At 39.6% G+C, this 115,308-nt stretch overlaps 1 protein-coding gene across 3 annotated transcripts; it reads right to left on the reverse strand.

Annotated features, from left to right (window-relative positions):
- Positions 1 to 64,613: 64,613 nt before the first annotated feature.
- Positions 64,614 to 107,147, reverse strand: IBTK (inhibitor of Bruton agammaglobulinemia tyrosine kinase). 3 transcript variants are annotated; one of them, XM_010191727.1, is made up of 28 exons: positions 106,824 to 107,147; positions 103,600 to 103,696; positions 103,080 to 103,204; positions 101,973 to 102,083; positions 100,571 to 100,741; positions 99,847 to 99,964; positions 97,964 to 98,144; positions 96,063 to 96,186; positions 93,900 to 94,077; positions 92,244 to 92,418; positions 90,810 to 91,403; positions 89,755 to 89,841; positions 88,723 to 88,805; positions 88,589 to 88,626; positions 86,910 to 87,006; positions 86,417 to 86,518; positions 85,825 to 85,942; positions 84,644 to 84,704; positions 83,797 to 83,924; positions 82,738 to 82,850; positions 81,968 to 82,116; positions 81,058 to 81,221; positions 79,167 to 79,259; positions 77,849 to 78,004; positions 73,089 to 73,241; positions 66,242 to 66,310; positions 65,995 to 66,127; positions 64,614 to 64,909 (listed from the first exon to the last, which is right to left on the reverse strand). In XM_010191727.1, exons 1-28 carry the CDS (start codon positions 107,145 to 107,147, stop codon positions 64,784 to 64,786), a joined length of 4,068 nt encoding a protein of 1,355 aa, XP_010190029.1. In that variant the 3' UTR covers positions 64,614 to 64,783. The 3 variants fall into 3 exon arrangements, with proteins under 3 accessions (XP_010190029.1, XP_010190028.1, XP_010190030.1); XM_010191726.1 differs by having other exon boundaries at positions 77,849 to 78,007; XM_010191728.1 differs by lacking the exon at positions 77,849 to 78,004.
- Positions 107,148 to 115,308: the final 8,161 nt, after the last annotated feature.

Here is a 115,308-nt window from a genome sequence, read left to right on the forward strand (position 1 = left end):
AAAAATATTCTCACATTTATCCTAGATTAAATGATAAGAAACTGGAATAAAAGTTTCTATAAATATAATTTGTTTTTTAGATCCCAGCAGCCATGGAGATACCACAACACAAGATGCTTACAAAACCTCATCTCTTCCAATTCACTTTTCTTTTTTTTTCCCCTTTTTAATTTGTGCTAGGAAACTGTATGGTATAGTGCTTCTATAATAGCCACAAAGGCATTTTCTAAAGTAATTTGCAGCACAGTTGGCTTTAACTTCGTTTATCAGCATACACAGGTGCACACCCACAGGATAATGGCATCTTACATGACAATAGTGCATAGAAACTCAAGAGTGAAGTGATCTCCTGGACCACTGGCTTCAGCTGTCTGCAACTGCCACCCATGCCATGTGGTTCCAGCCCTTTATCGAGCTCCATCTCCTTAACTCAGTTATTTACCTCCAAGGCAGAGATGTTGCTGAATTTTCGCTTTCTGACAGTCAGAAAACTTCTTCTTTTTGGGACTGAAGTTATACACAGCCAATGCACACCATTGCTTCTCATGCCATCGTTGTCATTGCTAAAATCTCTGCTCCCTCCTTTGCTACTTACACAGACAAAGCCTATCCTACTCTCAGCCTTGGGGCAAATCAAATTGCTTTACAGTATGTTGATGTTGTTAGTGATAAAGATCTTTGCACCATCAATGGTGAATCTTCAATAACTAACAAGTATCTTTTGACATAAAGTTATCTCATCAAGATATCAGATTAGCTTGACATAGTCTTCATTCCGTAAATAGGTTTCATTTTTTGTTTGTTTGTTTGTTTGTTTTCACTGTGATAGCTTTCATTGTTTATTCTAATACTCTGCAAACCACCAAAGTCAGACTAACAGATGCGAAGTTGCTTTTTCCCCTTTCCATAGATACAGGTTAATATAAAGATAATCTCAGTGTTAAAGAAAACCATAAAAGTTCCTTATCTTTTGTATGTTCTTATTTCGTATATCAGGTTTATTTGTGGAGGGGTTTTATTTGTTTTGTTTGGTTGTTCGGGTTTGTTTTTTTTTAATTAAAATATGTATAATGAAAAAGTCAGCAAAGAAGCTAGTCTAATACTGAAGAAAAACATTGAAAAATTAGGTTTTTAGCCTTCAGCATTGCACTAAGTTAAATTATAGAATAAAGAGCTTTATAGAATAAGAACAATTTGTGTCATTTTCCTTTAAAGAAATATATATAAAATCCAGATTTTTTTGCTTGAGAATCTTGTTAACACAGGTGAATTTCATGGACAAATATACCCATACTGGACCATGCTATGACCCTGTCTTTACATGCAACTTTGCAGCAGCAAATAGCACTGAATGAAAATCCTCAGGAGGCTCAATGTACTACTGCAGTACAGGTATTAGTCAACAGCTTTAATAAGTTGACTTTCTAAGACTGAATTCACTTGCAATTCTCAGTGGGTACATGTTCTTCTGCCTCTGAAGCTAAAGTAGTCTTAGCAGATCGTAAAAGAAAAGGCTTTTTTTTTTTCCATAATTGCAAACTCCTTAAGTAGACTCATGGATTTAATTTAAAGGATCTGGCAAAATGAACACTCGATGGAGAAAGCTTCAGCTGAAAACAATCTATTTGTGAACACTATAAGCTAAAAACCCAAAAAGTTGGACTGGAAGTTAGGCTCTAACCATAACTTTAGCAGCCATGCATCTACCCAGATTTGCTAAGAAATTTGCCAAGTAGCACAAGTCCCCTTGATGTGCATACGCCTACTACTACATCACGTATCACGTGTGTACGTATCGCGTGAGGCGTATCATGGGGCAGTCATCTGAGCTTCTGACTGTGCTGCCGCTTTCTAGTAAAACCGCAGACAGAAACACTGCTACTCTTATGCCAGCGTTTAACCTCATTTCTCTTCTTTTATATTTATGTTTTGCTGTCTTTCCAGAGCTGTGCATCTATTACGACAGCTTCTGTATTTGGGCTAAGTTTCAGCATTGCATAAATCACAAGCTGTGGCTGTCTAGTCACCAAATTAACATTTCACCATAAACAGCCTTCCATCAAACACAGGCCCTTTCTTACTTCTGCCACCTATATATCTACAAATTATTTCTTCTCTCAATTCGCAGATTCTTCTGATTTTTCCTAAATTTTCCTTAATATACATCTATCTGCCTTTTAGCTTCCTGCCAGCATCTACTTTTTTTGAGTCCTCACATTTTCCTTTCTTCTGGTGTCCCTTCTTAAAATCATAGTCTTATAATATTTGTAAAAATAGACAAACACAAACACCAAGCTGCACATACACAAGTATTTGCATTGATTTCCAATGTAACAACATTATCTATCTTTACCATTTTCTTCACGTTTTCCTGCTCATGGTTAGTTCCATTTGGTTTTCTGTCCCCTACCATTTAATTGGGTGCTCAGACTCAAGCAGAAATTTATTCAACAGTCTTGTGAAACTTAAAAGGTAAACTCTTCAGGGTATGAACTATTTGCTTCTCTCACATTTGTCTTTATTTGTTTTTGTAGAGTGCTGGGCATGCCTAAGTTTGAAATACTAAGTATAAGGGCCAGTTTGATTTTCCGGTTGCATATTCTGCATCAGGTATGTTTCCCACGGTCCAGGGAGCAGGTTGGGTCCAGAGATTGGATTCATGCCTCTCTCTTCATTTAAAAATAGTATCAACTATCTGGAGGAATATGGCATATTGTAGGCATAAATTGTTACCTTAAGCTACTTGAGAGTTGCCAAACAAGAGTGAGGTTTTGAACTTTTGTCGTCTTCATTGCTGTGGAGATGTGGAGTCCAGACTCACATTCCCCACATATCCAAAACTCCCACTGGCTCCTGGTGCTGCCACACAGACTTGATAAGTGTCTGCAGAGAAAAATACTGCACTTGGAAAACTATCTTGGGAGTTGATTTTGTCATCAGCAGGATCACACAGGTTCTGCTGAATTTTGCTGTAATGCCCTTCAGTGAACATTCAGCAGTTCACCACACAGAAACACTTTGTTACTGATATCTTATTACCTCCTGGTAATCTAAAAATCAAAATATGACACAACAGCAGAATATCTACAGTAACATATATTATACATATTATTAATCCATGATTGTGTGATTAAACTACTGTCCAGTATCTTAAACATCCATTTCTTTTAGTAAATCAAACTTTACTTCTAATTCCCTTTCCCAGAGCAGCTCTCCTTTCCCAAGAAAAAGAGGACTAAGCATTACTGCAATGAAAAATAAAGATTAATCAACTGAATAGACAGAGACCAGAGATTACTCATGAGCTGTGCACAAGGGAGATTCTTCTTCCCATTTTGGAGGTGTGTTCTGTAGCAACGTTGAGTCCTCATCTTGAAGCACTCACTTTTGTTCCAACCTTCCTGCCCCCACAGCACTTTATGTCCCTGCAGCTTGGAAGCTGCAGCCCTCACCCTGAAAGCTAATGTGAGACTCGGTAGACATTTAGAAACAGCTCTCAGAAGGAGCTGTTGAAGTCTCTGGCACGCCAGGAGCTCCCCACCAAACCCAGCTCTGTGGAAGCGCTAGTGTCACTCAATCCCACCAGATACAGACTGAGACACCCTTCTCTGTGTCACATCCCTCAACTTTCCAACAGTTTTCTTCTGTTCTGACCTCCGCTGCCCAAATGTTCCTTCACTCATCACTGACAAAACTACAAAACACATTTTCCTTGCTTTTCTTGCTACTCTCTCCTCAGTCCCTTCCCCACTTGCACATCATCCCTTTCTCTTTTTTATTGTTATGCTTTTTCACTTATAAATAGATGTCTTTTTGCGCCTGACCTTTGCTTTGCAAGGCCTTCTCCGCCCTATGGCTCAGGAGAAGTCATTTCGGTCTTTCTGGTTTTGCAGTTCTCCCAAGAATGTAATTTCCTTGGGAAGAGGAAAAAGAAAAAGGAAAATAAAAGAAAGAAAATCTTCCCCTTCGTATAAAAATCCATTCATCCACTTCTAATTTTAGTTGCCCTTAGTGAAAGCTATCCTGTAATTAAAACCCTGGGAGATGAGAATATTACAGAGCTTTCCAGTTCAAGTGAACATTATTGTTAAACGTGATAATCTTGTGTCTGACAGTCTAGGACACTGACTGACTGAAAACATACAGGACCATCCAGATTAAGGTTCCCAGGGACCACTTTACACTGCATCGTTCAGACAGACTCTGTTTCCACAGGTAGTATTTGCAACAGGACCACAATGAACGAGCAGCTGATAGAGGCCAGCATAGCAGGACCAATGCTGACATCTACCAGCAGGTGATTTAACTTCCTTCTCACAGGGATGCCGCACACTTTCTTGGAAACCCTTCATCCGCAAATGTGCTGAATGTCAAGTAACAGGACCACTGCAGAACCAAACCACCAGAATTTTTTCCTTCCCATGAGCTAAATATCCTTCTTCCACAGTCCTCTCAGTTTTCCTAACCTGGATTCAAATTAATATGTGCCATGCTCAACAAGACAAATGCCAGTGTCCACAGGCATAATCATGTATGTATTTTTGGTAGTAGCTCCACTTGCACGAGACCTCCTTTGACAACCATTCCTACTCTCACCCACCTTCTGTATCCCTAGCATCACGAAGCCCATTTCTATCCCAACCTTAAATACAGCTGCACCAGCAAAACTGAGGCAGCTGGAAGCAGCATTATAGAGGCAGGAACAAATGCCTGGGGAAGGGCAGCACCTCTTAGACAGACTTTATGCCAGACCAGACAGTTTCAAAAAGGAACAATCCCATGACATAGAAACAATCTGAACTTTTTACAGTTGAGATACATCTGTGACAGAACTAAAAAAGGATTTTGCCTTTTTTACATTAGCAGAATGCAAGGGTGCAGGTTCTAGCTGGTTTTCTACTCACCTGTTTTAGAGATTTTAGCCTGACAACTGCAATCGTACAGCAGACACTTCTGGCAAGTAGAATGAAGTGGGCAAGCTCAGGGATACTGAAACTTCAAAGAGTAGAGCCCAAGAGGGTATTAAAAGTCTTATCAGTCCCTAGAAAATCAGTAGGGGTGTGTCAAGGAACACCCACAGCATGACCCGTGCTGGCTACTTCTTCCTCTCATCGACTTACAATGCAGAATTTTGTCTAGGTTTAGCTGTGTGCATCATCTTCAATCTTTAAGCTTTCTCTCATAATCAATACGAGTCAGAATCTCTTATAAGGCACATCAGGCCTTGGGGAAAGTGGAGGGAGAAATCATTCATGTGTCTTCATGCAGTGCTGCATGGAGGTAGGAATGTAGGGCTGTGCTTTCCTCTAAAAGAAGGAAGGAAATTGTAAGACGCTGGGTGACTTTTGTTCAGATTTGCAAAGATGAGTGATTCTGTGCCTTGCTTCACATGCAGGGGAAAGATATATTTTAGATAAAGAAATAAAACTGTTTTATTTAAATAGAAAACAGGGTTGTGTTTTTAAATTTTTTTGCAAACCAGATGTCCTGCATTTCAAAACCCTTTAGCTCCCCAGTCCTAGACCTCTAGCTTGCATTAAAATGTTACTCATGCAACACACTAGATTAAAATACTAACAGAATTATTTAAGCTGTGCCCTTTTGGTTTTAATCTGATTTCTCTGTTCCCACATTAATAGCTTTTCCTTTGGGGATTCTGTTGTCACCAAGTTTCTGTAGGAGTTTGCTGGTAAATTAGCTGTCCAAAGGAGATGGTGTGTTAGTTGACAATGGACGTACCTTTCAACATTCAAATATAGTGTCTTCACTTTAAAGGCTGCAGGACCAGCCTGCTTAAAGTTTCCTGAGTAGTTAAAATAGGAGCGTTTTGCCTATGGGAAGTGAATTAGGGCTATGACTGAGAGATGTGCAATATTTCGTGTCTCTGTAGTGATTCACAGAGCAGAACTTCGGTGGAAGCAGCCAGAAGGAAAGCAGGCTTTTTGCCCTGCTCTCATTCACAACCATTACAGCATCCCTGCAGGAGGCTTGCTCTCCTGCTCATTCCTCTTCCCTGCCCTGGCAGCCTTCAGTGCCTTTTACAAACTCATTTCACATGCCTGGGAATACAGGATTAGTCTCCCAAATTCCATCAGTAATAATCCATTGGCCAGGTTCTGAAATCCAGCAACTCTTTTGCATGTTCTCTCCTCCTGAGAACAAGTTCACTATCTTAGTCCCAAGAGATTTGAATGCACAAATTGCAAGTTAGAGGAGAGCATTACACACCCAGTCAATGTGCACAGAAAGCAGGGTGAATCCACTAACTGATATGTTGCTACTTGACATGAACTTGCTGCTCCTCGCCAGTACAGGAATATTTCCAGTGCAGGTATTCAAGGCCATCTTGCACAAAAAAAAGACATATCACACATGACTGTTCCTTAAACTACAATTAATGCTACAAAAAGCTGAGTTGATATTGACCAAACTAAAATAAAATATTCCAGAGACTAAAATCACTGTGCAGAAGATCTACAGAAGCTCTCCAAGTGGTCATTTAACCATTGTGTGAACAGCTGTGGATAAAACATTAGTGGTGGAAAACAGCTTAGGCATCCACCTAGAGATATGCATTTAATTATTCTCCGTTATTTCAGAAGCGGGCATTTATAGCACCAGCCTGCTGCACATGGGTCTCCTCTTTTGCCCTGAAGGATCTTCCCCAGCTAATCTAGATGGTCCTTGCCTTATTTAGGTTAAATGTAAATTAAGTCCAGATGTGGATGTGGATGTTCTTGTCAGTCATACCGCTATAATTGGTTATAGAGCAATAAAAGTGAGGTTGCATGAATAGAAGCGTACAAGCCATATTAAACTGAATGGAAGCTTCTGTTCAGGGTTGTTATAAACACAGTAGTTACACGGCAATAAGGCATAGTAAAATAGGTAGGACAAATTACAAGTAAAGCTGTTTCCAAGTTATGTACATGAGTTCATATCTTCTTGTCTAGGATTACCATCATTACAGTTCACAATCCTTTCCTCAAGAGCTGAATTTCCAGCCATTAATGCCATTCAGATGTCCTGAGTTGCTGCTAGATGAAGGCATTAACTTTACCTCCTGGAGCATAAATGTTTTCAGACAGTGACAGCTCTTCATGTAAAATGTCATTCATGTTTGACAACTAAGTCGAAGACAGCGATCCCTGTGCAGCAGTATCCATCCCATCATCTTGTCTTGTATCCCATAAATTTTGTGGGCAGAAAACTAATTTGCTAAATTAGTAACATGTGAAACCTCTTCAGTACTTGCAATATTCTATTTTTTTTAATATATTGTTCTTATTGTTCTTACTCTCTACAGCAGTGTTTGGTCAACCTTTTTCAATTTTCAGATCTGCTCAAAGCTATCCAATGGAACTACAGATACCTATGTAGTAAATTTGGACTTGTATTTTTGTTAGTTACATTTTAGAAATTACTTAGAAGCAGCCAACCGACCATGGCTTGAAAAGCATTTATCACTCTTAGCCTGTTTTCAGATGCCTTTTTCCTTTTTCCCTATCTACAACATGGCTTTAAAGGCAGCCTACTAATGGGCCCACATGCAGCATAAAGTAACATCCTAACCATCCTTAACCTAAAATAAATCCCACACTTCAGCTCTCGAATGAAAAGACTGGTAACTGCAGTGGTCACTAAAAGGGTCAGTCCATGAACAGAAGTCAATTCCACCTAATGGGCGCTCACTGCTTTTGCTCAGCTTTTTCACCACACAAAGTTCTTCCTTTCTCCTTTTCCCTTTCATACAGGATGCCAGTCCTTCCTACCCATCTCCCAGATAACCTCATGCATAAGGTTTTATAAGATGAATACAACACACTTCTCTGACTGAGCATGGATTAAATAACAAAAAAAGCATGATCACTGTCTTCCCTGTAAATATTTGAAGGGTGTAAACATGAAAAAAGGGTATGAACTTTAATCATTTACTTTCCTGCATAAGAAATAATATCTTTGTTCATCAGTGATTACAGCCAGTGAAGGACTCTTATTTCTGGCCCAACAAAACTGTGAAGACTGGAGAGGTACCAATCACTTTTCTGGGTATGTGCATGAAATTTCAGGTGGAGCCAACCAGGATAAGAAACACTGTCAAGGGAGGCAGAGCAGTCAGGCTGTATTGTTCTGGGTGCATTCAGTGACTCAAAACATGCATTGAAATGCAGTTTATCTCCAAGCAACCCAACTTTCCAAAAGGAAGTAAGCTCCTTTGACTTTATTATTAATATAAGTTATAATCTATTTCACCACAGTGGCATCTCAGCACAGGAAGGTATCCAGTGAACACAGGGTTATTTGCCTGCAGTCTGTCTTCCCCACATTTCCTCCACACTGCTCTTCTGACATTGACTCCACTCTCTCCACATAAACAAGTACTATACAACTATATTACTCACTAAATAACATGACAGATAGTTTTCCTTATGCGTGATGTGAGTGGTGAGTCTTCAGTGGGGCAATATACAAGATGAGGACACTGAGTGAGTCAGGAAATTGATTGGACGCATGGTAGGGCAGCATGAGAGAGAACAGAGATTTTGTGGAGCGCCTTGGTCTAGCATCCACTAATTACCTCAGATAGAGGGGTTTGCTCGATTCCTCCCACACACATCTGAAGTGCAGAAAGCAGATGAGAAAGGCTGTTGGGAAGAGATCAATGTATGGTGGGATGGTGCTCAAAGACAAAAGGTGAACTACTGAGCAAAACTCTGTGTAGACCCTTGAACTATGCAAAATTAAGATTACACTCTAAACAGGATTGAAATCGCTGCAAATTGTTTATGTCAAGATGCAAAGCATTTCAGGTGTTTCAGCTCACTTTGTGATGGTAAATTTTTAGTCTTCTTAAAGCTAGAACCGTTTCCTGGAGAAAACAACAGAAGCGCCACTGCCCAAAGCAATTCAGACAAGACTACATTTGCTGTCAAAGACAGAAGAGCCTTGGCAGTGGGGAGCAGACATAAGAGATCTTTCTGTAACTAATTTCTGTGCTTTATCAGAAAGAGATTTCCTTTGGCTTTGCTACATTCTTTTTAAGTTCATGCTCTTTTGTTCCTGTGCCTGATGCAGATTCAGAGATCATTACATGTCTCTTCACACACAATTCTGTGCTTTATAGTCCCTTTTCACAATACAAGTATTTAAAGCCTTTTGAAGCGTTACAGACTCAACTGAATCCACCAGATGACATCTCGAAGGCACAGTCAGTGGAAAAAGGAAAAAGGAAGAGCAGAATCTCCTGTCTGAAGTGCAATTCCACTCCATGCAAACAGCATCTCAATTTCAGCAACATTCAGTTTTATTAAAAGAATCTCATTTTAACACACAACTTATTCTCCTTGAAACAACAAGTGCAGAAAAATGTGTTAGAATCTGTTTCACATCCCTTCCTCTCTGACAACAAACCATCAGACAGCCCACTAGACTGGAAGAATGCTTTGGCTGTGGTCAACTGAATAATTGTTTGCTATCTCTGCTGTTAGATTCCTCTCTGAAATGCTTTTTTTTTCAGTAACAGTTTGTCCATGAGTTTTGCACACCCTGTTCAGGTCCATTGTCTTTTGTTTTTTTCACTTGTCTGTGTTGTACTTCATGGCAATGATTGGAAAATGAGTGGAAAAAGAGCCCAGTCAGACCTCACCTGAAAAGTTCATTACCTAATTCTGAGCATTTCTAGGATGAGAAGTGCTGCTCATCCAGTCCTTCTGGATGAGTCTCCATCCTGGACAGTTTAGTAGTCACAATATGGATCATTAAAATGTATCAACTGTGGACCTGAAGCCTGGATCCTGTTTGCCTTTTCCTCAACGTCTCACCACCTCTCAACAGCTCTACTCCTGCACAGGAAGTCAGTTCTTGCTCTCATGGGAGGAAATGGAGTATGTCTCAATAAATGAACTGAAGAAGGACCGCAAGGCACTTGGATGTCATACCTGGATAGATGGACAGCTTAGGTTTCACTCAGCAAGTGTCCCCAGCTGCATGCTCATCTCCTTTGGGCACAATCCAATTCAAGAGAAAAATTAATTCCAAAATTATCCACAACATAGAGTTTCATTTGTCCTGAGTGAAGTTTTCACAACGTTTTTCCCATGGCAAGAGGGAGAAGAGATATTTCAACTTTCCACCACAGTTCAGGGTAGAAACAAGAACTGAAACATGTCCTCAGAAATTGAAGGTTTGGGGTTTTGGGGCTTGGGTTTGTTTGTTTGTTTGTTTTTCTCACCTTGAGTTCTCTACTTGTTGATGAGAAAGAAGGTGAGAAGAGGGCAGAAGACAGAGATGGTGATGGAACTTGGAAAAGAACTGAAAAGGGCTGTGTTAACTCTGCATCCAGTCTGAGCCGTGGCAACTGCCATGAGCTCTTACAGGCTGAGACACTGTGCATGTGCACAGTGCATTCACTTACACAAGCAGAAGAAACTTCTTGATTTTTCTTTCCTTTTTTTCTATCAGCATCAGAAATGTGAGTTTTGCCCCTTGCTAGAGGCCTGATCTCCTGTTCTGGTGAGCGGTCTGGAGTATGATTCAGAAAAAAGTTCTTTTTTTGTCACTGGCCCCATTACCTAATGTTTTGCAGACCTGCCCAATAAAGATTTATTCATCTCATATGTTCCTGTTGTGACCTTATGTTCAGCCGCAGTTGGACTGCTTTGTGCTCCAAGGCTCTCGCCGCGGCGTTCCAAACCCGGGAAGCCTGCGCCTGGGAAGACCAGCCTGCAGGGCCTTGCTGGACACTAAATCAGGCCTTGAAGGTCCAACCTTTTTAACTCAAGCACTCAGCGTCATCTGTTTTGTTATTGCACTAATACCGCCCTGAGGAAAATCGCGATTAAGAACCCAATATAGTTCAAATATGTTATTTAACTGAAGCATGTTTTGCTTAGAGTCAGTTTCAATATTGCACTGCTTAACTTTTCTTTGACTACCCATTTGCTATGTGCTATTTATGATTAATGTCTCTGAGTCAACTTTTATACTGAAAATAGGAGCCTGTCGTGAGGGGTGACTGAAGTGGGCACTGTGCTCAACTCTTCAGCCTCCTGGTCCAGATTTGTTTCACACACGTTTTCTGCAGTTAAATCTCACCCTTCCACAAGCTACATGCAGCTGTGCAGTTCAGAAATGTGACTCAGAAGTTTTCTGTCAGAGTATTACCCTTCTTCTGTCCCCATTGCTGGCCAGAAGTTCCTCATCCCTACTCCCAAAAGACACTTCTCTTAATCCCTTCAGTATTCAGTCCTTCAGCCCAGCTGAGCCCCATGCTGTTTCTCACCTGGTGTAACCCTGTGACAATTCTTCTGCTGAGAACCAACAGTTGTGCTGCTTTCTCTGCTCAGTAAAACCCCCTGAAAAACACAGGAGGGACTCCTTATGAGGAGCGGCTGAGGGAGCTGGGTCTCTTTAGCTTGGAGAAGAGGAGACTGAGGGGTGACCTCATTCATGTTTATAAATTTGTAAAGGGCGAGTGTCAGGAGGAAGGAGCCAGGCTCTTCTCTCTGATATCCAATGACAGGAAAAGGGGCAATGGGTGCAAGCTGGAACACAGGAGGTTCCATGTGAACATGAGGAACTTCTTTACTGTGAAGGTGACAGAGCACTGACCAGGCTGCCCAGAGAGGTTGTGGAGTCTCCTTCTCTGGAGACATTCAAAACCCACCTGGACGCGTTCCTGTGTGACCTGGTCTAGGTGATCCTGCTCTGGCAGGGGGGTTGGACTGGATGAGCTTTCAAGGTCCCTTCCAACTCCTAATATTCTGTGATTCTGTGATTCAGTGCATCCCATTAGGCAAGTATAAAGATTTACTGCTGGCACATTTCAGAAAATGTGATGTTTCCATGTCACAGGAACAGTTCAGAGCTATGCACCTTCCAGGAGTTATTTGACAATGATCAGAAGATCTTTGGTGTTAATTACAGCTAACTCCTCCTACTCACTGTACTGAAAGTGAAGCTCAAATGATGTCAGATTAATGACCCTTTGCTACTTACGAAGATCTTTATGGCTAATTTGTCACCATTCATCAAGCTTTGTTCATGCATTTACTCACAAAATGAACAGGGCTTTAACCAGGGAAGGTAAGATATTTAGTTAATAAGAAGTAATGAAGGATATTTCTGAGAGACCGATGAACTCAGTACTTGAACCTTTCAACTTACGTTTACCCAGGAGAGCGGTTGATGAAATCTTCCAATTTTCTTTAATAATTTCACTCAGCGTATTGTTTTTCCATATATTTCATGATCTGAAGCTGTCAGTACTATTGCAGCAGGTTTGATGGAGGAATGGGCTAAAAAAAAATGTTATTTTGTCTGTGCTGAATTCACTGTAGGCTGTAGTAGAAACTGATCCTTTGCTCTTGGCTTAAGTAGCAGAAAGTTTTGGTTGATGTTCTGCTGGTATCTGAAAAGTATTTTTCATTGATTTGAGAAGGAATGCATTTGAAACTGGAGCCATTGTGTGTTTTTTCAAGAAGCAATAGTTCACCATAATATCAAACCTTTCCTTCAGCTTTTCTCTGTGAGACAGCAATCAGCTGCATTTGACCTAAAAACCTCGGACCTAATTTTGAATTACAGAAAAACAGTTTTTAACAGGATTGCATTTTGTTGTTTCAGACAAATGTGAATTCCTTTCCCTTTACACGGATTTCTCTAAACAGGGAAATCCAATTCCCTTTGGACTCTTCCCCTCTGAGTGAGGATGAGACTGAGTCATCCTCAATTTGTTTTTCTTTGATGACGAATATTGCTCTCAACTTCCAAACAATGTCAGCAATGAAAACAGGTCATCTGGACCTCGGTTTGGTTATACTTCCAAAATACGACATAGAAAATATGCATATGCTTAATTTTAAATACCTGAATAACTCCACTGGCTTTAGCTGGGTTATTTCTAACATTAAAATTTGCTGGATTAAGACCATCGCACTTATTAAAGTTGTACCCCATTCACAACAGTAGTTTGACATTGGTACAACTGCGTATGTAAAAGCCGAATGCTGGAACTTCTATTCACCTGTCCACATTAAAGGCAAGTAATTCTGTAACAGTCTACAGACAGCTGCACAGAGAATATAGGAATTTTAACATATTGCAGTTTCATTTGTCAAAGTCTCTTCTCCTTTTGCTCTACTTAGCAATGATATAGGCATTCTGTTGAGCCAGGCTCCTCTTGCAACAGACAGGGTGAAATTGTTTCCTTGGTTAGACAGCTCACCCTTGAGGTATGCTCGAAAAATATCCTTTTTTGCACATCTGTACTGCAACTTCCAATTAGAGAGACCATAGAAGTAGCAAGAGGCAGTGGGGAAGAGAATAAGGTGTTCTTTCTCTCCAGACAGAAAATTTCATGCTGACAAAAAAGTTAGGATTCTGCAACTCAAAAAGTCTCTTTGCTTTTATGGTGCGTTCATGTGAGAGAATTCACACACATAGCCATGGCTGACTTCTTTCCTGGAGGCTCTTGGAACTGCAGCTTTCAGAACCTGAACTATTCAGAGAGCTGGAAATGTTTGTTTGATCCTCTGCAGTAACACTTTCATGGAGAAAAGCTCTTTTCTCACAAGAATATTTTCATCTGCAAATGCAACAGAGCCTCTTCTCCATTTGATAGCGGTTTTCCACTAAATTCGGTCTGGGTAAAATAACAGAGTAAATCCTGCTGTTATTTCTACTTGCTGCTGAGTGCTGATCTTTTGTAGTCATTCCTAATGCAGTATGAGATGAGAAAAAAATAATTTATTCTGTAAATAGGGAACAACACAAATACATTGCACAAGATTATTTCCAAGTTGCTGGAAACAGATTTTGAGATGGCCTGATAGTGATAAGGCATCACCAAGCAATGCACAACTTGGGTTAGATATCCAGGAAATCTCTGTCTCAGCTGGGACTGTAAAAAAACACCTTTGAGCAAATCTTTGGGAAAATCACCAGTAACACTCCTATTCCCATAGTCCGTGCCTGTTTTTTTGAGAACACAAAACTGCCTTGATTGTTTTCAGGCTTGACAATATACTAGTTTGTGTTCATGCTTGCAATAGATGGCAGTGCTTTAATAGTATGTCTGTTGTTTACTTGGAAGCAGAGAGGCTAAGCAACACCTAGCTCAATCCAGCACAAAAGCTGGAGCTGGTTTGTGTTAAGTTTGAGCTCTTCATGCCACCTTTGCACTTCCTCAGTTTTACTTTAACTTTTGGCTTTGTAGCCTTCAAGTAATTTCAGTCAAAATATCTGAGCATTGTCAGGTTTCAGGTCAAATGTATGTCAAAAGTAGAGTTTTACATTATTTCCTCCCAACAGTAAATCCCTCCCTGCATCTTATATTCAGGCTAAGCTCACTTGAGAAGTTTTAGGTTTTGTGGTGAGTGTTTCTCACAGTAGTAGGTTGAAAAAGCTGGAATATTATACTCCTCTCAGCAGGTTTCATCCAAGTCCCAGCTAATTTGATAGGCGTCTTCATAATTTTGAGGAAAAGTGGATCAAGGCAAAGATTTTGCTAGTGTGCAGTCGGATTCTCAAGCAGTATGCACAGGATGGTGTCAGACTGAACAATAAAACAGGATAGCAGTGGTCTCTTTACTTACTAGTTTCAAATAGCAAATATTGAGGGAAAAGTTCCTGGGAAACGCCTTTTGAAACACATTTCTTTTAGACTCATTACTACAATAAACATCATTTTAGAGTCACAGCAACAAACATTGTGTGCAGATTGTTTAAAATAAGCATATTTTCACCCTCGGAGACAGTCGATTCCAAACCAAGGATGACACCACCAGGCAGATGCTGCTTGCCTCTGGGTGTGTATTCTGGCAAGGTCTGGAGAGGCAGCAGCACACAGCTTGCCTCACCAGTGCATCGTTGCACTTCTCTAACACCCCAAGCCCACAAGCTATCTGTTGAGCAGTCAGCTCCAGGGGACACAGGAAAGGATATTTCTGGAGTGTCCTGCTTGAAATCACAAGGGTGTGATCCACAAAGAGCTTTTTAGACATCTAGGAGTCTCAACACTGCAGTTCAACTGCCACCTACCTTCAAGCATGCCCAAAGCCCCTTCTTTCCTCTTTTTAACCCAAGAGAGACCCAGATTTAGGTTGGATGTTGGGAAAAAGTTCTTCACCATGAGGTGGTAGATCACTGGCACAGGTTGCCCAAAGAGCTGGTGGAAGCCCCATCCCTGGAGATCTTCAAGGTCAGGCTTGATGGGGCTGTGAGTAACCTGATCTGGTAACATTGTCCCTGGTTATTGCAGGTGGATTGGACCAGATGAGCTTCAAAGGTCCCTTCCAACCCAACACATTCTATGATTCTATGATGAATTTCTGCAGGTAGGTTCCACACAGCCTCCTTCATCCCAGCTACACAGCACACCACCATAGAGAAGTTCTGCACCAGAGGGATCTGAGAGGATAGATCTGCACTGTCCTCCAGCATCAAACACACAAAGCCCAGCCAACAAAAGGAGAAGATTTTTGTCAGAGGTGTGGTACGACCATGCACAACCTATGTCTGTGCAAGGGGCCTCTCGTGGGTTCATTACATGAACACAGATGTCAAGACGGTAGCTTTGGATGGCAGGCAGGGCCAAACCTCAAGAAGGAGGTGATGTCTCATCCCACTGCTGATCTGTTATTCAGAAGACAGGTTGCCTGTGTCAGCCTCGGGCAGCCGTTTTCAGTGTTGGCATCACCCTTGGATGCTTGGAGAAGTCCCTTCCTGGACATACACTGCCTCACACATAGAAATGTGCCTCTTCAGTTTTGCCTCTCATTGTCATGATCAAGAGGTAGAAGATCTTATTTTATAACACATTTTATTAAAAGGAAATGAGTTAGTTTATTTCCTTGCCTTTTCCTTGCCTTTACTTCCTTTTCTTTTCCTCTATAACAATTATCCAAAGGTCATGAAAACCAAAGTAGCTAAATATCGTTATTTTCCCTCACTTGAAAATATTATATACTAACTCTTATCTGTAGTGAAAAAAAAGTTGCAACACTACTTTTAATTTATCATGAAAAGCAGATTTAAAAACCAGAAGGAACTACAATGAAGACATCACAAACCAGAAAAAAAATCTTTGCAATGGTCCTTGTTTAAATTATTTCAAAAGTAACACCTCATATTACAAGCTCTCTGACCTCTTACCTGCATGCATGATCACGAAAGATTCTCCTTTAAGGAAGAGGACATTCAAGGTTTCCCATCACCCCTGGCGTCCCACAGGAAGAACGATAGACCTGATGATAACCTGATAGTGATTTATGGGCAAGCACATGGTTTGTTAAGCTGCACTCAAAGTACAGTTTCCTGATGCTTATAGGCTTAACAAATACCGCAGTCTGTTACACCAGCTGAAAATGAGTCCCTGTGGGTCAGTTCTGCAAAATCACAAACACATCACCAAACAGAAAGGATTACCAACCTCTACACAAACAGGGCTCTCTTGGCAGGTTGTGTTATGCAACTTTTCCATAAGCTTGTTAGATATTGGCAGACACTGAGACATATTAACCAGGTCCTTTTGCTCTCTCTCACACTCTTCTTCTTTCCTTAATAGTCAGTCAGTTTGGTGTCCTGGAGAGAGAAAAATTGTTCCATGAAGAAATCACTTTGAAGCTTAATTTTTCACTGCCAAAATACTTGGGACACTCATTTTTTCCAGTCTTTCTCTAACTCTTGTTATCACTACTGCTGACTCATCTCCTGATGCTGAGGGAAAAACAGTTTTATGGGAACATGTAGAGGTCACAACTGAATTATTTTGGCTGTTATAAATGGCTCTAAAAACCACTCTCTGCACTGCTATGAACTAGATTTTCGTAATTTCTGAATCAAAGCTAGTGCCCCAGGGCAGAAGGAAGCCCAGAGCTCTGGAGGAGCATGTAGCCTTAACTCTGCACCTCTCATCCAGCTGCAGTGAACATCACTCTCCTGCACACTGCTGAAGCACAACTCTGCAGCAATCCCATTCAGCTTTCTCCAGTGGGAAAAAATATCTCTGACCTTCCCTGTGAGCCCTTATGAGGGGCAGTAAATGAGGACTGATACCTCCAGATGCTGCTGGAGAACAAAAAAATCTTTGCTTTATTTTTCACTACTTCCAAATCTAGTACAGGGACTTTGCTTATAGAGAAACAAAAACTTCACTGAATTATTTCTCCATTCCTTCATAAAATCCCATGTGCTTTCCACACACATATACACATAAATATATTTGAAAGCAAGTTTAGTAATCTAAATAAATCACTATTTCAGTGAATTTCACCTGCACTTGCTGTCTGCAAATCTTTCATAGAGAAGTTATGAAATAAACACTTTTAGCAGAAGTTATTTGTAAATTACTTTAACAAAAAATGCTTGGATATTATGCTCCTTGTGAATAGTTCACTGTACAGATTTATAACGACACTGTGTGTAACTGCATCTTATTAATCAATCAGATGGTTTTGTGTCTGTTCCCTTTTTAGAGGCAGAACACTGTGTGATGAGAATACAAACAGACTACGCAGCTGAATTTAGCACTGGTCTGTGGTGAATCTTTAAGCTTTTTGGCTTTTCTCGACATTTTTTAAGTTTATTAATCTAATGAGCATGTGAGTTCATGTTATAATGCCAGAGATAGGTCAGTAAGAGACATGAAACTGAAAAAATAACTCCTCACTTTCAAGAACCATTCCTGAATATTTTCTTTACCATGAGCTGCACTGTACAAGCCATGAGGCACATGTGGGCTAACAAGCTGTTTAGTGAATCCTCATCTGCTGAAACTAAAGAGCATTTTACAGCCTGCATGCTAAAATGAGCCTCAAATTACTTTTAGGCAAAGAGACACTGTCTCAGTAAGAGAGGGTAAACTTGCTCCTGTCCTGAAATAGGTCTGCCTTGCACACATCAGACAAAATATCCCACAAGCAGACTGAGCAGTGCATTCACTGAACTGCTGCATTAAAGGGGCATGGTGTCAGTGTGAGGACAAAAGCCATTGCTGCTGCATTTTGTGCAAGAGACCACCCTGGACCAGGTGTGCTATCTCCCCACCACCTACTGCATGAACACCTTCAAGCAAGGCAGACAGAAGGTGGCTGCTCATGGTTTGGCATCCTCTTTGGTTTTAGGTATGGGTTGGTTGCTAATCATTACCATTACCACGAAGAAGGTTGCTCTGGACAGAGCAGAAATCAAACTTTGGCTGCTTAGGAAGTAAAAGACAAGGGTGCCAACACATTTTAAGGATTTCAAGCATTAGGCTGCAGCTGAGAGAAGGTCTCGAGGATTGCAGTGTCAGAGGTAAGTACTTACATCTCTCCTAAGTCCTATTACAGATGCCCTCTTCCTCAAATCAAGTTCTTGGTGCACTTTGTTAGATCTCAGTCAGTTGCTTGGAATTGTCACTGATATTTGGAATATTTTTCATTAAGATCTGCTGTGGCAAGGCTGGAATAAGCATAATGAAAAAAAAGCAAGAATAAATCTTCCCAGGACATGTTCAACTGAGGGCTTGATGGCTCCGATTACTGTTGGTATCAGCTGCTTCAGAGCATTTCCAGTCCAGGCATTCATGAGAGCAGCGATAAAATATGGCTAACGTCTGTCAATCCCTATTTCAAGAGTGGCCTGCACAGTTGAATAAACATACTTCTAAGCACTGCAGTTTGATTTTCTTTTTAAGCACGTAGCTTCTTTATCCCTTCACACAGAAACGTCTTTCATAGGAAATTTAAGATAAATAGAAGAGAAAGTTCAGTATAGCCATGTGGTGTTCATCAAGGAGAACTTCCAAATCAGCAGGAGCTTTCCCTCACAGAGCTGGAAATCATCACCATACCAACATCATCTGCTCATTTGGATCCCACCAGTCACCATGGCGCAAAGCCATCAGCCCCCTTGTCTGCCAGTTTGACCAACAGCACTTTCAGGACTTGAGTCTCCAGAGGTTGATAAAACACAAAAAAAATAACCTATCATGACAGGTACTTGCCTATTTCTATTCCCAGGCATGGGTCTTGAGCCAATTACTCCTTCGGTTGCTATTAAAATGCCAGATCACCATAGCTATTACAGTAGAAAAGTTTGCTTGCTGTGACACTAAGGATTGCTCTTGGCCATGCATCATACAGAAGCACAGGTCCTTCTCCCGGGAAATGCTGAAGTTTTTCCTCAGCACAGCTGACCTCTGACCTAAAGCGGATTTAAGAAGTCCAAGAAAGTGAATTCGTAAGTAAGGCCCCATCAGCCAGGGGATTTCACTGGATACTTATAGAAGATGCTGAAAAAGTTTGCTAGACTGAGTCCTCCCCAGTTATTTTCCCAATTTCCATTTCTCTTATTCTGATGTGCTCTTTGTTCACTAGGAATTATCATTTTTATTTTATTTTAAAATTAATTTTACAGGCTAATTTGATTATGTCTGGGTGTAAGGAAAAGATTTGATTCCAAAAATCTGTAAAACTGCTGCTTTTGGCAACAATATATTCTTCTGTTGTTTTTATAGCATACAGCCAGCTATACCTGATTCTTGTGGAAACCAGGCTTGAAAGAAACTTTGTTATCAATATATTTCCATGACAAATCCTTTGAGTATTTCAAAACCCAGGGATGTTATGGTAATAACTTACAATGTGTCTTGATGAAGATTTTAATCCAGAATGTCAATACCAGAGAAGCTCTCTACGATGAATAGCAGTGCACATAATACTGAACAAAAGCCACTGTCTCTTTCAAGTTTCGATAGCTAGAAGATACAAGCAAAGTGACTGTGGCACAGCCCCAGGCATGTGGGATTCCCTCGCCTAGATAATGAACTGAATCAAAAATGGCAAAAAAAAACCAGTCTGAACTTAGCTTTTTGTTGAAGCAGCGTTCACTCCCACAGAGGCAGCAGTTATTCCCCATGTCAGTAGTCACTAGTATGATTCTTTGGAACAAAATTCAAAACCTTTGTTCAGCGTCTGAAATGAATTAATTCTGCGACTGAGCTGTGGCAGGGTGCAATGAATAATCTCTGTGCAGTTGCTCGTCTGTGCTTGCAATAATCTTCACTACTTGTGTATGCTTTTACTTGTCAGTGGGGCACTGAATTGCTGATTACAGAAGAGCAATTACCATTTATTTATAGTCCAGCAGAGCAGCAGATAGAGCTACACTGAAATAATTTCTGTTCGTACAGATCCCAGTTCATTCCCTCTTTACATTGCAAGGCAGAGGACTCAAATCTGGACATTTTTGGGATGTGAACTTGGCAACTTGGGGCCACAACTCATTTTGAATATTCAACAAGTCTGCAAACCTTTTCTATCTGTCCTCTCCGAGAGAGGGTAGTGGGGTCTCGGTGCAGTCAGCTAACCCAGGTTAGGTCTTGATTTCAGATTTTGCCACAATGTTTGTGACTTTGAGCACAACACTTAAGGTTTCAATGTTTTTGTTGTCTTGCTCAAAGCTAAGCATTCAGATTGCCCACTTCACAGAATTTTAATGAAAATTAATTATTACTTCCACCATGTTCAGCTGTGGAAGTGAAAAAGGTATCGGGGCAATTAAAAATAAAAAAGGAAATATTTGTTGTCTTTCAGCTGCAAGTAAGTTATTTAAATCAAGTCTATTTACCCCCCTTATTGAGCAAACTACAGCATCCATGCTTACAAAGGAACAGCATCTTCATCAACAAGAAGTTCTACTGACTGTGTTAGAACTTGCTTCATCATCATTCTGTTCACCTACATTAAGGATATTAATGGTCTGCTCCAGAAGGAACAACATCCTACAGTGCAGGTTTTGCACATACATACCTCTACGAAAACTCCTGATACTGATATATGCAGCACACCAAGAAAAGTACATGCCAAAAGAGCAAGTACTGGATTATTCCTCTGAGGTTATGAATAGTAATGCCACAGTTTATTGAAAAAGTCTGCATTTGGATAGTTTCTTATTTCCCTTTTCAGGGCTAAGCATGTTATAGCTCCAGTTTCTGTGAGGTTTTGTTACAATTGACAGGAGAAATGTTGTTAGATCTCTCATTCTCTCTCATTTTTACTCAATTTATTATTTCTAAAACAATGAATGACCAAAACTTGGATTTATCAAGGACAATAGTTCAGTTTCTTGCTATGTGACATCACTTAGAGGTCATTTATGGACTTTGCATTTGCTGGTGCACTTAATTTGACTGATGTAGTGCCAGTTTTTTAAGGACACACTTATAAATGTCTTTCTTGCATTTTTGCTGGACCTAATACCAGAAAAAAAATTACTGAAATAAATGACCTGCATTTGTCTTTAATGGAAAAGGTTAACTATCAAAGGAGTGGAAGGCTAGATATGTGACTAAATGATATAAGAAGTATTTAAGAGAAGTGAGATGCTGATTCTGCAAGATCCTCACAATTGAATAATCAAATTGTGAAATTAGGTGTTTCTCTACTCATTTAAACAAACCTTTGCCTATTTTCCCAAGTGGGAAATTTGATTCTGAGATTGCAGAAGTATCTGGATAGTGAAGCCTCAGATGATACCAACTTCTAAGAAGTTATAGCACACGTTGTCCTGTTGCACAAGAAAAAATAAAGGGAGAGCTCTCTTAGGTGCAGTTATAGCCATGTGAATGAAAACTTTTTCAGTTGGCATCTCTTTTCTTCTAAAAAGGTATAAAGCTGATGGGAAAAGGCCTGTAGTTTTCAAGGACAGTCATAAAAGCTGTGATTATGGTACCAAATGAAATTGGTGACCTTGTTAGACAAAGTGCATACAGCTGTGTTTTGAATGACCTTGAGAATCAAAGACATTTGGTGAGTTCATGTGACTTTGGGTAGTTATCTTTTGGTAGGGTATGTGAAAGAAGAGGAAGATCGTCATTCCAGCTACATTTACAAAAAAGTCAGGGAACATCAGAAATACCTCTTTTCCCTACTAAACCACTATCTTTAAGTATAGGATTTCTTCCCAACTGATACATGCTACATTGAAAACTCATCTGCCATCCATTACAGGGCAATGGGGAAACAAAAACTTCCCAGTATGCTTCATCCTCAGATGTCAAACTGAAGTCATTAGAAAGCAGTTTGAAGAACTTCAGAAAAAGTGTACCCACTATTAATGTGCATATATTACTCTGGATTAAATTCTGGTAGTGTATGTCCAGAGTCTCTCCAGAATCAGATTTTGTTAGCTCATTGAAGAAACAGATCCTGAAAGATTTAGAGCAGAAATGAACCAGGTCACCTGTGAAGCTCAGGTCAAAGTTCAGTTTAAACTCAAGTCCTAATATGCAAAGCACTTCAAGAGATTGTCTTAAGTTACATGATCAAGAAATTACTTGTGTCCAAAAGCAGGATCGCTATTGTCACCTTTGCTGTGATGTGACATGGCATTTTCAGCTCAGCAGAAAACAGTTGCCAGGACCAGACATGACTTCCACCTTGGACAAGAAGCCAGTCTCTTAACTGATGTTTCACATCTAAAGGCAACTTATAGTGGATTTATATTTACTGCACACTCACACTAAAATAGGATCTAAAAGAATCAAACCAAACTTATCTGGGAAAGGAACTTCCACGGCAGTAACCTAAGCACTGAAGGATGTTTTTACAAATCTTTTCATTTGACAAGTTAATTTTCTAAAGTAAGGTTTCCTATTGCATTGAGTTTATTTGAGTTTCAGGTTGTAATTGGATCCCTGAGCTGGCTTTGCGTTCTTGTTGTATTCTTAGCACCAGTTTAAGCCAGTCATTGCAATCTTGCAGAGAACTCTGCAGTTCACTTACTCTTTTCCTTTGCTTCCCACCTTCATATAAGTTCTAGTGTTGTCTTATTATCTTGTAGTTCAGTCCTAAATAAACTTTGATTTTGAATGAATGAAATGCTATTACAAGTTTTTAGATTTATTGCTGCTACAAATCGAATTTTGAAACTCCTCAGCATGAAGACATAAGAACCAAGGAGTCTTGTTTGGGACCCTTCTCTGGCTCTAACTTCTCTGCTAAAGCCTTACGGAATTGAGTGCAAATAAACCTATACTCCAGTATTTACAAATCCAGGCAGAAAATCTACACCTTCTGCTACAGAACAAGACTGCTGAAAACCAGTGGTTTTATTTAATAAGCACTGTTCCCTTTGAAGAGCATGAAAAGTGGCACACGTGAAAAGCTGCTGTAAGGATGTGGGTGTCCAATGGCCATGCTTGAAAATGTTGGGACTTAATTTTTGTTTGCAGCCATAGCCCTTTCAAATCTGTCCCTCCAGCTGCTGAAAACATAGTGTATAAACCAAACTCCGGCACTTACTAACTGTGCTGAGAGATCTGCCCTGCCTCAGCCCCAGTCTTCACTGCCTGGTGAACTGCAGATGAGTTGTATGGGGCTTAGAGAAGAGCTGGGAGCAGATGTCCCTCTACTGAGCAATGCAAAGCGAGAGCTGAACTCCAGTTCTTTTCACCCTCATTTCTTGCAATTTTTTAAGTCATTTATACTGCAGAAGTATTAAGAAACATAATAACTGCTTTTGATCTCTCAATGGGAGGGTAGTCCTAAATAGGGCCTGAAAAACAGGATATGACTTATGACTAAATTAATGTCCTCTCCTGGGGTGACAAGTTTGGTCAGTACACATTCCTGTCTAGATAAATATTTCTGTTGAAGAGACCTTGGCAGTCAGTAATCAAGATCTAAAACCCAGGAAGCTATGGAGAGTGCATTGGGTAGAAACCAGAAGGTGCTGGCAGGGGGGACTGCAGGGCGGCCTCTGTGAGGAGGGGCTGGGGCTGCCCCGAGCCAGACACAGCCGGTTCCAGCCGGCTCCAACCAACCCCAGCACAGGGCATGGCTGAGCCTTGCAGCCAAGATGGTGGCACCTTGAGGAAAGTGTGTGTAAGGAAGGGCAGTGAGTAAATGCCAAGAAAAACAAACAGAAAGGACCTCCAAAGTCTGAGCAGTAGGAGTTGCTTCATGGCGGAGCTATTGACACCATCAGAGGGACCTGATAAATAAAAAGAGTAAGCAGCAAGGAGCGGCAGAAAGAAACCACGATGTCCTGACCTCAACATCCTGCGCCACCCATCGCCTTGTCGAAAGGACTGAGCGTAACCTGCGGCAATACAAAGGGGAGTGAGCAAGTGGTCGTGTGGGTACTTGACTGTTGGCTGGGGCCCACCCACCAGGTGAGGTTATCCTAAGTCTTCTGGGTTCAAATTTGTACCCACTGTCTTCATAGTAAAAAATACTGAATTGCAAAAAGAGATCCTCAGTTCAGGTTTCAGGTAGGAGTACCTGATATGCAGCTGAAAGATCCAGTTTCGTCATCAGTCTGTAAGACTTAGATCCCCATACCTTAGTGATAATTTGAAAGACTAATTAAAAACCAAAAAGGCAAGAGAAACATTGGAACTTTTAAAGTCTTCTATTAGAAAGCTTCAAAGTGACTGAGGAAAATACATCAACCTAAAGGATTTTAATTGTCTCTTTCACTTTTAAAATGTCACCTTCAAGCAGCTGTAGCTGGTACTTCTTCATTTTATCCAGGTTTGCACAGATATTATTGCTGGAGGCAGAAGAATCCCAACTCACCACTACCGTTCAGCACTGCTTGATGCATCTGAGATTTAAGAAGTTATCAAAACAGGTGAAAGCTGTTCTCAGTAACACAGAAACAAAACCAACATACAATCCTCATCCTATTGATATGGTGTACTTCCTCTGCTGTGCACCGATTATCATTGACCGCACATGCTCAGTAACTCACAGGATAAGATCAAGCTAACAACAGAAGTAGAAACATTGATTGTGAGTCCAAATGCTGACTGTTTTTGTGCACTGTGCAGCTGTTAAATTACTTTACACACTTCAATTAACCACACCAAACAGCCTTTGCCAGATAACCATGAATACGATTTCTGTCTAATTGAGCAAGTATCACTTGCAATTCATTCTTGATTATAAATCTGAACTGAGGCTCCCAAACCTATTTTCATACAAATTCATATGAAAAACGTAGTCTCCTATGAGCATTAAATTATACAGTCCTGATTTGCACCTGTCAATTTACATTTCTTTTAATTTAGGGATAATATTGCCTAGAAGTTTGTTCCGACATCCAAAGTGGAAGAGGGAAATGCAAAAGCAATACCTCATCTTTGGTACTTGATGCAATTTTTCTAAAGCAAACACTGCTTTACTTGCTTTAGCATACGGAAAGCAAGCAAATTCTCTGAAGGAGAGGTAATGTCTTTTATGTGACTTGCTGGAGCTACTGGACAATAGGTAAGTTTTCAAGCACAAAAACACTTATCTGAATATGCCCTAAAAGTTCATCTGTTTTCCACAAATCTATCAGTAGTAATGGAAAGAGGTAAGGTGATAGCTCTCCCCAAAATATTGCCCCCACATTTACTCTGAGATTTTGTATAAAGTTCAATATCCTTGTGGATATACAGCAGCAAATCCTCAGCCACTGCATAGCAAACCACCTTTCTGTTCATGTAAGAGAATGAATCCCAATGCCTCCTACCTAAATTTTCCTTGTGTAGCAAACAGCTAATAGAGTGCAAATTTCTTTATGTCTCATGGGGTTCTCTCTTCCACTGAACAAACAGGGCAGTAAAGCCTGTGAGCATACAAATGTAAAGAACAGGCCCCAAAATCAGAGAACTGCCCCAGACTGTGGCAGGGTGCCCGGTACCCAGGGCTCAGGAGGGAGCAGGGCAAACAACAAGATGGTCAGAGCTTTTCTTCACTCAGGCCCCAAAAACAATACAATGTCCTAAGACCTCAAAGCCCACAGAGCAGCACCTCAGCCATAAATCTCAGTAGACCTCTGGAATAATAAGACCAACACACTAGAGTCGGTAGTTTTTCCAACCTGTGTTGAAAAATAAGTTTAAATACACTCCTGCCTCAGCAGTAACCAAGCTGGTTTCTGAAACAATTTGACCTGCACGTGTTGCAGTGGCTGAAAGAGACTGTAACTGGGCTGCAAGAACCCTGCTGGCAGCTTTCATCTATTCACCTAAACACTGAAAGTCAGTTAAATACATATGTAAGTATTCTTCAGGAATTTGTTATTAAAAGGAAAATAGGAAAGGTATTAATAGGATGCTTTATGGAAATAGTTATTTAGTTATTTACTATTTACATTTAGTTATAAACTACCTCATGCTGAAAAGGCATACACATAGCAGCAATTTCCATTCAGGTAAAACAGGAAAGCATTTCTACCCCAAATACAAAATATTCATTAACTGCAGTCAAACATAAACCAAAAACAAGGAATAAGTTCAACCCTGGAAAATATGCAAAGTATTTCAAAAGAACAAGAATTCAGCATCTAAAAGGAATTTACTTATTTACACCAGATGTTACAGTTGAAATGCAGCCTTGCAGGAGAAGATGGATGCTCTCCATCAATCAATGTCTCCAACATCAATGCTTTTTGAGGTAAGACCAGAGTGCAGGAATCACAAAAAACCTCCAACCATCTCATGGACTTTTAGATCTGAATTTGACAAACTTAGCGGTTTGTTTTACCTTTAGGAGCATCCTGCAAGTGAAAACTGCAAGCTGAACCCCAAAACAATCAGTTAAACCCATCTTTAACATGCTAAGAAATATTTCTATTAACATGGACAGGACATGCAATATATATGAAAACAAGACACCTCAGACCCCTGCAATTTGAGACGCCCTCTACTTATTGTAGGAGGGATTCTGCAGTTGGCTTTAGTTTGCCACAAATGCCATTAGTCCAGAGCATTTTAAAACAGGAGTTAAGCCACGGCACAGTAAAGGCTTTGCTCAACATGAGAATTTCTCATACCACTGGTGTACAGACCCTTCATCAGAAAGGGCTGTTGTCCTAAAATTAGAGCTACAAAAGATAAAGAGTAGTGGAAAAATAATTAAAAACGTCTCTTTTCCTGATCTTATTTTATCTCCTTTGGCTGCCTGGAGAGGAACTTGGTTGTCTGGAAGGGTAAAGGCCTCTCTATCTTGATCATTGCAGACAACGAACGGATCCACATACAGCCAGAGGTGCTGTGTTCTCCCTTGACAATTGAAACCAGGAACAATTTCAGCATAAACTCCATTTAGTGGGTGCTGAGAGTATGCTTTCCTCCCTCAGCTTTGTAAGCAAGTGCAAACTGTAACTTTATTGTCTGTCCTGTAAGCCATATGAGTTTTGTTAAAGATGTGGAGCCTGATCCAATTCTGGTGGGCACCATGGAAGTTTTTCACTTTGACATGAATTGAACAGTAGAAAATTCACTGAACCTCAGGCATAACCATCACTTTTTGAACTGATTAGTTAAGATTATTATACACACACAAAGAGCCCAAAAATTACACTGGGTACAAAAGAAAAAAGATCCTGAAAGGGTATTTATTGTTAAATTTAAGTTAGTTACTTGTTATGTTGGCTAAGCTGTTGCCTTGGAGAAGGCTAAACACAAAAGCCTGTAAAGAGATTTAAAGGACTTATCTGTGTGAAGAGATGGTAAAATCACACTAACGAAATCAGAAAAAGATAATGAGGTCTTTGTGAAGCCCTCTATCTTTGACTGAAGTTACAGTCTGCTGAATGCCAGAAAAAGGAAATACGGTTCTTCACTGAAAAATACCCAACACCGAACAAACCACCTGAAAAACAGAAGGTCTTTATTTACCACTAAAACAAGTACAAGATGGTGAAACTGAACTGTATCTTATATTATGACTGTAATCTGTTATACAGTCACTAGGCTAATAACTGAGCTTCAACAATCTGCTGACTGCTCATAAAAACATTCTATTTAGCAACAGTTTTGCTGATACTGTATGACAGATTTGCAGTATTTTCCCTTCCTTTCACTTTATTGCAGAGGATATTTACGCAGAAATAGAAAGCTTGCTTCTGAGGAGTTCATCTGTTCCTTCTGGCATTTCCACCCCTGTTATCACAAACAGATGATCAAGACCTGACATGGAGCATCAGCTGAGAGAGCTGACAAACCCTGCTGAAGCAAAAGGCCACGCTGATGATTCAGATCAGAATATTCTCTCAGGAGGACTCAAAATCCAAGGCTTTTGGGCACCAGCCTACATTTACCATAGATTTGTAAAGTAATCTCTCACCTCACTCTGTGTATATGTTTGTGCATATACACATATTATCAAGTCCATATGTGCCCCACACATAATTATTTCTTCTTATTATAACTAATAATAAAAACAAGGAGCATTGTCATTAAGGCTGCCACAGTGTGGGCAAAAAAGGCTACTTAGATCTAGTTCAAATTAGTTGTTGTGGATTTTCCCATGTCCATTGCATCAAGCACTCATCCCACCACTCAGCACTGGGGCACCTCTGTATTCTTTAGACTTTACTTCCTACTGCTAAACATGGGTCTGACAATAAGACAGATTCCACCTGATTACAAATACATGCCTGTAACAACCTCCATAGGATTTCTCACCATCTTCTTCCAACTGGCTGCCTGTTGTAGGGTGGGAGCTGCAGGTCTGTAAATTATTATTCCATCACCATAGATTGTCATTGTACAGAGACTTTCAACTAGTTCTAAAAGCTGCTGAAGGTACTATCAAAGTTGCTGGACACTCCTTAGACAAATTTAGATACATATTTGAAAACAAAGAAACCTATCTGACCTTGATTGTCACTGGGAAACTGAGTTAACACAATACAGTGATGATACCCTTAGCCCAGTGTAAAAACAGGCTGAGTAGAAATTCTGCTGTTACACTAATTTCTATTGCAAAATTGTCTTGTGACATAGGTCCTTGGAAGAGTTTTGCTATAAAAATCTCTGTCCAGGTTCTCAGATAGCAGGGACTGCTGCACAGAGCATCCCACAGCTGTTAGACCAAAGGGTAACAGCTGGGTCGCTGATGAAAAAAGCACCTCATTTTACAAACTTGCCAAAATCAAAAGGTCTCACTGATGTCTCATTTTCTAAAGAACTGTAGTGATTCATTATAGATATTTGACCCACAGTTTTTGCCCTTTTCAGCTCAAAAATCACTACAGTCACTGCCTTAGGAGAAGAGCCTAGTTACTTAAAGCTTGAAGGAAAGGATTAAGCCCTCCACAGACCTCCACAAAGACACTATCCCAGCAGGGGGAAAGCACTATTGAAAATCAGGAAAGCAGACTGGCAAAGGCCAAACTAAATGTTGTTGCTTTATATCTATGTTTGGCAAAGATTGGTAGCTTTACCTGTTAAAATCAGCCATATTTTACCAATCAAGGAGCTGTGAAGTTCATAAAAATATAAAACAAACACTGAAAACCCCAAAACACTAAATGCCCAAAGGGTAGGTGCCAACTTGATCAATGTTGTGAAAAGGAAATTGATTTGTTTGGGTTTTTTTTCTTGCAAAGAGAAGAAAAACCCTGTTTAGGAAGCATCCTTTCTTCGAGAGGCTCTGCAGATCCCATTTGTTATTCCATCTCATCCAGAGCAGGTGAAACCTACTGAATACCACTGCAAGTTGAGGGCCAGCCTAGTAGCAACCCCAGTTAGCTGTAATGGCAAAAAAAAGAGCCATACAAGCATCACCTCCTATTCAACTATGGTTCAGGAATTCACCCCCAACAGGGTGGCCTTAATTCCCCATTGGAGAACAGTGACTCCTTCTGTCCAGAGGGAGCTGCAGAGGCTCCAGAAAACTTCATCTCTTTGTACCTATCAAAACTCCCTGAGACACTCAACAAGCTCATTTGGGCAGGAAGACCAATGCCTGACTCCTCCAGCAAGGCCCTAAAGCCCTTAGAGGAGGTCAGCACCCTCTATTGAGGGGAAAGGGGTAGTGCACAGACTATGCAAGATTTCCAAATTGTGCTCTAGCTTTTCTACTTTTTTCTGCAGTAAAAATCTCTTCTGTTATGGTGTTTTATTTAACACAGTTCTGACAAATGAGAAAATGCTGCTCCTGAGAAGCCTAGGCTGCCTGATTTCATAGCAAAGGCTTTGGGATGACGCAAGTAATCCTTGGTAGTTGATTTTTTTTTAATTAAACTGGCTGCTAAAGCAGAGTTCTGCTGCTGACCCTGCTGCTCGGTGCCTGGGAGAGGGTTACGGCTTGTTTTTGTCTTTGCATTTTAGCAGTTTTCACCAATTTCCTCTGCCCTATCTCTCAGTAAAGCTGATGGAAGTTCACACAACTAAAACAGAAAACAACATTTCAACAACATAGTGCTTAGCATCTCGTTCCTTCGTCCTGCTATATTTGTGGGAAAATAATGGAAACCTAGCATTAAGAGCAAAAGTAACAGAAACGTGGTGCGGAGGCCTGACTTCTGGGATTCAAACAGGGCCATGACCCTGAGAGAGACCATCAGAAGCCTATTCTGAGAAGTGAGAGATATTGAGATAGAGCTCTGACACATTTGATGACAAATTTCAGAGCCACCAGAGAGTCTGACTCATTTCTCACCACAACTGTTGTGCTTGGATGGGATCCAGCAAAACAGATTAGCACTTGAAAAGCAGTTGCTAGATCTGGAGGTGGGCAACAGATTACAGTTGACACCTCAGAAAAATATTCATCTTTGGAAGAGAATTTCTGATTTTCTAGATACCCCAAAATTACATCTGCACAGTGCCCCAAGTGTAAACAGTATTGCGTACTCAATCTGCCATATCGAAAATGTGCAATGCATTGTCATGAATGCATCCTTACAGTCTAGAATTAAGCAACACCAGCAGAAAATGATGGGTATACCAAACAGCCAGTCACAGGGTTACACTGCCTTCTCCCATCATCTCAAGATGTGATCAGAAGGTCTGATAGTTCAGATCTCCAAGGAAAACATAAGAAGAGGTGTGGGTGACTTAATAAGTTTGACTTTTCCTTCTGAATAATAGTCCACTTCATTGGCTTTTTCATAAAGAAGAATCTTTCCACTGATGTCAACAGATGCTGACCATCCCACCCTAAGGCAGAGATGGCGAAACATCTTGGTCTCTGTGGCTATATTGGTTTTAAGAAACATTTAAGTTTCATTGTTGGCAACTGCAGGCCAATACACTGTTAACATTTCGTCCTGGCTGTTGGGAAGGGGACCAGCCCATACTACGCTAGCCCATAGCAGTTCCAGGAAAGAAGGTCATGGAAAGAAACTACAGCTCTGGAAAAGATCAGAAGAACACAAAGGGAAGTGGTTGCAGATAATAAAGAGTTGCATCTGTAAGCAAAGGTGCAACTAAGAGTTTGACCTGTCCTTCACTAAAACCAACATAAACCTGGTCATCAAAAGCTACAACTACACAAGCAAATAGAGCAGAACTGCATTTTCTGGCTCAGATTTTATACCATGGTTTGCATCCCTCTCCCACACCCCATCTGCCTCTCTTTTCTCCCACAGAAGGGTATCTCTGCCCAAAAAGCTTATTAGGAATAATCCTGGGCCGTGCTGTGCCTGAATCCCATCAAAGCACTACCCGGACACACGTTAGTTGCCATTCACCAAAACCATGCTTGGGAACATGCTGGCAGTAAAAGACCAAAGGACAGAGCTCTAACTGTGCCCCAGCCCTCCTCTTACCTCCTCATATAGACGTAAGCAGAAAAAATAGGACAAAAGCTTCATGAAGACCAGCTATAGTACTCCTAACTTCTCATCATTAGATGTTACATTGTACTGCTGTCTGCCCTTCAGGAGGCTCAGAGTTTCATGTCAGATTTGGCTTGAGGCTCCAGTTCATTCATTCAGAAACTGTGTTAATGTGGAATGAGATTATTGAAACAAAATGGCGTGTTCACACCTTAAAAATTTCAATAATAAGTAAAACACTACTCAGTTAGCACATACCTCATAGAGAAAAAAACATGTCAAAAAGGTGCACTTGGCCAAAAGTCCCTTTGGGGACAGAGATTAAGCTTGGGCTCCCACTTCTAAGAAACGGTGCAGTCAGGAACAGTGCAGTTACATCCACAAGTCTAAGCTTGCTGGCCAGCATCTTCAACCGGCTGTTTGAGATATTTGAGGAAAAACACAGAAAGCACACTTCTAGAAATTATGTACATTATCTTACAACAATACGTTCTGTTTTGAATTTTAAGCTTTCAGTATTTCTGTGGGAATAAAAAGGAAACACAAGCATTGTAAAGACAAAGCAGCACTGGAGTTTCCATTTCCATGGCACTTCATAAATGCTGCCATTCCATATGGCGACGTTTTGCAAACTGCTTTGAAAGGAAAGGAAAGTTTTCAAAGCAAATGTGGTGGCCATGTTCCAAGCAGAGGAAGCAAGGAGCTTTCAATGTATGCTTGAGATTTACAGCTCTACATTAAACTTTGGCACAACTCACAGCTGCTTTTTTAGTGGAACGATCAGTTTGGATGTTCTTTGCTTGGTTTGATTTTTCCCTCATGTGATTCTAGAGCTCCCTCCTGACACAGTAATTTTACCTTTCTATTCCTTTGAAAACAGCTCTGAAAAGCACACTACTGTTATAGAAAATGACAGGCCTTAAGCTTGACAATTTTGGGAAAAGAATTAAAGACTATCATCAAGATCAAGTAAATTTTTGGGACTGAAGGAGTCTGCTACTGTACATGATTTACCATGACCTGCTGGTTCCGCACTGTTTGGATGTTTGCATTTATTCAGCTGTGTTTGATCTCTTATCACAGCTGGCTATCAGCCTGTGGCAGCTGCTCCTTCTTCACCTTTCTCCTGAAAGTTATTTTCTTCCCAAAGTCTGCCTGGATGCACAGGACTGAGCTGCACTTCCTTAGTGATGACAAATTGCATTGGCAAGGCCTTCAGTACTTGCAAGGAGCCTCATTTCTTATGAGATATGTTAGGAGGAACACAGTTACATACAGCAGAGCCACAGGACTGTAGAGAAAAAGAGGCAAGTTCTACTGTTTCTGAAAGCAAACTGCTGAAACTGAGGAATTATGTTAGTATATGTTAATACCTTAAAATATATGTCCATATTAGAACTATATTTAGGGCTATACTGTGAAAGAGAAGCACAGCTGTCAGGCCATCTTGTAATAAACTTACCTGCAGTCAATGGATCTCCAGCCCTTGGATGCAATAGCAAAATAAATCTTTGGAAGAGGATCATGTGGTAACACTAGGGGTGGTTTCAGCTTGTGGCTGGGGAGACAGACAGTGTCACACACATGTGCTTGGGATGCTTCTGCAGAAAACAGAAATGCAAGCATCACAGTTTGTACTTTTCCTTGACTTCTCATTTCCAAGCACAGCCAGCTACCACAGTAGGAGAAGCACATTGCTTAACTTTATAAAAATTTTATGGGTTGCAGGGGAGTGACCGGTGTATCCAGGAAAAAATCTGCATTTCTATTGACCCACTCATCAGTATCTTGTTATTGCTGCTTAAGCTTTCCTCTAAGTATCAGGTGGCTAATGAACTTGTGCCTCTTCAGTGAACCCAAAACATCAATGACTGGGAGATTGGAAGCCACTGTGCTCAAGGTTACTCAACACATACGCTGAGAGAAGTGAGCTAAGTTTTGAGGGGAAGAAAACGTAGGGATGGCTTATGGACATTCAAGGGTTTATTTCTGAGCATTCTGATTGTAATTCAGCAACACATCTAAGTGCATTGCAATACAGTAAGATGAAGCTGCATATATGCTCAGAATTAGATGAACCCATAAAGAGCTTCCAAAGCTGGAACACATAGCACTATAACTCCACCAAACAATGAAATGCAGGAACTGAAAATGCATTTTATAGCTCAGGTTTTTTTTCCTGTCAGCATCCCAGGAGCAAAAGGAAAGAATAAAGACTGTGGGAAAGATGAAGTACTAAAAGCCTCTTTAGAAAGAGTGCTTGGTCCTTAAAGAAAAAATGTACATCTTAAAAAAAATATCTCCATCACTCCAACATTTCACAGTAGATATTTCTTGATCATTTATGTTAAATGTAATATTCTGAAAAGAACAGAGATTCCTATGGCTTGGAGACTGGGAGAGAAAGGCATTTATATGGTTATACAAAAAAAGAGGCAGTTTATTGTATATCTTGGGACCACATCCTTGGCAATATCCCATCCCAAGCTTTTTAAGTGCTCTTATGTATGTGACAGAAGATATAGTTCATCAAAATTTGTGTTTTTCTTAGCTGGACATGGGTCTTGAAGATGTAGGAGAACCATATTTCAGAGTAAAGAAAAGAGTTGGAAAATTGCTGTCCTGAAATTAGTTACTTTTTATAACATTTGTAGTTATACAGAAGCCCTACTTTAACAGAAATACTAAAAAATAACTCCTAAATATCTCCAAATCAACTATTTGAAGATACTTAACCTGCCACACAAAGTTAAATCTTCAGACTAGTAAATTACATGGAGGAGTTTTTTTAAAGAATTTCTACAGGAAATTCAAAGCGAAAGCCTTGTACCTCTAAGAACATTACAAGTTTCCTGGCACTTGCCTGCCTGGTGCCAACAGGCGAGCTTAGGAACACCACTATTTCGAGAGAATTGGATAGAGAGCAGCTAATTTTTCCAAGGCAATAAATCCTCTCGAGCATAATGGATAAGAGGCAGATCTTTTGCTTGACATGCAGACCTATATGTTCTCATCCAAGTGGTGGGCTGGAAATCCCAAGCCATCAGTTTGCTCAGGTCCAAGAGCCTATAAAGTTCCAAGAAATCTCTCTGGAGCTTGTCTCAGAAACAGAATCCCACGGCAAAATGGAGAGGAGAGTTAGGAATTTCCTTTGCCAACACACACAATATCTTTTTATTCTGTATCTAGCACAGCCTCCTTTCCTATTGGCAGCATGTACAGAGTGAGACAATATGAAGGATTACAGTTAAACTTTTTTTTTGCCTTTTGATTGAATGATGTTCAACATACATCCTTTTCTGGAGCCAAACAAGTAAGAGCTAGTGGCAATGACCATGGTGGAGCTCTGTTGAACTTTTTTTCTTTTGAAGGTGCTGAATGCAACAAGAGAATAACATCACAAAAAAGATCTCATAAGCAAGCTGGAGACAAATTCAGACTTCCCTATCATGAAGATGACCAACGTCCTGGCTCCTTTAATTTGTCAATACTTAATCATTTCCCTCTGTATTTCTTCTCCAAGTTTTCTAGTGTAATTTAGATTATATGTAGACCGTTAGCAACAACAAGCTGGTAGAGATTCTGCTCTTTCTTACTGAAAAATACCCAACAGGTTTACAAACAAAAACTTCCTTGAACTTTGGGTCTGAATCTTGAATTTTCTGTAAGCCCACCATCGTGCTCTAACAGTTCATCCATCATGGCCTTGTGCATGGACATGCAGGATTGCAAGAGCTCACAAGAGTAAGAGGTGAAAGACAAATCTGCTGACAGACAAACTGGGCAGTTTTGCCGTGGTTTAGGCCCAGTGCCTAACTGAGCACCACAATGCCCCAAAAAGGACTAGTCAAAATAAGGACTGGGAGGGCTTCTCACCACTTAAAAAGGTCACAGGCAAAAGACAGACTCATCAGAAGGAATAAAAACAAAACAATTTTAATTTGTTACCAACATCAGAGTAGAACAATGGGAGATACAAACAGATCTTAAAGTCAAAACACCTTCCCCCCACCCCTCCCTTTTTCCTGGGCTCAGCTTTTGTTCCCGGTTTCTTCACCTTCCACCTTCCCCTTTGCCCTGAGGTGCAGGGGGATGGGAGTGGGGGGTTGCAGTTGGTTTTCACATGTGCTTCTCAGGAGTAGGAAGACTCTGCCCAGTGTCTCTCTTTCTGCTTCCACATGGCCCCCTTTCCACAGGGGAGAAAAGTCCTCAAAAGTCCAATACGGGTCTGCCCACAGATGCAGTTTCCCTCACACACGAACTGCTCCAGCACACACTGCCCAGAGTCACAGCTTCTTCAGGGACAGCCACTGCTTATGTGGCCCTGCCCCACCAGTGATCTCTACGGACTGCAGGCCAATCGACCTGGCTCTCGTCATGGGTTGCAAAGGGGAACCTGGGCTCTGTGTCCTCCTCCTCCCTCTCCTTTCTTTTCTTCAACCAACCTTGTTGTTCTTCAAAAGTTATTCTCCTCGGGCCCCCCTCCTTTCTCCGCTGCAGGTCTCCTCTGATGGTTCTGGAGTTCCTGGCTCTCTCTCTTTCTTTTTGTCGGGATGGAGCTGCAGCGGGGCTTAAGCTTAAGTTGTGGTTGAGGGCGGCCAAAACCCCACCCACACCTGGGGCCGAGCTGGTCAGGGCCGGTGCCAGAGAGAGAAAAAGGCATGCCCTGCACCCCCCTTAAATACGTGAAATCTCAGGGGCGCTGACTGGCTTGGCCCTGGTCAGAGGTGAGTCTGACAAAGGCAAAGGGGAAGCTTTTCAGGTACCTTCTTAAAGGGCCATCTCCATAGCCCTTCCCCCATTACCAAAGACACAACCAAAGGCCCCTCACAGAAAACTCAATACAGAGGTGAAAGACAGAACTGCTGACAGACAAACTCTGGGCAGTTTTGCCCCTGAAAAAGATGTCTGGAAAGAAAAGCCAATGCTAAACACAGTCCTTCAGGCTCTCTCATTGGCTCGGAGCTCTTCTTGTCATGCAGTAGTTTGATTCATCTAAGCTAAATACACACATTTAATTGTCTTCAAAACTTAAATAGTGATTGATTTTGCATTACCTGGGCTGCTTGCTACTGGCAATGTATGTCTCCTGTGAGCTAGGAAGTGCTGTTATCCCAATTCTGCAAATATAGCCATAAGCACCAACAATGCTGAGGGTAAATGAAGCTCACTCCTAGTTCTAGAGTAGCCACAAGCATTGCAATCCTCAGATTGAGTAAAAATTAAATAGTCAGGTTTGAAGTATACCTCAAATTCCTATAGGAAATCTAAGAGTAGAGCAAGAAATGAAATTCAGTGCCATCAGGTCTCAGGGAAGTTCCCCAACCATCAGGCCAGTCTGTCTTTTTTCCTTGAGTTTATAAACGGCTTTGACTATAGTACAAAATCTGTCACGAAAGCTCTTCATTTTATTTGCAGTATCCACAAAGAGGACGGAATACATTTGACTAAACAAATTTTCTGAGCCAATTTAAACTAGAGCAATTCTTTCATGAAGATAATATTGTCTTCGGAGTCCTTTCCAATAAACCCAGCCCCGAAAAACAACGGACTGGGGGATCATCCATACTATTGGCAGTAATAGCTCATTTTGGCTCCAGATGAAGTTATTGCATCTGAACAGTCATTTGAATATTTGCACTGAAATTCAGGACCCTGCAAACAAGAAGACTTTACGAAGTTTGGTAGGAAACAGTGCTGCAGAGCACACACCTCAGGTTACACACATGGAGAGAGCTGTTCCCATTCGTGGGAGCGCTTGAGTGTTTATCGGTTTCACTGCCAAGTGGGTGTGGGCCAGAGCAAGGACAAAGAGTGAAACCTCGATGTGTTGCAATCACCAAAGGTCCCACTGAAACCCATGCTGTAAGTATGCCACCTGTGTTAACAAGAGTTGTACCTGCAGACTTGGGATGCTGTCCTCTGCACTGCTGTCTCAGTTTGTGCCTGTAATATGGAGTACACGCTCTTGTTTCATTACTTACCTTACTTCCCACCCCCTCGTAAAATTATGCAGCTGAGACACACTATTTAGGTTACTGCATGCCCAGGGATTTTCTGTAGTCCTGCAGAAATCTGTGGAAGTTATATTTAAGAACTCTTCCATTAGATATACTATATTATCTTATGTTTGCCATGGGCTAATAATACATACACAAATAGCTACAGCAACTCTGATGCTGTTAACTTGTTATGCCAGTGCTCTGGCAGAGGGTAGATGTCCCAGAATGTATCTGATGGTACCATCATTCTCCCTTACCATCACTTACCTGCTGATACTGACAAATACCTTGAGTGCTACATCCATTTTAACAAGTATGGAGTGGAAGACTTTTCTAAGAAGTGTCACACAGCATGACAGAAATATCCAGGGAGCAAACACATCTTCAGAGCTGTAATTTTAAAACACACATACTTGCATACAAAACTCCGCAGATAGTTCCAACCATATTGCTTGACCAGTTCATCTCTGGTCAAGCAAAGACAGACAAGATCCCTACTGAGCAGAAGGCATGGACTTAAGATTCACATCAAATTTGTCCACTGGAGCAACCATCATCGTCTACCTTCAGCAATAAATCCACTCCAAACAACAAAGCCAAAAGCTGAAAAAGGCCGAAACTTTCCAAACAGGACAACACTGTAAATAATGATCTCCTCAACCTACATGTTTTCCAATAAGGAAGTAACTATTCTTCCATTGTCAGACTTGCTCATTGACTTTAAAAGAATATAGCTGGCATGGAAATGGTCATTAATTAATGCTTCGCAGTAGCTAATCTGCCTAAAATCTAACCCCATGGTTTTGGGTGCTTGTAACTTTCTGCCAGTTCCTGCTTTTGAATTAAAAAAATATTTTCCACAGTGCACAGGATGTGTACAGTGTCAACCCCTAGACACATACACTTATTCCTGCCATGTGGCTTTGTTAAATATTTCAACAATCATTTAATCTCTAATTGGTTTCCTCTGCAGAGGAATGGGGGCCCTCAGAGCAGCACAAGCAGCCTTATGCTCACATAGCACTACGAGATGTATGCAATGGTAAACACAAGATAAGCTGGTACCATCAGAGAGACCAGTGCTTGACACATTAAAGCAACACAGATACAACCGATGTGAAAATATTATCCCATTATAGGCTGAGTTGTCTTCTCTGCTTCCATTTCTTCCCAGTGGGAGCTGGGGATCTCAGGAGCACACAACACGGCCTCTCAAAGAATCAAGCAAAGGCTGCATTGCTTGACACGTTTCTCCTCTCTAGATTTACTCCTCTTTAATCTGCTGGTTCCTATTTTGACACAGAGTAGTAGTTCACTTCAAACCACATCTCAGTGTTTCAGTCACACAAGCGCGGTGGTTTATCAAGATAAATTAACAGAGATAAGCTGATAGTTGTTAAGAGCTACAGCTGACATCCGTACACACAATAATTCAACAATCCACAACAGCTACATTTCCTAGTTTTGTGTTTTCGTAGGTTAATGAAGAAAGATAGGTTTCCCCTGAGAGATGCTGAAGCTCCACAAAGCATTGTTTACCTTTCTTTCAAAAGCATAATTCTCGCCAACAGAAATTACTCAGAATGCAATAAAACATGTTTTTCTAACAAAACGAAGTCCAAATCCCACTTCCTGAACCAACATGAACTTTCCAATGGAGGACAATAAAGCTACCTCTTGGACCAGGGAAAACATTGTTTTGGCCAATCTTTGAACCATGTAACAGTGGTAAATAGATATAAAGACGCGCACATTTCACCTCATTATGATTTGCTTTAAGGGTAACACAAATATTTCTTAATGATCTCAGTTTGATCCTGCCTGGTACATGCTGAAAAGCTTCCTGTGGTCCACTAAACCCAATCGAGTAATGGCTGTCGCAGATACCTTTCAGCAAAAACACTCAATCTTTGCTAGTGCTTTCAAAGAACTAGTTATAGATAGAACTACTTCAGATATAGCTTAAAAAATAAAATTAAGAAGCCTTTCTTCTTGCCTATATCCTTGTAAAGCTGTATAAAGAGAGGGTTTTTTGTGGCTCATACAGGGAAAATAGTCTTTTTATTACTACTATATCTGCCTCTGTACCGTGGAGCTGTTTTCCCTTAACTGTATTATCCCAGCTCCGCACTAGAAACTTTTACCAGTTTTGTACTGCAGGGTGTGGGTGGGATGATCTATTTCTTTTTTAAGTGACAGAACCATAATGGCTTTTCAGTTACAGCATGTGGGGGAAAGCACTTCAGTGATGCATTGCTTAGTATATACTTGCAATACTATGAAGTTCTGCCAGCAAAATTGTTCTTTTGTCATCATAAACTGTATTTATGCTAGATGAGTTCAGCATTCTGGTGAGAGACAAAGCTTTCCTAATGAGACTGTGATGCCATTAAAACTTTTCTTATGAATGAATGGCTGCAGTGTTTTTAAACAGAAATGTATATCTGTTCAAATGAGCTCCTCATAGAGCATTTGCCCACATTATAATCTCAGCTATTTGATGCCAACTAGCAATAAAATACTAAGTAAATTTAGTTCTTCTCATGTATCTTCACAAAGACACACAAAGTTTTGTGTTACTCATTTTTTAAAGTTCAAAGTTGTTTACCTCTAGTAACTCTGTGACTTTAAGCTGAATTGTTAACTTGGATCCTACCCTTTGGGGCTTATTCAGTTCAGGTAAGTAAGATTGGGATGCTTTGGCATTGCCCAGTGAACTGTCCTGCCCCATACGAATACATTACTTATCCCTATTCCTTCAGGATCAGAAGAGCCCTGAAGCATAGGTATGTAACACCAGGAAGAAGAGTTACTAATCCATGCAAACAAAGCTGCTCAAAGAGCCTGCTTGCTGTGGGTTACATAGCCCTTCTGTATTCTTTCAGCAGTTACCCACATGGGTCCCACTTAACAGCTATTGTAATACATAACTCTAAGTGCATGAAATGAAGGGTTCCTTAAACATGGTCTTCTGAAATGGGCAGCCAACCTAGAAGACCAGGCCACATGAGGGAAGTTCAGAATATGGACCAAGACCCACACAGGTGCTTTGGAAACTTCACAAATGTGGCTGTTTTTCAGAACAGGGAACTGATGCTCTACAAAGGATATGGCCATTTTTTAGTATGTTTGTTCTGCTTGACAAGCTTGACTTCCCAAGATGTCCTGAAGACCAAGAAAACACCAGTACCAGAGCCATCCAGCCTCCAAAATGGAGCTTCTCCTCATCTTTGATGCAATGTTTTCCTAAATGGAATATCTTCAGTTAAACAGGGATGTTCAAGTATTAGGCAGACAGGTTTTAGGTCTTGGATGTTGACATAAAGACCAGGTAAGTGGCTGAAGAAATTCTATCTACTTATTTGAAAACCATTTTAAAGAATTCTCCATTTATTACAGAGATTTTTTTACATAGAGATAAACCTATGTAAAAGTTTTAAAATATATGATATGTAGAACACCAAAATCATCTTGAAAACATTATTATCAAAATAAAATTCACGTAAGTGATAAGGAATGTACTAATTAGCTAACACAACTGAGCTGTAGACACTGAGATCCTGCATACCACAGTTGCACTGAATAGCAGCATGATCTAATTTAAGAATAAAAACAGGGTCAGTCTTCCAGGTTTGGGGTCTCAGGCAAGAGTCTGAGTATCTTCTATGACAAATAGCTTGCAACATCTCCAGTAATTGTGTTTAAATAATTTTCTAATAAGATAGGGGGTTTTTAAAATGTTCTTTATTTTGCTGCAAAGACTTGCTGAACATGTTAGAAGAATACAGAGGTATTCAGATCAAAATCAGAACAAATTTAAGATAATAAGAGTGAATAAATAAGATTTACTTATTTAAAAAATATAAAAAATAAAATCCATATTGCAGAAAGAGTCTAATAAATCAAACAATTTACTCCTTGAAAGAGAATTTTACTGTCTCATTGCTGCTAATTCTTTCAATGCCCAGTGATTCATTACTTCACCAAATCTACAAGTAGAAGAATTACTGCTGTGCTCAGGCTGTCTTCAGATCTCCCAGTACTTTTTCATTAATGTTAATAAGCCATCAGAACACTCTACACTCGAGTTAGTGACTCACGATATTAGCTATAACACTAAAGCAATCAAAAGAGCCACAAATATCTCACAGTACACTTTAGCAGCAATGCCCTGTAAAATGACCTTTGCATCGGAAATTCATCACTTCCTAAGCAACCTCATGAAAATAACGTTCGAGACGCCTGCAGCCATGCAGCCTGCACACAGCCCCCTCTTCCAAAATTCACCTCCCAGCACTGCTATTAGCATTCAGGAGTGGTAGAGCTGGCTGGTAGGGAGCAGAGCATCGGCTGTCGTCTCGTCACGTTGAATCAGTCCCTGCTGATATGAGCTGGTGAATAATGTAACGTAAAGCGAGCACTTCTGCTGATAACGACGAGACATCAGAATGACAGTAAGGTCATTACCGAGTGTACAGCATGATACTCATTTCACAGTGTGTTTTACCTAATAATACTGACAGTGAATAGGCCTTTTAAACGCAATAAAAATAACTGTTATTTGGTGGCATCTGAATATGAGGCGTTAGAGACATCCATCCTTATGAAAAAGGAATCAAACAGCCAAGTTCAAGACATCTTCAGTGAGGGAAGAAGAATGTAAAGATATCTCTACTTTCAAGTGACACTACTAAGTGTTGAACACTACAATTGACCCGAAAAGGAGATTAGCAGATATTACCTATACATCTCTGCCAATTGCACACCTTTCCACAGGCTCTACTATTTTTTATGTATATGGAAAGATCATTTTTCCTTCAGTACTCTTTCCACTAGCATTATCAACATTAGTGTTGATCTGTAATTTATCATTGCATGCTTTCTCCCAACTGCAGTACCAAATCTGACACAGAAATAAAAGAGATTCTTCAGTTGCATGGCAGAGACTGAGGAAGAAAGTTCAAAGTAATCTAGGAGCTCTGTGTTGAGCAGCAAAAGAGGAAAAACAGATTAATATCTCTAATTACAAATGGGGATTATCTTTAAATGTTTCCATTTGGATGGGTAATTAACTGAGATAATGGTTGCAAATACATGGCCTGAAGTGTTCTTACCTCTCAAGTAAGGCTAATATCCATAAGGAAGAAATGTTCTCAAAGCAAACTTACCACATTAATCAAGTCTTTCCATGTGGGAGGACATAAATTGTGAAGCTCTTCTTCTGGCTTTTCTCTTTAAGCAGCAGAAATCCTACAGTGATTTCATGTAGAGAGCTTGATGCAAGCTTTAGCAAGATCAATCTGACTCCAAAGCAGGCAATGGTGTTTCAGTACTCATTTGCATGGAGTATTGTAGTGAGGAAACAAAGTTATGCTGCATATCTTGCTTGAACATTAGTCTTCCATCAGTCAATAGATAAGGCACTGAAAATAAACCTTGGTTAAGAAATTAAAAATATGCAGTTCATGAACAAGACCACCATAGGTAGGCATGACTCAGTATTTTTACTTTTTCAGAAATGCACATTTTAATGAAAGCCCACGCAAGTGACTGACAGGATAGGACCTTGTTGATGTAAGTAGGATAGCTGGGCTGGAAACCAGCTAACAGATAAGTGTTAGAGGCAACAGAAAAACTCAGAGCTGCTCATGTCCTCTTAGCAGTCCAGGAGAATCAACCAGACCTTCAGATCTGGCCCTTATCTGTGGGATATTTACTTATTCTGTACTTTTCAGAATCACAGTTTGGTTTGGTTTAAGTCAGCAGAGGACATGCAACATCCCAGAAATTTGACTTTATCTTCAGACCCAAACTCGGCTACTGCTGCCCAGAGCTAGTGATGATGGTGCTGGGTACATCACGCCAGGGAAGCACCAAAAACAAGACCATCCTTTCCTGAGATCTTCCCTGCCCACCCCATGCTTCTGAGAAACACAGTCAGCAGCAGATGCAGAGGCTGCTGCTCACCGGGAGCTCACAGCTGGGGATGAACTGACACAAATATAATCAGAACATGTTCTCACTCCACTTGGCAATAAAAGCTAAGAAGGAACATTCCCCTCCCAGACATCCAAGCTGCTCTGCATGCTCTTCATGGCAAGCTGGGTGGCTGCAAACCCCCACCTATACATCAGAAGAGCTGAGCAGTGAAAGAGTCATAACGTGCTACGGCTTCCAGCTGCTACCCTACGCCCTGACATTTCTGGAGTAGGTGTACGCTCTGTAAAATAATACCCTTAGGCACTCTGCAGAGAATAGGGTGGTTTTCCAGAGCAAATACCATCAGTCTCTGTACACACTGCAAAATTACTATAATCCTCCTTGTTCTAAATGACTACCTCAGACTATAAAACCACTTTGGTTATATCAAATAAACATGAAGATCTTAAACATACCTGCTGAGAGGCTGGAGATGTGAGATAGGAGATACGGCAAGCAGAAAAGCAGCAAGGAGGAAACAAGGAGGGACCTTCAAAAATTACATGATATTTTGTCTCTAAAACATATTTCTGAAAGTGAAACAAGGAAGCAGCAGCTCATGCAATGACAAGATAACAAGAAATTGTAAAAGAAGAGGTATCACAGGAAGGAGACAGGAAAAAATATAGCAGGAAGAAAAAGGAGAGAATACAGTGACAACTCAGATTGCAAGCAACCATGAGATGTTTAAATTCCAGAGGTAAATTCCTGTTCATAGTCGGGCTAAAACAGAAATAGATGCAAAATATATTGAGACCCTATTCATACACAACAATCAAACTATGCTAGCTCCTTTCCAGCAGTTTCTAATATCAGTGCAGAGTCTTACCTATCCACAGGTCCTGTACAGCTACTGATGCTGTAACCACGAGACTCTCTGGGATCTTTCCTCCACTGGCTTAGAGGGTACAGCTATGAGTGAAGCTTGCACCTTTTTCCAGTGGTCAGGCATTAACTACAGTGGTGATTTCTGAGGTGCGTGCATGTGTGCTTGTGTTTTTGGGTGGGAGGACTGATGGAAAGCACAGCAAAAAGCTCTTGTTCTGGGCTGGCTTGTCTGAGCCAGTTTCTATTCAAGTTTCCAGACCAAAAGCACATTGTTTGCTCGTGGTCTGTGGATACATAACTAATTAAAGGCTTTTCAGCTCTCCTCCTCATTTCTATTTGCTAAATTGCCACAAAAACCAGTTATGTTATGGCAGGAATTGTCAACTTTGGCATTTTGGAAATGTCTAGCCTTGTTTTCCACATTACTTCCTTGTGTCAGCAAGTGGTGTAACTTCAAGAAACAAGCTGTTTGGTCATGATTAGCAGAGGGAAAGTCCTATGGCACAGTGAACTGGGACATTAAGGAGCAAGTGTAATCCACATGCTGGTTTGAAAAAGTTCATGCTTGATCTTTATGCTTTTGAGGCAACCTTGCTTAAGAAAAAGGGGCCTCTTAAAAGAAAATTCTCATTTCTTAGTCTTAGTGGTGTGTGTCAGTGATGCTGGCACAGAGGGACTTCAGACCCTTCACAGGATCCCTGCTCCAGCCCCAGGTTCTTCTTTACCTCCAAATTGACAGGTAAGACTCATTGGTAGAGACTCCTGATTCAGATGTTCCCTAAATCCCCTTACAAGAACACGAGGCACAAAAGATATGGTGGGGCACCATGGGTAACCACATCTTGTTACTGCTCTTCACAAATATCTTTATCAGATAAGTCAGGACATGAAGAACTAGTTTCAGAGTTGGCAATGGGTGTAACTCTCACCCAAAAGCTTTTGTTTTTTATTCAAAACTGTTTTGTTTTGTGCATCTTGTTTAGCTACTCCTGTTATTCAAATTTGCCGTGTCCATAGACCAACACAATGCCCCATTGTACTGTAAGAGGTCTAAACTTTCTCTCTTTACTGCAACATATCTCCCTATCCACTTTGATATTAAGCACAAGTTGGTTGCTAATCAACTAATCCTGGGCTAATACTAATTGCATATATTGTGAAAGCTGAGCCTATAGCACTAAATTGCGGTGCTGCTTACTGTCTCTCTCTTGCAAATATGTTCAGCAACCTCAAATCGAAACAATGCATTTCTTCAATGCCTGCCCAGCTTTGCTTTTGTTTTCCTCAAGAAATGTCAATTCATTTCCTTCACTCAGACTTCATTTTTGCACCTTCTTCATGACAGCCAACAGGGAAAAAATACTAAAATCAGATAGACTAATTACTTTGAGCTAACCATAATTACTAGCGAGTACAAAAAGCTTTGGGAAACCATCACCACAAGAAATGTAGTTAAACTAAAAATATCTCAGTACAGTTTGATTAGGACTCAATCATGTGTTTTAAACAAGGCTTTTCTTTACTGCTTGTTTTCATGCAAAGGTCACCAGAGAGTCAACTATTATGTTCTGTAAGTATAAACTGTGAAAGCTCTTGCAATTTCTTACCTAAACAGTCTCATGCCCTCTGTTTTACTTGGGGAGATTAATTTAACCTGAAACCCACAGTTATTAGAGGTTCAGCATTCCAGATCACTTCTCACAAAATAGCTCAATTTCTGCTTCCACAGATGATTTGACACAAAAGAAGGTGCTAAGAAGGTGCCCAGTAATTAATATTTAGCAACTGAGGGGTTTGGGGACACCACATGAAGATGATCAGGGCTAAAGAGATCATGCAGTTACTATAAACTATGTAAAATAGAGCAGAAGCAATCAAGTATTTGCATCAAACCAAATGCTTTACATTTCCATACACACTTGCACACACATACTGTTATTACACATCTCCACTAAAAGCCAGGCACTTACCTATGTGCTCTACTTATCCTTCTGACTGCCAAGATAAAAGCACCTGGCTCTCTCTTCAGTTACCAGAATTTCCAAATCACAGTCACTCTTTTCTAAGAACATAATGGATTTTAAAAATGGATGCTTTACATAAATTCACACAGGCATAACAGTGAGAGCATATCATTTTCATTGAGATAACACCAAGATCAAGCTGCTTTGAATGGCACTTCAAGTACATAGATGCATATTAAAAGCCACTTGCTGAAATAAATTGAAATAATTAAAATAATTTCTGATTATGCTTAAAGAAAAGTCATTTCAGAGCAGTAAAAATTGATAGTCAGTCACAACTTGTTATTCAGCCATTGCACATGAGATTTATGTTCTGATATCTATTAGCTCTTTAATTGTTTTCTCTTCAAGCATTGATTTGTGGAGATTTGATAGCTCTCTGGGGTTGTTATCAATTACTCTAAAATAATTTGTCCTGAAAAAATTGTCAGTGCTCTTAATAAGTGGCAAGTCTGAGTGCTTAGCTGTGTCATTCATTAATACCAACTGTTAATAAGAACTCCTAGCTAAAAATACTAGAGGTCCATTGCACTAATAACAGCATTTAATGCAGAACCTTTTCTTATAATAGCAGTCTTTACACAAAGGTCTCTGTTTCATACAGATGTCAGCAGTGGCAGAAAGTGCTCCCTTTTTAGGAGGATGCTGGTCACGGTTTCTGGTGCACTACTAGGCAGTAGGGTATCGGCATCAGAAGTAGAAGAAATGGCTTGGATTGGTACCTAGTTCACCTTATACTGAGTTGGGATTAGTTACACCTGCCTCCATCTAGCCTATGCTTAAAGACTTCAGTGATTAAGATTGCCTAGGGAAGTCATGCCCAAGCTTCACCATACTTACTATTATAAGGATTTTCAAGTGTTTAATCTGAGCCCTTCGTGGCCCAGCTTATTTCTTCCTTATTCACCACAGACATCAACAAGTGGAGATACATTTTCTCCTGTGCAGTATATTTCTCTTGCTTTGGAAGTTCCATGACTATTCTTTTCTTGATGTTAAACACCTTTAATTTTTCCAGTCCTTCCTCGGTGGTGAAATTTTTGGCACCTGAAATGGTTTTTAGTGGAAAATGTGTCAATCTCAGCCAGAAAGCTGCACAGGAAAGCAAGTCTAACCAACTTTCACAGGTATCATTTTACTGCAGAGACACAGCAGGAGGTGCTCTGAAAGCCCACCATGATCTCTGGATGCAACAGGCACCCTGTGCCTAAGCACCTAATACATGACTCCATACATTTATGTAAAATCATACATATAGAGCTAAAAACGAAAGCCACATGTCAGTATGAGAGATTACCCAAGACAACAGTGATGATGGAAAAAGTAGGGATAGTGAGATGAACGTAAGCACTCAGTACGTAACTACGTTGAAGGATTACTGGGATTTTTCTATACGTCAAGAAGTCAGATGAGAAAAGCAGGAAAACTTCCTGTATCTTAGCATTTAGTTCTACTATTACTTCAGTGGAGTGCTGTATCATCATGGCACCCAAATAATCACGTTTCAAAGAGGACTTTAGGAAAAAAAAATATGGAAAGTTTCAAACAAGAGCTGCTAGAATAACTAAAAGATGGGAAGTATCAAAGCAATCCAGCATATTTAGTTCAGAAAGTTACTCAGTTACATCCTCTAGGATTATAAATACATTGAGTTCCTGCACACAAGGCAGTATCGAGACAATGATTGGAAGCTGAAGCTAAGGAAATGAGATTCAAAGTCAATCCAAACCACAAGTGCAGGAGAGAAGACTGCTCAGAGTATTTCACAGGACCTATAGAGCTGACTGTGTGCATTAAATGTCAAGGAGCTGCACTTATATCAAGACTTGATTAGGTTAATGTAGCAATTTCCAAACTTGCTGAGTTCTGAAATCCTTAATTCACTGGGTTGTTGTCAGACTGAAATTTTAATATACGGCCTTTTTCTTTGTTGAGAGCAACAAAGGAAGGTAAGAATATGAAGTTTTCTATAGGAAGAGCCACTGACATTTTCAAGTTGAGAAGCTCATTTCCAGTCTTTTTCATGACAAGAAAATTAGGATTTTTTTCATATGCAAACATACTGAATAGGTAGAGGTTAGTTTAAAAAACAGGGATGAGAGGAAGCAAAAGCATTATAGGATTTGGCCTCAGCCTCCATTCATAGCACAAACAGAACTCAAACATGAGCCTTGCTGACCTCCAATAGAGCTCTGTTAGTGCTCCTGTCAGTCACCCATTGCAGTACTCAGGCTCAGTACTGGCGATTTTCTTCTGGAAGTAGCCGAAAGACTTTTATTTTCCTGGGCTGGCAAAGCTCCTCTATTGATTTACCTTATCTTACTCAACTCTCATTGACTTCTCCTAATTTGATTTCACAGATATTTAATTAAGCTACTTAAAACACTAGCACTATCTGCTGAAAACTGATGTATGAGAGAGTACATTAAAGTGTATCAGATAAGCGGGATCTCAGGTGGGTATGGAATGGCTTTGGGTGTCCAATGCGTTGGCGAACGATCAGCAAAATACTGTGGGAGCAGAAAACTGTGTCCAGAGATGTGTCTGACTGCAGCTTTACAGACCCCTGAAGGCGCACAGAAAAGATAGCAAACTTCAATCCAGCTTCTAAATGGTACTAAAAAAGCACTGATATTGGCTATAAAAGCACTGATATTGGCTAAAAAAGACATACAACTGCTTGCATCCAGACCTAATAAAAAGGCTAGAAAAAAACTGGAGTGTGATTCTGGCTTCATGGTGAAGGAAAGTAAGAAACAGGTCTAGATACAACATTGTGGAAACAGGCATGAAATCAGATATTATGAATATTGCAAAAGAATATATAAATAAAATATAACCAATGAGAGTCTGTTAGTAGATCAGATTCTTGTTTCCAAGCAGATGAACTTCAAAAGGAAGATGTTTAATAAGTAACATTTCCCTAGGTAATGATAGACACTGTGAAACTGCAGTAAGAATAGAGAAAAAGGGTGGGAGAGGGGGAAGCCAAGTGCAGTGGAGCAAGGAGCAGCAATTAAAGATGCTAGTACACAATGTCAATTTAAATCGAACAGAAGTTTGCAGGGGGTGAGGGAGGCAAATCTTGGGAATTCTCCAAAAGCAGTTTAAATCCACCAAAAAATGGCATGTGTGAAAGACATTTTTGAACAGCGTCAACAAGAAGTTGAAGGAACCACACGATAGTATTTGGTCAAGATACCAAAGAATAAAGACAGACTCATGTAATTACCCAGTTTCCAGAGATGAACAGATGGCACTAGTAACAGAAATGGAGAAGGCAGCAGCCGAAATGAAAGCACAGAATGTTGACATAAACTCTACCAAACAGCAGAGACTTGCATAAACCCGACGAACAAGCTTGTACACAGACATGAGTCACAAACCAAACAGGGCAGAGAAAATACACTGAGGAGAAAGGGACAAGCAAGCGACATGGAAAATAAACCAGCAGGCAGTCAATCGCAAATGTACAAGATGCAAAAAGAATACGAGAAGAAAATCAGTGATGTTGTGTAGAAAACTTAATGGAAAAACCTTATAGAACCATTGTGTCAAGGGTTTCAGAAACAAATCCACTTATCAGTGACTTTGAGATTTCTCACATAAGACATTAATGAAATGTGAAAGTTTGTCAGTCCCAAGTGAAAAACAAGTCAGCAGTAAATCAACAGGAAATCAGAATCCAAAGAGGAAAAATCAACACTGGTTTTTTTTCCATGCTAAAGTATAATAAATAGCACACACTAAAACTGTACAAGGTGAGTCTGGGTTCTTTACTATAGACAACAGTTGAATTATTATCAACAGCTGAACACATGAAATGGTATAAAGATTAAAATTTCACATATAGAGGAAAAGTCACAGCATCCAACTAAAAAAAAAGTACATATATTAACTTGCACTAAACTTAAGACATGCAACAAGTTAACATAAAATTGAATCAAGACAGGATAATTATGAGTCAGTCACAAGTTTATAAGTGGCTGCAGATAGCCATCCTTAACATTACCAGTGCAATAATCACCAGGATTTTAAATTATCTGATGTTTTCTCAAAGACCTCCAAGTACGTTCACCACCTGAGACAACAAATGGAGTAACCTTCTACAGGATACTGCACCTGCAACTTGTATGTTGATAGGAGCTGAAGCCAGCTACCACATCCTGAAAAATAAAGTGGGGAATGAAAATTCAATCAGGGTATGGTGTGAGATCCGCCAGATGATGGAGAAGAACCACTGCAGCAAAAGGCAGCGAGCTGCTGGACTGCACATCAACTTCATTATCAACAGATGGTCAAGAAATACTTGGAAAAAACATTTTAAAACAAAGGTCTAGCCAGAATTTTTAAAAGTAGGTGTATTGTTTTGGCTTTTTTAAAAAAAAATACCCCAATCAACACAGGTGCTTCACTAAAGTGACTGAGAAGTGGCTGCTAGCTCACTGCTGAGACAGGGCGGTCTTTCTTCATGAAAAGGCATCAACTGAAGAAGAGCATTGAACTCACAGTCAACAGGAAAGTGTCAGCCATCCTGCTTAACTGAGGATTTTAAGGCAGGCACTAGAGGAAACAGGAAAATAAAGCAGAGGTATCCACGTGCTCATATTTGTCATCCTGTGAGGCTGACCCCATGGGTGAAGGAGGTCCTCTCTGTGCCCATAACGACAAGAAATGCAGAGAGAAGCTGAGTCAGCTTGAAAGCATTACTTAAAAGTTAGAGTGCATCATCCAGAACAAAACCAATGTCAAAAATCAGAGCCATCATCAGAGAGAAGGCTATTTCTGAAAAACCAGAATGGCCAAATTCAGCCAAGGACACTGGGGTAAGCAGCCATGATACTCGCAGAAGTCAAATCAAGTGGCAAAGAGGTAATAACTCATAGCACCAACAGCAGGTCATGGAACAAAGCTGAAATGGGATTTTGCTGAAAAACTGCATGGATCTACCTCTCTATAATATGAAACAATATTCAAAATTGAGATTTCAGGGAGAAATCTTTACAGAAAAAAAGATTAAAAAAATAAAGAAAGAAAGAAAAAAAAGGATAAAAAGGAAAAACAAAAGAAGAAACAACAGCATTTCAGTGAAACAGTATCACCAACAGTCTGCTGTCTTGCAGTGAGTTTGTAGAAATATGCACATATCACATTACCACCATAGCGTTGTCACATAAGGAGGAAAAGCAAATCTTCTGTTAAAATCCCAATGCATTTTTAAAATTGAAATGAAAAAGTGCACTTTTGGGTTGAGAAACTCACCCTCAATAACACTAATGCCAAATTTCAACACGTGATATCAAGACGAACACATTATGTATGGCGCTCACTGGCTCCAGCATGCCAGATGGAAATAACAGCAGGGCTGATCATTCAGAAGAAAGATGATTGCAAAGTTCCCAAGAAATGGCCTGCTGGAAATACAAACTTGCTTGGCATCGATCTCTCTCACTGGGAGAAATTGCTACATACGTGGAAGAGCTTATTTCGAATTTCCCTTCCATGTAAGAGGACTGAGGACTTCCGTGAAATACCATTAATTTGGAAATACCATTACTTTGGAAAGGATATTGCTGTGTTTCTTTGGGGTTAGAGGTAATTTTGTATTGACAAATACATAACAAAGTAAGCTAATCTACCCTAACACAATGTTATTTGGCTTTAAATTTACTGTCCCAAACAAATGTGACAAGTTATGTGTTGTCCTCATACCTGGTGCTATGATCTTACATAAAGAAACTGGTATAAACTTTCAGGACCTTTTACTTGGTAAGGGCAGCCCATGTGCAAGAAGAAACAGGACCAGGACATGCACTCGGGTGTTTCACTCCTGTCTCACACAAGAGGGAACTGGAAGAGGCTGTGGGACAACTTATCTGCTTGGCATGCTTTTAGCCAGAGGGGACCGAGTCAATTTTGCCTGGAATTTACTCTGCCCATTTGGAAGCATTTCCTGTCATGGACGTGAGTGTGTGATGGTACATGAGAAGGGAAACAGTTCCTGATTTGAGTCCACTTTCCATCTGGCTCTTTTATGTTCAGCTGCTTGGACCTCAATACCCTTGTCTAGGAGTTACTGTAATCTCCATGTCAAGGGAACAAGTGCATAAAATGGTTTAATGAGAAAATTATTATCTTCTTTTTTTTTTCTTTCTATTCAAAGAAGCTTTCTGGTACTGTATAATTTATACTTACTATCAAAATACCATCAGTCAACCTCAACCCAGTCCTTGGTTATGTTGTTATTACTGCAAGGCAGTGTTCCAGTCAGTCTTCCATAACGCATTAAAATACATGCAACTTTATTCTTTTTCTTCCTATCAGCCTGATCCAAAATGTGTTAAACTGATACAAGAATGCCAGGAATGTTGCATATGCATACATATTGCACCCACAACCACAGCACAGCTGAACTGTACCACAGGAGGGTACATGAAGAAGCAGCCGTGTTTTCTGGAGATACTCACGGCACAGATACTTTTGGGAAAATAAGGCTGGCAAACTAGAATCTGATTTGAACCTGGGAAGTCTCAAGAGAAATACTTCATGTATATGGCTCAACAGGACCTTATGGATTCATTTTCCACCTCTGCCTCACACTTGAGCTTCAAAAAACCAAAGTTTTAGCTTCTCTCCCCATGAACTGCTCAACAAGGCTGAAAGGAATTTAACATCCAGTAACTGAAATTAATCATCATTGCATTGTCAGCAGTAGAATCCAAAATAGATGTTATTAAAAATGTTAGAAATATTTAGACAAGAGTCAAAAAGACAGCTCTTGAGTCTGTTGGATGTCAGCATATTGCTTCAGAGTCCAAAGCAGCACTACAAACATCCAACCCCGAGCTTAGTGTGACCACTTTTAATAAGTCAAGTTAGTAAATATTCAGTTCCTATTCATAAAAAATCTTCCTTCTTCCAGAACAGACATTGATTAATTAGTTCTCAAGAAATAAGAGATCATTGGCTTTTATTCTATGATAAATCTTTCGGTTGCAATATGTTTGCATTCTCCTGTGCTACCCACTGCATCTCCTCCAGCTGTTATCAGCTATTAGTAATGTTTCCAGAATGAAAACATGGCACTGTTCATGTTTCTTCCCAAATGCCAGAACTGACAAAAATGAAATAGAGAGTGACATTGCCAACATTTTTTACCTTATCCCATCATCCTTGCTGAAGTGTACAAATAATAACACAAGGCATAACTCAATCCTACTCCTACTTGACTTAACCTAATTGTTCCTCGACTGAGGTGGGAGGAGACTCTTCATATGCCACAACACAGACCCTAACCAGAGCAGATGTCTCTATGCTTCTCATTTCTGATTTGTAACATCATTTGGGATGAGAACAAAGAACAGGTCATGAACCCCAAAAACAAGCCATGATCCATACATCATATTTCAGTGACTGGCCATGATAAGCAGTCCACAGTTGTTTACAGGACCATGTTAAACAGCAGAATGTGTAAATTTGTTATTTTCCCATAGCCAGAAGCCTACCACATAAGTTGGGCTGATCACGATTCTTCCACGTAAAAGCTTGTGAAGCAGTAGGCTAAAGCAGCTGGGGTTTACAGAGAACTATTTTGCCAAAACATTTGAATTTTCAATTGTAAAAAATTCTCTTTGTAGCCAGAGATTACTAAAGCAAACAGCCTTACAGTCTTGCAGAACCTGGTTTGACAAAGTCAAAACCCCTACAAAGAAGCAGAAGTAAGTATAAATATGATAAAGAAAAGCTTTGATTTCCAGTCCACAAAATCGCTCATTTCAAAGACGTCCTCCTCCTCATGTTGGCTACACCAGGAAATTTAACTTCCTGTGTTTTCCTCACCTAAAAAGGGCTGATGAAGAAATCCTCCTTTCAGAGCTCCTTATTTTCAGTATGCCCATCTTACAATAGTACTGATAAGAAGTCCTATCCGAAGTAGATTGCCTTCAATAGCTCACAAATTAATTTTCTTTCCTGTTAGACACAACCCATTTTGTGCTAACAACGCTTTAATCGCTTGCTGGACTTTCATATTTCTGTCCCTGCAGTAAAGGCTCCTGAGAATCCAGCCAAGACCTCACTGCAAGCACAGGATCGCAGTAACAGCATTATTTATTTTCCATGGTTATACAACTAACGACACAGTAATATGCTTTAAGCTATTGTTTGAGGATAACTCTGTGTTGACAGACAACTCTCTTAAGCAAAGCTGAGGGCATATAAATGTTTTATATTGGGGGGAGGTGATGAACAGAGAAAGCTCCTGTCCCACTCATGAGTCAGTTGAAGCAAGCAAAGCCACCAGCAGTGAGTGGCCTCCGACAGCTTTCACCCTCGCATCTTATTGACACAGAAACACGGAGGTGAGTAGGTCGTGAGGCTACAGAACAATCTCCAGAGGTCCTTTCCAACCCCTACCTGTGAAAACAGACAAAATATTTGGTTTATAAAGCTGCGGTTGGGATGGACTCCACTGTACCCCCGGTAGGAACTGAAACATCAGTGCACTTCTCGGTTGGTTCCTTTGCCTCAGCCCCGTGACAGTCAGGAAGCAGCTCCTCTATTTGGATTGAAAGCACCATAGCTCTCAGAAGAAAGCTACTGAAATATTCACAAGGTGACAGAGCCAATGTGAAACATCTGGCACCGCAGTCGCTGCGCCAAAGCCATCAGCACTGCAGTCACAAGGAGAAAAGTGCGTTTGAGAGCCAGGACACAGCTACAATGGCTCTCATCCAGCCTTTCTATTTTGCTACTGTGTTTTCATAAAGCCCTGTCAGTACTTAATGTAAATCTTACTCCTCACAGCTCCTTTTTGGGGAAATTTTTAAAATTGCATCCCCTTAATGACCTACATTTTTATCATCAAAGCAGGAGACTTGCTTATGCTCTCAGTTATTGGACATGAGGCATAAAAGCACAACCCAATAGAAATTAAATCCAGCTTCAGAACTACATTAACTTGGGCATTGCTGAAATTAAGGTGGCAATTTCAGGCTCTGAACAATGTAAAGAAACACACAGCTTAATGACTGCTATGCAGGGAAGAATTTTATATGGGAACATGAGGAACCTTTGGGTGCTGTTTATACCAGGTCCACTCCTCAATAAAATCCAAAGCACCACAATTTGTCATTGTCATGTATGGTGAAAGCCTTACAATTTCTGCAGCAATCAGTGCATTTCTAATATATCCAACAGCACTTCACAGAGTAAGTTTGCACTGCTCAGTATCACGTAAACCTTTGCATCTCCTTGTCCACTAAAGCTGTATCAATACCACGCCTTCAGCTATTGCTGCTCCTGCAGCTGCAAAGCAGCAGGGAGAAAAGGACTGAGTAAAATCTGGGTTTATGGTTTCTAGGAAGGAAGCGGTTGGACTTTGTAAGATGAGAATTAATATAAGGCAGCACAAACAATTGCATGATGAGTTTTCAGAATTCCAGCCTAAACCTCCTTTTTGGTGCCATCAGCCAGAAGAGATAGCACCTGGGAGGGCAATTTCTACCTTTACCTGCTTGCATTGGCTGCCTAGCCCTGATGGGATGCTCTGAAAGCTCTCACACATCAAATATTATCATGTGGTTTGAAAAGTAACCATATACCTCTTTTTTCCTCCAAGCAATCAAATAAGGCTCATGCTTTTTTATTTTCATTGTACTGTTTTGCCGTTTCCCTCTGCTGCTACCCATGTCGTGTTGTGTGTTGTTCCCCCCATCACCCAGCTTAATTACTGGGAAGAATTTGGATTATATTGCTTCAAATAACAGGAATTTCAGGCCAGCATTCTCCTAGATTTACTAAAGGACATTTAAGAGACTCGAGAGATACTTAGTGCCTGTTTTTACAGGTTAGCTGAAAGATGCTGCCTGTTAAACACCGAGAAGGAAATACCCATGCTCAGGTTAATACAAGCTGCAAAAACAAATCTTCACCTTCACTATTACTTTTTTCTTGTCTGATCGTAATAGCATATTACAATATATTTAATATAGTCTGAATGTGCAATGAAAAATAGAAGATGCATAGAGATATATCAAATATATATGTCAACAAGAAACTGCAGAGGATGTAAGCTCATTTTTCCTCTCTTTGCAGCCCACCTCTGGACACCTCACGGTCAGCCCTCTCACTTCTCTGGGTGGCAGGTGCTACTCACTGCAGCTCCTGCCTTACATTGCCTTCCCCTGAGGAACTCATCACCACCAGTTCAACTCATGGAGCTTCCCTACTCAGAGTGAAACCATCACACTAAAACTCACAGCTAACAACCATCATAGACTTGCCATTAGCAGGTCAAGTGCTCTTTACGTTAGTGGAATGTTAGTTTACAAGACTAGCAATTGCTCATGAACATGGACACAAAACAAAAGGAGAAATACGACCTGACCAGGTTGCAAAGGGCTTGCAGCCCCTCCAGAACACAAAGAGATGCATGTTCTGGCAGCAGAGCCGCTCGCTTCAGAAACGGGGTCAAAGAAAGAGAAGAACAAGTCCTGGTTGACAGGAACTTCTATACAGCTGATCCCAGGAAAGCTACAAACTCTACATGGGGCTGGAATGGGCAACTGGAAGAAGAGACTTCCAGATTCTCCTGCAGGACATGACTGCATTCACTGCTGACCTTAGACTAACCAACTTACTACTTGTGTGCTGATAGCCGCCACCTGGAAGCTGGATAACAGTTCAGAGCTATTGTACCTCACAACTATAGTGAGGCTTAATCGTTCACATTTGCAAAGTGGAGAGATAAAGTTCAAGTGAAAAGGTTCACTACCACTCCGTACTCAGATGAAGAGATAACACGTTACCTCTGTTTGCTGAAGTGGGGCAATATAATTTAATTCTACAACTGCAAACAAAACAAATGAAGAGTTACGGTAATGCACACGTGCACACACACATTCTCCGTCAGTGTTGATGCTATCAGCTGTTAGTGAGATACAGAGATGTGGTCCTAAAGCCCTGCTGCACTCATGGCCTTACATCTCAATTCCGTCTTCACAGTACACACGAATGTGGGCAGTGCGTCTAGTAAGCATCTTATAACACACACAGTGGGAAAAGGAATAAGATTCTGCACATTTTTCCCTTTGATTTCAATAAAGGCAGCACATAGAGGGCAGGATAAACAAAAATAACTGTATGTATGAGTTATGATTAATACATTCTTTGCATTTTTACTTTTTGTGAATGAATCACCAGTTGTTGCAGGCATTGTGTCACCCAACGGCATGAGCACAGTTCCCACAGTGAAGCGCTGTGCTGCCATCAGTGACATTCAGCAGATGTGGCAGGGTCCCGTCAGAACAAACCTATAACATCAGATGAAAAACAGCCCTAGTTGCTTGGTCACGCTGCGAGCAGCCACAGCTGCTGAATCACCGCAGCTGCAGAGAGCCGAGCAGGAGCAGGCAGCACCTTGTGTTCCCGGCATGGTTCTCACGACCTCTCCACCAGGGATTACAGCCAGGCTCACGTCACAGCAAAGGGCACCTGGCGTCCTCCCACTTCCCACTGCATAACCTGTGGGACAGGCAGCTCTTTTCTTGCCATCAGGGTTCAGCGGCTGACAAATGTCCGTGCCACATTTCTGCAGAATTGCAGGACAGTGAAATGACTGGATAAAGAAGGAAGCCTTATCTTCTGCTTTAATGACGCCTCAGTCTGTGGAGACAGAGGTCTATAAACAGTTTACCACTGTGAGAAATTAGCCGAGAATCCTGCCTCAGGTGCTGCATTCTCCGTATCTCCCTGGAATAAACTTCTAAGGAATTAGGAGGGGAAAAAAGAATAAATAAAAGAGACAAGAAATCTTAAAGTATTGAGAATTATAAGAAAAGCCTTTGGGTCAGTTTTCTCTGCTTTCTTGTTTGAGAATGTTTCAAAGTAATGATTTTTTTATTAGGAGAGGAGAGAGAGCTGGCTCTTGGCTTTTCCCCAGCTGTACATTATTACTTGGGAGCAAACGCAGAGGGCCTGTTTGAGTGCTGTCTTACATAAACTTGCTTTTCGCTTGTTTGCTTGCTTGCTTATCTGTTTTTCATGCATGCGATATCCTTCATGCAAATGAAATTTAAAAAAAAAAAAAAAAGCCCATAGCCAGGCTTTTAATACTTTTATTCCCTTTGCTATCTGAAAAGCTCATGCAAGGTTAGGAATAATTGAAACCTAATAATAAAACTGTGCTTGCTTGTTTATTTTTCTGTAGAATTACTTTAAAATACAAGAACCCATTTAACTGGAGATCAAGGAGCTGAGTCTGATGATCTGTTCTGAACCATCAACTCAGACCATGACATCTTCCTGGATCCCCTTGCCCCTCCAAACTCATAGCTGTGGTTGAACAAGAACCCTGTTCCCCCTGTTCAAATCCCCGCTCCCTGACATTACTGATCCTACAGAGAGGCCTGGCTTTAACTGGATTTTTCCAGTCAAAAGCATCCTCCTGGAAGAGCCACCCAAAGGCAATGCACTTGCACAAAGCTGATGCATTTGACAAACTGATGGTGCTCCCATAAAGACATTAACCAAGAATTTCGCTACTTCTTTGTTAAGGTCAAGACCAGGCACTTCCATGTGCCAAGTGTCTCTGCTCTGAACTGAACTGGTGGAGGCCAGGCCAAGACAGGCACAGAGCCTATGGAGAGCTCCATTGACCAGGCCTCAGGAGCCCACTCCAGGGCCTCCACCCTCCCTTGTCTCAATTGCCTAACGCTTTACTGGCTGTAACAGGAGCTTATTCATCCAGCATCTACCCTGAGGTCAAATTTCAGGTTTCAAGCTTTAGCCGAAACCCATACACACTGCATCAAAACAGATGTTTTGTATTTCAGTTACAGGAAACAAAATGTGGTTTAAGCAACACCTTGATAAACTTGGGTAAATTCTTCAAGGCTGACCTACAGAGCAGCGTTTCAAGTATTAACATTATATATTCGTATTAGCTCCTGCTAATCTTTCTCTGAAGCTCTTGCAAAAGTTTGCTTCCTTTCTCATTTTATTCAAGTGATGAGAGAGAGAGAAAAAAAAGGGAAAAAAGGAAAAAATTTAAAAAGGGTTTAAAAATAAAAAGGTGAGGGGTGAATCCGAATCTTTGCTGGCAGCATGAAGACAGCTCACCCGAGGGGCAGCTTCTTCTCCAGGAGATTGCTTGTTCACACCCAACTCCCTTCCTGCAGGCAAGGCCTTCAAAGCTCCTAGCACTGCAGGGCTATGCAATGAGTCCACACAGGCAGGTACCCAAAAGCTGCTACCAAAATGGGGATTTCTTTGGTGCCTTGACACACACCACAGTGCAGGAAGTAGGTGCTTGGAAAGCAAAAACTTGTTAGGTAGAGTTTGTGTTAGACACCACTCTCCTGCCCAAGAAAAACCTCACCCAAGCCATTAGAGGGATTCCTTGACATCGGAGAATTCCTTTGCTGCATTCAGAATTACTTTTATTTTTTTAGTAAAAACTTTTTCATTTAAAACACATTTTAAACATGTTTTATGCATGTGAATTTGTTGGCCCTCCACAATTAGCAAGTTGTTTCTCAAGGTTAGATGCTACAAGCAGCATTACAGAAATAGTAACCATAATAACCACACAAGTAACTCATGCTACTTAAACCTTTAAAAAAAATATTAAAAAGAGCAGGGAGAAACAAAAATGGCGTACAAAACGGTATACAAACTGTCTGTGGATCACGTTTTTTGCTAGGTATGCCTTCTCACATCTCCTGTATGAGAACGAGCTTCTTCCAGCTAGCAATGTGAATGAGAGCAGAGAGTGCACAGCTGGCCAGATGTGCCAGGTCCCTTCCCTCTTGGCAGATGAGGTTTGCCACAGTGAGAACCTTAACAGAAAGGACTCGCCTTTCAGATGCCTTATCAACATCTCACTTGACCAAGGTGAAGTGCATCTGATTTTAGAAGGAAAAGTTTTCCCTTCAGTTAAACTAGCAGGCTCTTCTGTGGAGTTTTAAGATTTCTCCTGCAGTACAATGGGAGGAATCCATCCTGAGATCATTTGATATCTTTATTAACCAGTTTCCTGATACTGCAAAGGTCTTCCAAAAAGACCTTGCCATTCTCAGATTGCATCATGCAAGGGCTAAGGGTTAAAATCACTTTATTCCAATATAATGTTTTTACCCTTTTATTTAGAACCAAATTTAATAATGCAGTAATGTCTTCTGACTTAAGTTGACTTTAAAGCAAGCAATTCCTGGGGCAAGGGAGAGTTCAGATTGGGAAGGGGCTGAAAAACGTTATCCCCATAGCAGAACAAGGAGTCACGTTCTGCACCACTTCCCTATTGTAAACAATTAAAAATAACAGGGGAAAGAAAGGGAAGAAACACACCAAAATAAAGTGCAAAAACACCTGGAGAAGTTCAGTTCCATCATTTTACCATAGCAGAAAACTTTGGTAGAGCCTTTGTGAATATCTTCATTTTAGAATCCGTAACTGGAATTTCCATTTGCATCAGTATAGGACTTGCCAACCAGCAGCTAGGGGATTCAGTTAAGATGCAAATGGTAGGAAGGTATCATCAGGATTTGTACCACAAACTAAATTTGCAAGTTTGTAATTTCTTGTCAATGCTTTTCCATGAAAACCTGCAAAATCAGTCCTTACAGTTTCCATTCAGTGATACTCTACAAATTATTCACTAAAAATAGCCCCTCCTCTTAGGGAACAAAGGCAGTTATAGTTTCTCTAATTTCTCACCTACTTTTCCTGCATTTTCATTTCAATGCACAACACAAAGTTACACATCCCTCAAATGCCTTGACACTGCCTATAAAAGCAAGTACTGAAGACATTGCACTGTTATTAAAATATTAAATGTAATTTTGTTTCCTTTTTAATGTGAAAGCATTGTCAAGTTTTACTTATCCTTCCATTTTTAAAGAAGTGACTGAAGTTTGAGATGATGTATGATGAAGGAGGAATACAAAATGCTGACTGTTGCTCAAGGTATCTGCTTTGGAGGTTGGTTGGTTTAAGTATTTCACTAGAAGCCTTTTGTTAACTTTGTGTTTCTTAAGTCACCTAGCATTAATACATACATCTCCTTGAAATTATATATAATATGCCAGATACTGGTTTTACTGCAAACTCTGAGGTGTTGCTTCATGTTCATTAGGACCTGGGAACTCCAGTCTTGATTTCACAGCAGGTTTTGTTAGAGATGCTGGTTTGGTGCAAGTTAAAGGAGTCAGCAATCCCAGAAGTGACAAGATGTTAGAGCTAATCGACCAAAGATGGAAATCATGCTTAGCATTACACAAAAGGCCACAGACTTGGGCATCTGAGCTAGAAAATGCCAGATTTTTTGTACTGATGCAAAGTTAACATATGCACTAGGTGGCTGAATTTCTGGATGTTGTTCCCTAAACCCTGAATATTGTCCTCATGTAGACTGGATACAACAGAAGAGTTGTACAGTAAAGTGTGATGTTTCTTCATATGCCAACTTTGGGTAAGGATACCTGACAATAACAACTTATACTCTAATTTCAGCATACCACTGATTCATTTCGGCAAGTTACAATACATAGAACAACTTCCCTGTGGGTTTTCTTGATTTTCTAGGAAAAATAACCAGAAGACATCAATCCTGAATATTCAGTCAGCTGACATATGTAAGATCTCTAGCCAGATTAATGGTTACACTTCTAGCTACCTATATAGTTATTAATTCTTTAGCCTTTTAGATAGATTAGATAGGAGTGACATAATTTTGAAGCAGTTCATATGCAAGTCCATTAAGAGAAACCCAGTGTAATGATCCAAAGATCATTAAAACCAGTGGACACCCACTTACCATTGAATGGAGTCGCAAGTCTCAACTCATTTCACTAGACAAATAATGATCTACTATATAGTAAACAAGGATAAACAGAATTGCTTTGGCTTTAAAACTCCTAAAATACCCCTAAATATTTTCCAGAAGACATCTGGTAAAATAACACTTACGGTGAGCATGGACATACTGGTCAGTACAACAAAAATAATTGGAGCCTGTGACACATGAGGAGAGGCTGAGAGAGCTGGGACTGTTCAGGCTGGAGAAGAGCAGGTTCAGGGGGTTCTTACAATGTGTGTAAGTACCTGATGGAGGTGCAAGGAAGCAGATTTAGCAGCCTCTTCTCAGTGATGCCCAGTGACAGGACAAGAGCCAAGGGCACAAACTGAAATACAGGAAATTGTTTAAATATAAAAATACCTATTTACTGTGAGGATGCTCAAACATTAGAACAGGTTGCCCAGAGCGCTTGCAGAGTTTGTCCTTGGAGATGCTCAAAACCTGAGTGGAGAGGACCTGAGAAACCTGCTCTGGCTGAGCCTGCTTGAGCAGAGGGGTTACAGAGGACAACCTCCAGAGACTGCATTCAATCTCAATGATGATGCAATTGCAGACTGACCCCGCATTAATACTCGGCAAGGATAGTTTCCAATCAAAGCGAAGTATGCCATCAGTTGCAGAAAAATCTAAATTTCTACCACTTCCACAGAAAGACATTTACATCTGTTGATGCAGGTGCCTTGTTACGGATTTCTGTTTGGGTTTTCATGTATACCATAATCAAGGGATTTAGAAATTTTTGTCTCTGCTTCCACTAATATGGTATAACCAGTGACAAAGCATAAGCAAATGGCACAATAAACTCAGAACTTAAAAGTTGTCAAGCTCCTTGGCACTGTGGAAGCATGAATCCTCCTATAATGACAGAAGAATTACATTTTAGACAGCATATTCTAATCAACTTTGGGGGAAAAAAATAAATGCAAATTGCAACTTTACAGTAATTTTACATTTAATAACAACTTGAGTTGATACCTGGAAAGGTCCACTGCTTTAATAGCTGTTTCTCATACTACAGCAGCTTTCTTTTAATTCAGAAAGATAGTTTCAGCAGGCTCGAAGGCCCTGCAGTGCATCAAGTAAAGCACTTAATGCAAGTTCTCATCAATACAGTGAATGGATCACCAGTAGAATTTAAAATAGAATTAAAAGCTCCATCTTCCTTTGCCAGTGTAGCTTCAAAACACCTACAGTTCTTGTTTCATACATAAAAGAAACAGTTACATTACTCTATAGTTACCTAAAGTGTTGATTATATACAGACAACACATAAAAGTACACTACCTTTGTGTAAATCAAGATTTTACGGTTTATTGCCATTTGTTTACATTTTTTGCGGGGTATTTTTGGTGTAGCTTGACCTGAAACCATTAGACATATCCACATAGGGTTTTTTTCAAGAGTTAACTCTTTCATCACACAGTGATCAATCCTCTACATTCATCTTCTGTAGCTCTCTCAATTCCAGTTTTACAGAGTTTGTGAGGACTGACACTACTGAAAAAGTACAAGTTCAAACACTCCTATACAAACAGACAAACTAGACAGAATATTGCAGGTAAGGCTACTTTTTCCCCCCATTCTTTTTTTTCATATATATATAAATTTGTTTAAACCAGGCACAGAGAACTTTGGAACACACAATATTGAAAGCCACCTATGATAATCTCTGAAGGTCAGGCGCTTGCAAATTGCACAATCAAGCATTCATCCCTATAGCTTTAACAATGAATACACAGATCTTGTTTCCTCAGCACTCCAAGTGAATTGCACGTTAAACACAGTGCTTCTAAAACTGTACCGTATTTACCAGAGTAAGACTGCAGGTGAGATAATTCAGTGCCACCATGTTCTACTCAGCCGTGTGCTTTACTTCAACAGAGCTGACTGCTCGAAGGCCGGTCTCACAACAGTGAAAACGCATGCACAACTGAACCGAGGGCAGGCAATGGCAGGGCTCGCAGGTACAGCGTAGAGGTTCATCGTGGAGCATGACAGGAAAAAGTACTCTAACTCTGTGAGAGAACCAGTACTTACACACATAAATTAAGGAAAACTGCATTGTCAAACTGTACTTTTACATGAAGTTCAAGCACAAACTTTTCCCAAAATTCCCAATTTGCCAGAAAGCTCTGAAGAACATATCCCCCCCAGCAGACTTTAAAGATGTGTAATTCTGTACATTCAATTCCACATTAAATCACAAAATAAGCACTCACTTTTCAGCCACCTGTGAATTTAACAAAAAATCCCTCATGATTTAAGATTAGCAAATGCATTTCCAATCTCTAGCTCCATGTAACGTTACTAATAATATGTCCTGTTAGAGAAATTCTCAAAACATACATACAATAGATAGTGTGGATAAAGAACACAGCGAACACATTATCTCCATTCTCTCTAACAAATACCTAGTGACTATGTGCAGTGTTTTAATGCTGATGTTAAAAATTACACGGCTCCTCTTCTTCCAGCATCGTTTTATTTACTTGTAGCAAGGATTAGAACTTCAGAAGTGCAGATACAATGTGGACTGTGAAGAGTACAAATTAGTGCTTGTTCCACATAGGTGCTGCTATAGGTCCCTGCGGAGCCCTTTCAACAGTCACAAATTCATCAGGGTTGTCAAATGCTTCATAGTGGATTAGTAAATCTTGAATAGCACACTCCTCGATCTGGAAGGAAAGAAGAACAGTGTCAGAACTGCAAATGTATGAACTGGCTTTACTGGTCCTCAATGCCTGTCTGCCACAGACCTCCTAATCAGGGAGAAGGAGTAGATGAGGCCTTTGCGAAGGTTTAACAAAGAGGAACCTCATGAAGTTCAACAAAGGGAAATGCAAAGTCTGGCTCCTGGGAAGAACAAACCCAAGCACCAGCCCACACTGGGGCTGTCAGGATGGAAAGCAGCTTAGCACAACAGGATCTGGGGTCCTGGTGGACATGTTGACTATTAGCCAGCAATATGCTCATGTGGCAAAGAAGGGTGGCAGCCTCCTGTGCTCTACAAGGGACAGTGCTGCCAGCAGATTGAGACAGGTGATCCTTCCCCTCTACTCAGCACTGGTGAGACCTATTTGGAGTGCTGGGTCCACTTCTGGACTCACTGGAACCGGTGCAGTGAAGGGACACAGAAATGATTAAGAGCTTGGAGCATCTGACATATGAAGAGATGCTGAGCAGGCTGCAGTTGTTTAGCATGGAGAAGAAAAGACAAGCAGTTCAAAGTGTGTAAATATCTGATGGGAGAGAATAAAGATGACTGAGCCACGCTCTTCTCAGTGGTGCTCAGTGACAGGAGAAGAGGCAATAGGCACAGACTGAAATACAGAAAATTGTACTTTAATATTAAAATATGTTTTCCCTGTGAGAATGGTTAGACACTGCAGCAGGTTTCCCAGAGAGGCCACAAAGTGTCCATCCTTGCAAAAGCTGCCTAGACACAGCATTGAGCAAGCTGCTCTAACAGACCCTGCTCTAAGCAGGGGTTTGGATCAGACTATTTCCAGAGGCTCCTTCCAACCTTAACCATTCTCCGATGCTGTGAACACGTTAATTATGCAGTCAGTAGTCAATCTGTCTTTAATATAAGCCTACCTTATCAAACAGCAATGTGAAGTTATCATTAAATAATATTTTATATCATTATGTAAATGATACTAAGTGTACCAACACATAATTAATCCTAAAAACTGATCTCTGAAACAGCCATTTGAAACTCCTTGTGTTACTTCACAGCTGCAGCAGCTTAGCACTTTACCTGGATCAAAGCCAAAGGTTTTTCTCTGCTCCTAATAAGAGCAGCTTCTTGCTGGAGCTCTTCCTCTACAATAGCTGAAAACATGACAGGTGCCATCACAGGAGAGCTGGTTGGTGATGCTGCTAACCAAGGACTGCAAAAAAAAAAACCCCAACAAATGACATTATGAGGTAACATCACGAATGAGGTCAGCACAACACACAGAAAACAAGCTCCAAAACCTAAGCCAAATCTAAATCAAACTTACTTATGGCTTTCCAGCTGTGGAGAATCCAGAACATGGTCTTCCAGACCTGGGCTGCTTCTAGTGATGCACCTGGAAAAAGGCAGAACAGGAGAGTGAAAATCACTGAGAGAACATTTTCCAACATCACGTCTGTACTGTGGAGTATAAATTTACAGTAGGCAATTACAAACGTGTAGGGTTTTTTCCAGAAGAAGAGCATTACGATGTAAGCCTGGATTTGTCTCTAACTGTGATACTGTGATGCTCATTTCTGACTACCAGCACTTAATGGATTTCAGCTTGGGCGTTAGTTCTGGCATTTCCTAACATTTGAGCATTTGAACAAAGGTGCTTTTTTTGTTTTTAAAAAGGAGGTTTTTAACATGTAAGGTAGTCAACTGAGTTACGCACTAGCAGCACTGACTGTAAATGTTTAGAACTAATGTGAAAAGAATATGGTTCAAGATTAAAAAAACAAACAAAAACCAAACCAAACAACCATCCTGTGTTCAAATTAAGCATTTCATGTAAGAAAACCAGTGCTACAATAGCACTAGTAAATTATTTCCTCAAGTCTAAGACCAGAAATTATGGGGTTTCAGTATGTATTATTCTGCAACCACCTCCCACATTCATAAGAATAGCATAAAATTAGAATTAACAGAATTGAAAAAGAATTGACATATCAATAGAGCTCCCAACGGGAAGGTAATTTATTCAGTTGCAAAATGTTAACCTCTCAACAGAGAGATGCCACATTTGGTATACTGCATGCCTTAAGAGACAAGTTTATTTGTCAGAATAATCCTGTATCAATCAGAAGAGTGTGCCCTATTCTCATTACTCAGTACCTATTCTTTGGCAACTCTGAAAAACTGTTAGAGCATGCTATGAAATGCTGGCAGACTTTTTAAAATTGTTCTGTGGCATTGTAAAAAAACTCTAAGGGCGTTGGTATTTAAATAAATCGGTCTCAATTTTCTTTAAGGCTTTAGTAATCCTCTTTAAGTGGCCACAAACTCTTGGAAAAGAATAAAAACCTATAGAAAACTAAGAGAGTTCCAGTAACTGCTAAGTTCTCTGCCTGGAATATTTTCCCCAGAACACAAATCCAAGGACAACACGAACCACGGTTCCTACCGCTAAGCGGGCAAAAACTCTGAAATGCAAGATCCAGCACAACAAATGGCATTTCAATAAACCATGCCCAGCTTTTTGTCACAGAATATAATTCTGCACACCAAACAGCCAACGACTCAAACAACAGAATGAACAAATGTAACTTCTCAGGAAAAAATATATATATAACTGCAGCAACAGCTGCCAGGGCATAACACTGGACTTCAAAAGAGGCTTTCAACAGTGTCGCTCCCTTGAGTCAAACCCAGCAGATACATCTCCTGCCAGGACATACAGCTTCGGTGGGTCCACTGGGAAAGCACAGTTCGTGGTAGTCAAGGCGACCCTTCCCCTCCATTTTCAGTAACGGTGATCATATCATACACTAGTGGGACAGCCAGTGGTGCACTGCATGGAGAGGAAACTAAAGAGGTTTCCAAAAAGGAAGAAAAAAGGCATATGTCCAAAAAGGCCATTTACAGATAACCACTGTTCCAGAGCTTTGAAAGAACTGACACATAAAACAACAGCTCCATGGCAAGAGAGGTCAAATCTACTGCACCATTCTCCAGATTGAGTATCTACATAGCTGCAGTTCCCTTATTTTGACCTTATTAATATGCAATGCTTTTTCCACAGGTATTGAAGAAAAGTTAAAAAATGGAAAAAAAGGTAGAAAATCAATATCTTGTAATTTGTTTTTCTGTTTTATCTGCAGCAAAAGAAAATCAGTGGCAGCTTAGACAATCCTATTTTATTTAGGAAAGGTGTCGGGTCATGCCAGACAAATGTGATAAACAAATATAGGAATTCTGTAAGACCCTGAGCCATGTGCCACGTAACAATTTACCTTTTGTAAACAAGCTGCTGGATTGAGGGGCTTTGGGATTGTAGATTAGCTGTACAAAGTCCAAATGGAAACCAAACACTAGTGGTGGTCCTCAGGAACCAATACTGGGTCTGGTGACTCTTCCCCTCTATGCTGTATTTGTCAGTCTACATTCACAGTACCATACCCAGTTCAGGGGCTCCTGAATACAAGAGCGATGCTGTCAGGCTGGAACAAGTCCAGTGAAAGGCCACCAAGATCAGGGGCTGGAGCACACACCAGAAAGAACTGTGTTTTGTTAATCCTGAAAGTGGCAAAGGGGAGATCTCATTGCTGTCTCCAACTACTTAACTGGAGGGTAACAGAAAGATCAGCAAGAATCTTCTTAGAGGTGCACAGTGGGAGAGTAAGGGGCAACATACACAAGCTGCAAAATAGGAAATCTCAATTAGATAAAAGAAAAAAACCCAATCCCACTATGGGGATGATCATACACTGGAACATGTTGCCCAGAAAGGCTGGGGTATCTTCCTACCTGGATGCAGTCACAACACAGCTGGACCAGACAACGTGATTTAATTTGTCTGACTTTGAGCAGGAGGCTGAACTAGAGAATCTAAATTATTCTGTGATTTCAACAGCAGGGGACTACGTTTTAGCTGAAATCTAGATAAATGAGCTTCCACCTTTTACTGCACTTTAAGATAATAACATAATAAAAAGCAGGAAAGAACCACAGAAAAGGAAGGAAGGAGAAGAGGCAATAAAGGCGGTTTTTCACTTGCTGGTTTAATTAGGAGCATGTTTGAACAACTTACTCAATGCCTTTACCCTGGTATCATCTCTCAACTTCATTTCTTTTTCCACCCGCTTTAATAACGCTCACCTTCCTGCTCATTTGACAGTAGCCAACACCTACCCACCCCGTTTGACAGCTACGCTCTCCTTCCCACTCACAATCCAAAGAACTCACAGCACTGCTATAAATGAATGCAAGTAGATTGTGACTCAAAACAAACCTGTGTCACTACAGATAAAAACTTATTTCCAGAGTAGACTTCTAAACAAACAAGCAAGCCAAAACCCCCAAACCACCACCAAACCACCCACAACAGAAATTACCAAAAACTGGAATTAATAGTTCCAGTGTCACAGCACACTCTAGTGATCAATTAAAAGATAAGTTTAAATACCTCTGTCATCTCCCTCAATTTAAATGTGGCTTTAAAATGTAGGAAGCAGTTTAGATATTTTGAAGCTGTATGTACATGCATACATCTTGTGTTTCTTGCTAGCACTCAGTCCAGATATTAAATCAACTGCAGACATTTCAACATGCTAGATTAATTCCTCAGCTGGCATCAAAATAACTAGGAGAAATGGAACAGACGGGAAACGGGAAGCTAGCATATACAGAAAAATGGAAAAAAAGCCTCAAAAATAGGGAGCTTGGAGACCTGGGAGTCTTGCAAATTAAAGACTGATGCAGAGACATAAGTGGTTCTGCATGGCAACAAACCAGCCAAGTATCATCAGTACTGAACCAACCTGATGAACTCAGCTGGCTGAACTCGCCATGACTCCTGCGCAGCCACCGAGATGTCCCAGCGCTCGGCTCCCCGCTGCTTCTTGAGGATTTGTTCACTTGAAGCCAGTTCAGGTCTGGTGTCTCCTTGATCTAACGACTGCTCTCAGAAAAGAAACACAAAGCCTGGTCTCCTGCAGAACCTCCTGGGTTTTGCTGTACCATTTGAGTCATGTACTACTCATTAGCTCATTATTAGCCATGCCAGAACTAGGCCATTCCCATGCGAAGCCACAAAGACTTGTTTCCACTAAGACTCTTCACTGCTCCCTGGAGTAACACAGTGAAGACAACCCAGGCTGCCACAACAAAGTTAAGTCATGTCAGGCCTATGTTTTTAGCTTGGATTATGCGCTCCACACGCACAGCTGCACAGCACAACTCTCAGGGCTGAGCTGTCCCTGGAAACAACGCAGCCACATCCACACAGCCCAGCTTTCGGGCTGATCTGCCTCTGGCCTGAATCCAGTTCACATCTCCACATTCATGACAAGGTTCATCTACAGACAATTTCTGGGTTGCATAAACTGGAAGGTGACAGTATTTGGAAGAGTGCTTATGCAACCACCAAAAAACCATCATTCAGAGACTTCAGAAAATTGTCAGTTTAATGACTGCAGTTTATCCAAAGAGAAAAATCAAAGCAGGAACAGTAGCCATGCAAGTACCTTCAGTGTCACGTCAGTGAGTCCAACATCAACAGATCAGGATTACTTATGCTCTACACACATGCAATTTCCTCTCCTTTAAAAGGAAGAGGTAAGGGTGTGGATAATTAATCTTCATGGAAATAGTCCTGGAATGCCGCAGGCAAAAATCAGAGCCTATTCCTGTGACAGGAATTACACAGTCAAAGAATAAAATTACCTCAAAGTCAACTCCTAACTTTCAGATGGATGAACCTCTATATACCTAATAGAGAGAAATAAGCATCTTCAGACACAATTCAAAAACAACCTGAAATAACTCTGAAAGTGTCACCTCTTCCAACTGATTACAGTCAATCTAGTCATCCAGGCTCCCACTAGCTTAATGTCTCATTTTCCAACAGCTAACGGCCTGGATTCAGCTGAAATAATCCACTTCGAGAGCACGCAGACTGGCCAGACTGCACAGGCTAGACAGAGCAATGCGAAAGGAAAATAAATGACTTTATGAAGATCACAGAGTAGGCGTGAGAAAGCTAATAATAGCAACCAGTGCAAATTCCCTTATCACTAGCCCTCACCATCTCCCATATGACAAAAAAGTTTTTTCATTTTGCTAGCAACAAAATTAGTGATACCTGTTTTCCTGCAGATTTGTGCTTTGTGTCCCTACATCTCCACTCACCACAATAACTTCAGCTTTATCCCTCTCTTCGTGAGGAATGCCCACTCATCACACACACCTTCCAAATCCCTCCTACCTCTCTCCTCTAACACCATCCCACACACAATGTTCCTGTATTTCTACCCTCATTTTGTTCTTTATCTATCAATAGGACACACACACTACTTCTCTCCTAGGGGAGCACCAGTTTCTATACAAGCTGAGAATCACAGAATCACAGAATCGCTCGGTTGGAAAAGACCTCTGAGATCATCACGTCCAACCGTTCCTGTCTACCCCCTAAACCATATCCTTAAGTACCTCGTCTACCCGCTCTTTAAATACATCCAGGGATGGTGACTCCACCACCTCCCTGGGCAGCCTGTTCCAGCCTCTGACGACCCTCTCAGTAAAGAACTTCCTCCTTATCTCTAACCTGAACCTCCCTTGGCACAGCTTGGTGCCGTTTCCCCTTGTTCTATCCCCCATCACCTGGGAGAAGAGACCAGCACCCACCTCTCTACAACCTCCCTTGAGGTAGTTGTAGGTGGTGATAAGGTCTCCCCTCAGCCTTCTCTTCTCCAGGGTAAACAAGCCCAGTTCCCTCAGCCGCTCCTCATAAGGCTTGTTCTCCAGACCCCTCACCATCCTTGTGGCTCTTCTCTGAACACGCTCCAGAATCTCAACATCCTTCTTATAGTGAGGGGCCCAGAACTGAACACAGTACTCGAGGTGTGGCCTCACCAGTGCCAGGTACAGGGGGATAATCACCTCCCTGGACCTGCTGGTCACACTGTTTTTAATACAGGCCAAGATGCCATTGGCTTTGGAATCAAGAGGGAGGCCAAGCAGAACTCTCTTTTCTTTATGGAGGAGACAGCTTCTCAAGCGGGATGGAACAAGAGTTCACACAAAAAAACAGGGAGGTAACGGGTGTCAGGGCTCTCTGTGCACCAACAGGCTCTGCAAACTCTCCTCATTCAGCACAGCTATGTAAACTTGAGTCAGGCTGCTATGAACAGAGTTGAGCTGTAAGGAAGAGCTGTGCAAAGGCTCACGGGGGCTCCCTCTTTTTACTCAGGAACTGCATTTAAGCTCAGTCCCTCAGTCTTAGGCCTTTCTTGAGCTACGCTGCAGCTATGCCCAAGCCCAGCCTGCTCCTGATGCTGTTCAATGTCACTGGTGATGGGGGAAGAGATGCAGGTGGGTTGGCAACTCAGTCATACAGACCTTCATGAGTAAGGCTGAGAAGTCTTTCCTCCACTTAGACAGTTATTTTAACCCAAACCCAGTACTACTGGAGATAGCAAGAGGATGTGTGGCTAAAACAATATGAACAAATAGCAGTATTGTCTAATAACTAGACAAACAATTCACATGCACCTCAGAACAAGTTATTTTGGTCCTTAGAATTGTAGTCCTCCAGTAATTATAATACACAGACATAACCAACACATCAGTATTTCAGTAAGTCCTCTTAATTCATAAAAAATTGCACCTAAACAATTAAGTCAGATTATAAAAAAACTCAGATTAGGAAACGCCAGAACTCTGTTTGAATAAACTGAGTGTATCCACTCAGTGGTTACACAGAAATACTACTAAGCAAACTCTGTTTCATGCATGCTATATCTGAATGCTAAAGAATATCTCATATCTACAGAAATTAGAAAAAAATAGGTTTATAAGTTTTTTTTACGCACACATATACACATACACATTTTGTTTGGAGTCTGAAGTGTTTATGTCCACATACATACACACACGTGTCCATATATATATGGACACAAACATTTCAAACCTGTAACAGAATATTAGCAGTGTCATTAAATTGCTTCAGTCTTTAAGTTTCCTGTTCATAAGACTATTCCATTCACAAAATCTTATTAACAGAATCATTAAGATTGCTTACAGGATTTCTTTTCTATTGACAATGTTATCCTTTTTTATTTCAGCAGAATTTAAACAGGTTATTATGGTTCTTGTGTAAAGGTTGATCACTTAGGAAAATACTGCTCTCTCACCTCATGGTGTTTTGGGCTGATGAATCCTCAGTTCCTTTATATCCAGCTCTTTTGATACCAGTACCAGGTGAATTATTTGCACTCATACATTTTTCTTCTTCCATTACAAGATCACGGAATGACTTTGGCAAAGCAGAATGTAATGAAGATGACCTTTAAAAAACAACACCACAAATTCATTTTATACTTGTACTTTCCAAGAATCCACATTGGTCCATGATTCAGACAGCAAAGAGAACCTCTTCAGTTACTAAAAATAAAAATACAATATTACTTAGCTTTTGTAGCTCACCATTATGCCTGCTAGTCCCCATCTGCTAAAATATGTCATGTTGGGTCAAATCAGTAAACATCAGAAAATAAATACCTGTGATAACAGAACAAGCCAGTGGTACGGAAATTTCATTAGAAGAAACAAAAACAAAAAACCCAAAAATACAAAAAACACACACAAAAACCCAAAACCACCCCACCATCTATTCCCCCATCCTTTTCAAAAAACCAAATTTATTTTCACAGACACTTTGTCTTAGGTCTACCTTTTCCAACAGCATCATTCCTTGAAAAGCGTTCTCATAAATTACACAGTGCTCTAGCACTTTCATTCTTATATGTCAGTTTACCACCATGAAAGTAGAGAATAGCTGATCTTTCCCCAAGACTTTGAGTTACTCATACTGGCTCGAGGTTCTATAGATCACTTAATCGACAGTGAAATTCATAAAACTGATAGGCTTTGTTTTCTTATACTTGCCCAAGTATAATGTGCACGGTTACTGAACTAGTGCTCGCATGTTGTCTTTCAAAAATAAACCGATATGAAAATGCAGTGGTTCACCATCACAGCTATTCTCAACACTCTCTGATCCAAAAGGCTTTTTATTTACAGAATTCAAGGTAGTTACCATTAGGCTTTCCTTTACCCATCAAGACTTTGAAATTAATTCTTCGTACATTTGCTTACATTTAACTTTACTAAGCATAGCAGCCCCACTCATTACTAAACATACAAAATACATACTGGAAGAATAGCTCTGCTCATTATCTACTCAAAGAAATAAGTGATCAACTATAAACACTGCTGAAGTAAAACAAGATTTCTATACAATGCTGTTTGTGCAGCTACTGTACGAAAGGAAGCATCTGAAGGCAGAGACTTTCAAACCACATCTATGTGGTAAACAAATTAAGATAACAAACAAGAGGGAATTAAAACATTGCAACACTGTATCTGGTATCTTATCTACAACAAAAGCATCTGAGAGTTATAAATATGATGCGTTAACCCCATGCTAGGCTAAAGTCTGGGGGTTTTTTAGCTGTTGTTTATTCCCTATTAATATTGCATGAGCAGTGTGGAAGGCAAAGAAAACAGAATGGGAACCTCCAGATGCAGGGGTCAGAGTCACTCTGCACATCCTCTATTCCTACCACCAGCTGGCACGCAAGACCAGGCAAGTGTTTGACCAGAACTTCCCCAAACTTACTACACCGACTAGACAAATGGTTCCCTTGGGGTCTGCTGGCACCAAAGCTTCTTCTGTACTAACAGCTTAAGTAGCCTACTCATTTTAATGGAAATTCTGTCCAGCAATCAGACCCACTTGCAACACAGTAAATAAAAAAAACACAAACAACAAAACAACCAAGCAAAAAACCCAACCACCCCAAAACAATTCTCAAAAAAACCCAACTCTGCATCATTATCAGCTTGTGAGCCTATCCAAAATAATTACCCAGGGCTTAAAATGGTTCAGCTTAAACTGGTACAAACCTTCCTAACAGTCACAACTCTAAATTTCAGCTTGTCCTGCCTGATACGCTGTCATTTCTAACTAATTTGTAGCATTAGAAAAACTAATTTATACATCTTTTCAAAAGAGTGGAATATGACTAAGTTTCTCTAAGCTGTAACTGCAGGACATCAAAGCATGAAGTTCCAAAACAGCTGCTGATGTCTCAGTGTAAGCTGGAATGAATACTGACAAACTGACAACCTAGACATTAAAATACACAAGTGTCAGCTCTCAAAGAGAGACTTTAAATTTCTTTATGCCTCCAATTCTTGAAAAGCCATAGGCTCTTCTGAGCTTAAAAATAAAACAACCCAGAAAACACTTAAACAAATCAACACCACCCCTCTCCCTCCATCAAAGTAGGTTTAGAGAACTAACAAAGCTAACACCTAGCTTCTTGCAGGTGTTCTCAAAGTATTACTTGTGTGATATTTTTCCCCCCTTCTAATTTGCACTTTTTTTTGAAAGGAGAAAACATAGGTTCAGCCCTCCCAAAACTATGAAACTGGAGGTTACTTTTGGTGGAAAAGGTAAGACATTGTGCATGATAGACTGTCTTTTAGTGAACCAAAAAAGAGCCAGAAGGTCCCACACCCTTCTGGCAAGTGTGCTCACTACATATCCAAGATGAATATTAAATTTCATTGGAACATGGATTCTATGGCTTTGAAATATTGCATGTGTGGAAAGCTCAATCTATTGCCAAATGCACTCTAACAGCCCGTTGTGAATTTACAGACTATAACTTTGCAAATACAGTATGAGAGCAGATCAGTAACACAATTCTACAAAAATACTTTGAACAACTAGCAGGGGCAATCAAATAATTGACGACTTGCCAAAAGCAGCTTGAAGTTTATTCATCAAATGCTCTCTTCCAGCAGCTAAACATAATTTTCAATATTCATATACCTCCCACTGGTTCTTCGCTTGAACTCCTGAGCTACCGGCATTTGCCAGCTCAGCAGCCAGAGGAACGCTGCAGAGGAACGCACAGAACCACGCGCGGTGACCGCATGGGTGTTAGACTGGATTCTGTCCCCCTCAAGTACACCCTGGCCTTCCCACCAAGATGGTCTGTGTAATACAGTAGAGCCCAGCTACTTCCAAAACCTGTTTAATCAGAACCTTAAGAGCACGATATATTTTCTAGAGAGAGTTATCTACATATATTGAAAAATCAGCCCATACTTGCTTTTTAAATGAAAGGAACAGTTCATAGGCAGTTGGTAGTTTAAAATTAAACACCACCCAATAGGTAAAGAATTCTCTACCAGAGTACTGGTAGATAAATTACTGATAAATATTCTGTTACTGATAAATATTTTGAACACCAGTTCTATTTTCCCATTGTTATGTTCTGGGATATTACTGCTATTACTATGGTCTTCAACTAAGGCAATAGCATACCAACAGGTCTAGGAGGAATCTCAAATAAATCTAAAGGCACTTCAAACTCAAGGTGCTGAGCATAGTAGTGTCCACCCAATAAGTAACGATCAGGTAACAGATAACGAAATGGAGCAGAGAAGCAAGCAGTTCTAGATACCGCCCTAAAACTTTTGACATAGAACATCTCTCAGGAGGCAACTACTGTCAGGAAGCAGCTTACCTCTTCCTCAGCCAGCTAGTGATGTGATTTTTTTTCTCTCCATGCACTCACTAAATAACTAACAGGCTACGTGTCTGTTTTGAACTTACAAGAGGACAGCACAAATGCAAAGACTCCAGTAGATGCTTACTACTCATTCTGAAAGGAGCAACCAAGTCATATAAAGGATCAAAGGAAAGGGGGGCAAAAGACAGAAGAGACTCTAATTAAGAGCCACATTAGACAGCTCTAATTGTGGAAGATTAACCTATCCTTTGACAGATATACTCACATTTCACTTTGAAATCTATCCAGTACAAAAGGAGAAATACTACAATAGCATTTAAAACAGTTAAATTGTCTAAAAAAACCCAAACTTCTTTTAAAACAGGGTGACTGTGGTGGGTATGCAGCAAGCTTTGTTTTCCTCTGAGGCACAAACAGGTAGAGACAGGAGACTCCATTCTTCTAGGGTACCAGTACGGAAGCAAGCTGCAATAGAAGTCTAGACCTTCTTGAACAGGAAATGAGGAAGAACTGCCCAACATCTACCTCAAGTTAAGAGCATGCACATAGGTATTTATCCTGTAGTAACTAAATACATTAAATTTGCATAGCTTGCAACTTTTACCGTCACGCCTTTACACTTTCATCCAATACCAACTGTAAATGTGAAGAATGAAGCATGAATTGGGCTAGCACCTCACTACATTCATTGTAGTAAACCTAGCTCATTGAGCGGATGATAAACCATTTTTCTATTTGATACAGTGATATTATCTTGAACATTTAATTTGTGTGTAATCAGCATTAAAAGTAAATTTAAATCCTTCCACCACCATAAGAATTTTTAGCAGCATCTGTCAGTCCCTCCAGATCCCAGCCATCTAGATAACTTTGGTATCTATAATTTCAGTCTATTTTTGCTCTACTCCAGGAGTCATTTTAGCTCTTTCCCCAGGAAGGGCTAACATTTTCTCTTTATGTTTCTGACAGAGGAAAAACAGCATTCATAATGGTTTTCAGTAACGTCTTCCTGACTGAGTTTCAGAGCTTGTGCTCAACCTTCTTTTTCTATACTTCACTTTGATACCATCTGCAAATACCACACCACACACAGGCAAGAACCAGATGGGATGCAGTCTTCTGACTCACTACAGCAAAATTTCAAAGAACTGCTAAAATGCAACCACTGCATTTCCCTGAACCCTTTGAATTTTCAATTACTACCAAATGTAGATACAAATAGTCCAATGCTAGTCTTTTTAATGAACAGACTCTAGGCCATTTTTAGTTAAGAAACTGCTTCTAGACAACTATTCAATATCAAAACCCTCCAAACAAAAAGAAGTGGTACTTAATTTATAACTTACCATGCATTTCCTAGTTTTGCAACTTTCGTAGGTGGGGGTGGTGTGGTTATTAATGTGGTAGGCTCTGTGCTGCCAGTTACTGATCCATTATCTTTTGCTGCCAGGGCAATCATTTTCCTTTGCTTCTGAGAGAGCTTGATTCCATGAGATGCCATTCTGCTGTAAATTGATATTGCAAAGAGCAAGATGTAAGATCAGTGTCCTTTGAGATGACTCACCTTTAATCTTGCAAATTAAACAGAGAAATACTTATTTCCTAGACCAAAATACTTTATCTAGAGTGCCAAAAGGAGACTGTAGGTGGGGAGGAGGGTTTGGATGGCTGGGGAGCAAAAGGAGCATCTATGAATATCAGAAGTTGCAAAGAAAAGAATTGTAAACTATTCTTCATATAAGATGAAAACATGCAGAGTAGGCATCAAGTCTCCAAAACAGATGGACTAGCACCAGATGAAGATGATTCCCTAATTCTGTGACTTTTTACAGACTGTCAGAAATATAGCTTCCTTAAACAAAAAATAGTATACATTTCTTATGCACGAATATATTATATACTCATTTTTTCTATTTGTAATAATTTGCTTTTTAAGTTATTTGGATTCTTCAGTTTTGCCTGTTTTGTTCACAGCTTCTGATTCAACGTAGCCAGGAGCCCTTTACTAGGGTCCAGGCCTACCGTCCCAGCTCTCCTTTTACAAGAATGCCAGAATTCAAAGGTCATAAAAGTCACCTTCAGTTCCCTTCCACACTTCAGCAGTTAAGAAACACTAAGTTAAACCCACTGCCTCCTGAAAAAGTACATTTATCTCCCTGTGTCTGTGGGATACTTCTCCAAGCAAGAACCACCCTTGCTTGTGTCTGAGAAAGAACTGTCAATACCGAGACATGGGCACTGGGGAAGGTCAGAGAACATGAGACAAGAAACAGACTTCAGGGTAAGTTACAGTACAGGACCACAGGGAACTTCCAAAGTGTTAGGGACCAGAATTAATTCTCTTGGGTTGGAAATAGGAAAGTTCAGCAGAGCAGGCCACTGATTTAAGCTACTAGTTTACTAGCTCGCTCTTTCACATTTCAACAGCTAAGACACGTTTTTGCAGTAGTTGACCAAACAAGACTGCAGTAAAATAAAGGGATAAATTTTCTGTGCTCACAGAAAAACACCATCAAGAACTGAAGTAAACAAAGCTATGCAAAAACAAACAGGACAACTTTTCTCCTCCTTGTTTTAAACTCTGAATTGCCTGAACCACTAAGTAAATTCATAATAGCCTGGTTTATCACACTTTTCTTTTATAGATTTTGGTTTTTTACCAACCCTGAATTTGCCTTTGGCATGGTTCCACATTTCTGCATACTTTCTTCAATTTCCATGATGGTTCTTAGATCCATAGCAGGAGGGCTGGCGGGGCTAAATGAAAAATAAAAAGTTACCTTACAAGGCACTCATTTTTACTTACATTCCACAGTTCCAGCCTTCACTGAACTCTAAATCATACATAAGGTTGGTAACCGGATGTATAATTTATGTCTGTTTCCTCAATTATGGCAAACCTCAAATAGAATGTTTCTGACAAAACTTTTATAAATATATACATGTTTAAGAGCACACTATAAAAATACTCTTAAGACTCATTATACTATGAAACAAAAAGATGTGAACTATGATTACTCAAAAAAATTAGGTACCTAAATACAGGATACTTATTTAGTAGTCATCTGCTCATGCTAAGTATTAGAGAGGCATTGCTCACAGCTCTTTGATGAAGGTTGAAGTAGATCTTTCTTTGAAGAATAGGTTTAAAATTATTTCACACAGCAAACAGAACTCTCTTTGCAAAATTTGAGCTCTGTACAAACACCAGTAAGGTTCTCAAACTTTAGGAATCGGTTTCTTTTTCATAAATGATCTAATTTATACTTCCACAGAAATGAAAATTATCAAACCCAGACATTTCCAATCTTTACATAAAGCTATAAACTAAAACCTGCGTACTTAAAGGCATTTATAAACTAAGCTGTGTTACAACTAGATTCATGGACAAGTTTTGAAATAAAATATAAGCAGCACTCCCTCTGTCTCTCCCTACCTAAACCAATTGCCATAAACTAAGTAGTGAATTAACCATAGGGAGCTCACACCAAACTCTGCTGTCACAGCTCCTCCACAGTAGCTCAACCAAATACAGTATGGTATTAATCCTTCAAACTTTCTACACAACAGTGTTGTCTGCTTTTTCTTGACATCATATCAGCAATACTAGAAAAAGTGAAGCAAGAGGACAAGGGAAACCCATAAAGGCCCAGTGACATTATAACAAAGTCCTATGGTGTTATTTGTTCCCCTTCCATGCAATCCTCTAAGTAAAAATAAATGAATGAATTTGGAAATAACTCTATGATAGCAGACGAAGGTGGAGCTTCTTTCAAGGAGTCTAAAGACCAAAGCACTGGTTGTGGTGTGTGTTACACTTTCTCCATAGACTAGGCTTGCACAAATACATAGCGAGACAAAACACAGATTCCTAATGGACCCTGCTCACCAGAAGATACACTTCTAATTTCTACAGCTGTATCACCTGTATTAGCAGCAAAGCCCATCAGCCACAAACCAACAGAGCCTGGGGAAACTGTAGGAAATCACCACCATGATTCCCTAAATTCTTGAACTCTTCTCTATTCAACCTTTATTGACAACTGTCAGAGACAAGATATCAGGCTAGACAGAACTTCAGTCTATCACTGTACTGCTCCTTTCTCATATGCAGATGTTGCTACAGATAAAAATCATGTTTTTATTATCGTATCAGGTAAACTTGCAGCGTTGATTTTCACAGACTATTTAAGTGTAAAGGCACGCCTTAAAAATGCCAAAGTACAATGGTGCTCCTAATGGCTTCAAGCATGGTCTGATTCTACAAAAAACTGCCAAGTATTTTACAAAGTGTCAACCAAGCAGGCCTTCTATAAAGAGATATTAAAAGTCCAGACTGGCAGAATGTCAAGGAAAAAAATAAATGTATCTAGTAATTGCTTTTCTCAAAGAAAAACTAGAAAATGTACCAGCTTTATTAAACTACTGAAAACTTTAATTCATATGTCAAGAAATTAAGCGATCGTTTTGAAGAGCAGATAGCTTTTAATAGCATGCACTACCAAGGGTGGAACAGTGATTGTGAGTTAGGAAGGCACTATTACTATTACTCCACCTGAAACTGGTTGCTACCCAGTTGAGAGAGCTTGCACAGTTGTTTTTGACACGGGGAATGGACTGTGGAACTGACTGTGTCAATGCTGATGATCCCTTGTATGGCTTCATCTCTTTGTTAGGCTGAGAGGGTTTCATACCCTGACTGCATGCTTTGTCCTTAATCTAAAAAAAAAACAAAACACAAAACCAAAAATAATGTTAACTAAGTATTCTCACATTTTTTCATTCAGAAAACTACAAACAACTTGAACAACGTGTGTAAGTTAAAAGATGTGAAAGGATACCTCAAAAATAGCAGTAACAAAGTGAATCCCTGATCAGTCTGCTATTTGTACATTTCCCTCCCACACCCTGCTTGACACTTCACTCTGAATCACTTAAGTCCAAATATACATCTTGATAGTGAATATTCACTTGGAGTTATTCACTTCTAAAGTCTTAACACTTAACATAGGCACAATTCTCTCATCTTTGCTAGTTATGACTCAGCTATCCTGGACCATACTTCTGTCCAACTACAGTAGTCAAAGAACAGAAGATTTTTCCTGGAGTTTTTTGGCTTCTGCTTTTGGGGTTTGGGTTGGTTATTTTTTTGGCTTCTGAACATCAGATTGGCTTTGCATTTGAAATGAAGTAGATCATGACTTTACATAATCGCTCTTTCAGTTTGAAATTTTCTGAACACGAGAGCATACAGAAATTCTTATTACGGTACCACATGAATAAATTACCCTTAGACTGAATACGGAATACTTATTTTTACTTGTTTTATCAGACAAAAATAACTACTTAAGGTTGCCTACTCCATTTTAAGGACAACAGCTTCTCAGAAACACTCCAGAATACAAACTCTGCTTTTGATGGACCAGATAAACACAAACAAATTGCTAGGAACACAGAAATCCAACCTCAGTCCTCTCTGGGTGAAATCCTTTTGTGAAGTCAGGGGACTGCAAGTCTCTGGGGCTACTCACTCCTGCGTAACTACCTTCAGAGTCAGATGTTAAGAGCTCTGGAAGTGATTCTACAGAGTTAGTTTTATCCAGTTTTACTGAGCCTAGAAATAAGAAAAGAGAGCAGAACTATTAAATCACAAAAGCCAGTCTAAACAATGCTTTAAAAAAAACCACCCAAAAGTTATTCACTCCATACAATAACCAAAAGTTTACCTAGTCCAGTATACTAGATTGTAATAAGAACAAGAAAATGCAAGACTCTCTTAAATAATTTTCACAAGATTACTCCCAGTTTTCTCTCTGTCTCACAGTTTTAGGAAGTAACACTGACACGTTTGTTGAAAACGAAGGCTTCTACCAACTTCCCAACAAACAGGGACAAATTTATTTTTTTATATTCTAGTAAATAAAGACAGACACATTAGCTGAAATGCTCCACTTATCAAAACCACACAGGAAAGTGTCTATTAACTCTATTTGATAAAATAAATGCTTTTACAGAATCTCAACTTTGGGCACAAGCTTAATATGACAAACAGGTGCTCAAACAAAACTTAAGAATTCACTATTCACATTCAACTATGGTGTTCACTAGAAAAGAAAAAAAAAATCTTTGCAAGATTTCCTTATTGAAGTACAGAGATCATGTTGCATTGCACATTAAAGTTTATGTTCTGTTTTTATACCCTAAAAGGTATAAAAGGAACCTCTTTCCAACTGACCTGTAGAGGCTGGACTCTGAATAATATCTGATAGATTATATCCTCCGGAGCTGTCAGACCGCTTTCGTGGCTTCTTTTTTGCCTTAGTTTTTGCTTTTTTGAAAAGGGCTTCCCTATTAAAAACAGAAACACCCCAAGATGTATTAAAGCTTCAGAACTACCAGTGTCAATGTCAAGTTTTTCAGACAACAGCAGAGGTTATACTTCAAGCAGTAATACCTGGTCCCACCAGCTATCATTAGCTGTTGTTCCTGCTCTGCTTATGCACTGGCACAACTATTTAGTACATTATTTGGGAGGAAAAAAAAACCTGGAGGAAGAGGAAAATTCTTTCCCATCTAGATCTGTTCACTGGCCTAGTACATTGCACAAAGACTTCTGCTGAGACAGTGGAAGATACAGCAGCTGCATAGGCTGGCACTGCCACCTAGGTCAGATTAAACCTGCTACACACCACAGCCACTGAAAGCAAACTACATCCACATCTCCACTTTCTTCTTTCTTGATTTCTCCTAAATTAGTGAAGTTCGATAACTCCATACTTGGTCTCATTTCTCCTCAACACAAATATTGCCACCAAGATGACACTACTTCTACAATAAAGCTGGTATATGGTTATGTTATCAAAGTGCCACATGTTCCTATATATGATATTAAGAAGAGTGGAATCAATTAAAAGGCATCTTTCATTTTAACAAGACTATTGGAAATTCAAAGTTACATGATTCGCAGCAACAATAACCCTATTTCAATAACTATATACATACTTATTTATTTGCATCAATACTGTAACCTTCATCACATGCCTAACTCCCAAACATTACTGAATGCTTGTTTTGCTACCTTTACTCATATGCTACTTATAAATTGAAAAAAAGTGCTCCTCTATAACATTTTAAAATACTTAAGGGAACTGAAAACAGTCTCTGAAATCTCCATTTTTCCTATATCTTAATATTTCAATTCTGAACTCAAAGGGAGTCAGGCACCCTCCACAAGGGAATAAATACCATATACAGCTCACCTAGTTGAAAATGTTGACAAAAACCAGATACTTACTGAGAATTTTGTTCTGTATTCATTTCTTCCCGTAAAAAGACAAAGTTCCCTCCGTCTTCGGGCTCTAAAGAACTTATGTCGGGTCCATCTGGATATGGAGTAATTACTCTCCTGACCATAGCTGGAATCTGTAGTTGTAAAAGCCGTTACATTAAGTTTCTCTTAAGTTGTATGCTAACAAATATACAATCTCTTGTAAAAGGACCAAAGCCGACTGTTATTTAAAACACTTTTACAGATTAATTAATTATTTAAGCAGCTTATAAGGTTAAGTTACATCTTTAAGCAAAACAGAGGGATTCTTTTCAGTGACAGACTCAGAAAGCATATGCTTCAGTTGCCTGTAACTCCTGACAAAAAGATGCTTCAAGGTTTTGCAAATATTCATCTTTTGCTACTGTACAGTTAAAGAATACTGGATTATACTGTGCCCTGGTTTTCCTTTTTGCATTAAAAGTTCAACTTTCATATTATTTTTCTCACTGCTTTCACAATCTACACGACCACTGTAGAAGTCTAATTTGCTCTCTTCTCCTTTCTTCTAAGTAGCAGAAGCCCTTTTCCATAAGTCTTGCTTATGTTTTTTTCACGCAACAACTGTTAATTACAGAACATGAATAGGTTTAATGTGTATAATTAATTCATTGAAAGGACACAACACTGTTGCAGCAGTGGCTAGTGAATAATGAAATATGAGCTCCGTGAGAGTGATAAAAGCAGCAGCTAACCTTAGCTTTTGAGGCAGATGTTCCACACTCAGCCTGTCAACTACAGACCCTGCAGGTATATAGTTATTACTGTTCTCATTTTAAACCTAATCAGCTTACATTCAAGTTGTACAACTTACCATTTTCCTGTAATAAACAGAAAGATCCTTTACAACTTCATCACTTAAGACATCCAGAGTCCTAAAAAAAAATAAATAAATACAAGTTTATCTTACCAGCTTAAAAAAAAATTATTTTTTTTAAAAATCATATTAATGAAAAATTCTAATGAAAATTTTAGATAAATCTCACCTACAGGCATTAATACCTATTCATGGTTGTCACAGAGGCAGGAAGAAGAAAGTGAACGCAAAATACAAACTACTCAATGCCTTTGTTGCAAGGCAGGATTGAAAACACAACCTTTCCAGTTAGCCTATTTTTACCTAAGGCCACAGCCAATATAGACCATTATAGTTAAGTTACATTGAACTAGCCATTACTTTACCTATTTCTGTATACTTCAAGTCTTCTGACATGTATCTAGTACTCCAATACTATCTAATGCTGCAAGTTCTTCTATATAACTCAGCCACAACACCCCTTGACATTCATGCCAAAAAGCAACACTAAAGCAACAAGCTCAACAGAACTGTCCTGCCCACATGAGCAGCTGTCCTTGAACAAAGCTGCCACAACAAAGTTCTGTCACAGGTGTCTCAGATTGAAAGTTTTGCTATCCAGTATCAACATTTTCAGATTTCCACTAAAATGCAGTTTTAATTGTAGTAACAATGCTGCGTGTCCTTTCCAGGCTGAAGACGAAGCAAATCTGAATTCAGAATAATACTTCAGGCAATGTTATTAGATTTATGCTCTTCTCTCCAAAACCAAAGGTTAAAATGTTTATACTTATAAACATGTGAGAAGGAAGATTGTTAATGTGAATGGATTCCTGTATCTGTGACACAAGCAGAGCAGTTGTTTGACATAGCAATGACATGCTGGCATTCTGAGCTGGCTTAGAGCTTCGAGAGCTTCTACAGGTAAAAGGAAGCTCACTGAATTCAAGAGGTTTTTCCCCGTAATTCAAGCTCTTCATGCCAGATTGTAACACAGGGTTTTGTACTACAGAACTGGCACAGTGTGTACAGATATTTAACTAGTTTCTCTCTCCCTGTTTGGCAAAAATTAGCCTCCCTTTTAACTAGCAGCATTGAGTTGCATTTTAACATTTAACTGCTGCTATTAGGTCTTCCAACACGTTTGCCTTTTTGGGATATTTTAATTTAACATCTACTACATGAACATTCCTCCTTACCTTGCTTCAAGCAGAGCTGCCATATTGAGTCCTATGAACTGCAAGCAGGACAGTTTTAACTGGTCAGCATTATACATTGCTGAGAACTCCAACAGCTCAGCAGCATTCTTCAAAGTAACTGCAAAGAAGAAACACAGGAAACTAAATTGGCTGACGTGCTGCAACATAATGCAGCGTTTTTTATAGGACTTATTTAAAAGCATCATACACTTCTCCATTCCCAGAAAAAATACTAATGCTCAAATGGCCATTAAGTACAGCAAACTCCACATAGCTTTGCGGCAGCTTGAATGCAATGGCTGCTCCACAGAAACAGAAAGTCCCTACCTACAAATCTATCAGTTTCAGTATTTTGAAACTCAGCAGTCCAAAACAAAGTGGAAAAAGAAAGTCAAAGCAGTAAGTTTCATACACAGCATAAACAGTTCTTAAAGCTGCAAACGTTCCTTTAAGAGGGGCTAAGAAAAAAAAAAGGGGGAGAAGACTGAAGGGGTAGGGAGAGAGAAAAAGGAAAGTCACTAAGAAACGCTAAGCAAAAACTGTATTATTTTTTAATTCTCTAACTCCTTATAAAACAAGTGGAAGAACTCACGTTTTTCTGCAATGGCTACTTCACAGATTTCTTTGAGTCTGGATATAAGAAGCTGATCTGCTACCACAAGAACATTACATATGAATTCCACATTTTGAGAATCTGGAAAACAAAGCACTATGTAAACACCGTGGGCAAGTCAAATGCAACTGTAACATATGCAGCTTCAATGAGATTTTACCAAAGGACAAAAGTAATGGGTTTGCAAGTTTTTATGGGATTTTCACAGCACAAAGAATATCTTAGAAGAGCAGAAACACTCATTTTTTTGAAGCAAGAGAAGGAGGAAAAAGGAAAATTGCAGTTTGACAAACTAAAGAAAAGGTACAAAAAGGCCTGGGGTACAGCTATCACCTTAAAATAAAGAGCGAGCCACGAAAATTTGCATCTTCTACACAAAGCTTCAATGCAAGCATATTAAGTATTGAACTTCTATTTTAAATACATAAAAATTGCAGGAGCTACAGTTGAACTGAAAATACATTAATAGCACCTTTTATGGCAAGAGCTTCATCTGTATACAGGTAATCTACAATTATCTGCAGTATGTCAGAATGGATTGGCATTTCCAGAGCTGAACAACAGGAAGCCTGAAAGGCAAAAGGATGGATGGATGAATAAATAAATAATTAAATAAAATGAAATAAAATAAGACAGAAGAGGCTGATTACTTGGAATAAAAAACAAAATTAAGACAGCAATTATATTTAGCAAATTAATCAGACTGAGGGTCACATTTTCAAAGGTAAACAATTATTTAAGCATTTGCACAAAACTTGAACAAGTTCTTCAATTAAGAATTTAGTGATTAAAATCTGCCCAAATTTCTGAATAAATACCCACTAAACAGTTCAGTGTTTCATCAGTTTGAGCGTCCTCTCTAACAACCCTCCCTGATTATATGACATTATCCACAATTGTTTAAAAGTAGAACTATAGGAATCTCTGTGCCAGTACTGAACTGCTTTCCTTTCAAGACAAAAGATCTCGTGAAATCACAAGTTCCCATGTAAGAATAAAATGAAAGTAGCCATTACTGTTATTCCCTCAGGACCGTGGCAAACCCTTTGTTTGAAGAACATCTTACCCATTAAGGAAAAGCCTTTGTATGACCAAACATTAATTAATTATTAAACTGTGTCACTGTCACCACTCAAGTTTATGCAACATCACTGCTTAACAATTTTGGTTTATTTCAGGTGGTACTGAAGCAAAGCTTTACACAAAAAGATTTCTTTTACTTTGGAGCATGACACTAGTACTGACATTGCCCGTCTGAAGATTAAAAACCTAGTATAGACGTTAAGATTTTTATACAACGTGTAGACCACTGATTCAAAAAATACTCATTTAAGAATTTAGTATGATTTAGATTTCCTTACAAAATAACTGATACAAATTGATACAAATAGGCATTCAATAAAAAAAAATATCAATCACTTGTCTTACATAGTTTCGGATGTTTCCTCAGGGATGACTGAGGAAAAAACAGCACAGTAACTTAGAGGACAGATAAAATTCTGTTATGCAGCAGGAAAGAACTGCCAGTGCTTTGCCAGGTTCTTAGGTTTACACATTGCCAAAAAGCCATAAAAGTTGAGAAAACTCTTGAACACTGCTTCAGCTTTCAGTGTCTGAAAAACACTTCACCATTTTCGCCTTTCCTCTCTCCCAACAAGCACTGTCGGTATTCAGACACTTAAACAGAGGCATTTAGTAAAATTACTATGTCCAGAAACAACCAGGGCATTGACACATAGAGAGCAAACAGGAACTAAATTAAATCAAAGATCTACACCTTCTGAAGCAGGAACTGGTGACTAAGTGGAATAGTCCTTGATAATCTCTACTTCATTAACAGTAAAAGTCAAATAGAGATTCTGCACATTGACTCTTGATTCTGCTGTATCTTTCACTTTAATCTTTAATGTATATCTTTGATATATACTATTACATTTCTTACTTTCATTTAATATACAATCTCAATAGTACATACACAGTGTAACCAATAATGTGGTGTGGGTTGTTTTTTTTCCTTGCAGACAGGATCCAAGAATCCAGTCTTTCCTTTTCCGAACTATTTAGGATATTTTATTCTAGGAAAAACTGAAAAGCTGTCACTCATTTGATGCAACAAAATATATCACCACACATGTTTATGGGCAAGCTTACCTCAATCCATGAGCTGCTTAACATGCTGTGAAAATAATCTGTAAAGAAAGGCATTTCAGTTCAAAATGCAGTAAAATTTCAATTAAAAAAGACAATATGACTTATATATGTATATAAAAAATGCACACACATACCAAGTCTTGCACAAAGTACACATTTATGACACGGGAATTCCTTTCCATCTAAAGATTTCAGGGTCACATCGCAGAGGTATGAACTAAAAGATATTTAATAGAATCAGAACTGTGACTATTCAGAAGAGATACAAGCTTTAAACTCTATAAATAAATGCTTACTTTAGCAAGTTAGGACTTATCCTTTAAAATAAAACACACCTAAACTTTAATAATATCATATAAAATTAACCTAAAAGTACTGGCACGATAATTTCAAGAGAGAAATTTTTTGTCCAAAGTTGAGCCCTCAAAATACCATCTGAACTATTTCCTTCAAAACATGGTCAGTTACTGTTTCACAACTGCTATGACCAAATAAGTTCATTATAGCTAATTTTAGTCATTCTTAAATAGTCTATGTCAAGTTAGCTATTTCTTTTGCATTAGTAGCTACTGTAAGCTTTGACAATGTATTTTAAGAGTGAATTAATCCAAATCCTGTGAAAATAACACCTTTATGCAATGTAGCTTTTACTACATCAGTAGACTATACAAGCCTTTGAGGATAAATAACCCAGTCGCACTAATGATATTAAACAATTCTGATAAAGATGTAAGGAATTTCTCTATTTAAAGATATTCTAGAGATTTTTCTTAATTAGAAAAATAATATTATACATTTGCTTATTTCCAATCCATGCAGTCTTATTGTCAGAGCAAGCATATTTGCAAAAGTGAAACTGCTTTTGACTGGATTACCTGCAACATTTCTCCTGGCATTAGTGTTCTATGACACAGATAATCCACAGAACACATTAACATACAGCAAAAAGCAGCAAAAAATATGCCATTCATCTATCCCAGATTACTAATTGACAGATCAGTCTATAAGCATATACAGAGAACCTCCAAACATGAGTCACTGTGAAAGAGAAGTGTATACCAGCAGTTAAAATACAGCTGATCAACCTTGGCCTACACTTAGCAGAGGAAGACATGACATAAGAGGAAGACCTCAGGGACAGGGGAAGCTTGATTTAAAAAGTTTACCATTTCTTCTGATTTAACTTTGGTTTGTTCCCATTCTTCTTGTTGACAACATTAATTTTTCCATTTTCCAACCTGATTCCATCCAACCTGCAAATCGTTAAGTAATACAATTAGTATACAGTTCTAACCATTAAGGAAGAACACTTTCGCAAAGTAACAGCACTTCAGCTGAGCCAAGATAGCAGTTTTGAAAAGAGGCACGTTTCACCATGGGCTTTTTAGCACTCCAAGGAGGCTTGTGAATGGGGTGGTAAAGACGTAAGAGTGCCGCTGGTGAATTACAAAGCGACACACTTTCAAAGGGAAACATGGAAATTACACTTGGGAACTCACTCTTAGCAGCAGCTTTACACATTTGTTGATTAGTTTTAGTGTTTGTGAAAAATACTTTGAAGAAAACTGCCCTAAAAAAAGATGATTACCTTCTTTGAAAGGAAAAGTCAAATGCATAGAAAAACACAAAACAAGACTGAGTAATACAGTTCCACAGAGACATTTGGTCTCAATTCCATTACTTTCATCACATAACATTAAAAATGCAACAGTTAAACAACAATTTAACTTTGCTTTATGTTGGTTTATGTTAAATATAGTCATTGTCTACAGAAAAACTGGTAGACAATGGTAGAAAAACTGGTTTCTATACTGACCACAGTATAGAAATCTATAAATCCCAAACTCATTAGATCAGCTGTCTCTAACAAAACAAGTATTGATGTTTTATGACAGTCATTCTGGAAAGTCAGATGATGCGCACCAGATGTGGAGTCTAAGAGAGCTCACGCCTTAAAAGGTACACAGGACATGTTTTAAATACAAATGTCCAAATGCTTCTAGGACACAGTAAGGGCCAACAGCACATACCTATCATATAGAAGCCTATTGAAACATAATGCTTTAAGTACCTAATCATGCTACTAAAGTCTGCAAAAAAAGGGCAAACTTATCAAACCCAACTAGCCTTCTGCTTTAATAACAACTACAGTTAGGTCAGCTTTCATAAAAACACCCTGTGAAGGGCTTGCCAGAATATAAATGCATTTCCTTTCACCTACCTTCCACTTAAATTGCTGAGTCCAAACTTCTTTGCAGCACTTTGCAACATTTTTATGAGGTTAGCTTCTTCACCAACTTTGCCTTTTTTAGATTTGCTCTTCTGTTTTTCATTTATAGCTTGTACTTGATTATTTCTATAAATCTCAAATGCAGACTTCCCATTAACATTTTCATCAAAACTCATTTTGCTCAGGTTAGAAATTAAAGTATCTTGATATTCTTCTGATTTTCCTTTATGCAGGATTTTTGGTTTATAACCATGAGTCAGAAGATCACAAGTATCGGTGTATATGAACTGCAGAAGATATGCAAACAGGTCTGGATGAACTTTCTCTATGACATAAAGATCACAGCCAACAGCATCTTCCTCTTTACGGTAGACGTCTGGAGTGTCTAGCTGGTTGTCACTGGAAAGAAACAGCTTCTTGAAGAAGTCAGAGCGTGCAGCCAAGATGTATTTGTGCACGGGGTACATTCTTGTGCCAATCTGAAAAGTCACATCATGGATGCTGTCCATTTCATCTGTTTCATCTAACAGTTTGCCAAAATCCTCTCCAAAACTCGATAATGACACACTTGGAATCTCATAGAGACTAGAACAAAATGAAATCCATCAAAAAAAAAAACACTATTTACAACCTCCATAAAATTTTACATAGTATTTTTAATGAAGAGGGTAAGGCTGTTTCCATTTGGTTTGTTTGGGTTTTTTCTTACTTTGCTGGACTATTCAACATATCCTGTCCTGTTCTTCACAAAAAACTAATAAAATGGGATTTAGGCAATTAAACCACATATGTAAGATCTGTCTAGCTTCAGAATAACAAATATAGTACTTTGTCTTTATAATGTAGCCAGTAAATATGTATTATCAGGACTCTTTTATCTTCATCTTATTTTTCCAAAAAGAAAAAACAGAAATGTTTGCTCTATTTCATGTTCACAATCCAAAGCAATAAGAAAAAAAGTTAATATTTACTTATTTATCAGATATATTGGAAACTATTGTAAGAGTGCAAGGAACATGTTTCAGTATTCTAGTTACTCATTTTACTCTAAACATTCTTTCCAAACGAATAAAAGATCCACTTTTCATTTTCATTTAAAAGATGATCATTGGTGATTACTGAAGGCATTAATTTCTACAGTGTTTAGAGCTCTAGTGTGTTCAGAAATACATCACAAATTCTTGCCTTGAACATTTCAGATAAAACATCAACACTATCCATACTAATTATGCTAATATTTAAACTGAGGTCTTTGGGAACTTCAACACAGTTGTTTACTAACAAGTGCTCTAGCAGTATTGATAACTCCATCTACTATATCTTATGTTATGAGCCAAAAAAGGCTTTTTAAAAGAATTATTTAATTTCAATCACACACACAAAAAAACCCTAGAAAAATTACAGTTTTTGAGATTGTAAATATACCTTGTTTTAGGATCTGACTGTAAAACAGCAAAATTGCAGCCATTAGGATCAGTGGCGATGCTAACAGCTCGGTGGACAAAAGTCAGCTTCTGAAGTCGAATTCTTTCATACACACTGTTCGTATCATGTTCACAAGATGCATCACATGAAGAATTCTGAAGGCTTGATGCAAGTTCTGCTAAAGAAAAAAAATAAAATAGAAGATTTAAAATGAAAATTCAGAGAAAGGTACAGCTACTTAAAAAGCCACTGATATAATAAAAAAACCAAGATTTATGACTTCTGTAAGTCCATTGATGGAGTCACTGAATAAGGTTAAATTATGCTGAAGATTTCAGGTAACTTAACTGAAACGAAGGAAGAGATTTTAAGAATAAGACTTGACATTACATCTAGGAGAGCTTCTTGTGGAAGTCTTGCCACTCTAACATTCGATGCAACCTCCTGTGGAATGAGCCAAGCTGTGCAACAGCGTACAGCCATGCAAGATTTTCTTTTCCTGTCATATCAATTACAGCAGATACAATACAGTTGCCTTCAGACTTCATATTGTATCTGTTTAAATTATACACAAACTAACAAAGTACTATAGAAAAAGAGTTATATTCTCTGAATACTGGATTATTTTTTCAAGAACTGGATAACTGAATATATGCACAGCATTTGCCACATTCAATAAAGCCTTTCAAAGAACCAGAAGCTCTCATTCATTACAAATCAGTGATGAACATCCACTAGACATTCAATTAGTCAACAGGTCTGCATTCCGAAGTTTCCTTCAAGACGGTAAAACCAGAAAAAGAACAGCAATAAGCAGAAAGAATAGAGTGCCTACAGACACATACCAGCACCAGGGCAAACAGAGCCAAAAGGAGATGCATTTGGTGCCTCTTTAATGAGGAAACTACAGCATAAAATGCATAAAATAAGAAAGCAGCAACAGAGTAAACTATTATGCAATTCTAGATTAAGTAACAAAGGAAAAATTTTTGCTATGAAAGACTGCAAAAATAGACTGAAAAAACTAACAATTGAATCTCAGTATCAGAAGAAGCAGAACTGCAACATAAAGCTATAAAGTTCAAACAGATCCCAGGTTGGAAGTAAATCCATTTCTATGCAGAGTTTTAAGACCCCTTCATGAATAGAGCTGACAGCTTCAATTAAAATCTTGTCCTATAGTACACAGGTATCTTCCACGCAGAAACACAATCCATCAGGACCTACTCTCAGCAATATGACCCAAGTTAATAAGGCAGAAATTGCTCTGAACCCTGTATTACACCCAGATAACGGTCTGGGAAACATGATAAGGTCTCACAGACTTAGCAATGCAAGCAAGTACATGCTCCTTTTATTTAATGCCAGACTCTCAGGACTGGTCATCTAACATGTGACAAGATCACTACACTGGACCCTCGTGCTGCTATGACTCTTCAGAAATACTTTTCTTCCTGATACTGCTTGCCATCTGAATGTTAACTGAAAGCTGCAAAGTAAGTAAGTCTTAGTATTACTGAGGAAAGAGAAGAGTAGTGGTCAATGCTAGAGGAAATAACAAACCCACCACATAATACTGTTAGAGACTGTAAAGATTCAATTCAACTTTCACATTGATTTGAAGTATTTAAAACCCATTAAGAAATCACAGCTAACCTTTCTTTTCTGAGATTTTTTTCACTTCTTCCAGCCACTTCCCTGTAAAGGCTTCACCATCCTTTGTGACAAACATGATTTCATTCCTATTTAAAGCAACATCGGACATGAAGACTTGCCGGCCATACACCCAACGACATTGCTTCATGGAGCTGTTAGATGATTTCCAGCAAAACACCTATAATTGTTTCAGTGAAAGAGGAAATCTTCATATCATATAAAAGCAGTTACATATTGCATGCCACCTTTTTAAGCATAAGAACATGCCACCTCAAAGCTGCATATAAAAGGAGAAAGACATTCTTCAAAATTATACTCTAAAGTGTTATGAGCATCTATTACAAAGAACCCACATGTGATACAGGGAAAATCTCCTATGATATCAAGATCCATTTGTCCTTGAAGGGCATTTGAAAAGTTTCTCTGAATATTCAAACATCTTCACAGCATTTGGAATGGAGACCATGACCAAACACACACTTCAAAACATTCAAGAGAAACATGCAGAACTACATGCACAGCAGGACCCCAACAAGGGATACTGCAGATATCTGAAAAAAACAAGCGTGTAGCAACAATCCCACACAAGGTAAAGCCCTGATGTGGCATTAGTGGTGCTGAAGTCAGGTTTTCACATTCTCTCATTGAAGGACCTGCACAGGTCTTTTCCCCTCTTTTGAGCCCTACAGAATCCCATAATGGTTGAGGTTGGAAGGGACATCTGGGGGTTATCCAGGCCGAATCCCTGTTCTAGCAGGCCCACCCAGAGCCAATGAACAAGTCCAGACAGCTTCTTAATAGCTCCAAGGATGGAGATTCCACAACCTCCACGGGTAACCTGTGCCAGGTGCTGATGTTCAGAGGGAACCTCCTTCATTCCAGTTTGTGCCCGCTACCTCTAGTTCTGTCACTGGGCACCACTGAAAAGAGCCTGGCTCCATCTTCTTTACATGTTGCCTTCAGGTTTGTATATACACTGATAAGATCCCCTTAGAGAGAGCATTCTCTTCTCTAGGCTAAACTGTACTCTCTTAAAGAGAGTACAATCAAGCCAGATCAGGAAGCGCTGATTCAGGAAACAGAAGTATTAAGATCCCAGCTCTCTCCTTACTCAATAATTTATACTGACTTAAAGCACTAAAGATCCCAGCATTTGCCAGTATTCAGCATGGAAAGATATGTAATGTAGGTTGACATAGTTCCTCTGATGCAGAAAGACAAAGTAGATTCTTACTGCTAAAGCAATGCCCCAGAGATGCTGAAGGGGCACTACCAATAGTACAGATGCTAGAGGCTAAACCTCACATGAACAAATACTGAACTGGAAGTTCATAATCTCTGAGACACCTAATGACCTAAGAAACAGAAAAGATCACCCCAAAACATAACTGAGTCAAATGCAAGGAAAGAAAAGGAAATACCCACACTGCTCTCTATTTTGACATACAAGCTCAGTTTTTAAGTGTTCTTTAGGAAGGCAGTTTCAGTAACAAAACCTTTTTGTAAACACCACTAGATGGCACTGAAGCTTTAGATCGCCCAGTGAGCACACCTAGAAAAGGCCGGAGTTTTGAAGGATCCTACAAACTGCTACTCTGTGAAAGAATGAGGAAAGGAAACAATAAATCCATCACAGTATTCCAGTTGTGAGTCTACACAGTGTCTGCACTTAACTGTAAATACTAAGCCATTCGCCAGGTTTAGCTGCAGCTTTTCAACAATAAAAGGGACATCTCATCTGCAAAACAGCTGTTTTTCAGGAAAGGCTCTAAAACCTCAAGTCCACAGACTACTTCTGAAGGGCATGAAGGTGACTGGGTAGGTGGGGTGAAAGGAGAGAGAGAGAGAGAGAGAAACAGAGAGAGAGAGAGAATGAGAGAGAACACCCCAAACTAGACTATGTCTGCTATATAACCACTTACATATGTAAAGAAGTTTACACCTTCACTGAAAAGCCATTAGATTGTGAACATATTTAAAAATATACCACTGAACATTACTTCAGTAGTCTTCCCACAGCCTTTTAAAGAAAAAAAAAAATCACTAGCAGCTCCACAGAAATGAACTCTATGCATTATTCTGTCCTGTCAACTTCTTATGTTTAAAGTTTGATTAATTCATATGCAGCCTGCTATACAACTGATTTCCAGTAACACAACTTACTCTTCCAGCTTCATCCAGTGCTAGAATGCAAATCTTCTGACCCCCATTTTCTTTAAGATGCTGAGTATCTACTTTATATTCCAAATATCCCCCATTAACAAGAACTTTTTTAAGGTTCAGCTGTCTGAAAGAACACAAAAGGTTAAATTAGTATTTCTTTATTGTATACTGATGTTGTCTCTATGACAGTTACCTTTTTCATTTAAAGAAGCAGTAAAAAAAAATATAGTTGAGGTAGCAACAGTGAAAAGTTACTTAAGTCTAATTTCTCACCACTGGTACTACTAACATAACTGCTAATAAAACCCTATTAGTAAACTGTAATTTTTCCATTGCTTTTAAGTAAATCACATCATATCCACAGGTTCTTTGCAAAATTCTGTATGTGAAAACCAGTATGTGATTTAGCTTTGACAAAAATTATAGTGGTATAAATTAGCTGTCTGTACTAAAAGACTTATGCAATTCCATAAGGTTTTTGGTGGAATTTTTTTTTACCTGATTAAAACCATGCAAGTTCTATCTTCTCAGTTTCTTAGTATACGAGCGCAATACATGGTATTACGTTTCTTCAAGTGCCAGCACTTGGAGATCACACTTACAACCATGTAGAAGATGAAGTATAAAACATGTTATATCATTAAGATATAATATGTTAGTAAATACTGCTGGAATTTGAAGTGAAGCTGAAAAGCTAACTGAGAGTTAGCTGGGGAAAAAAACATCATAGAGTCATACAAGTGATAGAACGGTTTGGATTGTAAAGGACCTTACAGATCATCCAGTCCAACCCCTGCCATGGGCAGGGACCCCTCCCACCAGTCCAGGTTGCTCAAAGCCCCGTCCAACCTGGCCTTGAACGCTTCCAGGGAGGGGGCATCCACAGCTTCCCTGGGCAACCTGAGCCAGTGTCTCACCAACCTCACGGTGAAGAATTTCTTCTTAATATCCAGTCTAAATCTACCCTCTTCCAGTTTAAAACCATTACACCTCACCCTATCACTACACTCCCTGACAAAGAGTCCCTCCTCATCTTTCCTGTAGGCCCCCTTTAAGTACCAGAAGGCTGCTCTAAGGTCTTCCCAGAGCCTTCTCTTCTCCAGGCTGAACAACCACAACATTCTCAGCCTGCCCTCAAAGGAGAGGTGCTCCAGTCCCCTGATCATCTTCACAGCCCTCCTCCAGACTCACTCAAACTAGTCCACATCCTTCTTACGCTGGGGGCCCTAGGACTGGATGCAGGTGGGGTCTTACAAGAGCAGAGGGGCAGAATCGCCTCCCTGGCCCTGCTGGCCACCCTTCTTTTGATGCAGCCCAGGATGAGGTTGGCTTTCTGGGCTGCAAGAGCACACTGTCAGCTCATGTTGAGCTTCTCATCAACCAACACCCCAAGTCCTTCTCCTCAGTGCTACTTTCAATCCCTTCTTCACACAGCCGGTGTTGGTGCTTGGGACTGCCCCAACCCATGTGCAGGACCTTGCATTTGGCCTTGTTAAACTTCATGAGGGTCATATTAGCATGAAATGCTAATTACCTCTACTAATCTGTTCTTGCAAGGTAAGTAAGAGAACGGGATCAAATAATTTTCAAAATTTGAGTTACAAAATTACCAGTTTCAATATTTTTAAACCTATGGCACAAAATATTTTCTCTTAGTATGTTTTTTTAAAATATCTTTGGTAAATGTGTGAATAGCACATTAGCCTCATCTAATAATAAAACCAAATAAACAAACAAAATAGCCACAGTTCATATGAAAGAACTGACAAAGAAGAAAACCTGGGAGCACTGTATTATCACTACGTTATGCACAAAAATTTTTAAAATAGGTTGCATGTGTAAGACTGCAGTGAAGTCTTCACCTTCTGTTCTTCATGACAAATTAGAAAAGTCACACATACTTTGAAGCCATCTTTTTGCACTGGTAGTCTGCAAGTAAATAAATATCTCCTCTTTCAGTAACGCATACTGTAGCGCCATCGCTTGCAGAGACCAAAGACAGAGAGATATCTTTATGGTGTAGAGCAGAAACTTGTCGAGGTGCAGTTACACATTTTTCTCCATTAGGATCCAGCAGATAACCTAGAAAAGACAACACACCCCAAAACCATTATTTGCTATTCCACACATTGCACATTGAAAGGACACTTTGCTAAACTACTGTGAAGAACCTTTAAATTCTGAAAGATTTTTTAGGTAGTTAGATAATTCTTCAAAATAATTAAGAGACCCACCACACATACTTTTTAGCTCACCACAAACATGAGAAAACACTCAAGATTTGATATACAAAAAATTAAGTAAGGCATATTCTACAAGGAAAGCTATTTAATGTGGTTAGACTCTGTAGTGGCACTGCCTTTGATTCAAAAGAAAGAAAAATTTATTTGATCATATTACAGTTCAAGACACTAGAAATACTCTCACACTTGCATAAACTACAGATTTTTTCAGCCATTGGCAGTTACCAAAGAAGCTTGTCATAAAAATTACTGTAAATGCACGTAAGATAGGCAGTTACATGAAACAACAGACAAGGTTGGAGCTGTAATGTAGTCTCTGAATAGACACATACAAAAAAAATCAGGTTATTGCTGCTCTGCTGCATCAAGAAACCTAACACAAAGAATCTCATACATAATGTAAGTGCATAGAGAGCAGGGTTATGTCTGCACCACAGAGTGGATCTGGGTATGAAAATCCAGGAAAAAGGAGCTGAGCTACCTCTACAGCTGGAAGCAACCCTGTCATATTACAGTGCAGTGCTATGTCAAAATACCTTACAGAGGGAAGGTTTATTACCACGGGTCTATCAGATTGCCCAGCTGACACAACTACACCACTTATGATCCAATTACTGTCTCCATATGGTACTGCAACTGCAACAGGCCACGTGCACACCAGAGTAATCTCAACAACACAAGCAACTACAAAACAATTTATAATTTTTTCACATACCTTCGCATTCTTAAATAGGAACACAAAAAATTGTCTGAACCTGATACAGTTAATCTGCTTCAGTTCTGGCAAGTACCAGAGCTAGCTAACAGTTTTGTTTGCACACAGATACAGAACTGCAGAAATGCAAATCCAAAGCAATATTGCAATACCTGTTTATTGAAGAAGATAAAAGCAATTAAAACATCCCACTCATACAAGAAATCAAGAAGTTCGCTAGATGATAATACATTTCTATTAGGTTCTTTCTTGACTTCAGAATAATACTTAGTTAAGTGAAGATTTTGGTAATGGCGTTGTTGAAAAAAAATTCTAGATATGGTCAAGCATTTCAGTTGAAAAGTTCAGTAGAAAAAAGTTATCAGTGGCATGTTTACAGTGTGTGGTGAAAGAAGGACATAGGCAGGAGAGCTAAATGCTAGTCTATAATTATTAAGGGCAGTACCAGCCAGACTGCTGGAAGGAGATAAGCGTGCCTTGGGCTAATTTGCAACACAAACCAGCAACATTCTGTTTCCTAAAAGTCCTCAGTGGCAGAACCACACAAAACACATAGAAAGCGGAAGAATTGTAAAGAGTTCAAATAACAGAGCTAAGTTCAACCAGCTCCCATCATCTGAAAACGTGAAAGTGTCTGGCAGTAATGAAAAATATTCTTCAAAACGAGCGTGAAGGGATGATGTCATCAGACTGGCTTAAAAAAATTTAAAAAGAAAGATAAGAGAAAGCTTTAATCAGGCTTCTGTTGTAAGAAGCAGATGACAGCTTTTGTATGAATAGCATCTTTTCATGGCTGGGTTTTACTTTCAGAACACTTCTACCTTACCTAGTTGGCCGCCATTCAGCCCCATGGTATACACTGCTTCCTTAGTCCATAGCACTGTATGGAATCTGCCTGCAGCCACTCCAATCACCATTCTACCTTTCAGGTTTTTTGCCTGAACCTAAGCACAAATCCAAAGTACATCTTAATATTAAGCAGCAACACGTGTATTTCAAATGTACACAGTTCTGACAACATTTAACTTCTAAAGTCATTAAGAATGAAGCATTGCTACCAACCCACATACAGTCTAGTAAGTCAGGATTACTTCATAAATTTGTCAAGTGGAACACTACTATACTAATCACAAAAAGAAATAAACTTTTTACATTATCTAATCAGGACTAGAATCAAATTTCCTTGGGCTGTCTTCACATGTAAGGTGTTGAACAAGACTGCACAGGATATGTATAAGACAGCAAAAAACAACTCTGGTGCTGTGAAAGTGGCAGCTACAAAGTTTCAGCTTCTAAGTCCTAATGCCCTAAACACACTACAGAACACTATACTATGAGGACAGGCTGAGACAGCTGGGATTATTCAGCCAGGAGAAAGAAACAGTTAACTATTTAAAATTGAGATGTATAACACAGAATCAAGATTTTATCTGAACTCACATTGGACTTCATTGTTCTGAAAACGTTTAAAAGTTATTTCCACAATCTTCACATTTTACTTTCTGTTAAAAACAAACAAATAACTAAGCTTTGACTGATGACATTTTTACCTGTCTAGGAACACTGCAGTTAGCAGGAGGAGGAAGAATACCCAATTGATGGAAAGTATTTAAACCAAACGTGTAAACATATCCATCGTCTGTTAGAACAACAGTATGATCCTTAGCTGCAGCTATCTGGGAGCACTGATGGCCTCCCAAGCCTTCCACAAGTCTTGGAACCTGAAAAAGAAAAATTAAGTATTGATATAAAAATATACTGGTTTGATATTAACCAGTGGCCATCTATGAAACTGAAGTTGCAACAACAGTAAGTCATTACCAAATACTGAACTACAGATGAAAATGTATCTGAACACAGAATACACTCATTAACATAATTACCACATCCAGTGCAATAAGATGAACTACTTTAATTTGAAATGCATCCTCTGCTATCAGGTGAGATGATTTTAAACCTACCTGCTCCAAAATTAGGTTGGAAACTATATCTTCAAGACAGCTGTACAAAACTCACAAGTAATAAAGATTTCCCCCTTGAAAAAACAGGATAATCCTAAGAAAATTCCACAGAATAAGGAAGCAGTTCCGTATCTTTGACTATTCATGCACTGTAACGTGCGTTCTTCTTTATTCAACTGGGTAACGTCCCAATTTCAAAACATCAATTTGCAAAAAATTCTAATGTCATAGGATGGCTTTTTTTTTTTTAAATTTAAAATTTTTAATTTAAAAAAAGCTTTAAGAATTGAGCTTGTCTTCACTATAACATCCAGCACCATAACATCAAGTTCTATCAGATACCTGATATTAAGAATTTTTAAAAAATACTGTGTTGCATACCAAATGCTCACTACCAGGCAGTGTGCACAGGAAGGGACACTGAGGTCTAAGAATTATATTCTCATTGTATCTTGGTCTCCTCAAATGTAGTACATTGTTCCAACATGCAAGAACAACTCAAATGAAAATGACAAGTGAGTTTTCACATAATAGTTGTGCAACTCCAGTAAGAAGCAACCCTAACATCACTTTTCATGCCACTACAACTCCACCATACTGCCCTTTCCTGTGTGTCAGCCTTGATGTTCATCAGATGGCATCATAAACCTACTTAAGAAGTCAGCCCAGCCAAAACCAATTTGCTTCCACTTATCTGGCATCAGCTAGCCTTCAAAACAAGTCAGCCATAACACAGAAGTTTGACTGCAGTACCTAGCTATCTTAAACTAAATTATATTTAAATGCACAATATTCTACTCTCTGCCACCTCACCAAAAGTACTGGAGAGGTTTTTTTCTGTTACTTGGTGGGAAGCAAGGGGGTTTGTCTGAAATCAACAGCAAACTGATTTTGAAGGTACACTCACACAAACTCTAATTCAATTTTTAGATTTGCTGTTTGAAATAAAAGTATTATGCTAGACTACACAAGATAGCAGAAGACAGCATACCAGGCATGTTTGTTCATCACCATGACCCAAGCGTCCTCCTTGTCCATGTCCACATGTATAAACTTGACCTTTGTGGGACAGGAACACGGAGTGGAATTTGCAGAGTACGACCTGAAAGAAAAAGGGCAAAAATGGGTGAGGAGGAGGCAGTATAGGACAATTTTCACCACCAAAACTACTTTGTGAAGACGTTCAGCTTTAATAAAGATCTGTTTGAGAAAATACGAGTAAAATAGTAGTATTAAAGCACAGGACTGCCAAATCAAGTCACAAAGAACACAAAATATTTGCTTTGAATTTATTATGTATTGCCTTAACTTACTTGGAGAGACCTACGGTTTGTATTTATTAAAGTAAGTTCAAGCATTCCCCTACAGGCTAACAGAAGCTCAAAAGACTGACTATTAAGAGCTGCCTCAGAAGAGCTGAAGAAAACATGTTAAGACTGTAGCAGATTGTCTGTCCTCAATTTATTATTCAAGTTGTACTTTAAGCCTTCAAACGTTCTTAAACTGAAGTCCTAGGAACAGAGCTACTGTTACAGGAAGAGTACATGACAGCACATGCTGCTTTCAACACACGAGGAATTTTAATTCAGCATGCATCAAACAGATTCAGTGTCCCACTGCAGTTCACTATGGGAGTTACACAAAAGGTCAGAAATTCGAAAGTTACAGAAGTCTCATGCTTCTGAATTTATTTAACAATATACAAGCCACATATTCAAGATAAATCATATCAAAAACCATTCTCCCCACTGAAATAGAGAACCACAATTGAACTGAGGGTGACTGGGGAGGGACGAAGCAGCAAGAATGTAATACAGCAGGTCTACTCTAGTACTCCTTAGCTGCTCTAAGCTGATTGTCAGATCAATGGAAACTGCTTGCTGAGAAATAACCAGGAAGAAAGAAAAGGAGAGGGCAGACAAGCAAAAAAAGCAAACACAACAAAAACCCCATAGACACAATTATTTTTTTAGTGTCAATTTTCAGAACTTGGTAACATCTTTAACAGTTGCTTACACACACACACACACACACACACAAACACACAGACTACTCCAAGTTCACTGAGAAATGTGCCTATGTCATACTTTCAGAATACCTGTTTGATATACACGCCATTCCGAGGAAAAAGGTCCACCAGTTCAGGATGATGTTTACCCTGTTGACCACCATGACCCAAAGTAAAATTTATATTGCTTCCCCAGGTGTAGACTTCCGTGGGATCTGCAACGAAAAAAATTACCTCTGTAGCTTGTAAATTTAGCAGTCTCATACGTGACTTTGAAAATCAGCTCCTGCTGCTTCTATTTAAAATTTAAAGAGGAAAGCTGTTCTTACTTAAAATTGAACTTTTAAAAGTTTTATTTTTCTGAGAATTTTTTTCCTTTTAAGTCAGTCATTATTCCTTCAGTTTTACTACACGTGCACATCCTGTGCCTACTGCCAGGATACTGGCACCTGCTCTCTTATGACATTAGAGACTCCACATCATCAGAGATCTCATAACTTACACAGTCCTAATTAGAAACAGAAAATATTGCCTACACTGGTACATGCATTGTGATATTGTTGACACATATCTCCCTGTAAAATACAATTTAAGCCACTTGATTTCCTACCAGTTTTCTTGAAGACCACATGGATTGGCCTATCTTTCATCACAAGATCCAGGGCTGATAAGCCTTCCTTATCCTGAACATACAGACTAACACCATGCTGAAAGAGAAGAGGAAGAGATGAAGAGAAGGAAAAAAGTTTAAAATGTTAACTTCACAGCTTTAAGTATGCCAGGTAAACTTGTAAGGAGCTAAACAAATCTTTATTATTAATAAAAGAAAATCTTCAGACTCTTTCAAGTAAATTGTAAGCAGATCTGAAAAAGAAAACCAAAACAGTGCCATTCTGTTCAACTACATATACAGCATGTTGATCTATTGACTGGGATTTTGCTGTATGAATACTGACTGAGCAATAAGATGTAATCAAGGTAACAAAAAGGAAACACACTTGAAGATAAAGCCTCTATGAAGGGCAAGTATTTACCAAAAATGCATTTACCAGCTTTGCAGAATGTTTTCTTATACTGGCCTGTTTACAGACTCAGTTTTGAGCAGCTGGAGAAGTGAGAAGATAAAAAAAACCTACTATGGCTTTGAAAACAAGCAGGGAACAGTGGATCACAGCTGCTGAGAAAGGGCAAGAGGACACAACCAGCCAGCTAAAACAGCAGCAAGGAAGCTTCAGAAGCACAGAGGATGAAGAGGTCATTGCTTTAGAACACTGAGAGGGGTAGATATTCTCTGTAAGTACCATTTTCTCAATACAAAAAAGTGCTGCTACACCAGCATTGGTTTTAAGGAAGACAAGTGTCAATCAGATCAGTGAAGGGAAGTTCTGTGCCCAAGTAAACGTAATGGATAATTTGGTTGTACCTATGCACTACAGCTCACAGTAAATATAAAATAAAACCTTACAGAATTTCATACTTAAAAGATAAACACATGAAATACAAAATTTAAGGGAGCACAATCCATTCCAGCATGACAAGACAGCCAGCCGCATCTGCAGTAGGGCTTTAACCTGCTTAACCATTTGGAAAAATACCAGCCAGAAGAACATACATTCTTCAAATTACAAAGGCAGCCTTAATAGCAACAATGTATTAATTCACTGTATGACAGACCTAATGTTATGATTTAACAGCTGGATATTCTTCTCTTAGGCAGATGCACAGGTCATTTACAAGCAAAACAGAGGTAGTGATATTCACATGGTGTGAATTTGTAAAAACAAATCCCAATTGCCGAGTGGCAAAACCTGTAGTTAGATACAGTCTGAGAACAAGCCATGACTGCTTCCATCCCACAGCACAAGTCCCTCATACACACTACTTGAGTACCCCAGGGATTGATATCAGAGCCAGTACTATTTAACATCTTCACTAATGGCCTGGATAATGGGACAGAGTGCACCCTCAGCAAGGCTGATGATGATACAAGACCAGAAGGAGTGGCTGATAAGTCAATGAGTTGTGCTGCTGTTCAGAGGGACCTCAACAGGCTGGAGCAATGGGCTGAGAGGAACCTCATGAAGTTCAACAGAGAAATGCAAATCCTGGCCCTAGGGAGGAACAGCCCAGTGTACCAATACAGCTGAAGGCCGACTGCCTGGAAAGCAGCTTGGCAGAAAAGGATCTGAGGCTCCTGGTGGACAACCAGTTGACCACAAGCCAGCAATGTGTCCTCATAGCTAAGAATGGTGAGAGCATCCAGGGCTGCATGAGGGAGTGTTGCCAGCAGGCATTACTCAGCACTGGCGAGCCAAAGCTGGAGTGCTGGGTTCAGGTCTGTACTTCCCAGTACAAGACAGACATGGACACAAATTGAAATAAAATCAATTCTGTTTAAATCCAAACTCCATTTTTACAGGGCTAATATTAAAACACTGGAGCAGAGGTGTTTGAGACCCTGTCCCTGGAGACATTCAAAATCCAACTGGACACAGTCCTGGGCAACCTGCTCTAGCTGACCTTGCTTGAGCACAGGGGTTGGACCAGACAGTCTTCAGAGATCTCTTCCTAGCTCAGCTATTTCATAATTCTATTCTATAATCCCTTCCTGTTGTACTGCATTATAGAAAGGTATTACAGCAACATTGAGAGACTTCAGTTAAGGAACTAGGAGGTAGAGCACCCTTCATGAGCTGTTTCATTTTGCTTCTTAGAGGAGTATCAGCAGAAGTAGCTATCAAAAAAAATCTCATTTATACAGCTGACAGAGGAGTGAAATATGCTTGGGGAAGCCTGTATAGGCCTCCTGAAAGCAAATATCAGAGACACAGATATATATACACACACACTAGAGGACTGAATGCTTTTTGATACATCACATACACAGTTGCCAGTTTTCCAGAGAACAGAATCACGTATGATTCTCACACAAACACCTACTTTTGTGAATTTTAATTAAAACCCCCACACTATGTAAGGGTATGGCACATGAAATCCATACTTAACATTTACCAGACTGTCAGGAATTAAAAAACTACTGGATCCACAACCATTTTGCTTGTAGAAAGCAGAGTTTAATGGCTAGTCATTGCCATTTAAAAAGGCTGAACTAAAACCAGAAAATTCTCTGTCTTGAAAGGTTTTCTTTTAAGTTTTTCTTTACTCTAAACCACAAATATTTCATTTTCTCATGTGGTTAAAGAACCCTGAACATCTTGAGTATACGTAGCTCTTCCCTTTGTTGTACTTGGGACAGCAGGAAGAGAAGAGCAATCCAAAAATACATACAACTTGCTAAGTGGTAGGAAAGAAACAGCAATTGCAAGAAAGGAATGGGGGGACTGAGCAAAAGCCATGGTTAAAGCATTATTAAACTGCGAATTGCTTAATAAAATGCTCTGTATCTTGAAGTGCTTATCTCTCAAATGTAAGATTCATCTCTAATTATAACTCCAGTTAAGCTTTTACTATTTTATGTTCCCTAAATCACTAATTGGTATAAGTACTGAAGAGTCTATTTTTAGAGTATCTTTAGTCTGATCACTCTCCACTTTTAAGATCCTGACCCTGATATCATCCGCACAAACCAGTCTTCAGGGAAATCCACAATTAATCAGGGATCCTTACTCAGTGCTGACTTCAGCATGGTCAAAGGCAGACATCTTTTACGAACACAGAGAAATTTCAAGTAAACCAATGCACTGTGATCTAAACGCAGTATTAAGACTACCCCCAAGAGGCTTTCAGGCAAGTTCAAAAAACCTACTTTTACATAACAAATACAACTCTAAAAATTGGAGATACCAAGGAAAACCATGGCTATAAAGCACTCACCTTCAGTAATGACAGAACGCAGTCAATGTATCCATAAAATATGCTTCTGTGCAAAGCTGTCCATCCAGACTCTTTGTCTTTCGCCAAGAGATCTACTCCTTTGGTCTCAGCCAACCAGTCTAGCACACCTTTTTTGCCACAAGATGAAGCAAGATGAATAACGTTTCTACCAAAGGCATCTTTTATGGTTGCAGCATTGTAGCAGTAAGAAGAGAGAAAGGCCTTGATCTGGCCTTCACTTCCTCTGGTTACCACAGAAATAACATCCAAAGCATGCTGTAGAGATCGACACTTTGAAGTGCAGTCTGGCATGAAAGCACTCATCTTCACTTCTGAAGCTGCTCCTCTCCTTAAGGGGAACAACCCTTAGGTGTATCAAGGCACTCCAATTCAGTACACAACACGGTGCCCTAAAAAACTTGTAATTCCAAGGGTATAAATCCAGTTTTATTGAGCTGCCATTAGAAGTCTTTGTACTGTTGTGTTTGGCACTTGATAGAAGTAAATATTTATAAATATATATTTTTAGAAGTCTTACTTCACCATCTTATATAACAAATATTCTTGTCCATAGAAAAACTGCAAAAGTGAACTACCTCAAGTGTGGAGAGGGGGATTCCCCCTCCACACCACCTTATTCTTCTAACACTCCATAATTGCAAGGGAGACCTGAAAGAGAACAAACGAGAACAGATCAGTCAACAAAAATTCTATTCCCCAGCAACTGTACCAATTTAAATGCATATCAAACTAGTGCTTGCAAATACCGTAGCAAAGTAGCAAGGGTTAACTGACCTGCCCCGTGCCATCTGAGCTTATACTCAGGCATTCAGTCAGTTTAAAAAGACCTGACTCCACTCCTCACCCCAGCCTCCAAAGGTACCTCCTTCCTTCTTTCTCTGACATAGATGTCTGAGGCTACACAGTGAACTGCATCCAAAAAAGTCACCTGAAGAGGAAAAAAGATGTTTGCTTTCTCAGCCTTAGGGTCCTTAGAACCCTCATAGTCTGCTGGCTAATTGTGTCATTACTTTGTGATCAGAAAGCAAGAACTGAACTAAAAGGCTGCTGGGGGGGTGGATAAAACCAAAAACCACCCACTCACCAAAAAAAACCCCAGAGCTGTTGAGTAGATCTTGGCAAACAGAGTCTTTGTCAGCCACACTCACAAGAAGGAAAGGACTACCACAGCTTCCCTTAGCCACCGCAAAAAGGAATTTTTTTCTTTCTTTCTTTCTTTTACTTCTCTGTTCCCTGGCCTGAATGCCTACCCATCTCCCTGCTAAGTCTCTCCTGCAGAACCAACAGGAAGGCTCCTCTCCACCACAAATGAGAGAGGAAGGATCACAACAGAGCAAAGAAAAAAAACCTGCATGAGAGCAGTGAATTCAGACTGTTAGCACTTAGGCAGGGCAAAGGTCTAAAGCTCCTGAAATAAAGAGGAAGAAATGAGGATCTAGGTTGGAAGGGATAAGGGAGGAAGAAGAAGGGAAAGGAGGCAAAGATACAAATTCTTGTTTATGAAAATATATCTACAGTCTGGGGCATACAGCATTTCTGCTTATCTGTGCATAGCTATCTTTAGCACAGCCATCTTTCCCTTGCACTCACTTTCTCAAAATTAAAGAAAGCCTGACAGAAGCACTCAACCTATTAAATGCATGCACTTATCTTTAAAAGCACCACAGTACAAGAAATGCAAACAGTACTATAAAAATCACACATAGACCCATCAAAAAAAGGAAAAAAAACAACAATACAACGGGTACTGCTCCCAGAAAAATTCACGCTTCAATCTTTTCAAGCATAAGCTGCAAACTGAGTGAAGTAGTATTCAACCACGTTCAACTCCTTGATGTTTTTGCTTGCTGTGGAAACTGTAGTTTAAAGTTGTTTACCAGTGGAGTAAAATATTCCAAAAGAAGTTGGACAATACTACTGTGAAAGATGAATAAATAAAACTGAATACCTTAGTAAACCCTCAGGAAAACAAACAAACAAAACAAACAAACAAAACAAACAAACAAAACCTGCTGTCTTTCCAGCTCAGCAGTCATTATACAGTAACCATGTGCACAACCCACCTCATTCAGGAGGAATTAAATACTTGGAATGGAAATCTACAGATCAGAGTTGTTCAGTATGTACCTTCAAAACAATTTCAAAGAGCAGGCACATGAAAAACAAAAAAAATATAGTTTTATATTCACTACCATTTAGTCCCTCATTCATGTCCAGCAGAGACCAGAACTGACCACAGCTGTTTAACTTACATTTGTCACAGCAAGCTTGAGTTCACTCTACAGGGCCTTTTACAACCAACATAAAAACTTCTGCAGTAACACAAGAAGTTGAACAAGTCCTACTTGTGTGGACTCTTCTCCTTTCACGTCCTCTACAGCCTCTGACTATAAAGAAAAGTGAATTACTGTTGTAATCTTGTAAAAAACCCTCTAGTTCGAAGAGCACAGCCTGCAATGCTTCTCCAAGGAACCAGCGTGTGACAGGGGACTGCAATCAGCAGACTCAGATTGCCAGTGCATCAAACACTCCTCTAAATAGTAATATTTAAAAATAAAAAATATGGAGATCTATAGGAAAAACACCAGAAGTGCTATTATCCACAAACCAATTTGACCCATTTCATCAATAGGCCACTAGGCAATAAAATTATGCTGTGGAAGAAGTACAAAACTTACATGTGTCTCGTAAAGCACATCTTACATATAATTTATTCTTAAGAAAGAAAAGGAAGAATAATAAGAACAAAGAAGAATTCCTCAGGCGAGTCATAAAATAAAGTTCACTACTCTATTAGGTAAACTGGTACGAAATGTCACCACCACTCAAGGAAGCAGTCCTGCCGTGCCTCATGCCATAACTTCCTTAGCGCAGTACACACCTATTTAAGACACTAAATTGCACGAACCAAATGAATCAGAAGAAAGTCAATTCTGGTGCCAAAGAAACTTGTGCCATTACAGAAAGGGGACAGAGAGGTCAGAGAAAATCTTCTTTAAAGCACCTGAGCCCTGGCCTCACCAACCACCAAAATACTATGGACAACAAACCACACATGTTAGAAGAATAAGAAGCCTGCTATTGGATAGAAACACAACCCTGCCCACCTCACACTAACTTCATTACAGTGACATTTACTGCAGCTATGTGAAATCTTACCCTGCTGAATTATTTCTTTGTAAGTCATTCTAGCCCAGCCCTCCTTTACTATAAACATTACAACACCAGATATTGTATTAGTACACTGACACATACACCTTGAGTTTCAAGACAAAAGGCTATAGATCAAGTTTTCAACCTTCACAATAAAGAGTGGCACACCAATAATATACACTACCATGGTATTACAACATCTGAAAGAGGTTAATCATCAGATCAGGCTATTTTTATATACAAAGTAGGTCCCTATGCGAAACCTTAAAACTTGAAAATTGTGAACTGGTGCTCACATCTGTGTGAAAACCTTGTAATTGCTGTCCAAATGCTTACTTATAGTATACAGAGTTCCAGATAAATGATGAGCACCTAAAATATGCACAAAATAGGAACACCACCAGCATTTTTTACAATTTGACTTGAAATGTGTAGAACACAGTGCCCTTTTGCTTATGTGTTTCTGCTTTTATTTGTAGCAATGTCTGGAGGCTTCTCAGCACTAATCATGTTCATGCTATAATATCAGTATTTTCCTAATGCTCTAATTATTAAAAGACATAAATTGCTAAATAAGATTATAATCTTTTAAACATTTTTGTGATATAATATGCATCATCTGGAATTAAATTTCTTTGAAAAAGCTGATTCCTGATTAATATTTTTATTATAGAAAATATTAACAAAAAATGGAGGAATTGAAGTGGCATTCAGAGCAGCCCAAAGACGGTTATTTCAGCAGCAAGCAGGTTTCTAATTTTTTCCCTCAGAGACATGAGCTATGTATTATACACATTCACAGCCCAGGAACATTTAAAGGTTACAACCCACTTGGGAGCAATTCTTAAGAAGCAAGAAAGTGTGTGTGATATCTTGCCTCCTGGAAGTGAGTAGGTAGAGTCCTCTCACTCAGCTACTTCCCTCAGAGAAGGCAAAGCACCACTGCTGTCAGACACCCTCCAAGAAGGATTGTGTCAGATGTGTCATCCGACCTTATGGAGTCGGAACTCCTACGGCTGAAAAAGCAGCTCTCTACCTACAGTGGCTGTCTTGAAAATCCCTCTTTCTTTCAAGAAGTCACTACAAATAGGCAAAAGATTTGGCACTCTTTTGCTAAAAAGTCTAAAATCCAAGCTGTCACACCTCTCTTGAGCAGGAAATTAAGATCTGACACACCTGTAAGACTGAGCTAACAAATACCTTAATGGCTAATGATGATGCTGGTAGTTTTCATTTCCTGCAACCAGGAGAGGGCAAATGTGAAATCGTGAGAATCTGGTCAAACACTGGGAAAAATGAGCAGAGTTGGCAAAAGCTTTCCACTGTGGAGTTCCAAAAATCTCTCCACATGTCAAACCCGAGGGTGGGTTAGTGGTCTTCAGGTCCAAGGGTTCTGTTTACCTATTTCTGTTATTCAAGATGCTTCCCAGAATAGATCAAAAACTATATAATCAACTGTATTCTGGTAATATGAAATCTCACCAAAAATTAAGCTAGAAGATCACTGTAACACAGCTTTAGGGCCCCCTACTATGTATCTGTTTCTTAGTCATTGTCTTACAGAAGACAAACAAGGCAGAGCATATTCAGCACAAGCTTTTGTGATGCTCAGAACACTGACATTTAGCACAGAGGCCTCACAAGCTATTGGATGAAGGAAAACACCATTTCCACATCCGTAGGATCATGTTCGACATCAACACATTCCCAATTTTCTTTTTTCCTAGAAAGCATTTCCAATGAGGTTGCATGCTCTTGACCCAAAGGTACAGCTATCAGAAGAGAAACAGCAACCAACCCTCACCACATGGTTGGATGCCAGAAACGTATATTGAAACTGGCGATCTTGGAGGCACAGATTTGATACTAGAATTCATATTTGTGGTCTTTCAGATTCATCCTAATGAAGGTCTACACTTAGTCTAGCAAAATCAGGCTAACATGGGTGTGGATACCAGTACCAAGGCAGTGGTTAGTAGCTCCTGCTGTGGGTTTTTTCACCTTAGTAGCGACAATGGTCTCACATGGAAGTAAAACAGAAAACAGAAGAGGTTCAGATAGTTTGAATTCAGTGTCGCTTGAAGACAGATTGCTGGTTTTGCATCTTCCATGTGCACTGCATTAAAGTAACTCAACTGGCAAATTAGTGACATGGCCTTGAAACCCAGCCTTAGGCTGCTTTACTAAGAATGTACTTCTCAAGACCTCATTTGATCTTTAAATTGGGATAACCTCATCCCATGCACTGTTTTTCTTTTGGGTTTTCTTCTGTTTTCTTTTTTAATGTTTGGAAGTGGTACTGATTTTTTTTCTAAATACCAGTTGCATCTAGGATGCACTTGGTCATAAACTACCTTATGTTGGGCTCTCCTAAAATGGAACAAAATATTGGTTTCTATTTGCCATAGAAAAGAAGGCTAGAGTTCTTCTTGTCAATCCTAATACCCCTCCTTAAAACCAGAAAAATAGTGTAAATAATACAGCTTTCCAGAAAGTGCAAAATCCATCTGCTCTTCCTTTTGACAGTAAATTCCCAAATGAAGAAAGATATGACTGGCAGTATCATACATTTCAGGAAGGCTGAGTCCATTCTTATAAGGGTACTGCAAGTTCTTAGATTTCCAGGGAGTGGAAGGGGGGTTGTTTTTTAAATAAGCATGCTGACATTTAATAATACTCTTCAGGTTGGTCCATTTGCACTTATTTTATATCACAAAAGACCTGAAACCATAACAGCATTGAAGTCCTGAAAAAAGTGTACCCAAAGCAAACTTCACGTAGACTGCTTGATTATTAGGCTAATGAAAAACCCCAAATCTAAAACTTACAGAATTAAAGGCATGGGAATTTGTTATCACATTACTGATTTTCTAGGATTTTCTGCTGATTGTAGCCTTACCTAAAGGCAACTTTCACTAATACATACTAAAGTAGTAGTTTAGAATCTGCCAGAAGTGACTAGCAAATGGAAGCTAGTAATATAATAAACGTAGCACTGGCATTAAGCAACATATCCTCAAGGAAACACAGATGAATTCCTAGATAATAACAGCAAACACACCCTTTAGCTATAACCAACACACTGTCCAAGGCTTTACAGAACAGCTAGACCACTAATTTCTACTCAGAAGATTACACATGCACAGATAGCTTAACCTGTTCAGAAACTCCCTGCACATTCGTTGAAGTCTGGGCATAAATCTAGGCTTTTTAACCCCTCAAATAATACTATTTGAATACATAACATATTTTATTGGGGGAAAAGTGATTGAATATACAAAAAGGGAAAATCTAAGCTATGCAGCAACTTAGAGTGGTTTGGCAGTCAGAAATTCCCACATAGTATTCTACAAAAAGTAGCTGCTTCTTGATTATATTACAGGAGCACTACAATACAAGGCACAGAAAGCAAGGGTTCTGCTCTTCTCCATGCACAAACCATCTGCTAGAGTGCTGCCTCTAGCTCACATATCAAGTTTTAAGAGAAGTAGGTAAGTAGAAAATAACTTCAGTAAAAGCAACTAGAACTCAGAAGGTTTACAAAACAAACCATGAGTACAGGCTGAGCAATTTTGATCTGTTTTTTTTCCTTCAGCTGCATTTTCTACAGATCACCCAATGCCTTTGAATAGGCGGCTGTTACATCAAGAAGAAAAATCAAAACTCTAGTCAATTTTACCCCTGACAGTGGGATAAGAAGTCTTTTGTTCAAATCCATAAGAGATTAAGATTATATGTCAGGAAGCATTTTCAAATTATAAACTGAATGCTAATGAGGCTCTCAAAATGGGCTAGACAACAAGCAACCTGTTCAAGTTTTAAACAAAGAAGTAAAGCCGTGGAGGAAAGCCGGCTTGCTTTACAAAACACCGTGTTCCACCACACCCACTATGTCCCCTGGGCCATGGCAGATCCAAGCTGCTTCATTTACTGGGCCAGGGCCTCTGTGCCTCCACTTGGCACAGGTACACCCCTGTCGCAGGTGACCTTTAGAGGTTCTGTCCAGACTTCCAACAACCTCCACCTTCACAGTGACAACACCACAATCCTTATCAGGATGAGACATTCAGTGACCCAGCAACTCTAATCCATTTGCTTCTAACAGTGCTAACAAGCACTACCAATTAAAGGCATCTGTCAAAATAACACCAAAGTACCATTGGTAGCTAAACTCACTTGCAATACATCAGTGCAGATCTATTAGTCAGGAATCATAGTACATAAACAGTAAACTGCGAAATACTGTGCTTGGCTTATTTAGAAATAGCCCAAATTATTTAAATTTAGTAACTTAACACTATCCAAAAAATTAAAACATACAGAAAGTGGTACAGACTAAAGTAAAGCGAGGGCAGTTAGAGGCATTTTCACAATACACTGGGACCTCGCTCTAGATTTTTTATTGAAAGAGATAACCTGAAGATAAGAGTAATGAACCACAAATGTGTTCTAAACTTTCACCACAAAAGTAAAGTGAGGGCAGTTAGAGGCATTTTCACAACACACTGGGACCTCGCTCTAGATTTTTTTATTGAAAGAGATAACCTGAAGATAAGAGTAATGAACCACAAATGTGTTCTAAACTTTCACCACACTTAAAACTGTACCATACAAATACAGCAAGTATTAGGAAAAGCTGACTTTTCAGAATGAACTCTGAAGTTTTGGTACACTATTATTAGAGTACCTGCATCAGATGCTGTTGGGTGGTCGTTTCTTTTTTTTGTAAACCACAAACTGTAGTCAGTTTCTATGAAGACAGACAACTGCACTGACCACGTCAGCAAAAAAAGAGCCAGACTTCAGAAATCAGGTGGTTATTCCCTAAGAAAACTGCACGGAAATATCCTTTTAAGCAAACTGAGAGATTTCAGCTCTCTGGTACTTATACTGCTGCTATTGCTGCTCAAAGCCAGCAACATGGTGAGCTGCTACCGAAAGGGACAGACAAGTATCACCAACAAGGCCAGAAACACGACAGGCTTCCCGGGAATCTCCAGCTAAGGAAAGCTGGCAGAGGCTGCTGTCAGTGTCAAAGGGGTGGTGGGAAGGCCTGAAGTGTTTCGAAGAGCCAGCCACAGGCCAGAAGCAGGCAGGGGGGAACGTAGCTTTTTTGACTCTCACTACAAGTCCACGTAGCCAGGAAGCGCCAAGCATCAGAAGAGACTTATCAGAACGGGCAGCCGAGTCACTTCTCTTCCGCCTCGAAGTCGGTCCCCTCCCACCCTACGTGGCCGGCTGCCCTTTACCCTGCCCTGCTTGAGGCTCTATCCATTCCTACACTCCCCCGTCGCCGCCATCCCATCCCATC

The sequence above is a fragment of the Mesitornis unicolor genome, unplaced genomic scaffold (assembly GCF_000695765.1).
Source record: "Mesitornis unicolor isolate BGI_N332 unplaced genomic scaffold, ASM69576v1 scaffold3609, whole genome shotgun sequence".
Taxonomy (NCBI): domain Eukaryota; kingdom Metazoa; phylum Chordata; class Aves; order Mesitornithiformes; family Mesitornithidae; genus Mesitornis; species Mesitornis unicolor.

Coding starts and splice junctions, on each gene's coding strand:
- IBTK (XM_010191726.1), bottom strand. CDS start 107,147: ATGAGTGCTTTCATGCCAGACTGCACTTCAAAGTGTCGATCTCTACAG. Junction 84,705..85,824: donor GCAGCTCTGCTTGAAGCAAG/GTAAGGAGGAAT, acceptor ATTTTTTTTTAG/GACTCTGGATGTCTTAAGTG. Junction 66,311..73,088: donor TCAGCCCAAAACACCATGAG/GTGAGAGAGCAG, acceptor GCCTTTTTCCAG/GTGCATCACTAGAAGCAGCC.